At 42.5% G+C, this 144179-nt stretch overlaps 3 protein-coding genes and 1 long non-coding RNA gene across 9 annotated transcripts; 2 read left to right on the top strand and 2 right to left on the bottom strand.

Annotated features, from left to right (window-relative positions):
- Window positions 1–29153: 29153 nt before the first annotated feature.
- On the bottom strand, window positions 29154–32258 carry Fam43a (family with sequence similarity 43 member A). The gene has a single exon (XM_005338412.5). The coding sequence runs from the start codon at window positions 31312–31314 to the stop codon at window positions 30025–30027; it is 1290 nt and encodes a 429-aa protein (XP_005338469.2). The 5' UTR covers window positions 31315–32258; the 3' UTR covers window positions 29154–30024.
- A 9488-nt stretch (window positions 32259–41746) lies between these two features.
- On the top strand, window positions 41747–74547 carry Lsg1 (large 60S subunit nuclear export GTPase 1). Its single transcript, XM_078043893.1, has 14 exons — window positions 41747–41906; window positions 43476–43602; window positions 49603–49723; window positions 49891–49977; window positions 55279–55365; window positions 59255–59315; window positions 60352–60528; window positions 64174–64587; window positions 66452–66553; window positions 66640–66783; window positions 68607–68730; window positions 69951–70030; window positions 71869–72042; window positions 74023–74547. Exons 1-14 carry the CDS (start codon window positions 41808–41810, stop codon window positions 74200–74202), a joined length of 1977 nt encoding a protein of 658 aa, XP_077900019.1. The 5' UTR covers window positions 41747–41807; the 3' UTR covers window positions 74203–74547.
- Window positions 74548–82809: 8262 nt separating this feature from the next.
- Window positions 82810–127047, top strand: Tmem44 (transmembrane protein 44). 6 transcript variants are annotated; one of them, XM_078043899.1, is made up of 11 exons: window positions 82810–82971; window positions 95086–95212; window positions 96619–96712; window positions 97658–97824; window positions 98059–98145; window positions 100799–100969; window positions 102215–102361; window positions 104507–104611; window positions 110352–110510; window positions 122347–122379; window positions 125800–127047. In XM_078043899.1, the coding sequence occupies exons 3-11, from the start codon at window positions 96664–96666 to the stop codon at window positions 125908–125910; spliced, it is 1029 nt and encodes a 342-aa protein (XP_077900025.1). In that variant the 5' UTR covers window positions 82810–82971; window positions 95086–95212; window positions 96619–96663; the 3' UTR covers window positions 125911–127047. The 6 variants fall into 6 exon arrangements, with proteins under 6 accessions (XP_077900025.1, XP_077900023.1, XP_077900021.1 ...); XM_078043895.1 differs by lacking the exon at window positions 82810–82971 and adding an exon at window positions 92023–92394 and having other exon boundaries at window positions 122350–122379; XM_078043894.1 differs by lacking the exon at window positions 82810–82971 and adding an exon at window positions 92024–92394.
- On the bottom strand, window positions 118487–129868 carry LOC144376366 (uncharacterized). Its single transcript, XR_013436796.1, has 3 exons — window positions 129717–129868; window positions 122977–123053; window positions 118487–119099 (listed from the first exon to the last, which is right to left on the bottom strand). It is a non-coding gene; the product is annotated as an uncharacterized LOC144376366 (long non-coding RNA).
- Between the last annotated feature and the right edge of the window lie 14311 nt (window positions 129869–144179).

The raw sequence follows: 144179 nt of genomic DNA, 5'->3' as shown, positions 1-144179 counted from the left end.
TGTAGCTGCAGGAACAATGTTGGAGTCATCTCTTTCTTCCCTGGAACCCTTTTCAAAACATGAGGGGCACTCATCAAGTACATGGTTAAATGATGCATTGAGTGGTATTTCTTGCTATAGTGATGTAAGGCAGGAGGAGAAAGAATGAGAACTAAGAATAGGTTCAGAGCCTGAGACAAAATCTCCTGACATGGTTTCTGATAGTGCCCTTTTGTAGGTGAGGCTGTTAGCAGGACTGCACCGAGCCACACTGGTAGGTGAATCTTTACTTTGCAATTGGGGCTGATGTGCAGTGCTGCATGTTCCAGCTGTTCCAGTAACTCAGAGCACAGCCCTGAGCTGACCCTGGCTCCTCCTGACCTCAGCATCCTTATCGATAAAATGGATGATGACCTCAAAAATGGGTGTTGTGAGGTTCAAATTGCATAAGACATTTAAAAGAATGGTGTACAAAAGGTTGTTATATAGGAGTAAAGAAGAATAAATTTCCACCCATCCATCAAGAGATGAAACAACTATCAAAAACATATAGTTATATTCAATTTTTAAGTCTTTTTTCTCTAATTCGAGCCAACCCTTATTGGAACTTCTCTCTCTTCTATGACTCAAAAACCCACCTTGGAAAGAGTAGTCAAGTAAAAATGAGTCTCCACCTTACCTTTACAACCAGCTCTTAGCTAAAGGCCTGTGGAAACGTCTATCGTGCCACTACCTCATTTAGCCAGAAGACAGGCTTCAGCCATGCCGCACATTGGATACAACATGATGCTGAGATAGACTGAGACTCCAGAACCAACATCCCAACCCAAGCTGATGGACATACAAGAACCAAAGCCGAGAAGTTTAGGCACAGCCCACCAATTACCAAGCACTGCATGCTAGTTTCAATTGCTGTGAGCACAGCTGTGTGATGTAGAGTAAGTCAGTTCCACTCTCTGGGCCTTGGATCCTCCATCAGGCAGGAGACTGTGCCAGGAGTTGGGTTGAGCAGACCAAAAGACCTCCCACCTTGCTTTCTCATGCACAGCTGAGTTCACTGTGACAGGATGGATGTTAGAGGGAAGAGTATGGGCTAACATGGAAGATTCCAGAGGAGCCCACAAGTTAACAGTGCCTGCAAAGGCCAAGCACTAGGAGCTGCTCAAAAAGTTCAAACTTCAGCATTGAAGCCTTAGGAATAGATGAACCCAAAATAAGTAGGAAACATCTCTTACATGCAAATTCTTCACAGCTAAAAATATGGCTTTATGTGGTTAGGTTTGATTTGGGCTGTTTATTTCAAATCGGTGGCACAAATAAAAATGAGTCCTATAGTCAGACAGGAGGATAGCTGGGTGCCCCCTCCAGCTAACAGAACAGAAGTGTACATCAGCCACAGGAGGAAAATTTGCCCTTCAGGACAATGTGGATTATTTCTGCTCCACCTACCATACAAGTTATCCAAGGAAAAAGTTGGGGAAAGATTTTATGAAGAACCTGTGAATTATTACATGTTTTCCAAGAAAGAAATGGAGAAACAGAAAAAAATGAAAGTATGATCTTTCTTTTCATTGTTAGGATGATGGGAACTCCAGAGAAGAGAGAAGCTTAAGAGGAAGTGGTAGGATTAGGGGGAGGTAAAGTAAATACTACCCTAGCCCAAGACAGAAGATGGAATCACATTCTCTGGGGGTGGGAGGAGGATTTGCTGAGACTGCTGCTGCTGTTGGGAAGTCTCATCTAGACTTGGAGGCTGGGGCTCATGCTGTCCCACAGGAAACTGATTGTTCAGAGGTACCCCCGGAAAGCAAGATTGGAAAAAGAGGAGCAACGGAAGGAGGAAAGGTAGGTTGGTAGAAAGAAAGAAACAATCTGAATCTAAAAACTCTGCAACATTAATTGCTAAATTTGACCCTGAAACAAAGTAAATTAATATATTGTATCTGGTGCTGGGCAAACCAGTCAGCTAGCTAGCTGTCAGGCAGATGCTGCTTAGAACTTTGACAAATGATACCTCATGCAACCAAGATGTGGTACCAACCAGGGCAGGCAAGAACCTGTGCCCAGTTTATCATGCAAAGAATAGGGGGTGTTGAAAGACCATGGGACTTGCCTAAAGTCGTCGGCTACTTGCTGCTGCCCAAACTAGGGTTCCAGAGCAGGTCTCCCTACTCCAAGACCAGATAGCAGTACTGTGAGAAGGTTCAGTTTAGATTCCTTGAATGTTGGCACAGACCTGGACTGGACACATTTTTAGAATAATAGAAAAGATGAGATAGACAGATTAATAAATGCATAAGATCAGGACAAGGGAGACTTTCATGAACTTAGTACTTGGGAAGTCTGAGAAAGATCAAGGAAAATCAGGATCTCCAAGCCCCCCAAATTCCCTTTATTCCTTGGTGGGAGATGGGTGTGAACTTGTATTGTTCTCACACACCCTGAAGTATAAAGACTGCAGCCACCAAAGAGGTGACCCTCTGGGCAGGCAGTATAGCTGTACCCAGGGAGTTCTGGGCTAAAGTCCTGCTGGTGAGAACTTCAATTCCCCCAAAAGGAGCAGCCAGAAAACAGAGAAAGTGAGAGGCACAGCACGTGGTTTGGCAGGCTCTGCTCCATGCCGGGGGCTCCCCAGCCCTCCCACCCTGGCAACAGCTCTGCCTGTCCCGTGCTCTGAGTTCCCTGTGTTGCTGTCCTACTTTCTATTTTTTACTTTATTTATTTTTTATTATGAATATTTTAAGAAAGAAGAGTGTAGAGAATTATATAAAATGTACTCACCACCTGGCTTTGTCAAGTCTTAACATTCTTTTCCAGATTTGCTTCAGGTGTGTGTGTGTGTGTGTGTGTGTGTGTGTGTGTGTGTGTGTGTGTTTAAGACAAAAACTTCATGGACACCACTGATGCCTTCATGTACCACTCCTTCATTAGTTTCTTTCCCTCTTGTGTCCCAGAGGAAACCGCTTTCTAGAACTTGATGTTTATTATTTCCATGTATGACATCTTACTTTTATGACATCCATGGATATCCATAAATAATAGTGTTCTAGCAATATGCTAACTTAATCCTAATGGAATCATCCTGCCATATTATATTAAATTAAAATAATATACATCACATAATAAAATATGACATATGAGCTATGATAAGTACAGGTGGAGTTAATATTAGTGAAATCAAACTGCTACTTTCTTGGTTTGTTTGTCTAACACTTTTGATTTGGGATTTGCCCATGTCAATCTTAGTTCATTTTATGTATTTTGATGCTATGTGGTATCCCATTGTATGAAAATACTATGATTTATGGATCCTCCTTTTGATTGGCAATTTTTCCAACTTTTTAACCAATTTTTCACCATTACGAGAATACTATAAGTAATATGCACACCTGTGTGTGTGTTTATCCAGGTTGTGTATCTCAGCGGAATTTCTGGCTTGGGGGAGTGCATGGCCTCAGCCTTAGGTCCCATTCTCTTGTTAAGCCTCTTGTCTGTTCCTTGCTATCACAGGTGTTTCCCCAGAGATGAGCATTCCGAGAACCTGGGATATGATCAGAAAATGCTGCCCACGGCACAGCTACTGACAGGCACAGGCTCTCACATCTCACACATATGACAGAGGCTCTGTGTACTTGTCAGTGTGCCCAGGTTTCCCCAAGGAGTAAAGGAGGCCCGACTGCTGCACTCAAACCTGAAGATGACCTAAACCTGGTGGGAGGAGCCACCAGCTGTGTTTTGGGGCCCAACCTAAAATACACAGTGACCCTGTCTTTATCTTTCTCTTTTTAAAATATTTACCTTAATATCTCCCTGATTATCTAAGCAATATGTGTTATTTATGTAAAGCTTAGGAAAAAATAGTTTTTAAAATGGTATCAGTCATCCAAAATACCATTACTCAGAGAGGTTCACTATTAATATATTAGCCTATTTCTCTCCAGCCCTCTTTCTCAGTGTTTTCCCCTTAAGTGTGCTTTGTTGTACATTGATTTTTAACCTAATATGTTTTTTTACCATCAAAAACACTATAAACAATTACTTCAGATTTTTTTACTTTGTTTCTTTTTATCACTTGCTGTATTATTTCTATACATTCAGATTATTCCTGATTTTTATGTATACTTTTAAACTAAAGTGGGGACCTTTGGGCATGAATCTTTAGTGGTATTTTAGACCCTTAAGAAAAGATCCTAGAAGTATAATGCTCAGAAGGGCATTTTTAAAGCTTTTGATACCACTTGTGCTGCAGAAAGATGACCGTGTGGCAGGCCCCTTGGCTAAGTCTACAAAATGGCTAGCTGGCCCACCTTCCCCTGTCAGCCATTTGCAAGATCTCTTTACGCAGCGCTCAGATGTAGAAAGAGAACTTTAAATGTTGGCGTGCTCAGCAAGTGCCAGGTTTGGTGGAGAAGAATGCATGGCATCCTTCCAAGCACTGTGTATTACGTGGCTTCCTCCCAGGAGAACCAACAAGACAGCAAAATGGATGAATCATACTGTGGGGAGTCAGACTGCTCAGCCAGGTCTCTTCAGGTAAAGATGGTTTATACTGGCCATTGGGACAGTAGATGATATATTATGTCTATTTTGTGTTTGTTTGTTTTAGGTTGAAAGCAACAACTAAAAAGACTAAGTGAAGCAAAGAAAATTCTGGAAAGATACTAGAGTCAAAGGGTTGACTACTTTGAGCACTGCATAGTTCATGTGTGGGGGAATCATTCATTTTGTCATCTTTGTGAATGGCACCTGGTGGTATTGCTCAGTGCACTGCCTACACAACCATAAGTAGCAACCCTGCTGGAGTATTTCATGGAACAGTGTTTCTCAAACTACCTGAGCTGAAAGACTAGGTTTGTAGTATTAGTGATATGATCCAATCCATTGGAGGTCAATACTTTGGCAAAGTATGAGTTATCAGAAAAATAAAATGTCACTTGATGTCTCAGTGATGTCAATTATTATAAAAGTCACTAACAGGTAAGTTTCTGTGATATCAATTATTACAAAAATGATACAGTGATTTTCAATTATTATAAAAGTCACTAAACAGTGAGGTAAGGTCCACTGTTAGTTCAGAAACCTACCTCACTATGGACTGGTAACTCACAGTTTGGGAAATGACTCTGGTACACAGATGACACTTAGTAGCACAGTCAGAGATACCCAAATCACAAAAAAAGGTGTGAATGGAACTAAGTATCCAAATACAGCTGGACTCTCCACCTCCCATGCTTTTCCTCTCTGCCTGATGGCACTGAGAAGCCCCACTGCAGAATGCCCTTCTCTGGAGAGTAGGGAATTTAATGATCAACATGTTTTAGTCTTTACATACGTCTTATAGCCTAAACAATGAGAGAGAGAATTGGTGGTCTCAAATCCAAAAATTGTACAGGAGGGACTCAGTGGTCCAGCATAGATCTGCAGCTCACTGCTAGGAATAAGGGGTGGGTCACTTGTGCCCAAGGGATAGGACATATATAAAAACACTACCTCCTCTGGGGACCACATGAATGGGACTAGGAACAGTTTGATGTTCCCAGAAATAAATATATGTGCTAAAAAAAAATAGCAGTAGATTTCAAATTATTATGTCTATGTTTTTTCCATACCTATTTTCCATTGAATGCTTATTCTAAAATCTATCCCCAAATAAGGGATTGTGGTCAAATAAATTTAGGGAACACTATAAATAGAGACTCACCCTCATAGAGACTCATCAGGCATATTAGCATATTAAAGACTCTGAGAAGCCCTGTAGAAAAAATACATACAGATATATATATATATTTAACTGTGTTTAATCCAATGTTTTCCAAACTTGTTCAATCACTGGAACTTTTAAAAATACAATAACCAATAACATTTCATGTGATTAGTGTTCTAAGAACAGATTTTGGGAAAACCTTTCTGGGTAATATATGTTCTCCAGAAGGATATGAGACAAATTCTTAGGGAAAAAAAGTTAAACCAAAAAAAAATTAAACAATTTATAAAAAGTTTTCAGTAAATTATTTGTAAGGAGTTGTTTTAAAATATAATTTAAACACCATCAAAGCTACCAATTTCTCAAGGTTTTATATGCTAGAGTTATAGGTCTTGTTAACATTGGGTACATCTCTGCAGCCCCAGACCTTCCCTCTCTGGAACATTCCTTTCCCAGGGCATTCCCACGGATTGTTCAGAACCCTTTCATGTGATGTCTGATACCCTGCCTCCTTCAGGGTAAGGTGTATCTATGCCATCATGTGGTTGGCCACTGCGGTTTGCAAAGCCAACTTAATAGCATGGGGACATCTGCTCTACTCTGTGTGCTTATGTAATAAAAGGCCCCACCAGGGTGAGCAATGCGCTTGGGATCAACACTAACAGCACCTCACATCTGGGGCAGCTTGGAGGCTGGGCCAACATTAATAAGTATAATAAAGGTCTTCTCCTCCCTAATGAGAGATTAAGATCTTATCCCAGGTCAACCCACTGGATTACAGGCACAACTAAAGGGCACAGTGAGTGGCATGAGCATTCAGAAACAGGGAAGTAAAATGCAGGCTGGCTGCCCAGTCTGGAAACAGATGAATATATAGTAAATACTTTACTGACATTAAATTATAATGCATGACAATACAATATCTAGTTTTCCAGACTTTGTGGTCACTCTGTAGCAAAAACTATTATTTATATTGAGCAATCACTGAACGTCAGGAGGCACTGTTCTAAACGTTTCACCTGAATGAGCTAAATGTAATTCTCTCAATCCTATGAGATGGAGACCATTATCATTTCCACAGTAATAGAGAAAGAAAAAGGGAATTTAGTATCTGGCCCAAGGCCCACTGTTAATAAATGTTGGAGCTCAGCTTCTAACCCAGGGAGCTTTGCTCTGGAGCCTACCACACTGCATCAACCTCTTCAGGACCAAAAGTCCTCTGACCATGACTAGATATCAGTAAACAGGGATTTAGGGTTTTCTATATTGTCTCTCATAAGACATATTAGCATATTAAAGACTCTGAGAAGTCCTGTAAAAAAAATACATAAATATACATATTTAACTGTGTTTAATCCAGTACTTTCCAAACTTGTTTAAAAAAAAAAAAAACAGGTGTCATAGGAATAATCATTATAATCAGCATCTGGACAGGTGCCCCTTGGTATCAGGGGGGAGTTGGTTCCAGGACTCCCCCACCCACCAAGAATATTAAAATCTGTAGCTGCTCAGGTCCCTTATATAAAATGGTATGATACTGGCATATAGCCTTGCATACATCCTCTTTTATATTTTAAATCATCTCAAAATGACTTATAATACTTCATACTATGTAAATACTATGTAAATACTTGTTACACTGTGTTTAGGGAATAATGACCAGAAAAAAAGTCTGCATCTGTTTACTATAGATGGGATGTTTTTTAAGTCTTTTCCATTGTAATTGATTGCATCCATGGATACAGAAACTAACTATGGAGGCTGACTGTGCTGTTTTTTGCAACTTAGTCCTCACCACACCTTAGTATAGAAAACCAAGAGTTATAATTTGGATGTAGAATGCCCCCCAAAATCTCATATTGGAATCATGGTCCCCAATGCAGCAAGATTGTGGGACTTTGGGGCAATGATTGGATCATGAGAGCTCTGACCTCATCAGTGGATTAATCCATTAAAAAAAATATTTTTAATTGTAGATGGAAACATTTATTTACTTATTTTCATGTGGTGCTGAAACCCAGTGCCTCACACATGCTGGGCAAGCACTTTACCACTGAGCTACAGCCCCAGCCCCTAATCCAAAATCCATTTGATGGATTAATCCATTAGTTGCTGAATGGACTACTATAGGAGTGGTATAGTATACTTCCCTGTTTCTGAATGGACTTCTTATTTCCTCCTAGTTGAAGGAAATAAGTCACTGGGGCCATGCCCCTTCATCTCTCTCTGCTTCCTGGCTGCCACACGCTGAGCAGTTTCCCTCCACCACACCTTCTGCTATAAGTCTCTGCCTTACCTCAGGCCCAGAGCAATAGAGCAGTCCAACCATGGAATGAATCCCCGGAAACCAGGAGCAAAAATAAACCTTTTTTTTTTCTTCAAGCTCTTGTCAAGTATTTTGGTCACAGTGATGAAAAGCTACCTATCATACCCGCAGAGACTACAGGCCCATTTTATAGATGAGCAAGCTAAGATTTTCATAGGATCCCTACCTACCTAATGACTGAACCATGTCCTTTGAATTCATGTGAATCATGTGATTTTGCTGGGGCCAGTCACACATGCCTGTAATCCCAGTGGCTCAGGAGGCAGGTGTCTAGAATTTCAGGTAACTTCCTTAAAATAATTGCAAGAAAATGCCCTTGGCATGTTAACTCTTCTCTAATTACAAAAAGACCTGGGCGAGCCTCTTGGTTCCACTTCATTTTTCCATCTGAAAAAGAAAGTCTGTGACCAGATGTTCATTCATATCTCTTTGTTAGTTCAAAGCCAGCCTCAGCAACTTAGCAAGGCACTAAGCAACTTAGTAAAACCAGTCCCCAAATAAAAAATAAAAAAGCCTGGAATGAGACTCAGTGTTAAAAGGCCCCTGGTTCCAATCCCCTGAGAAAGAAAGAGAGAGAGAGAGAGAGAGAGAGAGAAGGAAGGAAGGAAGGAAGGAAGGAAGGAAGGAAAGAAAGAAAGAAATGAATCATGTGATTTAACTCATTATTTGTTGGGTTACAGCAGGAATTCAAGATGTTCCCAGTGATTCCTGTCTCTCATGTAATTTTCTCCCACACTAAATCAGACTCTCCTGTCTAACCACTGTGATACCATGGAAATGCTGATGGGTGACTTCTGAAGCCAGGAAATGTAAGACACGACAGTGTCTGCCTTGGTCCCTTTTAGATCACTCCCTCAGGACGAAGTCAGCTGCTATATGGTAAGGATACTCAGGCAGCCCTGTGAAGAGGCCCTCCTAGTGAGGGACAGAAAGAAACCTTTGGCCAACAGCCAGTGAGGAATGCAAGCCTCCTGCCTACAACGGGCACCAATTTGCCAGCCATGTGAGTTAGCCCCATTGGAAACATGTCCTCCAGCCCCAGTCAGATGACCACAGCCCAGCTGCTACAATTCCACGAGAGGCCTCAGGCCACTTCCACCTAGCTAAGCCACTCCTGGGTGCCTGGCTCACAGAGTTAATAAGTGTGTTTGCTATTGTCTCCTGCCACTTGGAAGTTTTCAACTTAAAAAAAAATAATAAGGAATGCTAAGTGCAGTGGTCCACACCTGTAATCCAGCAACTCAGGAGGCTGAGGCAGGAGGATCACAAGTTCAGTACTGCCAAAAAGAAGGAGGAGGAGAAGGAGGAGGAGGAAGAGGAGAAGAAGAAATTTGTTGTGCAGTTACAGATAACAATACAAGTTAACTTCAATAATTCTGACCCTAAGTAAGGTCACTACCTTTGAAGTACTCTCTTGGACTCAGTTTCTTCCCCAGCTTAATAACAATCTAGGCCATTTAGTGAGTCATTCTTGAGGTGACTAATTTACAACTGGGTTCAGGGAATTCTCTCCTGATACACATGGGCTACTTTGCACCAGGCACCTGATTAAGGGCATTTCATTTGTGTATTCACTCTATCAACTCATAAAGATCTGATTTAGAATAGCCCACAAATGCTCACTGAGCATACCTATGTTCCTAGTTCTGTGCCAAGATACCCCAAAGAAGGAGAGCCTTTGCTTATGCTGATTGCCTCACTAGAAATGCCTTCCCTTATGCCACACCTACCATACCTAAGCCTAATCCAAGACCCATGTCACTTGCCTCCAAAACTTTCCCAGGCAACTTCATGTGACACTGCCCTCCAGGTCACCCAGGCAGGAGAAGGCTCAGGTATCTGGCAGAGGTGTGGTAGTAAATGTGTCACAACCAACTCTCTGGGAGGGAAAAGCCTTTCTCGATTTCTGTGATGTTAATCCTTCTACCCTTGCTGATTAGATGCTACTGACATCACATCCCTAAATGCAGAATTGGGAAAAGATGTGCACAGTCAGTCTTCTAAGCCAGCGCCAGCTGTGCCCAGATACCCCTGCATTTCTGACACCTCCCTCTTCCTGCCTATTTCTTTGAAATATCTTTAGGACACATCTCCTCATTCTCAGCATCCTCTCCCTGAGTCCAGGCCTTCCTCACCTCTTGCCTGGGCTATCTTGAGAGCTTCTTCCTGGTTCTCTCCGCCTCTAGATCCTCCTCACTCCCATCCCTCCTCTAATCTTCCACAGGACAAGCACTCCTATGCCATCATCTCATACCATCATGCTATCTATCCTTTGTATCCTTCAAGCCCAAGGTTTCAATGAAAAGGTCAAAGTTGGATCTACAAACTCTTAGTGACCTGACCCTTGTCTACCTCTCATCTACACACACACACACACACACACACACACACACACACACACACATGCACATGCACATCTCACATACTTCACCCCAAACAGACTTCTCTGGTGAGCCTGGTACTATTTGGGCCCCCATGAGATTCCTGAAGCATGAAATGCCTTCTTCCCCAGTCACAAATCTCACTCCTCTTCCTGGGCTCAGCAGCATTGTCTCCTTCCCTCTAAGCAGCCCTCCCTCAACACCTCTTGTCTTCTCATCCTAGTGGCTAGGGTTTTATTGGAAGCTTAGGTTTATTGAAAGCTGGCTCACCATGAGGAATCTTGGCTAGTTCTTTGTACTCTGACTTTCTCTCTCTTCCCAAAATCACAGCCCCCCCATGGGCCAGACCTCATGGTGGGTCTCCTATTCTTCAGTGCCTGGCATGGTGGCCTGGCAATGGGAGGATCTGGAGAGGGAAGAGGTGTCAGAAGGAGGTCAGGGTGAGGTAGTAGAAAGCAGCAGAGCCAAAGACCTCTCCTATGTAGGAAGTCTCCTGCAGAGAGGGGCACAGCTTGCTGAAGTGGAAGGAGGAGAGTAAGAAGCAGGGGCCCTTCCAGAACTCTCTATAGTGACTACAGCATCAAGAACCACAAGCACCCTCCATCTGTCTTCCATGTTCCTTTTTTCCTGAGACTAAATGTCCTACTCTCAATAATTCAAACCCCGCCCCTTAGGTTCTGTGTCTTTTAAATCGCTTCAAATTGGATAATTATGGGCTCAAAACAGCTCATAACTTAATCACATGTTAAAGGCTCTGGTCCAAGCCCTGACCCTGAACATTCAAACTGAAGTCACTGATCACATGCACGGTGTCTAGAATTTCAGGTAACTTCCTTAAAATAATTGCAAGAAAATGCCCTTGGCATGTTAACTCTTCTCCAATTACAAAAAGACCTGGGCGAGCCTCTTGGTTCTACTTCATTTTTCCATCTGAAAAAGAAAGTCTGTGACCAGATGTTCATTCATACCTCTGATACTGTGAGCCTAAGCCAATTCGCCTTTCTGTGCCTAATTTCCTCATCTATGGGAATAATAATCTCCATCCATTTCAAAAAGCTGTTTAAGATTAAATCAAGTAATGGATATAAAAATGCCATTGTAAACCAACCATAAACTATTAGTTATAATTTTAAAATTCCATTAGTATGTTAAAATATTTTATAAATATTTCTGGATAATTTAAGTCATTGCAACACAATTGTGGGCATCATGGTGAATGTTAATTTAGGAGGAAAGCAAGAATTTATTAGAGGTAGGTGGAGGACTTAGGCACTCCCCATGGCGCAGAGAGAGAGAGAGAGAGAGAGAGAAAGAAAGAATCAGACCAAATCTAGCTGGGAGTGGTGTCGAAGTTCTGTAATCCTAGCAACTTGGGAGGCTGAGACAGAAGGATAGCAAGTTCAAGGACAGTCTCAGCAGTTTAGTGAGGCCCTAAGCAACTTAGTGAGACCCTGACTCAAAATAAAAAGGGCTGGGGATGTGGCTCAGTAGTTAATGTCAGATCAGTTGAGGCAGGCAATGGCCAAAGGAGGCAGATTTAAAAGGGCCGCTGAACAGGCTTTATTGAGATATCACTCCCAGGCGAAACTCAATCAGACCCACAGAGGGGACATGAGAAGGGTCTGAGGAGAAACCGCGTGGAAGCTCGACCGGACTGGACTTTTATGGGGCTTACAGCAGGAAGGGAAGGGCTTGGGACAGGAAAAAGTGTCTCTAGGGTCCCTTGCCCCCTTGGAGTTGGTCAGGGGAGTTGGCTGAACTCCAGGATTGGCCAGGGGGTCCTGCTGATTGACAGGCGTTAGTCAGGAGATCTGGCTGATTGACAGGATTTCCGACGGCATCTGATTGATGTTCTTTTCGGGCACAGGCCGCTTTGTTCTAAGTTGCCACTAAGTCGCCACCAAGTCGCTGCCACCAACCTAACAGTTAAGTGTCCCTGGGTTCAATCCTCAGTACCAAAAAATAAAAAGGAATCAGACCACATCTACTGGGTGAGTTGTGGGTGGACACTGTAGGTCAGGTCTGTATGGATTTTTTTTTTTTTATCGTTTTCTTATTCTTAAGTTCTACACAAGGGACTAGCCATTTAAATCCAGGGATGCCTGTTTATCCTAAAGCTTGTCCTGAATGTTCAGTCATCCTTTTAACAAATGTGCTGCAAAGAATTAAAGTAACTCATGCCTGTTTGCCTTTCCCAGATAGAGCATAACTAGGCCACTCTAGTATTGCAAAGTCTCGTCTTTCCATCTTGGTTATTATTATTCAGCTCTTCAAAAGCAAGGTCAGGATTCTGAAGTAAGCCAGGTCTCACTTTGATCTTTAAGAACACGGCCACATTTTTCCCAGCAGTCTTCATCCCATGTCTCCAAGCACAATAAAAGTATAATTAGGAAATCTTTTGAGTGTCCTTGAGAATAGGCACACCCGGAGTGATTGAAGCCAGGGACAGCCTGAGGAGTCTAAGCCACTTTACGGCTTTTGCTTGAAAATGACTGCCAACCACTACTCTGAGAATAAGACCTCCTTTATCTTTACTTCATAGTGGGGCAGGGACACAGAGACAGACCAACTAGCCTAGCAGCTTTTGTAGATGATGTTGGAAGTTTCAGTCTTTCTATGCAAGGTTTAGAATGAAAGCTCCAGTCTTAAGCAATTCACCTCTTCATCAATACACAGTTACTTGAACTACACAGGTGGACAGAAGCAGATGGGCAGATGGCTTATGTACAGGCAACTGTCTCTGGCTGCCCTGTAAAAACCCCTGCTGATGGAAGATATGGAACAACGTACTTCTCCCATCACTGCAAATGCAAGAGTTATGAAACACACTCAGTCCACCAACAAGCAAATCAAGGAAATCTTTATTTCTGAAACACATCCCATTAGAAAACAGGCATGAAAGAAAAGACCAATGGTGCTTTTGTGAAGGGACTAAATTACATTAATAGTATATTCTTATTATTATTATAAAATCAATTATATTTCTACATTAATTTACAAATAAAGAAGTATCTTTCTCATGACTGACATTTGCTGGTACAGTCACACTAATTGGTATAACATTGAATTACTCCTATTCTGTTAGTAAACAGCCATTGGCCCAAGCCCCCTATAGGCGCCTTCTTGTGTCACCCGGCTGCCCTGTTGCTCCTCTGGAAACCCTCCCCGCATGTGCATATATGTCCACTATCCTGGAGTCAGAGTTAGCACCTCGCTGAGTGGGGGCCCCAGGACCAATACCAGGCCCCTGTTGAGGCTGATTTCATTCAGACTGGTGGGTGTGAGTATTTCCCTATTTCCTCTGCCTCTGAGGTGGTTGAGGAGGAGCAGTCAGCAAGGTGCCTGGCTTTGCACCCCACAATCAGCTCTCTGGCTTTGTACTGGCCCCAGTGTGGGAACACAGGCCAGGTGGCTCCAGAACAGCCACAAGGCAAATGCTGAGTGCCTGTTCAGGCCTTCTTTAACTGAGGGAGGAGCGGGAGACATCCTCAGTGACTAGCATTTAAACGTGGCCTCTTTCCCCTCGGCTTGGCTCCAAAGCCCCAGGTTAGGTACCTCTTAAAAACCAGAAATAATGACACATAACAGACAAATGGGCGAGTTCTTAACCTGCTGTCTGCATCCCTTTCCCTCTGTTCAATCCAATGGAGAAAGATAATGACCTATCTTAGGTTTAATTAACATCTGGGCCCTGCTGCTGGGAGATTCCCAAACCCACGTCTCCCTGTAATTGCAAACCTTTATTTATTTGGACATTTTGATGACAGCCACATAATGGAATGATGGCCCCAACCCTACCCACTGCCTCATACTTGCCAGTTGCCAATGTCCCCTCCTTTCCCCACCTGCCCCTCCTGATTACTCTCCTGCTGTACGCTCCATCCTCAATGCCTTTACCCATAATCCCTTCTGCCTGACCATTCTGTACTTACAGAATATTCAGAATCAGGAGACCTGGACCCCGGACCCAGCTCTGTCCATTACTTACTCTACCACCCTTGAAGTCCCCAGTAGTTTGCTTGCATACTGTAAATACTAAACACTTGTGTATTGCTTAGTTTTCTATTCATTTCCACTCTTTAATCCTGGGGTCTCTTATTTGAAAATTGAATTATTACTCCTACTCTGTTTGCCTCACTGGGTGGTTATGAGATCAGGAGAGAAACTGAAAGCATCTTTTAACCCCAGTGGGTGGGGTTGGGGCCATCACTCCATTATGTGGCTGTCATCAAAGGTGCCACATACACTGGAGTGCCAGTATCACAGGCCAGACATGACCTCACAGCATGACAGCCCCAGTGCTTGGGTGGGGACACCCCAGTCCTTGGTCTGACCTTCAGTAATTCAGGTCCTGAGGAAACACTGTGTCTCTATCCTCAAGATGTTTTAGTGGAAGCAGAAATCCCAGGAAGCCATTAACAAAGGATACAGCAGGCTTGGCTGCAATGTACAGGCCAGGATCCTCTTCTGGAGCATCCCCACCCTGCCCAGGTGCAACTCAAACTTGGCTTCCAGATTCCTCCAAGACCACAGTGATAAAAAGTTCTCACAACTGGTACCATGATTTTCATAAAAGTGGCTTATATTTATATATTCTTTTGAATGGCAAAATGTTATAAGGTAGCATAATTGTCCCTATTTGCAAATGAGGGCACCAAATCTCAGAGAATTGCACCACTTTGCACAATGCCACATTGCAGCCTTGTTTAATGCGTCCAAGCCCCAGGGCTTCTGAGTGGGAGCCCTGAGATTCTCCTCTGGGTGGAGTCATCCTCTGAAAGAGATGCCACTGGGTCTCTTTGCTCTCATTTTTTTCTTTTTCTCCTTTTTTTTTTTTTGATGGTGTTATATTCATTTCAATCATTTACAGATTTATCACTAAAGTTATCAAAGAATAATAATTATAATAAAGTAGTGATGCATTCCATTAATACCCTCACTAGAAAAATTTCCAGGTATCTTTGTTTGGTACCCACAATCCTTTTTAAAAATGCCATTTTAAATGAAAATATTCCCAAAATGTGTTATACAGTTCTTGGTTTATTTTTAAATTATATTAGTTTATTGCAAATGTAACATGCTATTGAAAATCCAGCAATAACTATATATAGTCATGAGCATCATGTAACAATGCTCTACTCAACAAGCAACCACGCATCAGGGGTGGTCCCACAGGATGAGTCACCTAGTGATGTTGCAGCAGTCTTAGTTTATATAAGTGAACTCTATGATGTTCATACAATGACAAAATTGTACAATAAATCACTTGTCCAAACACGTCCCCATCATTAAGTAGCACATGGCGGTATAAAGTAAAAATCCACCTACCCTCACACCCCCCCCCATGCTAGTGTGAAGAAGATCCAACAAGTCAGTAGAGGTGCTTCTGACAGGGGACTCTGAGGCTTCTGTCAGACATCTTATGAGGCCACAGCAGGGGTGAAATTCATTTAGGGCCTTCCTAGAGCACAAAATGACCACTCACTCTTCTGTGCAGGGCCCTATCTTGTCTAGGGGGTGGACAAAAAAAATCCTTTCCTTTTCTCAGGTGCCTGGGCTCCCTGGAGAGCCAGTAGGCGCCTCCATAGAAGAGAACACCAGTCTCCCCTCAAGGGTCTGGGTCTGATCAAAGAAGTGGAGCAGGAGTGCTGTCCTGGTGAGGCTTCTGTCTGCCCTGCACACTAAGAAGAACCAACCAGCTCGTTCTCTGATCCTTGAAGGGCTGAGGGAAGACCAGTATGACAGATCCCAGGAAGAGAAATCTCATAAGAAATTTCCAGGATGAGGGTTGCCCTTTCAGGATCTGGGCTATTCCAGGAAGAAGTCTGCTTGCAAGGGCTGCAGGGCTTGAGGGATTCCTCTACTAGAGATAATCCACTTGGAACATTACTTCTAGTCTTGAGCTAATTTTTCAGCATCTTTTTTCTGAGAAGTAACTTGGACTGTTTTCCTGACCTATTCAAAATCGCCTTTAGGACCAAGTGCAAACTAGGTGAGGAATGCTTTCACAAACTCTTATAAACAACTAATTTCCATGATCTTCCCAAAGTCTTAGCTCATAGAATGCTGGACCAGTGGTCATAAAATGAAGAGAGGACTAAAGAGTGGTTATTTTTATGTTGGGCTGATTCAAGTTGTAGCTTTCGAGATCTGCATGTCCAGTGTATAAACTGGATTGGAATGACCAGGTAAGTCTCCTCCACCATGTTGCAGAGCCTGTGTACCTCTTCTTCAAGCCTATTTCCCTTTCCTTCTGAGAGCCTGGCTAGACTACATTTCCCAGCTTCCCTCGTAGTGACGCATATCTATGAACTGAGTGGCCAAGAGAATGTGGGCAGAAATTATGTGAAGCACTTCCAGACCTTGCCCAGTAAAGCCCTTGAAATGGTCGTGCATACCCTTTCTCTGTCCATAGGAGGTCATTTCTTTGGCATGATGCAGGGAGGAAATTCTGGGATCTTAGAATAGGGGTCAGGAAATGTTTTTTAAAAGGTCAGATAGTAAATATTTCAGGCTTTGGGCTGTACATTTGTGTTAGACAGCTTTCTGTCACTGTAATGAAAATTCTGAAATAACTAATTTATAAGGAGAAAAGGTAGGCTGGGGATGTGGCTCAGTGGTAGAGTGATTGCTTAGAATGTGTGAGGCTCAGGGTTCAATACTCAATACCACAAAGGGCAGAGACAGGGTTAGAGAAAAGGTTTATTTTGATTCATAGTTTTGCAGGTTCTAGAACATGATCAATTAGCCCTATCACTCTGGGCCTGTGGTGAGGCAGCACATTATGCAAGAGCCATGCTGGAACAAGGCAAAGAGAAGAGGAGGAGGCTGGATCCATGATCCTCATGGAGAGCATGTTCCCAGTGACCTGAGGGCTTGTCACTAGGTTCTGCATCCCAAAGGTCCACCAACTCCCAATAGCTCCCCACTCAGGGGACCAAGGCTTTATACATAGGCCTTTGGATGACATTTATCCAAAGCATAGCAATAGTCTTTGTTGCAACTACAGTTGGCCCTCCATATCCTCAGTCTTTGCACTCAGCTGGGGATCAAAAATGTTTGGGAAAAAAAGTCAAGCAATAATGATAATAATGCAACAATTAAAAATACAAATAAAACAACACAGCACAACAACTATTTATATAGCATTTACATTGTATTAGGTTTTATTAGTAACTAGAGATGATTTAAAGTGTTGCTGGAGGATGTGTGTAAGTTACATTGCAAAAACTACATTATTTATATAAGGGACTTGAGCATCCTCAAATTTTGGTATCTATGGGCAGGGAGGGTTCCCTGGAAACAATTTCCCTTGGATACCAAAGGACAAGGACAACTGTATTAAGCACTGCTGTTGTAGGGTATAAGCAGCTGTAGTCAATATGTAAATGAATGGGTGTGATTGTTCTAATAAAACTTCAATAAAACAGCTGGAAGGCCCAATTTGGTTGAGGACTCTTGCCCTATGAGTTGGTGGAACCACAATATAAAAGGAGACTGAGAGAACAAATTTTAAAATTTAGGAAAAAAAAAAAAGAGAGAGAGAGAGAGAGCCCGAGTCCCTGACAGAACTGAGAGTATTCACATTTAATGTTGCATGGGGAAAAACAAACCCTCATTATGTCAAGCTAGTTAGAATATGGGATTTGTTAAAGCAACTATTATTCTTAACCATATTTAATTAAATACCCCATACTCTATTCTTCTGGTTGCCAAGTTTTTGGATCAGGAAATGGACTGAAGAGAAAGAAAACTTGAATGTTCTCATGAAATGGACTTGAGGAGTACAGGACTAGAGAAAAGTTAGAGGTAGGAGATTTTCAAAATGCCCTCTCTCACCCCCTGCAAAATAAATACATACATACATACATACATACATACATACATACATACATACTTCTGGAGAACTATGCTTCCTCTGGAACATGGTTAGACAGTTTTATGACTCTCCTTGGAGCCTTGTGAGAAGACCCATATTAATGGTCAAAAAGGATGACCATCTTCTTTGTGAAGAACTCTGTGACTACCCAGCCCTCTCTTCCATGGGAGAGGTGGATGCCCTTCCTCTATGTTCCCTCAATACTTTATGCATTAACTGATTATACTTGTTTTTTTTTTTTCAATGCTGGGAATGAAACTCAGGGCCTAATACATGCTAAGCAAGCGCTCTACCACTGAGCTACACCAGCAGCCCTTGATTATACCTCTTTTTATGTTGGATGGGTATTATATGTTTTGGCCTTTTTCACTGTATCATCATGTGAACAGGCTCTGCTTGTCTCCCTAGGTTCATCCTTCCCCAACATACTCTCCCACTTCCTCTGACAATCAGAACAGTGCTTGTTCCACAGCAGATACATTATAAACGTGCCTTCATTCTAAAAGAATAAAGGCTTGTACAGGCAAAGGTCAAAACTACAGGTGGACAACCATATCAGTTATCATCCACACTGGAGAACCTCAAAGTGGCTCTAATGTAATTATTTGAGGACATCAGACTTACCTACGACTGTCTTGACCAATCTGGAACCCATGATCATCCTAGCCATAGACTCTTTGAGTCAGGGTCTTCAGCATTCCCAGAGGAAAATGGTGGTTTTAATTAGTTTAAGGACCCTTTAAAATTAAAAACAAAGAAAACTCAGAGCACAATGGGAAAGAAAGAGTGATGCAATTTGAAGTTTTTCTTGGAAGAAATCTGGGAAGATCAGCATAGCTCTCTTACCACAGAGTTTTCACTGATCACTTGATGCTAATGCCAATCACAACAGCCTGAGTTTACAATACAGCTCATATTCATCCCTAGCCCTGTCCCAGGCCTACCCAAGGGACACACACACACACATTTCATCAGCACAAGAGGATCCTCAGTGAACTACACATAACATCTCCAAGAAAAGTGCACAGAACCTCCACATTTCTAGAAAAAAAAATCAATCTAGAGATTTACATTAAGATCTGTTTCCTTTTCATGGACATCTATTTGATAGGTAAATGAAATCACAATTGCAAATATTTGTGGAAGGTTTTGAGGTGTGTGTGTGTGTGTGTGTGTGTGTGTGTGTGTGTGTGCGCGCGCAGAGCATTAATCACACAAGTAATGCTAATCTAAGCTGATAAACAAATGCTGACATAATGAATCCGTTACGTGGAACAAATAAAATTTCAGCCAGAGAGCACAAGACAGTGGCCATGCTCCTCTGCCACAGTGATGGACAAGATTGGTCTGAAGATCACCACAGAGCCCATGTGGATACCATTTTTTTTTTTTTTTTTTTTGGTACCAGGGGATTGAACTCAGGGATGGGGATGCTTAACCACTGAGCCACATCCCCAGCCCTTTTTAGTTTTTATTTTGAGACAGGTTCTCGTTAAGTTCCTACCAAGGGCCTCATTAAATTGCTGAGGCTGACTTTGAAATTGTGATCTTTCTGCCTCAGCCTCCCAAGCAGCTGGGATTATAGGCGTGCACCACCGCACCCAGCAATACCTAACATTTCAGTCAGAAAGCTAGACTATAATCTTTCCACATAAAGCATGCCATTTTAAACACCCACCTATAGCTTCCTACTCTTATTTGATTATTTCCTTGTCTTTGTATGTTTTTCCATGTTGGGCTCTAGAATATGTTTCATGGAAAATGTCCCTGCCCAGGGACACATTAGAGCTGCAGAGGAGCCCCACTGAACCCACTGAGCCCCCTATGTTACTTCGGTCTGGATGTCCCAGCAGCAGCCGCTCCTTTCCTATGCTGCATTTTGTACACCACTCATTCATCCAGCAGTGTTTAGATTTTGATCCTCAAAACAACAGAGAGATAGTTTAATCAGGCATTAGGGTCTCTATTTGACAGAATAAAAAAACTGACCCCAAAAAGAAACATATTCAAAAGCAAAGAGTTATTATGAGGGGAAACCAGTACAGGACTAGAAATGGGTCTCAAGTTCATTTCTCCTTCAGTTGGACCTTACACCCTCACCCACAGCTTCACCTTACAGCCTCACCCACTGACGCTCACCCCACATCTTTTGACTAACATTGGACATATGCCAGAACCTGGGTAAGAGGAATGGAGTAGCCAATTTAAGGCACACAACTGCCAAGCCTAGTGTCACATGCCTTTAATGGCAGAAATTAGGGAGGCTGAGGCAGGAGGATCTCAAACTCAAAGCCAGCCTCAGCAACTTATGAGACCCTATCTCAAAACAAAAAATGATAGGAAGATCTAGGGATGTAGCTCCCTGGTAAAGTGCACTTGGGTTCAATTCCTAGTACAAGAAAACAAGAGCACTATTAAGTATATGAACTGAAATCTGCTTTAATCTCATTGATACAAATGCCTCCAAAAGGATCTGAGCAACCATGAACTCTGAAAGCTTCTTTCATTACACTAGCTGCTGACGATGTGAAAGACACACTTTTCATGATGTACATTTCTTTCAGACAGGCAGTGTGGTTTGATACAAATAACAGCACCTTTTAAAGAGAAGATCTCCTCTACTGGACACCAGTGAACATTTATCCCTGGGATGCAGGACCATGGGGACAAGTTGGCACAAAGGCTGGGATAAATTTCTCAGCAGAGGAAGCCTTGGGGGAGGACAGGCAGCAACAGCAGATACGAAACTGATGGTGTTTTTGTAGATCTGTAGGTGTTTGTTTGTTTTTTTTTTTGTGTGTGTGTGTGTGGTTTGCTTTTTTTTATTTTTATTTTTTTTTAATTTTTATTGTTGGTTGTTCAAAACATTAAAATAGTTCTTGATATATCATATTTCACACTTTGATTCAAGTGGGTTATGAACTCCCATTTTTACCCCGTATACAGATTGCAGAATCACATCAGTTATACATCCATTGATTTACATATTGTCATACTAGTGTCTGTTGTATTCTGCTGCCTTTCCTATCCTCTACTATCCCCCCTCCCCTCCCCTCCCCTCTCCTCTTCTCTCTCTGTGCCTGGGAGTCATTCACAAACCCTGAACTGAAAATCTGCTGATGCAAGACCTAGTGGCCTTACCCATCCTCCCTCCTGGAACTCTTTTGACTTTGGGAACATCGCTTTCTCTCCAAGCAGGAGTTCAACTGCAAGATTAGAACCTTTAGGGATGTGATTTATGGTGCTAGGAAAATATCTGTAATGTTATGAGAAGTACTCTCCAAACTAAAATGTATTTTACTGCCTATGTTAGCTTCTTCTCACCATGGTGTCTGAAATACCCTTTTTATTTGGCTTTTTTATCTCAGAGGCTTCTAATCTTCAAGAGTCCCTTATTAAAATGTCAATTCCCTGGTCATTTAGATAAGAATCTTACATATCCACTATAAACTTGGGACAAAAAGGGGATTTCACCAGTTGTGGGAGGGAGGAGAACCCTGACCTTTGTACACAATTGACTCATGTCCCATGAGGCAGTGGGGCTGTCTGCATTACTGTGAAGGGAATTCTGGAAGATGTCAGCGGGCATCTTGGAAAGAGACTAGGGAGAATTAGACATAACTTTCCTATGTTCATATATGAACACACCACAGTGAATCTCACCATCAGTGCCTCCATAAGAATGGGATCATAATTAGAATAAGCTATACTCCATATATGTATAATATGTCAAAATACACTCTACTGTCATGCATGTCTAGAAGAACAAATAAAAAATAACAACAAATAAGCAAACGAAAAGATAGGAGAGATTATTCAAAGAGAGAGACAGACAGACAGAAATTTTACACCTGAGTTCAGCCAGATATGGTGGCACATAACTGTAATCCCAGCCACTCAGAAGACTGAAGCAGGGGGATTGCAAGTTTGAGAACAAGCTAGACATCTTAGTATGACCCTGTCTCAAAATAAAATAAAAAAGAACATTATGTTGAGTGAAATAAACCAAACCTAGAAGGTCCAGGGTTACATGGTTTCTCTCATATATGAAAGCTAGAGAGGAAAAAGGAGAATAAAGGCAGGGGTAGGGGTGGGGCAGGGGAGTGGTCTCATGAAAACTGAAGGGACATCAGTAGAGACAAGGAACCAGAGGGAGGGAGGAAGGGAAGGAAAGCCTAAATAGTGAAGAATGATATTGGCCAAATTATATTGTTATATTGAATGCATATTTGAATATGTAACAACAAATCCCAACATTGTGTACAAATACAATGCACCAATAAAAATATGGAAAAAAAGAACTAAGCATAAAAATATAATAAAATAAAATAAAAAGGGCTGGGGAGGTAGCCCAGTAGTAGAGTGCTTGCTTGCTACCTCCAAGCCCTGAGTTTCATCCCCAATTCTGAAAATAATAATTTTTTAAATGTGAGTGCTAACATGAGTTCTGCTATAAACTTCCTATGGCAATGTTCCTAAACCCTTTCCCTTCTCCTGGCAGTTTTCCTAAGTATAAAATAAAGGAACTGGACCTGAGGAGCCCCAAGGTTCTGTCTGGTTCCCAAATTCTGAGAACACATAGGTAGAAGACCTTGGAGTGAACTAGGACCTCTTAAGCCATGATTGACTAATGATGAAACAGAGAAAGGGAAAATCCCGACCCAGAATTAAAAACAAATTGTTCTATGGGAAGGATCCGGGATGGAGATGGGTCCTGGAGAGGGTCCTGTTGCAAGGGGCTGAGGAAATGTTCCCCAGAATAGCAGCTCCTTTTTCGCCCACACTTGCCTCAGGCAGGTCTTGGTCTCTGTTGTCAAGAGACCAAAATACACCACAGCCAGATGCTCCATGGCCTTCGATCATACACTTGGTCTCTGCCAAGTTTCCTTGGACAGAGATTGGGCTACATCCAAAATAACATATATCCAACCCAAAGTATACAGGGGAAAGAGTGTGGGACCTGGAGTCAGGAGACACAAGATCTCTCTGAGTCGTCCTAGGCAAATAATTTCACTTCTCTGGACCCTAGCATGGCCCATAGGTTCAGTGATAGTCCCCATTTCAGGACACATCATGGCCTCCAAGTGAAAAAGTTATGTAACAGAGGTCTTCTGCTCTGGCTTGACCAAGGGAATATTACTTCCAAACCAGGTCTTTGTGAGGGTTCCGGTGTAATTGGTCATAAAGATAAGCTTTGTTCTCTAGAAAATCTCTAGCCCACAGTCAGAGTTTCTTCTGTTCTGTCCTACTAGAGGCTAGGGGAAGATAAACACACTTGACTTTGACTTTTGCTTCACTGAAAGTATTCACTGGAAGTCAGCCCACCCATTATACCTATGGGAGCCTAAGGCTGAAAAGGGGAAGGAACTTGACTATCTCACATACTAAGAGAGTTCTGAACATTTTAGGGCCTAAAATCAAGTCCCTTCCCCTGGCAAACTTTCTGCCATACCACATTGCTTAGGTCATTGGCACAAATGGGCTGGATTTGAGCAATAACCTAGGAGCTGAAATGAGTAGAAATTAAAATTCTGAATCCACTCAAAGCCAATTCCAAATAAACAATATGTCTCCAAACCAGGACTACTACTCCTCCCCAGGTTAGATAAATTCCAAGGAAAATGTTGGGAATTAAATCTACTTCATGTAGAGGAGTCAAATGGATCCCTATCATTCCTCCTCACCAGCCACACGTTCTTAAGACCTGCTGGTAATGACCTTGACTTGTATCATGACCTTGGCATGTATCAGGCCTGTTCTCCTAGCCTGAATGGAAATCATTTCTTGACTCCTTCCATAGCATTTTCTGAGTACTTACTAAGTGCCAAACTGTGTGTTAAGTGGAGTGAATCTGCAATGCCTAAGACACATGCCTGTCCTTGAAGAAGGCAGCCAAGCAGGAAGGTTACAGATGACTAATAACCATGAGGCAATGGCAAGAGCTCCCCCACCCTCGACCTAGACCTGCTCTTCTAGGGCAGAGTCTGGCTAGACCAGATCTCAAAGGTGGAAGCAACAGGAGATCAAGTTTCTCTAGGGGCTACCACCCCACCCACCAGCAGCATATTCCCCTAGGAAGAAAGACACCTGACCTCTCTATCCCCAGCATCACACATCCAGTACCTACTCATTTATACATGGTGAGGGAAAGGTGCACTGACAGCATCATAAATACTTACCATCAAGCTTCTACTGTATATGAAGCATGGAAATATGAAAAAAATGGGGGGAAACAAAGAACAATTCAACAGCCAGTTTCTGCTATCCCAAAGTTTAAAAACTGAATTATAATTCCTAAAAATCAGAGGCATGTAAAAAAAGAAAGAAAGAAAGAAAGAAAAAGAAAAAGCATTAGGTTAAGAATTAGACCCCTGGATCTTGGTCCTTCCTATGTGACCTTGGGCAGGATATCACCTCTTGTCAGTTTTTTCATCTCTAGGTGGTGGGACAGGTTCAAAGCATGCATTACAGAATTGGTGCTGGCTAATGTCAATATACTTGATTTTTTTTTTCCTTGAAAGTTTGGGCTTTCAGCCAAGCGCAGTGGTACATGTCTATAATCCCAGCTATTGGGGAGGCTGGGGCAGGAGGATCATGAGTTCAAGGTCAACCTTAGTAACTTACAGAGACCCTAAGCAACTCAGAGAGACTCTGTCTCTAAATAAAATATTAAAAAGGATGGGGATGTGGTTCAGTGGATAAGATCCTCTGGGTTCAGTCCCAGGTATCAAAAATAAAAAATAAGTTTGGGCTTTCAGAGGTTAGAGGGTGTTGCTCAGTGGGAGAATACTTAACTAGCATGTGTAAGAAGGCCCTAGTTCAATCCTCAACTCCTAAAAAATTAATAATAATAATAATAATAATAATAATAATTAGTTGGGCTTTCAGGTGATTTAAGATCTGAACAAGTTTTTTGGAAAGGAGAAGAAATGATAGGAGAAGCAAGAGAGAAAAGATGAGTTAACAGAAGAAAATGGATGGAAGAGACATGAGGAGAGAGACAGAAAAGAAGGCTATCAGAAGGGCCACTGTTTATGGGACTTAGAAATAAGAACCTTTGCTGGTACGACTGAACATTCCAAGAGAGAAGAGGGAACAAGTGCCAAACTCCAGGGACACCTAGTAATTCAAATCACCAAAATGGTGGTTAGTCAAAGTTGCTCAAACTGGGTCACTTCTGAGCTAGCAGTAGGGATTCGGTCCCAGGAACCCAGGGTTCTAAACAGGGGAGCTAGCAGGAATCAAAAAGGCCCTGGCTAACAATAAAGCCAATCCAGATGTGGCTGTGTGCAAAAAACCTCCTGCACGCCTGGGGCCCTGCGTAGTTTCCATGTGTCTGATTCGGCCCCTGGCCTCAGCTTCTGGCCCCAGCAGTCCACGCACATTTCTTGCTCTGTCATGCATCACTTAGCAGCAGATGCTGAGGTTACTGATGCCTGCCACACAGAGGAAACAGGTCTGCTTATTAAATTACTAAATCCTGTTAGAAAAGAGGGCAACTTACTCCTAATAGAATTTTTATGTTTCTCCTGATCCTCAATGACTCTAATGAGATTTTTAAATCTCCATTGTGTAGCCACGGATAGATTCTCCAGCCAGTTCACATTCCTTTCACCAGCCGAACCCTCAAACATAGCTGTGTCCCCCTGGGAAAGAATTTTGCTTTCTTAGTATAACAGAGCCCTTCTAATTTGTTTAAAATCTTCTGGGCTGCTGAGTGTGGGGAAGCAAGAGGCACATTTTCTTTAAAGAAGAGGATGTGTGTGCGTGGAGAGGTTGTTCTCTGAAGCAATCATCGTCCATAGGGTCTGCCGAACTAGAGTTCATACCATCCTACTCCTCCCTCCTTCCTCTCCACACACATAACAAATTGTAGAGACTAATTTGTCTGTGCAAAGAGGCTGACAAACTCCTGCTCTGTGGCCTCATGCTGCCACCTCTGCAACAATCTCTCCTGCCGCTGGAAGTCCCTCCCTCGTTCACCACCAGGCAGTCAATGCTGCACTGTTGGACATGGAGGATTAGTTAGGCTGGGAAAGAATGTGCAAAGTGTCTCACTGCATTTAAAGTACCAGCAGGTCATGTAAAGGAGAAACTTGGGAAGTAAGAGCTAAATTGGATAAGTACACCAAACTGCAGGTGCTTTCTGGAATATATATTTCATCGACTACTTAGCTTTGCTTTTGTCACACTACTCTTATTCTTTGGAGTGCCGAAGCAAATTAGTTTATAGGTTTGTTTTTTTTTTTTTTTCTTTTAGTTTGAAGCATCTCTTCTTACTCAGGTACAGTCCCTGGCAGACTGAGATGTAACAAAAGGTGAATCGTGTATCACCTTCACATCTCTTCTAGAATTACATCTGTCAAGAGCTCCAGTGTGCAGTAGAGATAGGAACCAAAAAGCAGAGGGCAGAAGAGGAGAGAGGGAGAGTACTAGGGGTCAGGGAAGAAGAGAGCTGGTTAGTTTGCAGTCTGTTTTCCTTCTTCTTCCTCCTCCTTGAATCCCTCCTTTCTATTTATAAATCGTATCAGAGGAAAAATCAGACTTTAAAGACAGTTGACTTATATTTATTGATGGTGTTGATTTAAATGCAATTTGTCTGAGCTTTTTGACCAATTACCATACCCCCATTCACTACAAATGAAAGCCAACCTTGGCATTCTCACCAGACACATAAATTGGATAAGAATGAAGCAGACACACCCTGCTCGGCTCCCAAGTATCAGCCATATTATATCCACTGTTTGTGGTCTTCACAAGTTTTGAACAGCAGTGGAGTTGGCAATGTGAGGAAATAATTGGAAATGTGAGATATAGTCCTACAAGATGATGATGGCCCACACAGCTATCTGCTGATGTGGAAGGCCACATCAATGTGGGTATGCAGGTAGACTTGGCTTTGACTTTCCTGATCTCTACTAGGCATTTAGAAGTATGGTCCAAGTTGGGCATGGTGGCATAACCTGTAATCCCAGCCACTCAGGAGACTGAGTCAGGCAATACAAATTGGAGGCCAGCCTCAGCACTTAGCAAGACCTTGTTTCAAAATAAAATAAAATAAAAAGGGCCAGGGATGTAGCTCTGTGGTAGAGCACCTCTGGATTTAATCTCCAGTACCACAAATAAATAAATTAATTAAATTAAATAAATCGCCATTCAACGATATGTATCTCAGGTATTCAGGGAGAGGAAAAGGAACTCTTCCAAAACAAATAAAACAGATTCAAAGGCCTGGCCCATATCCCAAGGTCCTTAAGAAGACACTAAATATTTTTTAATAAAATCAGCATACTATAGTAATGCAGCCATGTCAATGTTTATAGCAGCTCAATTCACAACAGCTAAACTATGGAACCAACCTAAGTGTCCCTCAATAGATGAATTAATAAAGAAAATGTGGTAGATATACTCAATGGAATATTACTCAGCTTTAAAGAAGAGTGAAGTTATGGCATTTGCAGTAAATGGATGGAGTTGGAGAATATCATGCTAAGCAAAATAAGCCAATCCCACAAAACCTAAATGCTTTCTCTAATATGTGGATGCTAATTCACAGTAAGGTGGGGGGCACTAGGGAAGAATAGCATTACCTTAGATTAGGTAGAGGGAAGTGATGGGAGAGGAGAGAGGGGATGTGGGAATAGGAAAGTCAGTAGAATGAAATAGACATTATTACTGTATGTATATATGTAACTACATGACCAATATGATTCTGCAACATGTACACTCAGAAAAATGAGAAATTATATCCCATCTATGAATGATATATCAAAGTGCATAAATGCATTCTACTGTCATGTATAACTAATTAAAACAAATAAAAAATTTTAAAAAATTTTTCCCACCCATCCCCTTGGTGTTTTTCTTCTTCCAAAGACAGTCTTATTCTTGAACCACTCCCACTAATTAGGGGGAAAAAAATCTTTCACCCTCCCTTCCTCTCTGTTTTCTGTGAATTCCAGACTCCTTGGGATCTCTGGTTCTAACTGCTCAGAACACATTTATGACAAAAACAAAGCAAAACATCAGGGAAGGGGGGGAGATCCATTTCTATAACAAAGGCGGCCCAAAAGGGCAAAGGGGAAAAATAAATTGCAGAAGGCACAGTTGTGGCAGCATCTTATTACAACTTCCAGCTGATCGGGTGTAGCCCAATTAGAGACATCTGTTGGGAGTTTACAACAGAAACAAGCGCACAGGAAAAAATGAAAACCCTACAACACACACCCAGACCAAGCTCTCTAACAGGCCCTCTGCCTTGCCCTCCATACCATTCCCTATGGGCCAGGCTGGGTTGTAGAGGGGAAGGAAACGGGCTCTGCAAGCCGCTACCCACCCCCACCCCACCTGCACATGACTCATTCACACATGATTGGAACTTACAACTTTTCTCTCTACTTGGTTTTCCTCTCAGGAAAAGCAGAGACTGCCCCACTCCTCAGAGAGCCCGTGGCAACTTCCTTAAGGTCTGGAATTCATCTCTAAAACTCTTTGACTGTAAGGGAATAGATCAGGCAGTATCCTTATTCTTGATCATTAAGGCAACCCACAGAAGAGGTGGCAAAACCTTAGCAGACCTTGATGTCACTCCTCCACACATAACCTCTCAGGTCTGAAAGTGGGAAATGGAGCTCACCCTGACCTCTCCGAAAATTAGCTCAAAAAGGTGAGGGAAAGCCCATGCTCAAACAATTTAAATGAAGAATATGGAACACTGTTGGGTCCCAGACACAGCACCGAGAGTTGTGTCGTCCAGAAAGGCCCAAGACTATGCACAACTTGGATCTGAGCACCTCCTGTAGCAGTTCCAGATGCTCACCTGTTCTGTTAAATTTTCCTATTTATTCTCTTCCCCATGGCATGCCAACAGAACCAGAGCAGTGCTACTCAAAAAATAACAAAATGTTTTATACACATTTCCATATATACAACTGAACAACATTTTACATGTTTCTTTTGCACAGCAAAAGATATAAACATTCAGCTCTGAGAACACAGTTATGTACAAAAAATGTCAAAAATACTTCACAACAGTGCAAAAATATTTTACACAGCATCATGGAGTGAGATATTTGGGGCAGGAGGAAGGTGTATGTGACTCTAAAGGAGAACTCTTTTTTTAGATATTAGATGTCTTTAACTGTAAACAAAATGCCGCTTTCTTTCATAACACCCCCCCCCCAATAGTTATTTGAGGAATTTGGCAGAATTTCAAGAGTCTGAGTCTGAGGTAAACAGCCCAAGCTCTCTCACCAAAAAGAACTGGGTGCAAAAGGGTGGTATTTAAACCTTAAACATTGTGAGAGAGATTTTTTTTTTTTAAATAATATCTCAGTGACAGGGCAAGGCCTCGCCCAGTGAGGGGTTGAGGGAGGAAGTTAACCCCTCCTCCTCAGGGCCCAGCTGCTTAGCAAACAGGAAACTGGCGGACAGGCACCTCACACTGCCCTCCTGGACTTTTTGAACTTCAGCGGCCCTTCTCTTCACCATCACCAAGAAGACTACCCCTCTCTCCTCCGTAGGGTTTTCTTCTCTTTCACATCTCCCACATCCCCACTCGCAACCAGAGCCGCCTCCAAAAGAGCAAAAAGTGTTAGGGCGCGGGGTGGATGGGGAGGACCATAGGGAACCCAGGAACAGGGCCCCACGTGCCCGATTTCCCTTGGATGCAGGCGGGGAATAGGGAGACTGCTAGAACAACGGTTGGGGAGCCACTGTGGGGTGCCAGGGGAGCACCGAGGAGTCTGCTGGGAGCTCAACCCGAGTGGGGCTCATCGGGGCTGGAGCTGTCTGCGGAGCCAGACTTGTTCCCAGCAGTGGTGGAGGTTGCGTCCGGGCCTCCGCCCTCGATGGAGCTCTCACTGCCAGTGCTCTCGCCCGACAGCAGGCGGGTCACCCTCAAGTCTGCCTGCAGGGTGCGCACATCGTTGCCGAAACTGAGCTCTCCCAGGTCGTTAATAAGCTGCGACAGCTGAGCCTTCACGTCTGAGGTGCTGCACGACAGCGGAGGTGGAGTCCCCAGCCCAGGGCCCAGCGAGACGACGCCGCCCCCCAGCATCTCCTCGCTCCCATTCTCCATGGTGTCTAGCAAGTCCCCACATTCGAAGTGCATGGCCACCACCAGTGCCCTCTGTGCCTCGGTCTCCTCTTCTGCTGGGCCCTCCACCCCCACACGATTCTCCTCCTCCTCCTCCTCTTCCTCCTCCTCTTCCTCCAGGCAGCCCTCAGGGTGCTCCTCTTCCTCCTGTAGCTCCTGCTCCTGCTGTTCGCCCAGCAGGTCCTCAGTGATGGAGCCGAGCTTGGGCGCGCTGCGGCTCCGCTCCACCGGCGGCTTATAGCAGCAAGATCCGTGCAGGAGCAGTTTCCGCAGGGGCACTAGCGGGATAGTGTGCGCACCTACCAGCTCCTGCTGCTGGTGACGCGCGTCGTCCCGCCGCTTGAGGCGTTTAAATTCCGCCAAAGCGTTGGCCGAAGTCTGGTAGAGCAGCAGGGCCATGGCCTGCGCCTTCTCCGGCTTAGACACCAGAACGGCATGGCAGCGCAGCATTACCGCCTTGTGCTTCAGCTCATGCCGGTACACCCAGGCGAAGACCTTGGGTAGCCGCGCGTCTGCCACGCAGTAGGTGACGCGGTGCAGCAGGTAGAGGTGGCCCGGGCGGCGCAGCGCGCGCTCTTCAGCGTGCACCATACGGATACCTTGCGCACTCACCGTGAGCTTCATCTTGGTACCCTGACGGCCCGCCTCGCTTTTACTCCAGATCTTACCCACGGCTAGGTCGGTGCAGCCGTCGCCGCGCGCCTGAATGGTAGTGGCATTGCCCAGGTAGAGCACGGTGTATGTGGGGTCCTCGCTGGTAATGTGCAGCTTCTTGCGCTTGGAGCGGAACATGCTGCCCACCCGACTGAGCGCGCCTTCGGGGCACGCTCTCGCTAGCGAGCTGAGCGCTGAGTAGTGCAGGCTCACAGCGTAGCCTTTGGGTTTGGACGCCTGCCGCGGCGGCGCTTCGGCCAGCAGCTCGAACTTGTGCTTCTTCCAGGGCAGCATCTCTGGAGGGCACCCGGGCGCAGCTGGGCGGCGGCGGCCGAGCCCCGGGTCTGAACCCAGCTGAGCCACCAGCCCCCGCCGGGCTTGGCCCGGGCAAGACCGAAAGATAAAACTGCTGGGAGCCGGCCAGTGGTAGGAAGAGGGGGGCAGGGAAGAACGGATAGTGCTTGGGATCCCCGCAGGGGGTGGGGAAGAATTGTTTAAGGAAAATATTCAGCTTCGAGTTTGTAAGGGGTGGAGGCGCACACACACAGAATTACCCCAGCCTGGTCAAGGACGAGGGCAAAAAGTCTCAGGCAAGCAACACAACGAGAGAAAAGGGAAGGAGAGTGGAGCGGAAAATGTCAGAAGAAAAGCGAGATGCGCGCAAATAAATAGAGGGAGCCTCGGCAAAAGCAACGGGGTGGTGCGGGAATCTGCAGGAACTCCGGCCAACGTGAACAGGGCTCCCTGCCACACACACACACAAACCCCGGGCCTGGGGCCAGAAGCCGCGGAAACTCTTTCAGCAGTTTGCCTAGGGTCCAGGGCTCCCCACCTACTGGTGCTGGAGACCGAGAACCCCTCAGCTGAGCAAGTCCTGGAATCAGTAGCAATCCCAAGTGTGGTTAGATGATAGGTCCGGCTGGCCGCGGCGGGCCCCGCGCAGCAGTCCCGCGGTGGCTCACTGCATCTTCGCTCCAGCGGGATGCCGGGGACTCACGCTCCGCCAGCTCACTGTCCAGACCAGCTCCACCACCGCAGCATTGGGCTCCAAGGTCGGGGCGCACGCATGGTCGGCTTCGGGGATCGCCGCTACCTCATTTCTTCTCTCCGAGGACTGTCCAACTCCACTCCCGGGCTCTCCACGGTCGGCTGCCGGTCTTTGCAGCGCGCCCTCTTCAGTCCTGCAAGCGGTAGCAGGCTGCCCTCACATCATTGCCGTCAGGGAAGGAAGATTTCGGGTAAATATAGGCCGGCACGAACCATTCGCCGCGCAGGGACAGGGGAGGAGCAGAGAAGAGGATCAGTTTCGAGCTGCGACGCCCGACGGTTTTCTGGTCTCTTAAAGGGACAAGATTGCACGCATTGGTCGAGAGAAAGAGAAGACAGATCCATTCTGGCAACTATGCCTCAAATTTAGCAGTATCTCATTTATATACAGAAACTACGAATTACTGGGGTTACCCCGCAGCAAAAGGAACTTGATCTCTCACACTCCACCCCCAGGGTGAATTGCAACTCACTGAATAAATGTATGTCTAGATCGAAACTTCTGGGGGAGGTAGTGGAAGTGGAAATTGTGAACTATAATTTCCTGTGGAAATGGCTGGGAAAATAGTCCCTTTCCCCTTGTGAGACAGCTCTCTCAGAATCTCAGGGTGCCATTTAATATTATTTTCAGAATTAATAATTAATTAATAATACAACAGAGAGGCAAAGACTTGTTTTTTTACTTTCTTGGAGCCAGTTATTTACAGGTAAACAGCTGGTAGTGAAGTGAGTGGTAAGATGACTAGAGCGAACAATATTGTATACAATTAATAAATTAGGTGCTCCCTAACACCCTCCTCCAGCAATAACCCTTCCTGCCCTCAAAGTAGAGCAATTTTCTGAGATAGGTACAATTTTAAGTAATGCTGTATATGGTTAGACCTCAGTTTACTTTGGCAGGCCTGTCATTGTTTTATTATAGCATTGACACATTATGAATGTGTGATAAATGTCCAGATGGTCCTGCAACAAACTCCCTGGCTCTTTGTGGAAGCTGACAGTGGTCTCTCTTCTTAGGCCCAGGCCACTGGGGATCTTGGATCTTCATTTAAGAACCACTGTGGCTCCTGGAAATTCCCTGGCCCTACATTTGCTATCTTTTAACCTTTCTTTGAATTCTAACCCAGGTTTATCAGAGTCATGAATTACCTTTTGATGACAGGTCCTGAGCTAAGAGTAGACCCAAATCCCATTCTCAAGAAGCTCCTGGTCCAAAGAAGGATGTAAATGCCACTAAACTCTGTCTGAGCTTCCCCTGCAAGGTAGGTTTTATGAAAGTAACCTGTGTCCTCTGTGACTGGTACAAAGAGACAATAAATGTTTGTTGTTTTTATGAATGAGACATGCATGTGAATAAGAAGACAGAGTGGTCTAAATGCCTTCAGAAAGACTGACATGCTCAGAGAAGCTATGATAAGAAAAGGTTCATTATGACAAGGAAAATCAGAAAAGACTCCATGGAGGTGGTGATGTTTGAAAGATGAACAGGATTTCTCAAAACAACAAAGGATTGGAGGTCTTTCTGGGTATACAAGATGGCAAAATTATAGAAGTATGAAAAAGCATGTACATGTGCAGAGTAGGATGGAATTCAATGACTGTAACAATGAAAGAAAAACTTTCCTCATAATACTTTTTGGGCCCTCTTACTCTCCGTACTCTTGGAAGGAAGGAATGGCTCTCTCACACCGGCTGGCCCTATGACCTTCTACCAGAGCAATCATGCCTTACTCCTCAGCTGCCCTGATGGGTTAATGGAAGGATGCCAGACATGGCACCAGAATGAGGTGGGACTGTTATACACCATTAAACCAACATTAATTTCTCTTCTCTCAGATTTCTGAAATATCCTGCAGTGTCAGTGAAGTAGACAGTAACTTTTCCAAAGTGAAAAAAATTTCTGAAAGAAACACATCAAATTAACCTGTGCTAAGTGATCTTTAGCTGGTCTATAATCTTGAAATCAAAACTCCACAAAAGCAGACATTGTACTTAAGTGGTTAGCATTTCTAACTGTCTCAGAGGACCAAGGGCCAGAAGGTTCTGGAAGGGGAAAAGAGGAGCAGTAGTGAAATTTAAGGCTGATTTCATTCTCTGCAGGAGGCACCACTGTGGGATTTATATGATAAAAAAGACAGAGCAGGGAATTACAGTGGCAGGGAGGCATCCACGGGCCAACTGGGCCAGTTCCAGATGTACAGGTCCACAGAGATGTTCCTGGTGACTAGATCATGTCCTGCCTCAACTGCCTTTTTAATACAAGAGAGATTATTAACCTCAGAAGAACAGAAAGGTTCTAGGCAAATGTGTGAGTTATGCCTTCTACCTGTGCTTCAAGACCCAGGAGGGAAACAGGACAGCCTCCTCCTGGCCTGAGCCTGGACCAACCAACCTCTCGAGCCCACCTTATCTTGTGAAGAAGCTGGCCACCCCCATTCAACTGAAGACACAAGTCACAACTGAAGCTGCGTTTCCTCAGCCGGGAAAGCTGAGGGCACTGTTTGAGATCTGAGACACAGGGCTCTTCCAGAACTGAACCACAGCAAAGTCAGGTGAGAAATGGGTCAGACTGCAGACTGTACTTTTTGTGAAACTGCCCCATCTACTGGTGACAGGCAGAAGTACCAGTTGGTGGGAAAGTTTTTCATAAAACTGTACAAGCCAGTGGTTGAATCAATGCACCTACCGCCAAGTCACAGCTGGAAGGAAATGCTGCCACAAGGAGTCTCAGGCCATAGTTTGGCATTGAAGAGTCAGCTTTTTATCTCATAAAAGGCTTTTGGACCCGCTTTCTGCCACTTTAAGTGATGCTGAATGCTCCTCCCCCAACATCCTATAGAATGGACATTGACTTCAGAGCTGACAAATGACAAATCTGGAAATTTCAAAGTCGTTCAACAAATATTTGTTGAGAATCTACAGGGAATGTTGATGTCGTTTCTGAGAATAGAACTGTAAAGAAGACAGAGATGTTTGCCTTCATGGGATTTATAGCCCATAGGGAGGCAGAGAATCAACAAACAACTAATAAAATATCAGATGGTGATAAGGTGAAAGGAAACAGTGCTAAGGATGGAAGGCGGCTGGTTTAGAAGTGTAGTCTGGAAGGTGTCTCTCTGGACAGAGCTCTAGAAGAGCCTAAGCCAGGCGCACAGAGACAGGGGAAAGTGCTCTGGCCTGTGCTGGCCAGCAGGGTCCTCACAGAGATGATGACAGATAAACTTCACTCTAAGTACTCCAGAGTCTCAGAAGGAAAAAGAAGGTCTAGCAAACAGTGAGACCCCTTTGTGGCAGGATGTACTTCATGCTAAGCATTGAAAGCTGGGGGGGGGGGGCAGATTGCTGTTGCTGGGAGAAAGAAGCCCAGAGAGAGAAAACTGCTCCTGCAGAAAGTAGTTCATATGGAACACTAAATGAAAGGACAAAAGCAGGAAACTCAAGTGTACTAAGCACCTGCATATGTCACTGTGCCAAGTGAGGTGTGCGCCAATCTCTTCCTTTTACAGAGAGAAAGGAGTAGGCATGGGGGAGTCGAATAACTTACCCAAGGTCCCCAAAGCACCATTCTTTTTTGTGCTTCGGTCTGGCAGAGGCCTGCCTCCCTAGTACCTTGAGTGGCAGGTGAAGGCTTTTTCCACACTGGGGGGCACTAGAGCAGCTGGAGCAGGGAAGCACTGGGATCAGAGGCAAAGCTCTAAGCAGCCCTAACACACTGGGGGTCCCAGAACAGGCTGCTGCCCCCTCTCAGGGCATTTGCTTCCCTGTGAGCTGTGCAAATTCCTTTTAGTTCTAAAGATTGCAGGAAGCTTTGTTCATTTCCTGGGACTTCCATAACTAATTACCTTGAAGAGGGGGGCTTAAAACCACAGAACTGTGTCCTCTCACAGGACGAACCTCCCTGCTTCTTCCCAGAGCCCGGTGATTGCCTGTAGTTCTGGACATTCCTTGGCTTATAGACATTTCCCTGTGGGCTCTGCCTCCATGTTCATGTGGTGTTCTCCCTATGTTCTGTTTTTTTCAAATTTGCCTCTTCTAAGGACAGGGGTCTTGGCATAAGGCACCATTCTAATCACAGTAATCTCTTCTTTCCTTGATTACATCTACAACACTTATTCAAATAAGATCACACCAACAGCCCTGGGGGTTAGGACTTCTCTTTTTGAGGGATACCACTCACACAAAACAGGGGCTATGGCAGGAAACTGCAGGAGTCAAGGAGGAACAATAAAGGACCAAGGTTAGAAGTCCACAAACTCCTATCCTTATTCCTATCCTTGGTATGCACCCCCCGAAATGCGCTTGCTGTGCCCCCTGCGGTGAAGCCTCTCCTTTCCTGGGCTCCTTGCTCAGAATGTTTGCCACGAGGACAAAGGCAAAATGCAGAAAGGCAAAGGCACAGAAGGAAACCAAAAGAAGGGAAGCCACAAGCCTATGAGAGCCTTCTCATCACTGCCACCAAAGGGGCTAGGAAAGAACTAGAAGAGCTTGTCCCCTCTGAAGGTAGAGGGAGGAAAAATCATTACCCCTGCATGGTTAGCTTTAAAGCAGAAACTCTGTGGCTTTTACTTATAAAGTGTTTATTTTTGACACTTCCATTTGTGACAATGGTAACTGATGATGAATGCATCTTCTACATGGTGGTTCACAGAACCCTCAACCCTCTTATGACAGAAAGGGCAAGGTGTAGTCTTCTCCCTGAGTTGCATGATAAAGGCACTGGCCTGCTCTTGCCAACCTAGGCACCCTTTGTGAGGCTGTCAGTATTATCCCTGCTGTTTCAGATACCTGGGTGAAAGGCAGGGTAGCATGAAGAAGAAGGGGAGGTATCAGGGTCAAGGGTCTGGCAGAGCACCTCAATGGTCATCCATCCAACACCCACTCTCTTGCATTAACCTCCCTTAGAACATCCCGACACCTGGCTAGGTAGCCTTCTCTTCAACACCCCGGACTAGCAGATGGAATGTCCAAAGCTGCACGTTCCATCTTGAACCACCCTAATTTTAAGAAGTTTCAGACCAATTAAACCTAAAATTGCAACTCTGTGGCTTCTCCCATGTGTTCTGGTTCTGCTTGCCCTGTGTCTGCTCAATCTTCTCTCCCTTCCCTGTGACAGTCCTGCACATAAAATGGAAATAGTCCTCACACAGCCCTGGTGTCCTCCCCAAGCCAGTCATACTTCCATCACCTTTGTCTCATAGGACATGTTTCTGCATTCCATCCTCATTCAGATTGATATGCCAATTCCTATTAATGACTTAAGGGGAAGTGTCACACTTAGGGACAAAAAGCAAAACCTGGGTCCTGAGAAGGCCTGGTGGAGAAGGGTCAACTGTGGGTAAAAAGTTAATTGCTCTACTGCTGATTTGAGCCGCTAAACCCTGTCTGATCACCACTAGAAATGTAGATTCATCAGGGCAGGAATTTGTCCATATTGAATCTCCAGTGCCTAGTATAAGGAAGGAAGGAAGGAAGGAAGGAAGGAAGGAAGGAAGGAAGGAAGGAAGGAAGGAAGGAAGGAAACACTTTCTAGGTACAGATTGTAGAGTTGGTGATTATTAATCCTCCTTCTAGCCTCCTTTACTTTGTTTTACTTTCTTTCATTTTATTGGGTCTCAATTCCTACAACTCAAACGGCCGAAAATACCCTTTCTCACTTGACTGTTGTGAAGGACAAAACTAGTTACAAAGTCATTGTGAATAAAAGACCCTATATATTCCACATATAAGAGTTAAGAAAAACTCATGGGGGCTGGGGATGTGGCTCAAGCGGTAGCGCGCTCGCCTGGCATGCGTGCGACCCGGGTTCGATCCTCAGCACCACATACCAACAAAGATGTTGTGTCCACCGAGAACTAAAAAATAAATATTAAAAATTCTCTCTCTCTCTCTCCAAAAAAAAAAAAAAAAAGAAAAACTCATGGGCATAAATCTAGTGCACATAGGATCCTGCAACCTGAGTCACCAAAGCCACATGCTTTTCACATTGTTCCTGCATGTACATCTTGCACAAGCAGGCGATTGATGTTTGAGTCCAGTGACTCAATAACTTAAAATACCCACCAATAAAGAGTCTGCTGAATTACTGAATCTCACTTGTGTGTGAGAATCCACCCATTTCCAGCAGGGATAAACTGAAAATGGCAGAAAATTCAAGGAAGTTTCCCTGCTGAGCCAAGGACACTCAACAGAGACAGCCAGACTTCTATTTTCACAACTCCCACCTATGCAAATTGCAGAAGGAGGTGGTGTAGAAAATAAGAGTTAAGGGAAACAGGGCTACTACATACTTGTCTTAGAACAATTTTTCTGCCACTGACACACTTTTAGCTTAGGAGTGAAAGGCAAACCAAAACAGAAACCATCCACTCTTCTCTCTCCCTCCTCAGGCAAATGTGGAGCCCAGAGCTCAGTAGTGTAGAGTTGGATTGGCAAAGAGTGCTCCAAGGTTTATTTCTGGGCGTGAGTTTCAGGGTTTGAATATTGTTCAGATGAGGTAAATCGAGCATTATGCAACACCATGAATGAGGAACACCCGCTGTCACTGTTTGACGCCAGATACAAGACTTCTAATCCCCAAATCAATGCAACTTCCTCCAGGAGGCAGCTGTTCAGAGAATTCTGGCTCCAATGGAAGGACCTCATTATATGGGGGATTGGGAGGCTCTAACGGATCCTTCAGACATAAGTCCAACAGATGAGTATTTCCATTGGTGTGACAAAAAGACCAGGGGCATTTGGCTGGCACTGGCATTTGTGTTGTTCCTGAAGTTTATGAGTGGACTCACTTCTGTAGTTAGAAGTCAGAGACCTGGGCTCATTCATCTTTGCAACCCCTCACTACAGCTTCAGCCAGAGTCTTACTCAACCCTTCACCACAATCATCACTCTCCTCCTCAATCATGTACTTTATTCCTTGATCTGGGTCCTGTGATTTTTGTCTCATCAGCACCCTCCATTTCTTTCCTCTTTGCCCTTCTCACTTAACAATTAATTATCCAGCAGGGTTCTTACCTGCATTGCTCAGTTGGTGGGAAAAAATCGTACACTCATCCCACTAATGAATGGACGGCAATCTTGCAGCATTATCTCATTGGCTATCTCTGCTAGACAGGAGTTATGATTATCATTATTATCCCTATTAACCAGATAAGAAAACTGAGACTCAGTTCTTTGAGTAATGCCTCAGGGAAAATATTAAGCTATGCTTCACACTTATTTGTCAACTGGGAATCAGTTCTGCTAGTTAATCTTACATTTGACTCCTCACCAGTCCTACTTAAATTATCACTGATTTATTTGGTCAAGATATTTCAGAGCCCTTAAATGAATGACAATAGAAACCCAAAGTGTTTATTTTCTCAAAATCCTGGATGACAAGATCTAGAAAAGGAAATTAAGGTAAAGCCTCAAGTTACTGATTGACCTATAGGAAGAGATGGCATGTTTCTCTAAACCATATGTTGTTGTTGTTGTTGTGTTGTAACATGTAAAATCTACTTAATCTTATTTCTTGAGTTAGTGGTATCTTTAACCACTCAGCTTTGGCAAGAATTTCAGGAGCTGTCTCTAATTCTATTTTATGTTGTCTTCTCCTCATCTTCCTTCTCAGATATTTTAAAGACATATAGCTTCTAAGTTGGCAAATGGGAGAAATCATGTTCTGGTGCATTCCTTTACCTGTCTGTAAGCACTACATTCCCAAAGGCTTACCAAGCACCACAGGGCTTGTCAGCAATTCCTTGGGACTTCCCCAAAGTTCCCAAATGAGGTGTAGCACACAGAGAGCTTGGGAGATTCCAGAAATGGATAAGCAGTAGTGTTCCAACTCTGTTAACTTGCTGTGATTGAGCTCTAGCCAGATCCACTTCAATGACTTTGCCTGCACTAGAAAGGAGTGGACTACCCTTGCAACTCAAAGTATTACCCATAGCATCTGTATTACCTGGGAATTTGTTAGAAACAGAGACCCAGATCTTATTCATCAAAATCTTTGTTAAAGAAATTTCCAGGGGGGTTGGAGTTGTGGCTCTGTGGCAGAGTGCTCATCTAGCACATGTGAGGCACGGGATTCCAAACTCAGCACCACATAAAATATGTAAAATAAAGATATTGTGTCCCACTACAGCTAAAAAACTTAAAAGAAATTTCCAGGGCTGGAGATGTGGCTCAAGCGGTAGCGCGCTCGCCTGGCATGCGTGCGGCCCGGGTTCGATCCTCAGCACCACATACCAACAAAGATATTGTGTCCGCCGAGAACTAAAAAAATAAATATTAAAAATTCTCTCTCTCTCTCTCTCTCTCTCTCCTCTCTCACTCTCTCTTTTAAAAAAAAAAAAAAAGAAAGAAATTTCCAGGGGATTCATATATACATTAAATTTTGTGAGGTACTAGATGAGATGGTTTCTTTTTTTGGGGGGGGGGAGATGTGTACCAGGGACTGAACTCAGGGGCACTGGACCATTAAGCCACATCCTCAGCCCAATTTTGTATTTTATTCAGAGGCAGGGTCTTACTGGGTTGCTTAGCGTCTCCCTGTTGTAGAGGCTGACTTTGAACTCATGATCCTCCTGCCTCAGCCTCCCTAGCTGCTGAGATTATAAGCGTGCACCACTGCGCAAGTGGAGATGGCTCCTTGATCCAGTGATTTTTTTTTTAAGTCTTAACTGACAGATCAAAATGTGTATATGTATGATGTACATCATGTTTTAATGTGCTATAGGTAGTGGAAAGCTAAATACAGCTAGTTAACATATACATTAACTTGATCCTATAATTTTTTTGAATACATGCTAACAATCCTCATTCCCCAGTCCTCCCAGGAATTTATACAATAGTGATAAGACATGGGTTTGATTCCTGACGCTGCATATATTTCATCTATGGCCCCGGAAAACTGCTCTCTTCTCTGAGCATCACAATAGTGAAGCGGTTTTCTGGATCAATGAGAATGTCTTTTACACACGTCACTCTAAGTTGACTTCATATTTGCGTTATAGATAAAATTAATAATAAAGTGAGAAACAAAAGCACAGGCTTTGAAGAGTGGAACCAACTCGCAGTTTTCTCTTTAACTATTGAAAAAAAATGTTAATGAAATTTTAACTGGAATTTCTAAGCATTATTATTATTATTATTATTAGAAATAAAGCAGACATCAGACCCTAACTGAATTTCCTTGAAACCTTACCAAACTCTGGAAATATTCAACTTCTCGTTCCGAACTCCCATTCAGGCAGCTAGGGAATCGTAGGTAAACAAAAAATGTATTTAGTTTCTGGGTTGAACCTCCGGAACTCCACACTTGGTTGAAAACTAAAGCGTGGGAGTCGCTTCCACCACGCGCCGCAGAAACACCCTTCTTTGGAGTCTCCGCCTACTCCCGAAGAAACCAGCCAGGAGGCGGGTTCGTACCTTGAATGTGAACGGCCATATTTTCCAGTTGTCTTCGTTTCTAGCCGGACGCTAAAAAATAAAGAACAAATATGGGATGTACCATTCTCTTGACTGAATCATTCTATACAAATTGAGATATTTACAGGGACGTTCATAGGAAATACCCAGAAATAATCTTTAAATTTCTTTTATATAATACTGTAAAGCATCGTGGAGCAAGTCATTTTGCTTTTCCTTTTCATCTTTGGGCCTGAACTATTTGGACTCGCCCAAACGTAACTTCCTGAAGTAGAGTTGAATTCCGGAAGCGGCACGCGCTGGGAGATTCGTACCACGACTGGATTGCTATGGGTCGGAGAAGAGCGCTGGGCAATGGGTCTCTGGGCCGGGCCCTTATCCGCCATCAGACTCAGAAGAGCCGGAGCCATCGTCACTCCGACTCGTGGGTAAGTTAGACACTGTCATCTTACTTACTCTGAGTAGTTTCGAGAGCCTGAGTGCTACAAAATTGGGGGTCAGAAGTCACAGAAATTTTGCACAGTGATGCCTAAGCAGTTTGCAGTTTTCAAGTTGTCGTTTTTGCCAGACCGAGAAGCCGGCCCTAGCCAGCCATAGGGCCCAGAGGGAAAGGCCTGAAAGCTGACCTGGTATGACCGTGAGGCTTGAGTGAGAGTGCGAAGTCCCGGACGCCACACTGTCTTAAATGCGTTTGATTTTCGCTCTAGAGACAAGCCATAGAAGAAATGCTTGGAAGTTTCTGAGCAGGAAAGAAAACTTATTTAAAAACTGATTGGTTTAAAGAATTGAGCCTCCAAAACTATTGGGTTACCATGAGTACTACAAAATAACCTAGATCTGTGCTCTTCTCTCTCTCTCTCTCTCTCTCTCTCTCTCTCTCTCTCTCTCTCTCTTTCTCCCTGGGGGTTTAATGAGCCATTTCCAAGATGTGACAGGTCTAATTTTTCTCTAGGCCTCTGGAAGACCCTTAAAAAAGTGAATATGGTTTGGTTTCTGTTTCTCATTCTAGTCATTTATTCTCCAAAGTATTTGAGAACATCACTGAGTGATCAGTAAGATTCTCTACTAGTTATTTTTTTCCCACGTGCTGAATTTGACTATCCTGGTGCCACTATTATGCCATCCGACTTACAACCATATAGGCTGTAAAGTAATCTGCATTCAGTACATATCAGGTGTGACTTACTCTGGACATTAGATTACTAGTAATTTTAATTGATTTTGAAGGAACTCGTTATTAATGTATTAGTGCAGCCTTTAGAAAGTAGAAAATTGAATGTAGATTCTAATCTTTATTCAAATATTTACTGATGCTGTGACCCAGAGCATCAGTAAAGTTAAGGGCCCTTAAGTTTGGACCCTTAACTTTTTTGTTTTATTTATTTGTAGCTGTACTAAGGACATAGCTGGTGTTTTTATTAGACTATGGGTTCCCTCTGGAAATCAGTTGAATAGTAACATTGGTAAGAGAGAATAAGAAATATTAGTATTGTATGTGATAACTTTTGTTTCTAGATTTTTAAATTTACATTTTACAGTAATTAATAGTACTTATACACTTAACCTCCGTGTGTGTCACACACCTTTGGGTCACTGTGTAAAATGTATTTCTTATTGTGATCTATCAAAAAATGGTGACTGGCAGAGTTGGACAGTCTGGGTTCAAATTCTGTATATACCACTTAGTTTGAAACTAAATGCAAATTATTTTGTCTTTAAATCTCACTTTTCTAATCAGAAAATGAGATAAAATAAAATTCACTTCAGAAAACTCTGAAAATTAAATAAATGATGAAGAGGAAGTACTCACCATGAGATTAAAAAGTGCTTATTTAAGTGTTGATTGTTGTATAGTTTTGAAAGGGGCTAAAGTACCCTCAAGATGACAGAACATTGTGATCTTGAACACAGAACAAATGCAAAGACATTTAGAGCCTGTTTGGATGTCAAGAGCAGAAGAGAGCAGCTTTATTTCTTACCCTGTGTTTTATTCATAGTTGCACACAAGTGAACTCAATGATGGCTATGATTGGGGGCGTCTTAATCTTCAGTCTGTGACTGAACAGAGCTCTCTTGATGACTTTCTTGCGACTGCAGAACTTGCAGGAACAGAGTTCATAGCTGGTAAGTTGTTTATTCCTGAGTGTATGTAACACTAGTCACATATCACCTTGCTAACTAGATACAAATATGTTTTACTGGGAAGTGTTTGAGACTCTGCTAAACTCATAACTTTAAACTTCTTATACTTGGTATATCAAGTTCAAGACATTCAACCTCTCTTAGTAAAAATGACTTCTCAACAATATGGCATTCTCCAGAAATTGTTTTCTGACATCATTATTAAAAAATAAAAGTCCATCCTTGCTATTGTTAGGCAATTAGACTGTGGGTTTTGTTTTGTTTGTTTGGTTTTTGGGTTTTGTTTTCCTTATTTTAGTGCTGAGAATTAAATCCAGTGGTGCTTAACTACTGAACCACATCCCCAGCCCATTTTTTAAATTTTTTCTTTTGAGACAGGATTTTCTTAGGGCCTTGCTAAGTTACAGAGGCTGACCTTAAACTTGTCATCTCCTACCTCAGGTTCCTGAGTTGCTGGTATTACAAAGGTGTGTCACCATGCCAGTCTTGACTGTTTTTTAAAGCACCAGCCAATGCATTTTGGTCAATTTTTGTATGCACATAATTTTATTCACTACTTTCCTTTTTTTTATTTTAACTTAGGAGAGTACCTGGCACTCTTATAAAATAGTATTATAAACTATTATTTCTAGTCCTCTTCTTATTATTATAAATGTCTTTTAAATGTTATTATGTTGTTTAGCAAATCATTCTTCATTTGTTCAAATGGATTTTTTGTTTGTTTGTTTTTTGTTTTGTTTTTCGTGGAGGAGTACTAGGAATTGAACTCAGGGGCACTCAACCACTGAGCCATATTCCCAGCCCTATTTAGTATTTTATTTAGAGACAGGGTCTCACTGAGTTGCTTAGTGCTTCCCCATTGCTGAGGCTGGCTTTGAATTCAAAATCCTACTATCAGCCTCCCTAGCTGCTGGGATTACAGGTGTGCATCACTGCACCCGGCTCAAATGCTTTTTTGAACATTTACTCTCAGGTGTACTGACTATTAGGTATTGACTACTCAAGAGTATGGTGTTAAAAGATAAATTTTGTCTTAGCAAGATTTTGTTTTGGTACTGGGAATTGAGATTGACCAGATTATGTTATATGCATGTATGACTATGGCATAATGAATGCCACTGTTATGTAAAATTATAATATAGCAATTAAAAAAAAAGACTTTATGAACCAAAAAATAATTAAAAAGATTTTGTTTTGGGTGCTATGAAACAAATCTATAGAAGACAATAGGGTCATAAAAGATTGAGTTAATAATCATTTCTAACTGAAGGAAGACAGTCCAGTCAAGGAAACTCTAACCTTGGAGCTGAGTCTTGTATATTGAGTAGATACTAAAAGGACAGAGGAGATAACACAGGTATCTATACACAGGCAGGCAGAGGACTCAAGGCAAGATGGGAAGCACCAGCCTGTTTTACTCAGAAAAAGATTAGAAGTTTGACTTTACAGACACAAAGAGGTGGCCTGTAATGAACACAGACACTGAAGAGGTGGACAAGGGGCAGATTTTGAGGAGAATAAAGACTTAAGGGAGCCTTAAAGGTTTTAAGCAAGTGAACAATATAGTTTCAGATTTCATTGTCTAGTGGTTTTGATTAATTTGTTGTTTGGGGTTCCCCCCCCCCAATATATTTAGTTATGGTGTTACAGCAAGTTTGTTGTTGTTGTTGTTATGTGTATATATGATATATATGTATATCTGCTATCAAACTATTTAGCAGATCCATCACCTCACTAGTTTTGTGTATATGTAGTGAGATCATTTAAGATCTACTTTTTTAGCAAATTTCAACTATATGGTACAATATTGCTAATTATAGTCACCATGAGAAACATTAGATCTCCAGAATTTATTTACTAATTGAAATTATATACCCTTGGACCAGCATCTTCCTATTTCCTCCACCCACAACTCCTGATAACCAACATTCTCTCTGCTTGTGTGAGCTCACCTTTTTCATATTCCACATATTAGTGAGCTCATGCAGTATTTTTTTTTCTGTGCCTCGTTTATTTCACTTAACATAATGTTCTTCCAGTTTGCTGTTATTTCAAGTGTCAGGGTTTTCTTCTCCTTTTTTAAGGCTAAATAATGTTCGTTTGTGTATGTATACTGTTGTCCTTGATATCTGTAGGGATTGGTTTCAGGACTCCCCCCCCCCCATAGATACTCCAGTTCTTTTTTTAAAATATATTTGCCTATAATCTCTGCACTCCTCCTGCATACTTTAAGTCATTAGTAAATTATTTGTAATACCCAATACTATATAAGTAGTTATTACACTGTAAGAAAAAAAATCTGTGTGTATAGAACAGATGTGATAATAGCTTTTCTTGGAATGTTTTCAGGTTTGGGGGTTTGGTTTGTTTGCACTTTTGGGATTCAAACCCAGGGCTTCTTGCATGCACCCTGTGACTGAACTACACCCCCAGCCCTAATATATTTTCAACCTGTAATTGAGTTCATACAGAACTGACTGTATACCAGATTTTCCTTATTTGTCCATTCATTGATAATCACAGGTTGATTTCATATCTTGGATATTGTGAATTTTCATTTATTTTGCATATAGAATTTCTGTATCATACAGTAGTTCTAGTTTAAACCTTTTGAGGAACTCCCATACTAGTTTCCATAATGGCTGCACCAAATTTTATTTTTTAAAAGATCAGTGATGGATTTCTAAGGAAGAAAGATGCATTGGGAGACTTGCTTTAGTCAATAAGAGAAGCAAGTCAGAACTGAAGTAGAATATTAAAGAACAAAACAGGAACAAGAACATTAGAAGCCAAAATAAACCAGACTTGATGGAAGGGATGGAGTGAGTGAAGAAGAGTAGAGTCAAAAATAAAGCACTGAAGTCTCCTTAAATTAATATATGATTAAACGAAATGTGGTTCACCTATACAATGGGATATTATTTGGCCATAGAAGGAAGAAGGTTCTGATACATGATGAAGCATGCAGGAGCCTTGAAATGCTCAGTGAAAGAAGCCAGACACAAAAATCACATATTATATGATCCCATATATATGAAAAGTCTGGAGTAAGCATACCTACAGAGACATAATAGATTAGTAGTTATCTGAGAGGGAATGAGAAGTATCAATAGGTAAAATTTTCTCTTTGGGGTGATGAAAATGTTTAAAATTGATTGTGGTAACAGTTGCATGACTATATATTGTATATTAGAAATCATTGAATTGTGTGCTTTTAACAGATGATTTGTATGGTTCGTGAATTATATCTTGATAAAGTTGTTTTTTAAAAAGTCTTTAGTGATCTTTGCCAGAACCATTTTAGTTTGTTTATTAGAAGAGGGAGGGAAGGAAGGGGGGAGAGAGAGAATGTGTGTGTGTGTGTGTGTGTGTGTGTGGAGTCAAACTTAATATTAGTATGCCCATAGGTTATGGTGGAGGTGAAAAGACAACATTTAATTTGACAGGAGCTAATAGGAACTTGAAGTACAAATCCTGTAATTTAACATGTCCACTTTTCAGTATGTATTATAGAGCAGTAGTTCTCAAACATTAATGAGCAGCAGAGTTACTCAGAACTTGTTAATGAACAAATTCCTGGGTTCTTTCTCTAGAGATTTTGATTCAGCGAGTGTGGGCTAGAACATAATAATTTCCATTTTTGACAAAATCCCAAAAGATGCTGTATTTTGACTATGAAAACTTGAAAGCTAAATGTTCCAGTACAGCAAAAATGGCCAAATATACTGTGGTACACACAGACTATGAAATTGAGATTCTGTGTGGCTATTAAAAACAGTGAATTATCTTTCTGGATACTAATTTGAAGGATCTCTAAGACCTATTGTCACATGAAAAGATCAATTTGCAGAGTGATACATGTAGTTTAATACTATTTGTATTTCTTTTAAAACTGGCCAATCTATATATGTATGTGAATATTAGAAAATGATTGGAAAGTTATACATTTAGTTGATAACCTTAAAGAAGGGAAGTGGAATTGCAGAGATAAAGAGGTAATTTGAGTTGTCAGAGAGAATGTTTACCTTACAAATATTGATTTATTTTTTTAACAAAGAATTTTATATGATGTGATTTTGTAATTAAAATGTTAATTTGTAAAAACATAGAGATTAATGAGATGGAGCAAAGTTTGAGTTTGGAAGGAGATGGGAATAAAATAGGATCAAAAGTGAAGTTGGATAGATGAGCTTATGTAGGAAGGGAACACAGATTCTTCTGAGGCTGGAGGAAAGAAGGCAGAGGTGGGTGCATACATGAAGTGTATAGGTAAGAGAGTGCTACTGGACACGATCTGTAATCCCAGTGACTTGGGAGACTGAAGCAGGAGGATTGCAAGTTCAAGTCCACCCTGGGCAACATAGTAAGACCCTGTCTCAAAATGAAAAATGAAAAGGATTGGAGATGTAGCTCAATAATAAAGTACCCTTGGGTTCAATCCCCAGTATCAAAAAAGAGGGTGCATATCCAATAGCTTCAGTTTTTCTCTTCATTGATGTCAAGGCTATCTTTTGGGAAAGGAATCGAGCGGAGGAGGTGTAGGGGCTTTAAAGAGAATAGTTTCCATTTAGAGAATGGAAGAAATAAGCCAAAAATATAGGATTTCTTTCTTCTATGGGAAGTCCCAAAGACTTAGCTGCTTCTGGAGCCTGTACATTTGCAATAGCAGGTAACTGCATTATTGTATCATTTCTTACAGCAGTTCACATAGCATTGCTACTGAAATGAGAAAGGTAATGCATAGTTGGAGTTTTGGTGTGTGGGTGCAGTAGAGTGAAGAACTTTACAGTTTGGTTAGAGAATGGTTGAAGGGCTATACCATGCAGTTTCAGCCAAATAGGAAAAGAAGTGAATTTACAAAGTGGGTGATGGACTGGGATAAAGAACATGAATCAAAGGGCCAAAGTGTTTACAGAGGGTGGACAGAGCCAAGTCAGATGGGGCAGACCACCATGAAGAAGTTAATGTTAAAAAAAGGCATCGAGAGCATGGGGCAAAAGAGTTGAGTTTTGACTGTCATTGAGGATGACATAGATAAGAATTGTGGTTGGGTTGACTGTAAACCAGGTTAGTGGGCTGTGCAAGGGCCTACATGGCTTTGTGGTGGTCTGATAAGGGCAGTAGACTGCAGGAGGTTTTGGTTATCTTCCCTTGCCATTTCAGAAAAAAGCTTGCTAGCTTCCCAGGTACCAATCTCCAGTGCAGTCACTACTGCCTATGGAAGCTGAGTAGGTATTAGCTGTGTTGGGGAAAATAAGAGAGAGACATAGAGCAGCTCAGAGAGCAGAGAGAGGTAGAGCCCTAGAGTAGAGGTCTCTGTAGTTCATACATTGGTTTGGCTTTTTTCTTTTTTCTTTTTTCTTTTTCTTTTTTTTTTTTTTTAATAATATAGCCACTAATGGTGAGTGCTGATCATAAATATCTTGTTTAGGGGCTGGGGTTGTGGCTTAGTGATAGAGCACTTGCCTGGCACGTGTGAAGCACTGGGTTCAATCCTCAGCACCACATAAAAATAAATAAATAAAATAAATTGTGTTTGTCTCCAACTTAAAATATATCTTGTATAAATTATAGCAGTATAGTAGTTTAGCAATTCTAACTGGAGCGAGTCTTTTCCCTGAATCTTTGCCTACTCACCAACTCCCAGTGACTAAAATTATTCTCCATATATAAAGGGAGGAAAATGGTGGTGCTGAATCTTTACAGTCCTTCCCCATTCTTTTTTGTTTCAGTGAAATATTTACCATATGTAGTTTTATAAAATTAGTACTTTTAGAAATGGTCCTTTTATGAAGAATTCTTAATTTCTCTCTTGGTATAAAACTTCATTTGGAAATTATAACTTATTCTGATAATTAGAAGAATACGGTTTAAATTCTGATGTAGGCTCCATATCGTTAGTTTCCCAAGTTTATAAAATGACCTACCCTCAGTAATTTAGAGTGCATCTTAAATAATAGTACTTTTCTTTTGTGTGAACAGAAAAGCTTAATATTAAGTTTGTGCTCCCTGAGGCTAGAACTGGACTGCTGTCTTTTGAAGAAAGCCAGAGAATTAAGAAACTCCATGAAGAAAACAGACAGTTCTTGTGTATACCAAGGAGGTGAGTTGAGCAAAAACGTAGATCACTACATGCCATACAGGGCGGCTGAGTGTAAAATTTTTAGTTATTCACATTTTTCATGCTTTTTTTCCTCAGCTGTCATTATTTTCAAATTCCCTGTTTTATTTTGATAACTTCTATATGGAATTTTTTTCTCTCTGTTTCAGACCACACTGGGACAAAAAAACTAGCCCAGAAGAACTTAAACAAGCAGAGAAAGATAACTTCCTAAAATGGAGACGTCAGCTTGTCCGGTGAGTATTATTAGACTCTTTTTGTGTGTAAAATTGGCTTGCAATTTTTTATTGATTCTTTTTAGCTATAGCTGACAACAGAATTTTATTTAGACATAATTATTATATTTTTTTAAAAATTTTTATTGTTGTTCAAAACATTACATAGTTCTTGATATATCATATTTCACACTTTGATTCAAGTGGGTTATGAACTCCCATTTTTACCCCTATACAGACTGCAGAATCACATCGGTTACACATCCATTGATTTACATATTGCCATACTAGTGTCTGTTGTATTCTGCTGCCTATCCTATCCTCTACTATCCCCCCTCCCCTCCCCTCCCCTCCCCTCCCCTCTTCTCTCTCTACCCCCTCTACTGTAATTCATTTCTCCCCCTTGTATTTTTTTTCCCTTTCCCCTAACTTCCTCTTGTATGTAATTTTCCTGAGGATCTCCTTCCATTTTCATGCAGTTTCTCTTCTCTCACCTTTCCCTCCCACCTCTCATCCCTGTTTAATGTTAATCTTCTTCTCATGCTCTTCGTCCCTATTCTGTTCTTAGTTACTCTCCTTATATCAAAGAAGACATTTGGCATTTGTTTTTTGCTGAGAGCCATTAGCCAAGTAGGTATGACAATTTTCTTGCCAGCGTACCCCATGTTGCTTAGAGGAAAGACTCCTGGAAATGGACTTGCCTTGGACATTTGCAGTGACATTGCATGTATGCTTGAGTAAGGTGACCTTGCTCAAGGACCAGGGCGGATCTGGGTTTAGGACAGATCAGGTTTTAGGGAGTATCCCGCTCCTTGGGTTTAGGGCGGTTCCAGGTTTAAGGTGTACCCTGCTGGGAATAGGGAGTATCCTGCTGATAAGAGCCTGGTGGAAGCCTGGATTTTGTCCATAACGTGTGTAGTTCGGGAATAAAGAATTGCTGTTTGAATCTACAAGGCTGTGAGTGGCTCATGATTTTGTGCCCAGCCAGACTGCGGCAGTTTTTTAGGGATTGGCTAGCTTCACTTAGCATAATCTGCTCTAATGCCATCCATTTCCCTGCAAATTCTATGATTTTGTCATTTTTTAATGCAGAGTAATACTCTATTGTGTATAAATGCCACATTTTTTTTATCCATTTGTCTATTGAAGGGCATCTAGGTTGGTTCCACAGTCTTGCTATTGTGAATTGTGCTGCTATGAACATCGATGTAGCAGTGTCCCTGTAGTATGCTCTTTTTAGGTCTTTAGGGAATAGACCTCGAAGGGGAATAGCTGGGTCAAGTGGTGGTTCCATTCCCAGCTTTCCAAGAAATCTCCATACTGCTTTCCAAATTGGCCGCACCAATTTGCAGTCCCACCAGCAATGTACAAGTGTACCCTTTTCTCCACATCCTCGCCAGCACTTGTTGTTTGACTTCCTAATGGCTGCCAATCTTACTGGAGTGAGATGGTATCTTAGGATGGTTTTGATTTGCATTTCTCTGACTGCTAGAGATGGTGAGCATTTTTTCATGTATTTGTTGATTGATTGTATGTCCTCCTCTGAGAAGTGTCTGTTCGGGTCCTTGGCCCATTTGTTGATTGGGTTATTTGTTATCTTATTGTCTAATTTTTTGAGTTCTTTGTATACTCTGGATATTAGGGCTCTATCTGAAGTGTGAGGAGTAAAGATTTGTTCCCAGGATGTAGGCTCCCTATTTACCTCTCTTATTGTTTCTTTTGCTGAGAAAAAACTTTTTAGTTTGAGTAAGTCCCATTTGTTGATTCTAGTTATTAACTCTTGTGCTATGGGTGTCCTATTGAGGAATTTGGAGCCCGACCCACAATATATAGATCGTAGCCAACTTTTTCTTCTATCAGACGCCGTGTCTCTGATTTGATATCAAGCTCCTTGATCCATTTTGAGTTAACTTTTGTGCATGGCGAGAGAAAGGGATTCAGTTTCATTTTGATGCATATGGATTTCCAGTTTTCCCCGCACCATTTGTTGAAGATGCTATCCTTCCTCCATTGCATGCTTTTAGCCCCTTTATCAAATATAAGATAGTTGTAGTTTTGTGGATTGGTTTCTGTGTCCTCTATTCTGTACCATTGGTCCACCCGCCTGTTTTGGTACCAGTACCATGCTGTTTTTGTTACTATTGCTCTGTAGTATAGTTTGAAGTCTGGTATCGCTATATCCGCCTGATTCACACTTCCTGCTTAGCATTGTTTTTGCTATTCTGGGTCTTTTATTTTTCCATATGAATTTCATGATTGCTTTATCTATTTCTACAAGAAATGTCATTGGGATTTTAATTGGCATTGCATTAAACCTATAGAGAACTTTTGGTAATATCGTCATTTTGATGATGTTAGTTCTGCCTATCCATGAACAGGGTATATTTTTCCATCTTCGAAGATCTTCTTCTATTTCTCTCTTTAGGGTTCTGTAGTTTTCATTGTATAAGTCTTTCACCTCTTTTGTTAGGTTGATTCCCAAGTATTTTATTTTTTTTGAGGATATTGTGAATGAAGTGGTTGTCCTCATTTCTATTTCAGAGGATTTGTTGCTGATATACAGGAATGCCTTTGATTTATGCATGTTGATTTTATATCCTGCCACTTTGCTGAATTCATTTATTAGCTCTAATAGTTTCTTTGTAGACCCTTTTGGGTCTGCTAGGTATAGAATCGTGTCATCTGCAAATAATGATAATTTAAGTTCTTCTTTTCCTATTTTTATGTCTTTAATTTCTTTTGTCTGTCTAATTGCTCTGGCCAGTGTTTCGAGAACTATGTTGAACACAAGTGGTAAGAGAGGGCATCCCTGTCTTGTTCCAGATTTTAGAGGGAATGCCTTCAATTTTTCTCCATTCAGAATGATGCTAGCCTGAGGCTTAGCATAGATTGCTTTTACAATATTGAGGTATGTTCCTGTTATCCCTAGTTTTTCTAGAGTTTTGAACATAAAGGGATGCTGTACTTTGTCAAATGCTTTTTCTGCATCTATCCAGATGATCATATGGTTCTTATTTTTAAATCTATTGATGTGGTGAATAACATTTATTGATTTCCATATATTGAACCAGCCTTGCATCCCAGGGATGAATCCTACTTGATCATGGTGCACAATTTTTTTGATATGTTCTTGTATCCGATTCGCCAGAATTTTATTGAGGATTTTTGCATCTAGGTTCATTAGAGATATTGGTCTGTAGTTTTCTTTCTTTGAAGTGTCTTTGTCTAGTTTAGGAATCAGGGTGATGTTGGCCTCGAAAAGTATTGGTATTAGTTCCTCTTTAAAGGTTTTTTAAAACTCTGCTGTATACCCATCCAGTCCTGGGCTTTTCTTAGTTGGTAGTCTTTTGATGGTTTCTTCTATTTCCTCAACTGATATTGGTCTGTTTAGGTTGTCTATATCCTCCTGACTCAATCTGGGCAGATCATATGACTTAAGAAATTTATCGATGCCTTCACTATCTTCTATTTTATTGGAGTATAAGGATTCAAAATAATTTCTGATTATCTTCTGTATTTCTGAAGTGTCTCTTGTGATATTGCCTTTTTCATCCCGAATGCTAGTAATTTGAGGTCTCTCTCTTCTCTTCATTAGCATAGCTAAGGGTCTGTCGATTTTATTTATTTTTTCAAAGAACCAACTTTTAGTTTTGTCAATTTTTTCAATTGTTTCTTTTGTTTCGATTTCATTAATTTCAGCTCTGATTTTAATTATTTCTTGCCTTCTACTTCTTTTGCTATTGTTTTGCTCTTCTTTTTCTAGGATTTTGAGATGAAGTATGAGATCATTTATTTGTTGGTTATTTCTTTTTTTAAGGAATGAACTCCAAGCAATGAATTTTCCTCTTAGAACTGCTTTCAATGTGTCCCATAGATTCCGATATGTTGTGTCTGTATTGTCATTTATCTCTAAGAACTTTTTAATTTCCTCCTTAATGTCTTCTATAACCCATTGATCATTCAGTAACCTATTGTTCATTCTCCAAGTGATGCATGATTTTTCCTTCCTTCTTTTATTGTTGATTTTCAGTTTCATTCCATTATGATCAGATAAGATGCATGGTATTATCTCTACTCCTTTATATTGTCTAAGCGTTGCCCTGTGACATAATATATGATCTATTTTTGAGAAGGATCGATGTGCTGCTGAGAAAAAAAGTGTAACTGCTTGATGTTGGGTGGAATATTCTATATATGTCAATTAAGTCTAGGTTATTAATTGTGTTATTGAGTTCTGTAGTTTTCTTATTCAACTTTTGTTTGGAAGATCTGTCCAGTGGTGGGAAAGGTGTGTTGAAGTCTCCCATGATTATTGTATGGTGGTCTATTAGACTCTTGAACTTGAGAAGAGTTTGTTTGATGAACATAGCTGCACCATTGTTTGGGGCATATATATTTATGATTGTTATGTCTTGTTGGTGTATGGTTCCCTTGAGCAGTATGTAGTGTCCCTCTTTATCCCTTTTGATTAACTTTGGCTTGAAATCTATTTTATTTGATATGAGTATGGACACTCCTGCTTGTTTCCTTGATTATTTTTCCCCCCTTTACTGTACTAAAGTAATTAGACTCTTAAGGATTTATTTTGAAACCCTGAGTTCAGGCATTTGGTGTGCTTGTATTACTCTTTGCCTTTTGAAGTCTTGATTTCTTTAAAAGGGAAATGGTTGGGGCTGGGGATGTGGCTGTAGCTGTAGCGTGCTCGCCTGGCATGCGTGCAGCCCGGGTTCGATCCTCAGCACCACATACAAACAAAGATGTTGTGTCTGCCGAGAACTGAAAAATAAATATTAAAAAAAAGAATTTTCTCTCTCTCCCCCTCCCTCTCCCTCTCCCCCTCTCCTATTTCTTTTTAAAAAAAAAAAGGGGGGGGAAATGGTAGTGTTCTACTTGGAAGTCTATTCTGTAACATATGCAAGTAGAGCATTACTAGTTGCCTGTGCATCTTTGCACAAAGATGGGTTGGTGGCTTTGTTCACTTCCTAGCCTGGTTTTCTTTCATTCCCCTATGCAACTATCAGGTTCCCTGCAGTTGATCGCTGCTCTCCTGAGCATTCTTCTAATAAGAATTCTGTGAGAAATATGTGATTTTGTGTGAGAGAGAAACTTTCAGGATTTAAATAGCTTACAGATAACATTTGAATTTGGTGAAGTATGATATGAATAAATTTTTATCTATATTGATTCAGCAAGTGGCATATAATAATACTGGTATCATATTTGTGTATTTACATTTTAATGTAATGAATTTGAACCTTTATACTGCCTAAGACAGTTCTATGATAATCTGGCAAAGATATAAACTTCTCATTCTAAAGCCAGGCTAGAAGAGGAACAAAAGTTAATATTGACTCCATTTGAACGAAATTTGGACTTTTGGCGCCAACTCTGGAGGGTCATTGAGAGAAGGTGAGTAGCCATTTTCTTTTGTGTAATAAAATATGGTAGTTTTGTTAGATTTGAATATTGATATATACCCATGCTCTGGGTTGGGGGAGTGGGATTAAATTATACAAAGAGCTATAGAGAATTATAATAAACTGAAAACATGATACTATATATTTTTTAAAATACAGTGGGTTTTTGTTGCTTTTATAGGAGTACATTAACTGGTATATAATAACAGTGAATGTTTTCTGTTAAGATGAATTCTGAATTCTTCTGGTATTGGAAAATATGGGCATAAAAAAGGGTAGTTCCTTGCCTATAAAGAGTGTGCATGTTATGGGAAGAGCCAAGTGAGAGCTCATTTCAGCAGTATTATGGAATTCAATGTAACGCCAAGCAAAGTGTCAGGCACCAGGGGCATGCAGATGAACACAGTGTGGTCCTTGAACTCAGAACTCAGTACCTGGTAAAATACAAATGGAGCAAGAATCCTGCTATGTTACAGATAGAAAGGCCATGGGCTGTGCCAAAGCAGAGAAAGGAGCAGATGTGAATGCAGGGAAATCAAGAGGTGTGGGTTTTTTGTTTTTAATTGGGGTTTTTAAAAAAGGGGGTTTGATAAGTTGAGTATGGGAAATTTTCATTCTTTTCCATGTACTCTTGAGAATTCCTAATTGTTAAAAGTTAATAAAATCACTTTCCTCTAATATCACCTCTTAGTATAGTTAGAAGGTTTCTGTTTTACTAAAAAGAATTTTTTAGTTATTTTCAAGGACTCCATAAATGAATTTAATACTTGATATAGTGAACCTTCTGTCTGTATTTTTTTTAGCCCATGAAATAGGATGCTTTAATTGGTTCATTCTCAGGAAAAAATATTCCCACATTTAGCATTGTTACCAAGAAAATGAGACTTGAATAAAACTTGTAAAAAAAATCACTTGTTTTTTTTAAGGATGATGAAAATATGCTGAAATTAGTGGTGATGGTTACAGATATGTATGGATAAAATCACTGAATTGTACATTTAAAAGGGTGAATTTTTATGATACATGTATTATGTCTCAATTTTTTAGGTCCTCACCTCCTGCTTTCCAGGGGCAGATAGAGGGCTGATGGGCTGGGATATGAAGAAGTCGGAATAGTAATGTGTAAAAAGGAGAAGCTTGCTGTGGGTGGCAGCTCCACACAGGCCCCTTTTACTCAGTTAAGCTTGAGTGGAGCTTGGGAAGTCTAGTATTATTCTAGGGAACTTGTGCAGAGCAGAATGGATTCATATCTCCTTCAGTGCTTCACTATTCTGTTTATTCTGGTTTCTAATGTTCACATACAAGGCCTTTCCCATATGTCTAGTGATGTTTTTTGTCCATTCTTATTTATTTGCAGCACTGGGGATTGAACTCAGAGCCTTTTGCATACTACACAAGCACTCAATCACTGAGCTATATCCTCAGCTCCATTCCTTCATATTTAAGGGTGAAGCATTACAAAGCTGATTGACCTACCTGTTTGGGTAGAGTTTGCCAAGTGGTGAACCTCTCTGAGGTGACTTGGCAGGGATCAATTATATTTGGTTGGAATATCCCAAGATGTTACTGTTGGCCTTTTTTTCTCTAAGACCATTTTCTTAATGTGAAGAATGATCTTTTTTTGAGAATGGGGCCAAACAGAGTGGTATGATGCCAGGAGGCTGGGCATCCTCACAGTTCAGTATGTAGGCTTATGTTTCATTTTCTTTTTTATGTATGACACCTCTTTCTCACCATCTCCTGTGCCTAAAGTCCTAGTCCGAGAGCCTCTTAGATTCTTTTCTCCATGGTAAATGCTAACCCTCTACTGTTGGGGTGGAGGAATGGGAGCTATGGGCTGGATTGCAGTTGCCTGGCTGAATGTACAGTGGCGCCGACCAAGGAGCTAAGTGGGAAGGTGATTCTGGTCCCATACCTCATTCTCTATCCTAAAGAGAGCTGATGCTTCTAATCTGAGCTTTCTCACTGTTTAGTATTTTTTAGTTGCTGCTATTCTTTCTTTCTCCTTATTCATCATTTGCTTTTAGATTTTACATTTTGAGAGGAAGCGGAGGCAGTATTCAGTTATCCATGTTCAACAGGAAGGCTCTTGACATACTTTGTATGCCCTAAAATAGCAGTTGGTTTCTCCAGAGTATGTCAACACTTGTTCAAACCCCTAGCTTTAGTTAAACTACAGAATTACTTGCTCTGATATTTTTATTGATTTATCTCTTTCTTTTTAATAACAGTGTATTTCTAACTCAGGGAATATAGTTTATATCACATGAAAATAGAGCTGAGCTACACAGAAATGTTATTAATAAAGTGACTACTACCACATCTTGAGCAGGAAATATTTATTGATGACTTCTCTACAGCAGATGTCTCCTGTTTGCTAACAGGCTGGCTAAGCCATCTGCCTCTTTAATTTCAACAGTAGTTATCAGAAAAGATTTGATGTATAACATGCCATTGAAATGCAGGAAACTGCTGAGGCACTGGGGGCAGCACACTGTATTCCAGTAAGATAAGGCGTTTCCACTGTGTTCACAAATGTTTCCTGCTACACAGTTGGCACTTGGTATCCTAATCAGCGCATGAAATAAGCTAGCTTAAAATGTCTTCTTTTCCTTCTGGTGTTTTGAAACCATTTATCCTGTCTGCATGTTTAGTAGGTAGATGTAATGTTTATAGACCTTGTGGTTTTACCTTATTAGGCTTTGTCCCTTTTTTTTTTTTTTCCCAGACATTCATCTTAATTCAGTTTGCAAGTGAGATGTTACCTAAGAAAGGAAATTCTGGGGCCAGCTAAGACAACTTAAAAACAATTTGTCAAAAATTAGGAACTCTTTAAATTTGAATCACAAGGTTATGCTAAAATTTTAACTATTCTGTGGGGGGAGCGATGCACTTTCACTTGTCAAAGCCCTCCCCTAAATGATAACTTTGATTCCTTGGTATTTAGTATGGTTGTGGAGAGTTACCTTAGAAAAGGTTGATCTTCCAAATTAGGATTTGGGGAGAGTGCTATAAGATGGTGATAGCTCTGCAGCTTCTCTTTCCATTGGCAGTAACAGCCGGCCCTTAGAACATCTTGCTAGCCACAGAAACTGGAGTGAGGGAGAGTAGGAGGGAAGCACTTCCCAGAGAAGCAGAGGATCTTTTCTGAGGAGAAAAATGTTGCAGTGCCATGGAAGGCTGCTGCAATCCCCTCCAATTTGTGAAGGATTCAAGGACTACAGAGAGTTTTTTTATTGCTCCATATTCTTTTCTGTATGATGGAAGAAGTTGAACTCATGATTCCTGCTCAGTATGGCAACTTAAATTGATATTTTACTGTTTTGTTATTGAAGCATGTTCTTAGAACTGTTGAGTGATTGTTGGCTTTGTGGTAGTCCTGGGTTTAAATAAGATTTTGGCTTTTATAGAGATAGCTGTCAGCAAGTGATTTATTAGCTTTCTTTAGAAGCTTTAATATGAATGAAAATTAGGAACTGAATATTTAGACTTCAACTTGGAGTGGACTATGTGGAATACTCTTTTATCTTACCAGGAGAGTTTAATAGAAATTATAGTGGAAGTTTTAGCAATGAAATACCGCTTTAGTCTCTCTAAGCCATTGTTAGAATGGTAGAATGTTATGGTTAAGAGCATAACCCCTGGTCCAAACTGCCTGGATTCCTGTTTTGGCTCAGTTGCTTATAGCTGGTCCTAGGCTATAGGTCTTAGCTATAAGCCTCAGTTTCCTCACACAAACTGGGAATAATAGTGCTTTTAAAAATATGTGTCAAGTGCTTAATATACGGAAAATGTTTGCTACTCTTCCCTCGATATATGGGCAGCAACCCCTTTCACATCACAATGATTAGATTCTCTCACTTATTTTTTTTTTTTCCTAGTGATATTGTGGTCCAGATAGTAGATGCTCGAAACCCGCTGCTGTTTAGATGCGAAGATTTGGTAAGTAAAGAATAAGTTATCTGTAATATGTCAAAATCCACTGTACTGTCATGTATATCTAAAAAGAACAAAAAATAAATAAATAAAAGTTCAATTCAACACCTTTGGGGTAGCAAAGAAAGACAGCATCACTCACAACAATCCCTGTAGGCAAGCATTCTGTACTCATTAGCTTTGTTTGTTTAGGCCTCTCTCTCCTCCCAAGGTCAGGAGCTTGCATAATGCCACTGTTTAGACAGATGTTTTCTCTTCTGAAACAATTGTTCCATTTATAGGAAGGCACAAACACTTGCATGAGTTTTCTAGCTTTTAGTTCAGAAGCTACTTTATTAATAGACATTTGCCAGTTTCCCATTTTTCAAGAGACACCAATGAAAATAACATTTTACTTATTTTTTTCATATTCCATTCACTTCACTTTTAAATCCATGTTGTTAAGTTTTCCCTTCTTACACTTCACTTCTTATTTCCTGTAGAATTTCACAAGGAAATTATGTTTATAAAATTTCACAGGGTATAATAACTAAGGTATAAAGATTACATGAAATGATATATTACATATTTAAAGTAATAAAACACTATATTCTGTGAGGTGTTCATATTTCAATTGAGAACCATAGTTATACAGACTTTTTTTGTTTTTTTTAAAGAGAGAGAGAGAGAGAGAGAGAGAATTTTTTTTTTATATTTTTTAGTTCTCGGCGGACACAACATCTTTGTTTGTATGTGGTGCTGAGGATCGAACCCGGGCCGCATGCATGCCAGGCGAGCGCGCTACCGCTTGAGCCACATCCCCAGCCCTATATAGATTTTTTTTTAACTAGTCAGTAACAAAAATCTTAATCGTGAAACTTATTTTCAAAGCTTAATGAAAGATTAATTAATAGAATGTACCAAGATTTAAAATCTTTAAACTAGCAAGCGATTTACTGTGGAGGGGGTGCAATTTTTAAAAACACTTTTATTGGGTATCTTTAAAATAACTAATATTTTACTTGTTTGAAGAGATATTTCTGAGTGTTCTTGTCTCACCTAGGAATGTTATGTGAAAGAGACAGATGCTGAGAAGGAGAATGTTATTCTGATAAACAAGGCTGACTTGTTGACTGCTGAGCAACGGAGTGCCTGGGCCTCGTATTTTGAAAAAGAAGATGTGAAGGTTATTTTCTGGTCAGCTTTGGCTGAACCTGCTCAGTTGAATGAGGACTCTAAGGTAACCTGGAGCAATTTTTCAGGGTGTTTGCAGGGAGAATTTTGGTGTTTTGTTTTTCCCATTGGAGATTTGTGGGAACTGGTTTTGTTTTTTCAGGGGTTTTCCCCCTAAATACTAATAGTAGGATGACCAATAGAAGAGTGAATCACAAAATTACTGTTTTTGTAGTTTTAAAATATTCTAACATCCCTATTGTTGCACACTGATATTTTAAATTTTTTTCTTTTTAAATAAGACATTTTATAGGAAGTCTCATAATGACCTTGTAATTACTTCTAAGAGAAATTAGAACAGAAAGATGTAGTAACATCTCAGGGTTTGATCAGAATCCCTTGACTTTGTTTTAAAACAAAGAAATTAACCCTAAACTTAGATATACCCTCTTATTTCCTTAATCTTTTAACCCAAATTTTACAAAAATAGGGCTTTTTTCCTAATAAGATAATAACTATGAGAAGAAATTAATAGACTCATGTTTTATATTAATAGACATTTACAAGTAAATGTTTTTTTCCCTATCATCATTTCCTTTTCTCCTGTCAGTCACACATCCATTTAGTGGGTATGCAGCTAGGTTCTGTGAATACAGCATCCTCCTCTGGGTGTAGTCACAATTTAGTAAGCTCTAACCTCCAGTTCACCATCTTGTTAGTCATGTTACCTCTATGTGACTGCTTTCAATGACAAGGTCCCAAAACCAGATAGCTCATTCCTTTTCAGTCCCTAAATTCAGAAAGTTCTTCCCTTAGTGAAGCTGTGTTAGCCCCCTTAATCTTTGATCTGAGCACTTGTCCTATGTCCTCTTGGTTCCCTTGACTACACACTGTAATATCTGCTGTTAAATTCTTTATAGACACCCTCTTTGGAGCCCCCATTCTGAATGCCTATCTGCTTGTGTCAGGATTATGATTAAAATTGGCAGTATTACTCCAGAAGTATATACAGAAGTATATTGCCCAGAGCATATACAGAAAGGTGCACATTTTTTGACATCAGGCTACTTTTATTAATTCGAACTTTCTGTTAATTTCATCTGCTTCCAGGAGTTAAATTATGCTGTTTACTTATATTAACCTGTGGTCAACTGAATTTCTCAAATAGTTTTTTAAAAAGAGAATTTAGCAAACTATTTTTACATGTGGAAAAAGTTTACTTTTACCTCAACTTGGGATAGTAACATTAATGGTTTGGGATCAAGGTAGAGTTTATTTTTTAAAGGGCAGTTTTTCTTTTCTCTCATTCTGGCTTTGAATCATCTGCAGACTTTGTGTGTTTACACTTCTATATAGTCTATATATTCTTCTAAGTCATTGATAACATTTTTAAACATAATCAAACCAGAGATAGGAGTTCTGTGACCTTTTCTTGACCTACTAATCACTCTCTACCAAGCTTTTTTTTTTTTTTTTTTTTTTGTACCAGGGATTGAACCCAGGAGTACTCTACCACTGATCTATATCTCCATTACTTTTTATTTTTTGAGACAGGGTCTTACCAAGTTGCTAAGGCTAGCCTCCATTTGCAGACCTCCTGCCTAGCTTCCAGAGTTATTGTACCTTCAGCATTTTTATGTGGTGAAGATAAGCATACTCACAAGAATAAATAAAAACTAACCCATAAAAGTGATATTAATAGAATCTTACTCCCTACCAGGCTTGTTTTTCTGAACACATTACATATTTTGTTCATTAAGTCTTCTCAGCAGCATGCAGGTACTTCCTACTCTCTAGCAATTGGGCTCCGTCTTTTGCCTACATGCCCACTATTTCTATTGTTTCAAATCTGTCCTGGAAAGAAGTGTCTTGAAGAAGTGTTTAATTAAATATTTATCACTTTATGGTTCTGTCCTGATAAAACAAGTCAATAACCCTATCAGAAATGGAAAAAAAAAATATTAGTTTCTATGTCTTTAACATTCTTCTAAGTAATAGATTCTAGAGAGAAATGAAATTGTTTATATGATGTGTTCTCAGGAAACCATGGGTGCTTCCTATTGATGTCTGTCTTATTTTTAAGGCTCATAAGCTAATCTGTGGTTTTTTCAGTTATTAGCCTATGCATTAACATTGCTTGACTTACGGATATTTTTTTCTGATTTTTAAAGTGATGTGCCATTTGCTCCTCCCAAGTCTTTTAAAATCTCTTCTCCATAATTTCTCAGGTTGTGTTTTCATATCAGTAGCCATATCTAATTGGGTATTGAATATAAAACTTATTAAAAATGGCTTGACGTTCACTGCTTATTTGCCTTTCTGAAGAGTTTGGTTCTTCCTCTAATTGTTCAACCCTTTATTTAAATATATATAACTCTTTTTAGTTGAATACAATTCTCTGGGTCATCTATTAATAATTACATTTTCCAAAGGCTTGACTTTCTCATTCTTTTAATTTTTAACATAATTATTACAAAGTCCTTTTGTTGTCTTTAGTATTTTTTCTAAAGCTGAACTGCTTCTAGCCAGATTTTCTACCACACATTTCTTGATTTGTAGTTCACGTTCTTGTTTTTATATTTCTTTCATATTTTAAAATGATTCAGAAAAGATAAGTGAGGACACACTGACTTCTTTAGATTCATTGCTTATTTATCATAAAAATTATTTCTAATTTTAGGATTCTCTTACAGGCCAGATTTCTTTTTGAGTGGCCATTGTGAAATCATATCTATTTTTCCTCACATGTTGTTCTTTCTTCTTTCCTAACTTTTAGGATACCTGTTTGACTGTGTCCTCCTTGGTGGCTGTTACTCATTCTAGTATTAAATCAACTTAGAAATGATACAAAACATGTGTCACTTTCAAGTCTAACCACTTCACACTTGTAGGTAAGAATTAGTGCTACGGTAGAACTTCCTATCTGCTATGTTGTTCAAGAGGAATTCAGAAGAATTAACTCACCCATGAGTAGTGATTTTTATCTTTCTCTTTTCCAAAGGAAATCTTTCATTGATAATGAATCATCAACTTCTGGATTGAAGTTTTGCTTCTCTGCATTTCACACTCAGGGGTCTGTGCTCCATGGTACTTTTTGACTAATTAAAGGCACTTAAAGAGTAGCAGGGCTGGGAGTGTCCCAGTGAGAGCAGTTGCCTAGCATGGACACAACCTTGGGCTCCATCCCTAGTACCACAGACATAAAAGAATAGCCATTTCCTTAAACATTAAGAAATGTAAATGAAGCTCAAAAGTTTCTTGCTTTGTTCAAAAAGGAGAATGTTAAAATGTTTTATTGTTAATGAAAAATGCTTTTATTCTACAGCCCACTGCAAAATTATGTACTGCCAAAGAATTCATCTTAACATAGGGTTTTCCAGTTGCTTTAAGATTTATTTTAAATTAGAAAAGTAATTCATAACATTTGTACAAAGTTCAAATTATGCAGAAATGCATATGGTAAAAAGTAAAGATCTGCTATTCCTGCCCTCCTAGAGGGCACCACTATTGGTGACTGGCTGCATGCACATCCTTGCATAGAAAGGCTTATTTTCCCTCCTCCTTGTGTTTGCCTTTTCCAGTCTCCAGCATAATTTTCTTGTCCTCTGTTCATCTTACTTACAAAACCGGCTCATTGAGTATCTTCACTAAAGTGTAAAGTGCAGCTATACACTTCTGAACTTTTGTGATTTTTTTTTTTTTTTTTTTCCAGCTGGAACAAGTGAACCAAGATGCTGGAGAAGCCAACACATCTGAATCCGAAAACTCCAGTTTTGAGGAGAATGAAATTCCACACAGAGAGACCGACCATCTCTCAGACAGGGATTCTTTCTCACTTAATGATTCCTCTAGTGATGAAGATGATAGTGAATATGAGGACTGTCAGGAGGAAGAGGAGGAAGATTGGCAGACATGCTCAGAAGATAGCTGCCCTGATGAGGAAGCCCATGCTCAGGGCTGGAAAAAAAGCTGCACTGTGGATTCTGAGGTTCAGGGAAGGAAAACCCCACAGAGGAGGCAGATATACAATTTTAGCCACCTGGTGTCAAAGCAGGAATTACTGGAGCTCTTTAAGCAGCTGCACACTGGGAAGAAGGTGAAAGATGGACAACTTACTGTTGGACTGGTAAGATGAAATACATTATTAAATTATTACTACCTAAGTGTCTATTCCCCATCCTTTGTTAGCTACACAAGGACCCCAAAGAGCAGTTAGCCTTCTGGCATCATAAGGAGCACATCACCATCTTATTGCCCACTGGCATCATGTAATGAAGCAGTGTGTTGGCTTGAGGGGTGAACTCCCTCAAGGCTTATGTTACACACTTGTTATGTTAAATATATTATCCAATCTCCTTCCAGTTCAACTCTTAATGACTTGCAAATTACCAAGAGAAACTAAAATGAAAGCATTTAATATCTAGTTCAGTATTTTTTTGGCATCTTGAGGTCCTTGCCAACTTATACTGTAAATGTTCCTGATGCATATTTGGGAGAATTCCAACATCTTAGCCAGGCAAAACATGACAGATGCTTTAGTTGTGTAACCACTGCATAGCACAAAGGAGAAAATAGATCACATCCCAGCATATATATATCCTAATTCCAGAGGCTGTGAAAGTCCCTATACCCCAAAGGGAAAAAGCATGGCTCTAAATGGCTCCAGCCTTAGCTAAAGAAATGTAAGATGTTAGAGAAGGTGTTTATTATAAAGATCTTCTATCCAGGAGAACAAAGAGTAGAAGAAGGGAGGTCATGGCGGGTTTGGAGTCTTGGGGCTCTTAAGTTGCATGCCTGCATATCAAGTAAAGCTAATCCTAATTATGTTTGAACCTTCTATAGCTCCACTCAACTTACTTCCCTGGCCCTGCAACAACAACAACAATAGAAACTTGCTTAAAATGACTAAAGCAGTTGACATTTTCCCCAGTCATGCAGTAGAACTTTGGAAAAGTTACTTAATTTCTTAGAGTTTTAAGGCTTCATTCTGTGTTTTATTACCAAAAATTAATTTCTGCATGCATCAGAAAGCTCAGCTTCTCAACAAGTGTTTTTCATTTAATGAAACAAAACCCAGCCTCTCTCACTTTCTGAATGTGTTACTCTAGAAATACTGAAAATGGGCCTTGGAATATAGCTCAGTGTAACACTTTAGCATACACAAGATCCTGGGTTCAATTCCTAGTACTGCAAAATAACTAAACAACTTTAACATAATAAAATCCATATGTGAAAAAGCCATAGTAGAAATCCCAGAAAAGCAAGTTGGGGTTGTGGCTCAATGGTAGAGTGCTTGCCTAGCACATGTGAGGCACTGGGTTCAATCTTCAGCACCTCATAAAAGTAAATAAATAGGGCTGGCGATGTGGCTCAATTGGTAACATGCTCACCTGGCATGCGCGGGCACTGGGTTCGATCCTCAACACCACATAAAAAAAAATAAAGATATTGTGTTCACTGAAAACTAAAAAATAAATATTAAAAAATTCTCTCTCAAAAAAAAGTAAATAAATAAAAATAAAGATATTAAAAGAAATACTGAAAAAGGTTAATTTACCCATTCTAAAAACATTTTTTGATCACCTGCTACAGGCCAGGCATTCTGCTGGGCCCAAATTAAAAAGTTATTGAAAATTTGAAATAATCATATTGTGATTTAATGTCTGTCTGGTACTCATCTTCACTTCTTTATGGAAGATACAATGGGAACAGTGAAATGCCTGTAAATGGGGCGGTGAGATTTACTTAGGTTAACAGCAAAAGCTATAGAAATACAGTTTGTATAAATTAGCTATTCATCATGGAGATGAGACTGAATAAACCCACCCAAACTGCAGGAGAAAGGGGGGTCAAGGAACACACAAAGCATCTATTTCAAACAATCTTCTAAAGTAACCAGATGCTTATGCTAGTCTTGCCGCCATTTATGTGCTATCTTTGGGTCTTTGGTAACTACTGTGCCTTTTCAGTAATCGCTGAGTCTCTTCCAGGTGGGCTACCCTAATGTTGGTAAAAGTTCAACCATCAACACCATCATGGGCAACAAGAAAGTATCTGTGTCTGCCACACCTGGTCACACCAAGCATTTCCAGGTATTTCTACAGCCCCTTGCCATTCACATACCACTCCTCTTTCCCCTCATCTGCTATATATTCAACATAAACCTCTTGTCTTTCAGACTCTGTATGTGGAGCCTGGCCTATGCTTGTGTGACTGCCCGGGCCTGGTGATGCCATCCTTTGTGTCCACTAAGGCAGAGATGATTTGTAATGGAATTCTCCCAATTGACCAGATGAGAGATCATGTCCCACCTGTATCACTAATATCCTTTCTGCTCCAGAAAAAACTGGTTGTTTGGCACATACTAAAGCTTCAGGGATTGGGGGGCAGGGGGGCATTGCCTTTCAATGTCATTTGAAGAATTCAGGTCTGATATTTTAAAGACAATAAATAAAATACCAAGAATCTACACAAGTTTACATCAGGACTTAAGTATTAGAACCTTATCTCCTGATTTCATCAACCTATAAAAGTGGAAGAACCCCAGCTTTAGATTCTCAGCCCCAAGTTGCAAACCTTTATCATATTGTCATTTGACTATTTGAGTGACCTTAGAAAAACTTAATTAACTATCTGAATTCTTACCCTTTTCTATGAAATGAGAACAATATCTACCTCACAGCTGATGTTAATAATGTTTTCTGATGTTTACTAAGTATTAGTTAATACTCATAAGTCAGTCCTTGAGGCAGGTATTGCTATTATTCCCATTGGACAGAAACAAGTTAACCATTTACCCAAGATCTCACAGATGGTAGTAGGTTAGGAACTCCACTGCCTCTCAGCACCATGAGTTAAATATGAAGCAGCATCAAGGACAGTACCTGGCCATCCTAAGTGAATATAGTACAAATAGCAACCTGCATAAACCTTAGAATGCTGCATATATATATATATATATATATATATATATATATATATATATATATATATATATAGTAAGACACCATTTTTGTAAAAACTTTTATCTCACAAAACAGTTTTCTTGTGTTCATAGGTATATGTGTATAAGAAAGTGAAAAGTGGACTGAAGGATGTACCATAAACTGGTCTTACTTGGGGCAGAGTAGGGAACTGGTGTAATGAATTAAAAGCTTAAATTTTTTAATACTTCTTATTGTTTGTTTGTTTTTAGTACTAGGGATTGAATGCTGGGATATTTTTCTACTCGACTATAGCCCCAGATTTTTTTATTTTTTATTTTGAGACAGTCTCACTAAGTTGAGACTGGCCTCAAACTTGCAGTCCTCTTGCTTGAATCTCGTAAATTGTTGGGATTACAGGCAAGCACTACCATACCATAATTTTAATAGTTGAAATTTTGTTGTTAGTTGGGAACACAGGACTTAATATTTATGTTTTTCTGTATTTTTTGAGTCTGCTAATTAACAATAGACATGTATGAAGCATTTAAGGAAGATTAGGCTAGGTACTGTGGAGGTTAACAAGTATAACTCGGGTGGGTCCTGCCTTTTAAGGATGATCAGTCTATGGGGATATGAGATGTGTTCATGAATAACTGTATAAGATAGAATTATAAGTGACCTAAGGAAACTACAGATAAACTGTGGGAGATTAGAAAAGGGAAGAAAAGTCATCTGCATAGTTGTAGGCACTAGGAATAAAGACATCCCATGTTTTTATATCTTAATTAGGATTAGCTCACAAATTTATAGTTTATTTATAATCTTGTTTTTTTAGTGTCATCTTTAAGGTCTCTTTTGGAGATATTTTAAAATAGTTCTTTAGGAAGTGATAATTGGTGAATAAAACTTTGTTTAAAACGAAAAACTGATGGCTAGGGTTGTGGCTCAGCAGTAGAGCACTCGCCTAGCACATGCAAGGCCCTGGGTTCAATCCTCAGCACCACATAAAAATAAATAAATAAAGATAATGTGCCCAAGTACAACTATAAAGTAAATATTCAAAAAAAAGAAAAACTGATACTTTAATGAAAAACTGTACTATTTGGAGAGAAGAAAGGGCACTTGTCATAAAAGAAGTACTCTGTTTTTAGCAATATGTTTTAGATGTCATGAGGCAAAGATGGTCAGTTCAAGAAAATGGATTCTTTGACCAGTTTACGTATGCCAGAATATTCCACGACATGTTTTAGAAGCCACCTATGGCATTAATATCATAAAGCCTAGAGAAGATGAAGATCCCTATCGACCTCCAACCTCAGAAGAACTGTTGACAGCTTATGGATGTGAGTTGTTTTCTATATTAAAATATGAACAAAAATAGCAATATGGTTAATTAATAGAAATAGTTAACAGAAGTTTTGTGGAGTTGTGGGGATGTAGGCATTTAAACCCAAGGTAAGCATGTACTCTACCATTGAGCCACATCCCCAGCTATTTTATTTTTTTATATTGTAAATATTATTTTTTATCTAGTACTACTTAACAAAGCCAGTAAAAGAATAGCCAGGATGTAAAAACAAATGACCACAGACAGTTTCCGAGACCGCTGTCTGCGGGTCCATATAGAATTAAGGATTCTTGCAGTGAATTTTAAAAGGCATTGCCAAATTACTCTAGTTTTGCTTTGTATTTCTTTAGATAATTGTGAAGGTTGAACTTCTTATATGTTTGTTGCCCTTCTGTGTTTCTTCTGGAATCACCTTTTTCTACATATTGGTTGTATCTTAAAATGATTTGTAGAAGATCTTTGTTCTGTGTGGGCATGTGTGTGTGTGTTTTGTTTTGCACCCCCGAGTGTTTACTTATTTATGGTTTTCTTTAGCCTTACAGAAGAGGACAGTTTTAATAGACTGTCTTTTCCTCTTTGGATTTGACTCAGCTTGATGTTTTACTTGGGGAAGCTTTCTCTGTCCCCCCAAAATAATTGTCTTCCTGTAAAATTTATTTTAACATTCAGATTTTTAATCTACCTAAATTTATTTTTTGTATGATGTGAATTAAGATTCTAAATACTTTCCTGTAAACAGAACAAGCCAGCATCCATCTAGTATGTGAAAGCGCTGAGTTTTGAATACAACCTGTCTGCCACCATCTATTAATTGAATAATATTAAAAGGATCTTTATCATATGTTTGGAAAACTACCAAAAAAAAATAGGAGTATCATGAAATAAAAAAGCTTGCCCTGTTGCTTTTTATTTTGCTAATAATAATCTCAGATAGCCTCCTTAAATAAATATTTAAGATCCAGGGATTGAAGAAATAACTGGAATATGGAGAAATTTAATGTAACTTTAAGTGAGGTGCTAGAGATTGTTAAGATATCAAATTCAGCTACATAGTTATTCTGCATTAGCAAATATTTGTAATGCTAAACAAAATATATAATGATAATTAATTTTTTAAAACATAGTAATCATGCTTACTTAAACTTAATATACAGTACCTCAATTATCTTTGTGATATTCTGTCTTCTGAGTTCATTCTGTTCATTTCTCCCACAGATATGCGAGGATTCATGACAGCACATGGACAGCCAGACCAACCTCGGTCTGCACGCTATATCCTAAAGGATTATGTCAAAGTAAGTGCATGCTGGATTTTTGTTTTTGTTTGTTCTTACTTTTTTTTTAATATTTATTTTTTAGCTTTTAGGTGGACACAATATTTTTATTTTATTTTTGAGTGGTGCTGAGGATCGAACCCAGTGCCTCACACATGCCAGGCGAGCGTGCTGCGCGCTACTACTTGAGCCATATCCCCAGCCCTGTTCTTACTTTTGAATAAGAGAGTCTTTTCTCACATACTATATTCTTAACTAATGGCAACCTGTTACAAGTTTATGAGATTATTTTTTTCATTGAGATGGAGTAATAACTAGCGTTATATTCATAATCCAGAAATGACTAATAACATACTATGAAAGGAAAGTTGAAGACCTTTGAACACCTGGAATCACTGAAATTCATTGATTTATGCTTCTGGTGTTTCCATTTCTACAGCCTTTTGGTTGTTCCCATTGTGACTGTTATTACAATCTTCCTTATGGTTTACCTGTTTGCATGCCTTTCTTCCCATGCTTATCTAGTAACAGTAGTAGTAATAGCTAACATTCATATCAAAGATAACTTGCATAGGAGTTGTAGATGTTTTATATGTATCTCATTAAAAATATGTAACAAATCAGGCATGGTGGTGCATGCCGGTAATCCCATTTACTCAGGAATCAGGCACGAGGACTGCAAGATCAAGGACAGGCTGAGCAACTTGTAAGATCCTGTCTTAAAATAAAAAAATAAAGGATCTGGGGATATAGCTCAATAGTAGAATATGCCAGGGTTCAGTTAATTCCTAGTACTACCAAATAAAAAGAGAGACAGGGGGGTTAGGGGAATGGCTTAGTGGTATAGCACATGCTTAGCATTCTTGGACCCTGGGTCCAACCCTCAGCACCATGAATGAATGAATGATGTCCATTCCTTAGCACCATAAATATAAATGAGTAAACAAGTTTAAGAGGATTAATGCTGTCATGTTACAAATGAGAACAAGCTATTTTGGATTATCTTCATAATTAAAATGGAGATTAATCGTATGTAGTTCATGTAATTCTGGGAGATTATGAAAACAATGCATGTTTTTAACATATGTATGTTACAAATATCATTAAGCTCAGTGCCTGGCACAAGAATTATTTTGGCCTTAAGTGTAATTCTTTACAAAATTAGCATTATGAGGCCCTGGTAGTAACAAGTTGCAAGGCTTTGGCTTTATTCCTTTCTTTCCTCAAGCCCACATCAATGGAGTTCTTGGAGCATAGAAATAAAACTGGGAAGCCATGTTTTATTGACTCCAGTTCAGGAAGAAAGTAGTTAATAGTATTTATATGGATTATTTATTCTCTTACCTTCTTAACTGTGAAGGATGCAAAGATGAGTAAAGTGTAACTTTTAAGTCCTCTAGGGTGGAAAGATGCACATGTGTACCCAGTGAGCAACTATAATCTCACATATAGGAATTGGAACTGTCTTGATTTCAGATTTCTAGCCTAATGTTCCTTTAGTACAGTGACAATTGTCTAGTTGTATCCTGGTTTTTCTTTTGGAAAATATTGACCATAAGTATAATCATAAACGTATACTAAAGAATGCTTAGTAGAAATGCAAACAAACAAAGAAAAAAGATTTTGTTTTAGTCTTGGGGCCATGGGAGAGCACCATCTCTAGTACACTTTCACCATCAACATTGGTGTAATAAAGTGAGGACTCTTCAGTTGCAGTAGACCTAAACTCAACTCAGCTGAATCAAATGTAGAAAGCTCTCTAAGGAGGTGGCTGGTGGAAATGTCTCTTCTGGGGATTTTTTTTTGGGAAAACACATATGACACTTAGGAGACACTGTTATCTTCCATGTTCTTTGTAGGGGAAACTACTATACTGCCATCCTCCTCCTGGAAGAGATCCTGTGACATTTCAGCATCAACACCAGCAACTCCTAAGGAATGAAACGAGAAGTGATGAAATAAAAATGCAGCCGGGTGGAAATAAAAAAACAAAACAGATAGAAAATGTAGTCGACAAAACTTTTTTTCATCAAGTAAGTTTTAACTTTCTTTAACTTCTGATCCAACACATTTTTATAACAGTAAAGACTAGGATATTCACATACCATAATTAAAATTTAAGTTCCCACTCATCCTTTTAAAGGGTACAGTAATTTACAGTATATTTACAGAGTTGTACAACCACCACATCAGTCAGTTTTAGAATTTTATTACCCCAATAAGAAACTCCATGCTCTTGGCAGTCACTCTCATTCTCATCTCCCAGCAGCCCTTGCCAGCCACCAGTCCTTCTGGTTATATAGATTTGCCTATTCTATACATTTCACATGAATGGAATCATATGCCATGTGATCTTTTACAACCCACTTTTTTCACTTAGCTATCTATTGGTCAGATGATGGACATTTTCAACTTTATGACTATTATAAATAATGCTGCTGTGAGTGCTTCTATAAAAGTTTTTATATGGATATATATTTCACCTTCTCTTGGGGATATACATAGGAGCAGGATTGCAGAGGTTGACATTTGAGATACTGCCAACTTTGCTAAAGTGGCTACTGTTTTACATCCCACCAGCATTGTAGGAGATTTCTAATTTTTTCACATCTTACCAGTACTTAAATTTTCTGACTTTATTTTTGCCGGCCTGACAATGGGGCATGTATCTTAGAGTTTTGATCTGCATTCCCCTAATGACTAGTGATGCTGAGTATGTTTTCATGTGCTCATAGGCACATGTATGTTTTCTTTAGAGAAATGTCTATTATTGTTAAATTATAAGAATTCTTCTGGGCTGGGGATGTGGCTTAAGCGGTAGCGTGCTCCCCTGGCATGCTTGCGGCCCGGGTTCAATCCTCAGCACCACATACAAACAAAGATGTTGTGTCCACCAAATAAATAAATAGATATTTAAAAAAAAAAGAATTCTTCATATATTCTAGATATAAGACCCTTATCCAGTTTCTGATTTGCAAATATTTTCTCTCCCTAGTAGGTCCTTTTTCCTCCGAGTCAACATATCTTATGATTAGGGGGGGACTTGTTAAATATATTCAAAATATTCAAAAACTACTGTATCTTTACAATATGAACAACTTTGTCAGGCATGGTGGCATATGCCTGTAATCCCAGCAATTTGGGAGATTGAGGCAGTAGGATTGCAAGTTCTAGCCCAGCCTCAGCAACTTATTGAGACCCTATCTCAAAAAAATAAAAGGGATTGAGGATGTAGCTCAGTGGTAGAATATGCCTGGGTTCAATCCTCAATTTAAAAAAATATATAGCGTTAATTGCTTATATCATATCTACTGGATCTGTAAGTAGTATTTTAAAAGACAGATTTATGTGCAAGAGAGTTAAATCATAGAATTGTACCTAATATATATTTTAAATGCTTTTAAGTGAGTGCTACAGCAAAAAAGAAATTTTAAAAATCAGCTGTTTCCAGATTCTAGTTGGGTATTTAGCTGGTGCTTTACCTGTGTGTTTCACAAAATGAGCCTGTGAGGCAGGCAGGGTTATGTATAAGAAAGCTGAAAACTTACCACTAATTTTATTCTATAACTAACCTTTAGCCCAATATTTTACTATTGCACAAAGATTGTGAGATCTTGCTTTCCATATCAGATCATATTGGATTAGTTTTCCATACTACACAAACTTAAAATTTCTTTAAAAAGAGTCAGTGTCTAATTTGGGTAGAGGCAGGTTGGATTTTGATGGATTTTGATTAAGACAGAGATTCCAGAACAGACTAATGCTATGAATTTAGTTATAGATGGCATTTAAACCTATGGGACTAAGTAAAGTAGACGAGGGGGAAAATGAAATGAACCAATGAGAATTCTGGGAAGCTTAACATTTAAGGGGTGGAGAGAGAGAAAGAGAAAAAAACTTCACTCAGTGATATGTTCATGTTTATCTTGAAGTGATCCATAAACAATACTGTGTATGTTCATCAAGGGAGACAGCCATCTGGCACCTTGTATATAATGTCTTTTATTTCCCAGGAGAATGTGAGAGCTTTGACCAAAGGGGTTCAGGCTGTGATGGGTTACAGACCTGGGAGTGGCCTGGTGACTGCAGCTACTCTGACCTCTGAAAATGGAACCGGGAAGCCCTGGAAAAAACATGGCAACAGAAATAAAAAAGAGAAAAGTCGTAGACTCTACAAGCACCTGGATATGTGAACCTGGGCTACAACAGAAGTGGCATCTGCACTGTGCAGATGGAAAAGAACAGAAGCTGCTTGTTGCCTGTGCCTTGCAGCCACATCCAACAATCTTGCTATCAAGACTAAAGGGCTCCTGGAAATGCCATCTCTGACTCAAGTAGTCGTTGGAGCCCCAGAAATGTACTCCTATAGGAGGCTGGACTTCAGATGAGGGAATGGATGATGTATATTTGTTTGTGTAAACATACGCAAAAATGCATATTAATTTGAGTTGGGACGTTTTTGAAAATATACTAAAATTAATTTGTCACTAATTGATCTTTTCATTTGTTTAAGTAGATTAAATACCAGCTGAACATTCCATGATCTTTTAGCAGTTGTAATCAATTAAAATATGACTGGAATTTTAGATGAATTCTTTTGAGGACATTATTTGGATTAATAGTTTAAATTTCACATAAATGCCCAACATATCTTTGATATGGCAGAGGGCTGGAGAGCTGGCATATATCATTTTTAAAAGCCCTGAGGCTGGGGTTGTGGCTCAGCGGTAGAGCGTTTGTCTAGCACTTGCAAGGCCCTGGGTTCCATCCTCAGCACCACCTAAAAATAAAATAAAGGTATTGTGTCCAAGTACAACTAAAACATAAATTAAAAAAAAAAAAATGCCCCTGAAGAACTTGACCTTCCAAAATTACCCTCCCCTGAGCCAATCTGACAGAGGGAAGTATGTGTTGTAGCTAACTCATCTAGAGAGCCACGGAGAGTGAAAGAATAGTTTACCAGTTTTTATTTTAGGTATAGGGATCCCAGATAACCTTAGGTACTTACCATTAAGGGTGAGCCAGCACACTGTATTTTTTATAGTCACATTCTGTGTAATGCGCTATGGCTCTTTTAGCTCTTCACTTCTTTTGGGGGGGCGGCAGTTACTGGGGATTGAACTCAGGGACACTTGACCACTGAGCCACATCCCCAGCCTTATTTTGTATTTTATTTAGAGACAGGTCTCATCGAGTTGCTTAACACCTCTCATTTGCTGAGGCTGGCTTTGAACTTGCAATCCTCCTATCTCAGCCTCCTGACTCGAGTAGTCCCAAGCCTATGGGTTACAGGCATGTGCCACTGCACCCAGCGCTCCTCACTTCTTGTGTATCCCTTTTTCTCTGCATCTTGTTATTCCTTTAACTCAGTTGCTTGCTTATTTATTTATTTTTAGTACTGCGGATTAAACTCAGGGGTACTCTACCACTGAGTTACATCCCTAGCACTTTTAATTTTTTATTTTGATATAGGGTCTTGTTGAGTACCAAAGCTGGCCTAAACTTCTGGTACACCTGCTTAACCTCCTAAGTGACTGGGATTATGGATGTGCACCACCACACTGAGCCTTAACCTTGTTTTATTTTGTAAATTTTGGAGGAAACTTTCTGTATAAAAATATAAAGTCCTACATACAGTTTTGCAAAATATCAGAGGATTTACTGATACCTTTGTTTAATCCTTGAGTTTGTACTTAAGAAGTGACTGCAGCTGACTATATAATATTGTTAAATATAGTAATTATTATATATTAATTTTATAGTCAGTGACACATAATGTTTCAGTCAACAATGGACTGTATATACTGTGGGACCTTGAAATTATATCATGTACTGACATCATAGCTACTTAATTTTTTGTACCTGTGTCCTGATGTTCACAAATATTTACTGACCAGCCACCTCATGGCAGGAAGAGCAGTCTAGAAAATGACCACAGCTGAGGAGGTCCTGAAAGTAAGAGCAAGCACCAGGGGATGGAAGTTAGCAAAAACCAGATCACATGGGGCCATAGGGCCTGTGAGGGGATTCTGGATATTTTCTGAAAAATGGGATAAGCTAACAAGTTTTATACAAGTGAATAATGGGATGTGTTCAAATTCTTAATTAGGGGCAAAAGTTTATTATAGATCAAGGCTGTTCTAGAGGAGGCAAAACTGAAGATGCTGGAAGTATTCTGTGTGTCCTGTAACATCTATTTCCAGTCATTTTTTATGTCAGAAAAGAGCATAAAAAGCATTTGATAGAAGAGGAGCAAGCTATTGGAGTATGGGCTAGAATGGAGCTTAGTGGTGGAGCATGTGCATGTGGAAAGCTCTGGACTTGGGGAAAAAAAATGAGTAGGCTATGATATCACCTCTATCCAGGAACAGGCATATGACAGAACCGCATAATGAATGGGCAAAGCACGTACACTTATTTAGAGTAAGCTTTGACTTTTATAACAGTTTTATTGAGATATAGTTTATATACCATACACACTATTTGCTGTAAAGCTTACAGTTCAGTGGTGTTTAGCTTATTCACAGTTATGCAACCATTACCACAATCAATTTTAGGAAATTTTGTTCACCTCAAAGAAAAACTAGGCCCTGCAGTCAATCTTCTTGTTCCCTCAGCCCTAAGCAACCACTAATCTACTTCCATTCTATATAGGTTGCCTATTCTGGACATTTTATATAAATAGAATAATAAAAGGATGGGAGCTGGCCAATAAATCTCTCAGCTTCCATGTCACCAGTGGGTACATTCCACTTGCTCACAACTAGAACCATCTCTTGAACACGCCCTTCATTGCTTTTTTCCCTTTTATCATTTTCTCTGCCTCATCACTCCAGTTCCTCCCCAGTAAACTAATAGCCTAAGTCCTTGCTTAGTGTGAGGAACCCAAGCTAGGACATCCCTACATGGGGAACTTCTGTTTTCACCTTTGCTTCTGCCCCAAATGCATCTCTGTAAGCATTCCTTGAATTTTTTGTAAGTTTTGCCATCCTCATTGTGGAGGTTTGTACTCTAGACTTACAAATTAGTCATCATTATCATAGTATTTTGAATTTCTCCACCATTTTATTCCAAGGAATGTGGCACCCTTTTAAGCAGAACTTACTGTACATCTGTCATCAATTTACATCAGTTTGTCAAGAAGCCAGTAGCCACGTATGTTTTCTTGGTGAGTAAACTGGAAAATCAGGCAGCACGCTAGAAATCTACTCAGTGCCATCATGTTTAATAGCCCTTTCCCTTCTCTAGTCTCTAATGTGAGGGAAATCATTCAGAATTTTCACCCTTAATGTACAGTTACTGTGTGTTGCATTCTGCACATGGTATCCAGTTGATGGTGAAGAGGACATACGGGAAAGAAAGATCATACTTTCTGTATATCGATTTTGCTTTTCAACAATCAGATGGCATTCTGAGTGAAAAGGGCATAGCATCCAGTAGACTGAACTTCTTAATGTTTGATTGTAGTGCAATATGTACACAGAAAACACAACTCCATGTGCTTTCCTTCAGTCACACCCTCCCAGAGTAACCACTGCTGAGACTTGCCCTGACTTTTTACTGCAGATTGAGTCTACAGTGTGAGCTCTTTTATCTTGCTCCTTTAATCCAACATTGTGAGATTTATCCACCATTTACATGTAATTGTAGAGCATGAGTTACCACTGCTGTATAGTATTGAATAGTGTGAATATTAACATAGTTTGCCTGTCCTGTTGGATGTGTGGATGGCACAGGTTTTAAAGAGTAGAGCTGCCAAAGGTGTCTATACTACAGAGTATGTCTAATAGAATATTCATTTTTAATGGAAATGGTCTATGATCTGTGCTGTCCAATAAGTAACTTTAGACATAATGGTTTTAACACTCCAAATGTGCTCAGTGTGATTGAGGAACTGGATTTACTAAATATTTTAAATATAAGTAACTACTTGTGGCTACTACAGTCAGCACAGTTCTAATGCATGCCTTTAACTGAATTCTGTATGCGTCTCCGAGGGCCATGTTCCCCAGAAGTAGTATTGTGAAGTCTTTGGGTATGAACATGGTCAGCATTAGAAAACACACAATGAATTTTACTTCCATTCCTTCCTCATCTATATATATTTCTATAGGAAATAAGATGAGATATATACCTCTCTAGTTATCACCAATCAGTTTCCTCCCAGGTATTTGTTTTTCTTGCAGTTCTGGGGATTTAACTCAGGGGAGCTTTACCACTGATCTACATCCCCAGCCCTTTGATTTTTGATTTTTTTTTTTAATAAACTTTTACTCTTCTGAAATTGTTCTTGTCAGATCTTTTGGCCACAGCAGGGAAACAGCTATCTAAAGCACTTGCCTTGTTTTTTTTTTTTAGAGAGAGAGAGAATTTTATTATTTATTTTTTAGTTCTCGGCGGACACAACATTTTTGTTTGTATGTGGTACTGAGGATTGAACCCCGGCCGCACGCATGCCAGGCGAGCACGCTACCGCTTGAGCCACATCCCCAGCCCTGATTTTTTATTTTGAGACAGGGTCTTGCTAAGTTGCTGAGACTGACCTGGAATTTGCAGTTCTCCTGCCTCAGCTTCCCAAGTTGCTGGGGTTATGAGTGGCATTACCACGTCTAGCTCAGGTATCTCTGATTAAGGGAACTTTGCCCCTGATGCTAATGAATCTGAACTAGCACTTGATTCACAGATCATCAAAAATCATTGAGCATCATAGGATCAGGTTTTTTACCATGTGTTTAGTTAGGGGACAAAGAGTGTGAGGTGCTGACATTAAATCTGAAATATCTGCAAATTGACATTGTACTTTTCTTCTCCCCATTAAGGTGTAGTTAATATCAAAACTATTGCTGGTAGGGTCTAGGGTCCTTCTAGAGTGTCAAAGAGAGCCTGGATCTGATCATATTTTCTCCTCAAACTGAATCCATTGCCTGGGCAAAGGGATTCTAAGAGATGCTTTGTGTTAATCAACCCCACTCCTGAGCTTTGGAGAAGTGCTGGTTAGGTCTCAGTACCTGAGTCTCTTTGGCAGAGACAACTCAAGAATGCAGTTAGACAGACTTAAAGGTAAATATGGCCTTTGTTCTTTTTCTTTTGTTAATCTCAGCCTCTTATCTTCATTGTACTGTTTTCTGTTCTTTTGTCTAAATTACTGAATGTAATAAGTGACTACCGTCTTGTTTTCCAGTGCATAACTAACAGTTGAGGCCATTCCAGGAAAGAAACAAAACCAACAAATTTGGCTTCTATATTTAAAATACTGTCGTTGAAATTGCCATGACTATTGTTGGATTGATTTGGAAGCAGCAGCAACTGAAGGGATAACTATTTTAGGCAGTCATTTTGGAAAACACTTTTAAAATGCAAGAGTTTTTAACCCTTGTTTTGGACACTTGCTGTCATTTCTCTGATTGAGTGGGATTTTGTGTTTTACTTTCTTGGTTGCTTAGCTTTTGGGTAATAGAGAAGTAGAACAGCCATTTCAGGAAAAAATAGAATCTGATTAGTTTACAGTAGGCAAGATGAAAGACATGTGCTCTGTCTGTTGCTACATAAGTCTACATGTAGCACTTGGCAGCTATTTGTATTTGGGCTATTTTTTGCTTAAGATTCAGTCTTATGTTGCCAGGCATGATGGCACATGTCTATAGTCCCAGTGGGTCAGGAGGCTAAGGCAGTAGGATTACAAATTGAAAGCCAGCTGCAGCAATTTAGCAGAGCCCTCATCAACTCAGTGAGATCCTGTCTCTAAATAAAATACAAAAAAAAAAAAAAAAGATGGGGATGTGGCTCAGTGGTTAAGTGCCCCTGGGTTCATTTCCCGGTACCTAAAAATAAAAAAAGGTTCAGTCTTATACACTTGAACCAGCATTCTTAAAGTGTCTAAGATCAATAATTCTTAAACTCAGTGTGCATTCAATCATCTGGAATTCTTGTTAAAATGTAGATTCTGAATGCTTAGGTCTGGATGGGGCCCGAGTTTGTATATTTCTAACAAGTTCTCAGAGCATGCAGATTCTGCTGATCTAGGAATCACATTTTGGTAGCAAGCTTTTAGACATCTTCAGAAGCCCACAGCTAAAGACAATGAGAGCCTGGAACTCCTGCCTGACCCAGCAATCAAAGGCAGATAATGAGATTTGGGGGGATGCTAGAGTAGGTTTCACATTTATAATTTATCTTGACAATTCTAAAATTAGGCAATTGCCAGGTACAGTGGTGCATGCCTGTAATCCCAGTGGCTTGGGAAGCTGAGGCAGGAAGATTCCAAGTTCAAAGCCAGCCTTAGCAACTTAGCGAGGCCCTAAGCAACTTAGCAAGACCCTGTCTCAAAAGGGATAGGGATGTAGCTCAGTGTTTAAGCACCCCTGAGTTCAATCCCCATATAAATAAATGAATAAATAGGCAACTAACAATATTAAAACACTTACAATGTTGTATATGAATTAATAAAATGTTGAATTTTTTAAAAATAATTCTTGCACCCACCGTAGTATTTAGAAAGATGGAGAGCAGGGGAAAGGAAGCTCTTTTTTGTTTTTTTCTTTTAAATACAAGAACCTGTCAGTAAATGTAGAAGGAATGATACAATCACCACTTTGAAATCACTAAAGAAGTCAGTGATTCAGACAAATATCATCAAGGAAAGTGCTTTGTACTGTGCAGAGATCAGACATAAAACAAGTGAGGAACCTGGCACCACAGATAGTGCCCCCCCACCTGGCATGCTGTGCTTCTGACCGATGCCATAGAAATACACATCACCTCCTTCTACTGTCTTTGTAAAAACACAGAAACTCAATAAATCACAAAGAAACAAATAGGTAATTAGAGATCTGGGACATTCTATAAGAGGCCTGGATTAAGGAGACATACAAATTAATTATGAAATCCCAAACTGGGAAATAAACACCATTCTCAGAACAACTGAGCAATATTATCTGATATGAGTTACATATCAGATAATATTGCTATATCAATGTAATAGAAGTATGGTGTGTTAGAAAATGTCCTTGGAAATATAAGTTGATGCATTTGAAGGAAAGTGTCATGATACCTAATTTCAAATAGTTTGGAGCAAGAATCGGAGAACAAATGTGGCAAAAAGTTAACAAATGATGATGCTAGATGGGTATTCTTTCACCTTTGCTATAGGCTTGAAATTAAAAAAAAAATTATAGTTGTAAATGGACAGAATGCCTTTATTTTATTTGTTCATTTATATGTGCTAGGGATCAAACCCAGTGCCTCACACATGCTACACAAGCACTCTGCCACTGAACTACAGCCCCAGCCATTAGCTTGAAATTTTTGAAAACATTTTTTCAATAAATTGAAGGGACAGGCGAGGCGCAGTGACTCATGCCTGTAATCCCAGTGGCTCAGGAGGCTGAGGCAGGAGAATGGAAAGTTCAAAGCCAGCCTCAGTAATTTAGAGAGGCCCTAAGCGAGACCTTGTCTCTAAATAAAATGCAAAAAAAAGTTGGGGATGTGGCTCAGTAGTTAAGTCCCCCTGGGTTCAATCCCTGTTACCAAAAAAAAAAAAAAAAAAAAAATGAAGGGACGTAAAAGGAGACAGGGAAATGCTCTAAGGGCTCTGGAGCCCTTAGGAGAAGAATGGATAAAGTTGAACCAAGTAGTTATCACAACAAACAAATGGAGTTCTTATCTTCCCTCTCTGCCTTCACCTGTGTCCAGGTTTGGGGAAGTATGTTCATCTGACTCATGTTGGCATAATGAACTTGGTATGAAGCTGGTTTCTTTCTGAATTGTAAGCTACAGTGAAAATTATTAGTTCTTTAAAATAATTACTTGGATATTTAATTGACTCTCTAAAAACTAAATTGCCTTGCTATTAAACAGTATTCGTTGATATTTGCCTCTTTAAAACTATAGGGCTTTCTTTGACATAGTATTTCAACATCTGTCAGTTCCATTAGCCCTTTCTGAGCTTCTTGAGCATCATAAGGTCAATGAATTTCAGCAATTGCCTGTTACAAATGAGGCTCATTGGGGGGGGGGGGATGTAAAACAACCTTCTGGAGATCATACAATGATTGATCACAGAATTCCAGAAAAGTGTAGGACCTCAACAATCCTACCACCTGTTTTAATAATGACACCCAACATGTCCACAATGGGATTGATAAGAGATGTAGAAATGCCATTATTTCAAAATGCAATCTTTAAAAAATTATTTTTAATTTATTTTCTTTAGAATTGGGTTTCTGGGGCTGGGGTTGTGGCTCAAGTGGTAGCGCGCTCCCCTGGCATGCGTGCGGCCCGGGTTCGATCCTCAGCACCAGATACAAACAAAGATGTGTCCGCCGAAAACTAAAAAATAAATATTAAAATAGAATTGGGTTTCTTACTAGGCACCATTGCGCACTAAGAAGGCTGAGGCAGGAGGATTACAAGTTCAAGGCCAGCCTCAGCAGCTAAAGCAAGACCTTTAAAATAAAAAGGACTGGGGATTTAATTCAGTGGTAAAGCACCCCCGATCTCAATCCTCAGTACCAAATAATAATAATAATAATAAAATTGTTTTCTTTATTATAACGAAACCAGACTGATGTTTTATTTTTGTTTTTTGTCACTACTGTTTGTCCAGTAGCCACAGGCCCTTCCTCTAAATAACATGTTTGGTAAGAACACTGGCAGGAAACAGCCCTCACAGAAGGGAAAGCTCCTGCAGGCTGCCCAGGTTCCTGCACCCTTCCTTCTTCACAAGGACAATGCCCGAGACCGAGCTGCTGCTGCCAACAGGAAATGCCAATGACCAGTGACGTGGCCCGCTGCCCAAGAGGACAAGTGCTACAGTCCTCTTGTTAGTTTTTCTTCTCAGCAAACTTTGAACAGTGGCCAAAAAACATGTCTTTATCTCCTGGGCAGCTGTGGAACCTCTGAGGAGCCTGGAAAAGGAACAGATTCACCTCTGAGGGCTGACTGTGTGCAGAGCCCTATGGCAGGTACCGGGTGACTCTGGGAGGGGTCTTAAAGGGTGGGAGGGAAGGGTTCTAATATATATAATCCCAAGTGCCCTCCACAGGATGGAGCACTGATTCCCCGTGGCTGGGAGCCAGTGACTCCCTGCTTGGGTCCTGTTCTTGCTGTGGTACCCTAGCTGTTTGCCTTTCTCTATGGCCATCCTCTTTTGGTCACCAGGAGGCCTTGGCAGGGTGGTGCCAGAAAGCATCAGCTGGGCTGCCCAAACTCCTCCACTCGAAATCTGTGAAACCTAGGCTAATTCAGTGTCCTGAAGGTTTGGGAGGGAAAAATCAAAAGCTTGGTTTTCAACAAATTCAATTAGACATGCCTGTGGAACTCTCCAGCGGGAAGCTACATATGGCTGTAAAACTTGGGAGGCTGGTAACCTAAAGGAAAGAGAGATTCTGAAAAAAGTACGACTTCTATATCAAGGTTGAATCAGAAAGAAACAGAAAACCTGAACAGACCAATAAACAACAAAGAGATTGAGGTCATAATTTAAAACCTCCCAACAGCTGGGTGCAGTGACACAGGCCTATAATCCCAGCAATGTGGGAGGCTGAGGCAGAAGGATTGCAAGCTTGAGGCCAGCCTCAGCAACTTAGAGAGACCCTGTTCTCAAAAACTAAAAGTAATAAAGGACCAGGGATGTAACTCAATGGTAAAGCACCCTGGGTTCAATCCCTAGTAAAAAAAAAAAAAAAAAAAAAAAAAACCAGACTCTCTCAACAACGAAAAGCAGCCCAGAACCAGACAGCTTTTACAGCTGAACTTGACAAAATGTCAAGGAGGAATTAATACCAATATTTCCTAAATTCTTCCAAAAGCCTTAATACTTCCTAACACATTTTACAAGGCCAGCATCAGCTTGATACCTATGCCAGACAAAGACAACACAAGAAAATGAAACTACAGGCCAATAATTCTGATGAACATGGAGGCAAAACTCCTTGATAAAATATTAGCAAATCAAATACAACAACACATCAAAAAGATGGCACATCATGATCAAGTGGGATATATCCCTGGCATGCAAAGCTGGTTTGGCATATGCAAATCAATCAATGTGATACATCACATTAACAGGCTGCAAGACAAAAACCACATGATCACATCAATTGATGCAGGAAAATCATTCAACAAAGTTCAATATCCTTTCTTGATTAAAAGAAAAAATTCTGAAAAGTTTAGGTATCAAATATAATAGAGGCCTAGATATAATAGAGGCCATTTATGAAAAACCCATTGCAAACATAAAATAAGTGGAGAGAAACCAAGCTCTTCCTCTTAAGATCTGGTACAAGGATGGCCACACTCACCACTTCTATTCCCTGAGGAACCAAAAGTACTAGTTAGATTGGCCCCTTGTGGTATCGCTCACTTGTAATCTCAACTACTCAGGAGGCTGAAGCAGGGAATCGAAGGTTCAAGACCAGCCTAAGCAATTCAGCAATATCTTACCAAAAAAAAAAAAAAAAAAAAGAAAAGAAAAAGAAAGAAAGAAAGAAATTAAAATAGGCTGGAGATATAGTTCAGTGGTAGAGGACCCCTGGGTTTAATCCATGTACCAGAAAAAAAAAATTTTTGAAAAGTTATAAAAAACGAGTAAAATGCATACAAATCAAAAAGGAAGATGATTATCATTTGCAGATGGCATGACTCTACACACAGAAAACTCCAAAGACTTTTCTCCAAAAAACGGTGATATCTAATAAGTAGTAAGGTCACAGGACATAAAATCAACATATAAAACTCTGTGATCTCTCTTTTTTTTTTCTCATGGGTGAGTTCTAGGTGTTGTGGGAAACAGACTGGTTGAGAAGCAGCAAGCAGCACTCAGAGAGGAGGAGAACTCCAAATTATTTTACTTTATACCGATGGGCCCAGAGGAAAACAAAAACTCCAAATTTGGAGCCCTGATCCACAGTTTCTCACAATATTTATAGTTATCTGATGTCATCTTAGACCCATCCTATCACTGGGGCTTTTTCCTCTTTAAAATTTCCTAATCTATGTGGCTGAAGGCTTTGTGCAGGACCTCTAACATAAAGCATGCTCACAGTAACAGATAAGAAGAAAGGCTCCTTTCACAGGCATCTATTACATTTCAGAGTCCTAGGGCAGTAATTTACAATCCAAAAGGTAGGGACCCGGGTTAATTAGGCTTCTTGGAGAAAGGCTGAGAGAGGGGAGCAGAACTGACCCTTCCCCAGGCACTGGTTTCTTACCATAATGTTTTTGTAATTTCATTTCACAACCGGGACTGGTTTTGCCATCATATAGGGATTGAACCCAGGAGTGCTCAACCACTGAGTTAATCACCAGCTCTTTTCTAAAATTTTCTTTTATTTTAAGACAGGATCTAAGTTGCTGAGGCCAGCCTCAAATTTGCAATCCTCCTGCCACAGCCCCCCAAGAAGGTGGGATTAGAGGCATGGGCCACTGTACCCCACAAAATCCATGGCAGTTCTATGCACAAATAGTGGCCTAGGGAGGAAAAATCAAAATCTCACAATAACATCCAAAAAATTATAATACTTAGAAATAAATTTATCAAGAAGGTCAGAGATATGTATATGACAACTGTGAAACATTAATGAAAGAAACTGAAGAAAACACAAATGAAAAACAGTTCATTCTTATTAGGAAGAATTAATATAATTAAAATAGCCATATTAACTAAAGCAAAATACAGATTAAACTTAATCTCTACCAAAATCCCTTCACAGAAATGAAAAAAAAAATTCTTAAAATCTGTATGGAACCACAAGAGCCTTTTATCTGAATAGACAAAGGAAAACAATTCCTTTGCTGATTTTTTTAGAATAGTTTTTTAGTTGTCAATGGATCTTTATTATATTTATTTATATGCAGTGCTAAGAATTGAACTCAGGGCCTCACACATGCTAGACATGCTAGTGCTCTACCACTGAGCCCCAGCCTCAGCCCCAGCCCACATTTGCTGATTTTATGTAGTTATTTTTTATTCTTCAGCTAAAATAGCAGAAGAGATCATGTGCCTGTTACACTCAGCTGCAACTGAGAAACAAACTAGTCCAGGATGCCAAAGGTCCCAGGCAAAGGACCAACAGGGGCTGTTATGAGCAAGGTGGGTCTTCTCTCGGAGGTGGTGTTGATGATGGGATGGCCATAGAAGCTCTAGATCCTCCAACACAAATTCTGGACAGTAGTAGGCAGTCCAACAAGTTGTACCCATGTCCCCAGTCTCCAGCTTTCCTTATTTCTGCTCCCTTGGCCTCCATGGTGCACAGGTTGGTTTACTTGGACCTTCTGCCTCATCTTTCTTTTTTTTGCACTTCAGCCTGTGCATTTGCTGCTTGGCTCTCATGGCACAGAAGTTTCCGAGAAGATGGTGGTAAGGCTGAGAGAGCGCATTTGCTGATTTTAAATTATACCACAAAACGACAGTATCTAAAATAGTATGGTGCTGGCATAAAAAGAGACACATAAATGGGGCGTAGTGGTGCATGCCTATAATCCCAGCTACTTGGGAGAATGAAGCAGGAGGATAGCCAGTTTGAGCCTGGGAAGATTAGCAAGACCCTGGCTCAAAATAAAATTTGTAAGGGTGGGGGATGTAGTGCAGCAGTAGAGCACTTGGCTAGTTTGCATGTGGCCCTGGGTTCAATCCCAAGTATCACAATCACAGCATGTGCATGCACACACAGACACAGAGACCAATGAAATAGAAAGCTCAGAATAAATCCAAACATATGGTCAACTAATTTTCAGCAAAGGCACCAAAAGGCGTAGTGGAGAAAGGATCAAATAATAGTGCTAAAAAGAAACAGGATTTCCGTAGTCAAAAGAAAGAAACTGAACCTTCCTCTTATCCCATACACAAAAATCAATATGGAGAAAAGACATAAAATCTGAAAACATAAAGGTCCTAGAAGAAAACACAGGGGAAAAGTACTTGACATTAGCCTTGACAGTGATTTCTTGGATATCACACCAAAAGCAGAATTAAATAAATAGGACTACATCAAATTAAAAATCTTCTGCATAGCAAAGGAAACAATCAACAAAATGAAAAGATAACTAGAGTTTAGGGAAATTTTTTTGCAATACTCACACCATATAGACGAAGTGTAGTAGGCTGTACTATCTAATTCATGTAAATTCATTGTGATGTTCACACAATGCTGAAATCACCTAATGATGCAGCTCTCAGAACATGACCCCATCATTAAATAACACATGACTATCAGATTGTGGTTAATATTCAAGATATACAAAAACTCATATGACTCAACAGTAAAAAAAAAATATATACACATATAGCCTTACTAAAAAAAAAATGGGCAAAGGGTTTGAATAGATATTTCTCTCCAAAGAGGACATAAAAATGGCCAAATGTGGGGCTGATATAGCTCAGTCCGTAGAGTGCTTGTCTCGCATGCACAAGGCCCTGGGTTCAATTCCCAGCACCAAAAAAAAAAGGGGGGGGGAGGACAAATGTACATGAAAAGGTGCTCAAAATTACTAAGAATTAGAGAAATGCAAATCAAAACCCCTATGAAATACCACCTCCCACCTGTTAGGACAGCTATTATCAAAAAGACAAGAGATTAAAGCTGTGTATGGTAGCACACACCTGTAATTCCAGCTACTTGGGATGCTGAAGCAAGAAGTCCATTGAGTTGGATTGGAGGCTAGTGTGGGTCATTTAGCCAGACTCTGGGAGTAGGGGTGTTTTATTTTAAAAAAAAAAAAAAAAAAAAAAAAAGCTGTTTTGGTTTGGTTTGATTTTTGGTACTGGGAATTTAACCCAGGGGTACTTAACTACTGAGCCACATTCCCAGCCCTAGGATAATAAGTTTTAGCATAAATGTGAAAAAACAAGAACTAACTATATGCTGTGGAATGAACTGGCACAGCCATTATAGAAAACAGTATAGAAATTCCTAAATTAAAACTAGAACTACCATTTTGTCCAGCAATCCCTCTTTTGGACATACACCCAAAGGAAATGGAACCACCGCCTCATGAAGTTCTCTCCCCTCCTATGTTCACTGCAACAGTATTCTCAGTCGCCAAGATGTGGAGACAGCTAAGTGGACCAATGGATAAAGAAACTGTGGGGCATATGTACTGCATACACAATGGAATAGTATTCAGCCTTTTAAAAGGAGGAGGTTCTGCCATTTGCCACAACATGGATGGACTTAGAGGACGTTGTACCAAGTGGAAATAAGCCAGCCACAGAAAGAAAAACATTGCATGCTCTAATACATGAAATGTGTTTAAAAATGAGTTCAAAATATTAAGAATAAAACAGTGGTCACCAGGGTTGGGGTGTAGAGAAGGAAATGGAAAGATGTAAATCAGACACTACAAAGTAGCAAATATGTAGGATGAACAAGGGGGAGACCTAATGTATTTAGGACTTTGACGAAAAGAATGGATTGTAGCTGCTCTTATTAGGGGTAAGATAGGGGGAGTAGGTGACTATGTGAGACGACTGTGTTGCTCTATAGTAATCATTTTTCTATATAAGTACCTTAATTTAAAAAAAAAACTGGGGAAGGAGGTCTGACTGGAGATATGCATTTTGGAGGCACAGGCAGAGTATGTACAGCCAGAAGACCCAGGAGACCCCCCAGGGGGCAGGTAGGAAAGAGAAACAAGAGCTGAGCCATGTGTCTCCCCATCATTGGCTGAGCTTCCTCCTCACACCTTCACGCTCTTTGGACTTTTTCTTTCTTATTTACTTTTCTTTTTTGGTGGACCTGAGGCACCTCCTAGGCAAGAGAATGACAATCGTAACTTTTGCTATTGACATGTGCCTTTCTTGACCTACAGGATTTCTAAGAATCACTGCAACACTAAGGTGGGTCCCATCACCTTCCTTTTCTAGGTAGGAACACACACAAGTGTAGAGAGGATCAATGCTCTGCCCTAAGTCACAGCTGCAAGGAGGCGGGGCGGGGGGTGCGGTATTGCAGTCTACCTTGTGCAGGCCCCAACAGCCCACACTCTTCCCATAAGTCTTTCTGAGAGCCACAAGGGCCAATGACTATAAGCAGCTTCCCTCTGATGGCCATCTCCATAAACCAGTGTTTCCCACAAGACTCCCAGGAAACACAGTGGAGAAACACAGAGTAGGAGGCTCAGATCCTAATCCCTACAACCTGTAAAGGGAGCATTTACTAAATGTATGTAAAGAGAGCATATACTAAAAACAAATGAATAGTACACTTTTAAAAAGTAAAGTTTATGGTATATGAACTGTGGCGCATATAAAGCTGGCAAAAGGATCTTTGCAATTGTGAGCAAGTTAGGGAACTCAAGATGGAGAGATTACTGTGGATTACTTGAGTAGACATAAATGCAATTACAAGTATCACAACAGAGGGAGATTTGACAGACACAAAGGAGAAGGCAATGTGACCACAAAGGCAGAGAAGGATCAGAGGGATGCAGTCAAGGCCAGGCAGTCACCAGAAGCTGCAGAAAAGAAGAAAGGAAGAGATTCTCCCCCTGTCCCCCTAGAGGGAGTGCAGTTCTGCCCACATCTTGACTTTAGGACAATGAAACTGATTTGCCATTTCTGGCCTCCATTCTGGGAAAGAATCCATTTCCGTTTCTTGAAACCACATTATTTCTGGTAATTTATTACAGAAGCCTCAGGAAGCCATGCTTATTCCAAGGATACACACCCAGAAAGTTGGATAATAGGTCTGCTTTATTGACAGGCAGGCAGAGTGATTCTGATAGACAACCTATGCACCACACCGCCCAACTGCCCAGGCAGAGACTTATAGGGAAGAACTTAAACCCTTCAACTAGAGGAACTTAGGCTGGACTTCGTTCCTCCATAGAACCCAGAGTTGAATTTCAGAGGGGTCCCCACATTGCTAAAGATTGAGAAAATTTTCAAGGATGAGGTTTTCTTCAGATTCTCAAAGGAGTCACCACACTGCCTAAGTGTATAAACCTGGTCCAGGCTGGCAGGGACAAAAATAAAGCAATTTTAAAGTTTTGCCCAGACTGTGAGAAACTTGAGTTATGCATTTTCTTCCTATTAATTTAACTTCATCATGCCTCCACTGGTATTCATTTTATATAACTTCATTTTAATAATTTTATTATTATCATTTTGGTCCCATTTGGTTAATAACATATTTCACATGTTGAACATCTCTCTGCTGCTGTACTGTAAGCTTCATGAAGGTAGGGAACCACTGTTTTTCTCAACAATATGTCCCAAGCTCCTAGCACAATACCTGTTTTAGTCCATTCTGGCTGCTATAGCAAAATACCCTAGGCTGTGTGGTTTATAAACAGCATAAATTTAATTCTCACAGTTGTTGAGACTACAAAGTTCAAGATCAAGGCACTAGCAGGGTTGCTATCCAATAAGAGCATGCTTTCTGGATCATAAATGGTGACTTCTAGCTGTGTCTGCTCTCATGATCCAATCACCTCCTAAGGGTGCCACCTCCTATCCAATTGATGATTAGGTTTCAATATATGGAATTTAAGGAGATGCAAATATTCAGACCCCAGCAATGCCTAAGACACCACATAGTGTTTCATTTCTCCTATGAGTTATCATAACTTTTAAAAAATGAATGGACCAACAAAGTAGTGTAGCCACTTTGGAAAACATTCTGTTTCTCAAAACATTTAACATAAACTTACCATATGATCCAGTAATTGCACTCCTAGATATATACCCAAGTAGAAATGAAAACATATGTCCCACAAAAAATCCTACACAAAAGTTCATAGCAGCATTGTTCATAATCTCCATAATTTCCAGGAAAAAAAGCCCATCATCTGATGCATGGATAAATAAAATGTGATATATCTATACAATGTATTACTATTCAGTCCACAACAAGGGAATGTGGCTAATACATATTACAACACTGATAAAACTCAGAAACTTGCTAAGTGAAAGAAGCTGGTCCCAAATAGGTCAACACTGAATGACTGCAGTCATATGGAATGTCCAGAATTGTTAAGAAACAGGTTTATGATCTCTAAAGTAGGAGTGTTGAGGATAAATGGAGAGTACTTCTAGGTAGGTGTTAGGAAGCAGTAATGAAAATGTTCTAAAACTAGTTAGTGGTGTTGGTTGCCTGACTCTGGATATACTAAAATCCAATGAATAGTACACTTTTATTTTTTATTTTTTTTTATTTTTTTTTAAAGAGAGAGAGAATATTTTTTTTAATATTTATTTTTTAGTTCTCAGCGGACACAACATCTTTGTTTGTACGTGGTGCTGAGGATCAAACCCGGGCCACACGCATGCCAGGCGAGCACGCTACCGCTTGAGCCACATCCCCAGCCTGAATAGTACACTTTTAAAAAGTAAAGTTTATGGTATATGAACTATGGCGCATATAAAGCTGTCATTTTTAAAAATGAGATGATAGTCATGTCCTGCTTTAAGCAAACTTACTATAATCAATAAGGAAATTTAAAAATTATAGCAATGTGTTTTCAAGAAAAACAGCCTTTGTTTTTCGTGCAGCAGTGTGACTATGGGAAGGGGCAGATTCCAAAGAGACTCCGCTCCTAGGCTGTGGTCTGGATGATGTCCCTTGGGGCGGGCGACTGGAAGCGGGCAAAGGTGAAGTTGACAGCTGCGGAAAGAGCTGAGAGGAGGATGTAGGGGCGGTAAAATCCCGGTGCGTTTGCTCTTTCTTCCCGTTTCCCACCCACTCTTTGTATTGCACCCTTTTAACAACGGGGACCAAGGCCCGCTCACCTCGGGTTGCCAGCTCCCAAGCGCTTCTCCAGGACAAGGGTGTGTATTGTTTGGTTCAGAAAATGTGAATTAGTGAATGGACGAGGCGCGTTAAGACACCCTGCCGAAGCTCAGCCCGCCCTCAGCCCGCCTGCCGGTCCCGTCCAGCTGCGGGACTCCGGCTGGATGGTGGCGAAGAGTGCGGGGCTCGGGCACCACCGCTGAGTGGCGGGGGCGGGGACCACAGCCTTTGTGCGGAGGCTGCTCCGGCTCCCGCCGCTGGGGGGCGGCCTGCACCCTGCCGACCCCCGACAATAGCGCTAGGGTGGGGAGCCGTGCGGTCCCGGAAACTTTCCCCGGGTGTCGCCGTGGCCGCGCGCGCGCCCGGGAGCGCGGAGCGGGGCGCGCCCACCTCCGCCGCGGCGGCCGAGGGGAACCTGGAGAAGGGTGCGCGGGCGGCGCCCGGGCTGCCCGCAGCGGAGGAGGCTGGAGCTCCCGCCGGGCGGTGCGCGCCGAGCGGTGCCATGGGGGAGGCGCCCAGCCCCTCGCCCAGCCCCGCGCCCTCGCCTGTGCTCTGGGACTGGGACTACCTGGACCACTGCTTCGCCCGCCACCGCGTCTGCATCTCCTTTGGCCTGTGGATCTGCTCCTCCTCCTGCTGGATCGCCGCCCACGCGCTGTAATGGGGCTGGGACCCGCGCGAGGGGGTGGCGGTCTGTAGTGGGGGGATTGGCAGTTACCTTCCTGCTAGTCCCTCTTGGAAACCCACAGGAAGGAGTGATAAAGGGGGGCGGGCGGAGGAAGCAGCACAAATCCGGGATCAAATCTAACATTTCTCTACGAACTGAAGTCGGATACTTCTTTCCGGATTCCACGCACACGGAACCTGGGCTGTGAGCCAGCAGGAGGCTGGGTGGTGTAGTGAATGGGGCCCCGACTGGGTTCTATTGTCAACTCTTAAAACTGACTCACAGCGTGAGCTGATGGAGTTATAGACTTTGGGCCTCTTGTGAATGGCAATAATTCATCATAAGATGGATGGGAGGATGAAAGGAGGCAGTATAGGGAAAACACTTAGTAAGTGCTCATTAAACACCATTATCACTCCAGCTCTGCCACCAACCTTTGGGGGCCTTGGCAGGTCCTTTGATGTTTCTGGCCACAGTTTACCCAGAGCTCTCCTAGCTGCTGTGCAGTGGAGATGGCGATGATCAGACTCTGGCTACAGCTTTTGCCTTTGTCTGTGTAGCATCTTTAGTGTTTTGGCCAGTGGTCAGAGTAGCCTGGATTCTAAGGGTGAAGCCTCCAAATCTTTAGCCACTCTGCCCTGGGCAAAGAAATCCAGAGGCATGGTGCTGCCAAGTATTCCCTGGTAGGGGAGAATGGACCAGCAATCTCCAGGAGTGAATGGAACCAGCTCACCCTAGAACTGTTCTCAGGCACTTGATAATGCTCCCAGTGACTGGAACAAAATAAAAGACTGTGGGCTTAATGCTGTACCATTCACTCACCCTGTCCCTGCCACACCCCATGAGGTAGGCACTGTGACTGCACTTACAGAGGAGGAACATGAGTTTCTGAGAGAACAAAGCACCAGCTCCTATTACAAAGGGCAGACTTGTGAGGACTGAACTGTGGATCAGAGAATGGGAACTCAGGAGACCCTGCTTCATGATTACCTTTGCTCCTCGCAGTCACCCTCCAAGGTCAGCGCTGTTAGGCATTTTACCCACATGGAGGCCAAGGCTTGGAGAGGTTAAGGAACTGCCTTGAGAATGTCCAGCTGGCCAGTCTGAGAATAGGGCCTCTGCATTCTCACCCTGTCTGGAGCTGAACCTGTCTGTTCTCGGGACCCCGCCAACCCGAACCTCCAGCTGTCTTAGGGTAATGTGTGTGGCCATGTGGTGTGTGGCCTGGTCACGGATCTCTGGCGCCTGAAGCTGGAGAATGGCTGAGAGCAACAGGGTACAGAGCAAGGCCTTTCCACAGGAAGCCTGAAGGCCTGCCGTCAGCCTGCCTTGTCAGCATAGGCCTCACTTTGCTCCTCTCTCAAATGGGAGGGTTGAAGTAAATTGTTTCTCATTTGGCTCCAACTCTGAGAGTCCCTAATTTGAAAGTCCTAATTCCTTGGCCTTGAATTGGTTGCAGGATCCCAGAGCCCAGGTTAAGGGTGGATGTTACCACTATGAGCTTTGGGCTTGGGCTGGTGGGTCAGGAAATGTTTAGGAACCCAAGAGCCTTCCATCCCCATCTATCATTCCCAAGGACTGAGGCTCAGAACCTCACAGTAGGGAGTGAGTATCACCTTCTGGTTAAAGGAAGTAAACCCAGAGCTGTTGTCAAGCCTCGGTTTTCCCTAAAAATGTAACAAGGAGACATCTAGAACAAATCATGTCAGACACCCAGTCAGTAATGCTGCCAGAGAGACCACTGGGCCCTTCCATCCTGTCCTGCCCTTCTGGTTGTGTTCCTGGGCATGTGGGGGACTGGAAGAGAGCCTTAGGCAGAGAAGCTGGTAGCAGCTGAAGATCTAGGTGGAGGGAGGGCAGCCCAAAGTGCTGGGTAAAGAACATGCTCAGGTTGGACATAGGCCAGCCAAGACTAGCCACCCAATGGCAGGGATGGATTGGAATTTCATTTTGATTCCAAAGAATCTTTTTCTTTCTTTTTTTTTTTCTTGGCAATATTGAACCCAGGTATCTGCAAATGTTGGGTACATACTGAGTATTGAATCAGGTATTTGCATAGGTTTGGCACCTAGCTACCTCTACCTCCCCAGCCTGTTTTAAGTATTATTTTGAGACAGAACCTTGCTAAATTGCTGAGGCTGACCTCGAACTTGTGATCCTCCTGCCTCTGCCTCTTGAATTGCTGAGATTACAATTGTGCACCCCTGCACCTGGCCAAGTTATCTTTTTTAATTTATGCAGTTAGCTCTGCAGTTAGAGCAGTGCTTGGGTGACTTTTATAACCTTCTTGCTTCCCATTTAGAAAGTAAAACCCAAGAGCCAGCTTGTCAGGGTGGAGAAGTGGCTCATTACATGGATTTGACCTGGTTTGGAGGAGGAAAGTCACCCTCTTCATTAGAAGGAGGTGGTGTCTCCATGTGGGTGAGCTCTGGTACCAGGCCCTCGAGCATGTGAGGCAAGTACTCTGCCACGGAGCTGCTCCCCAGTCCTGGCCTGGGCTTCTTGACCAGAGGCTCAGTGTTCTTCTGATCTTTTCTTTCCCATCTGTAAACTCAGTCCATAAACGCCTGCTACATACCTAGGGGAGAAAGTGCTTCATAGAGACACAGAGTCACATTGCCCTTTTTAGACATCTACTGAGACTCACTGCTCCTGTGTTCTGTGTATACCCGTCACTCCAGGCTTCTTTACCTGAGATGTACAAAGAAACATGGGCAGGGTCAGTCCCCACTGTGCGCCGCCTGCTGCCTCCTGACCAGCCTGTGCGACACCATTGGGGCGATTCTGGCCAGACAGCTCACAATCCAGGTATGTTGGGCCCCACATGGAAGCAGCCACAGTGGCTTCTGTTTTCTTCCTTCCACTGCAAGGCAGTTCCCCCTCAGGGCCTGTATCCTTCTGTTCCTTCTAGCGCGGGTCAAATGCTCTTCTTCCTGATGTCCACATGGCTCATCACTGACTTCCTTCAAGTGTTTGCTCAAAGTCAACTTCAAAATAAGCCCCCAACCCCTGTGTAGAATCATAACCCACCTCTTCCTCCAGCAGTTCAGGGCCCCTCATCCTGTGCTATTTTTTTCCACAGCTTAAGCCCTCATTTACTACGTACTTACCCTTATTGCTCATTGTCCATTAGCCCCACCAGAAAATCAGCTTCACAAGGCAAGGAGTTCTTTACTGTCATACCCACCACTTCAGAAAGCTTATAGTAGGTGCTCAATAAATAGTTATTATGGTTGTTACGGTTTTTAAAGCTCTGAGCCCAGCCCCAGCTGACTCAAGGGCAGCTGAATCCTTTCCCAGGTGCTGATGTGGGCTGTGGAGCAAGTGAGAAGCCATCTCTAGTTTCCCAAAAGTCAGGCCCTCACACAAACCTCTGTAGAAACATCCTGTCTGCAAATATCTTCTAAGGAAGACTTGCAGGGTCCCCCTGCAGGGACCTCATGAGCCTTGTGCCCACCAAGGTGGAAGTAAAGGAGATGACCTAGTGGTCAGGACACAGGTTGCGAGACTTCTAGGCCCTGCTTTGAGCAGTATACTCTCAGAAGCAAAACCCCTTTTTTTATGGATGCTCATTCCCATAGTTTGAGGCCCCACTCAAGTCCGATGATAATAACTAATGTTTACTAGATACTTAACTATATCCTTCCATGTATTACCTATTTAATCCTCAGATTCTCCTCTGGCATGTGCTCATCTCCCTCTTCTATATAGGTGGAAACGGAGGCATCGAGACGTTAAATAATTTGTGAAAAGTCACCAGCCAATAAGTAATGTCAGGATTCCAACTCCACCACGTGGGCTCCTAATCTAAGTGTACTGTCATAGTCACTGGTGCCTCCGTAGGTCCTTTCCTCTCTCCAGGCACTGTTCTAAGCACTTTCCACCAATTATCTCAAGAAATCTTCTCAACAGGTTTTGGGGAGGCTCTGTTATGCCTGTTTCACAGGTGGGAAAACTGAGGTTCAGGGAGATTCAGTGGTTGGGCCATAGTTAGACAGCCATGGAAGCAAAGGGCTGGGTTCTTGTCCCATCTCCACCAGTGGGCATCTGTGTAACTTGGGGTCAGTTGTTGGAGCACGCCCCATGAGCTCAAACGTGAGTGGGAGGGATCACTGGACTGATTATATAGGGTCAGGGGATCTTGGGCTGATAGTCACCATAATTGCTGGGAAAAGATGCTCAAATACCAAGACTGAGTTTCCTTCTGCCCCCAGGTTTTCAGTGGTGCCTACCTAGCGACTATTGACTTAGCCAACTTCATGTTCATCCTCTTCCCAGTCTGTGGATCCAAATTCAAGTCTCATTCGGGTGAGCGTGTGGCCGTGTGCTCCTGTCTTCATTCAAACATTCATTCATCAGTTGGCTTGGTGCCTGCTGCTTATCACAACTTGAACTGGGCCCCAGGCAGGCACAAATGAATGAGGTCCTTGACATCTGCCAGATGAGACAGCCAGGGCCCTAAGCTAGTCACTAATCACTAGTGTCAGCTTGGAGGTGTGGCACACTGTGGACAACCAGAGGGAATGGATTGCGGGTATCAGGGAAGGAACTCAATACGGAACTGGGAGCCCAGGAAGGGGCAGTCAGGTGAACAGAACAGCCTGGGCCAGGGCTGGGAGCAGGGATGAACAGCACATAAGTCTGGGTGGCCAAGCAAAGCCCCCAGACTTCTGTAAATGGATACCAGAAAAAGTTTGGACCAGCCCTGGCAGAACAGGGCCTGGAAGTGACTGAGATGGACAAGGAGCCCTGAGTATGTGAGACTGAGTGTTCCTGAGAAGGGACAGCTGTGTGCTGGGGTCCTTGTTCAAAAGAGGGTTTGCTTGTCCCAGTGAGGGATATGCAGTGCCCCCAGCTGCTCCATGCTGCCCAGAGGAGAAGTGTTCTTAGATGCTCAGAGGAGTGTGTGTCTTAGATCTTGAGAAAACTGTCAAAGACTTTTCTTGTTGCTGTTTGCCCTGCTTATCAAGCACGAGCCTGGTATAGACTGTTCACTCATGGGTGCATTCATGAAACTTGGCCCAGTTCTGCTCTGTGCAGATTATGGAAATGGCCAGGGCATGGCGTCCATCCTTGAAGTGAAGGGCACCAATTGTTAGGGGAAGAGGGAAGGCATTTCAAAGAGGTGGCCTAACCCCAGGGACTTGAGATGGGAAGGATCCAGCTGCAGCACAACATGCCAGCTCTTCCCATGCAGCAAGCTGGCAAGTTCTAGGTTCCAGAAGACACTTGGGATGTTGGTGTCTCTTGCAGGCCGACACACCAGAAAGAGGAAGAGGAGGAAGCGGCTCAGAGCTGGCATATTTGCCCTGGCTCTGCCACTGAGCCTGGGCCCAGGCTGGGCTCTCTGGGCTGCTGTTCCAAAGGCTTCCGCTCTAGTCCGGGGGCCCCAGCGGAGGCTGCTGGGAAGCCTGCTGCAGGTGAGGCTGAGCCCCCTCAGTGAGCACACAGGGTAGAGTGGGGTTGCCTCCCTCCTTGGGGTCCCTGCTTGCTGAATGCCCTGGGTGCGTTGGGAGTGGGGCTGGGGGCCAGTAAGCCCTTGCCATTTTGGGAAGGAAACTTCTAAAAGCAGAAAAGTGCCCATCAGGTTCTTCTGCTTCTTGGGACACATGGATGATCCCATAGAGTGCTGAGAATGTCATCTATTCTTGCAGGAAAATACTGAAATCCTCGGCTACCTGCTGGGTGTCATTGCTGCCTTGGGCGCCTGGGCCTCTCGGATACCCCCACTCTCCAGAATCGTGAGACTGGGGTGGGGCTGGGGCTATAGGTCATGTGGCAGGTCCCAGGACACAGGGAGCATCCTGGAGGCTCCAGGTCATCCTGGAGCTGTGGTGTCACTGTGCATGTGACACACATGCACTTACATTTATCTGAAGAGCTACAACGAATGACAGAAGTGAGGGTGTGTATACAGGAAGTGGGCAGCTGAGCCAGGGCGTCCTGAGACTGTCTGGGGCTCTAATGGAAGGCCCACTGTGTTCTTTCCCATTTCTTTCTCTTTCTTCTTTTTTTAATGGTCCTGAAGATGAATCTAGGGCTTCATGCATGCTACGCAAGCTAGGCAGGCACTTTACCACTGAACCACATCCACAGCCCTTCTTATTTTATTTTGAGTACGAGTCTCACTAAGTTGCCCAGGCTGGCCTTGAACTTCAGTCCTCCTACTGCAGGCTCTCAAGTCACTGGGATTATAGATGTATGCTCTCACACCAGCCTGTTTCCTATTTCTTACAGGCAAGGAAAAGCAGACCAGGAAAAGCCACTGGGCTGGAACAAACAAGGGTCCCTCTCAAGTGCAAAGGGCCTAGAGGTCAGGTGCATTCAGCTCCTAGGGCTCTGTAGTCCCAGAGCATCTTATCAGCAGATGTTTTGCAAGTATCTGGGGTGAAGGAAGCCCTGCTGGCCAGTCCTGTTGGGGGTACAGATGTGAGGTGTCCTTGGAGAGCCCGTGGTCTCATCAGGGACAGAATGTGCAACAAGATATTTTAGTGCTCTAAGAAAGGTTGAAAAGAAAGTTTGGTATTTTGGAAGATGAGGGAGAAGACTCCTAAGCAGTTCTAGCATGCAAAGAGGAGACCATCCCCGCTGCCAGGCTGTGAGCAGTAGAGAGCTCTCATGGGGGCTCAGAGGGGAAAGTGGATATGAGGCAGCAGAGGTGAGGGAAGGACAGTTGGGCAGAGGAAGAGGTACAGGAACGTCACCATTCTCAGAGCCTGAGAAGGGCAAGTTCCAGAGCTGGCGTGACAACTGCTCTGCCAGGTGTTCTTGGCAGACTCTGTCACAGGTGTTCCTGTCTCAGGAACAGCGCCAATGCTAACTCCATGAAATGTAGGAGGCCCATCATGGGGCCTAAAAAGGATCACAAGTCCAGAAGCACCATGTTTTATTAATATATTCTTAGTTGTCAGAGGACTTTATTTATTTATATGTGGTGCCGAGAATCAAACTCAGAGCCTCAAACATGCTAGACAAGTGCTCTACCACTGAGCCACAACCCCAGCCCAAGCACCATGTTTTAATAAGAGAAGGGAGGATGGGGGTAGGGACTGGGGACTGGTGCTCATTTGCCTGAAGGTCTAATCCCTTGCTAAAGGCCAGAAACACCCCAGGGTATGACCTCACCAGCAAGTGTCCCAGCTTCAGACTTAAGAGGGGAAACAGGGAGCCTGGGGCTTAGTCCACTTAGTGGGTCTTTAGGGTGGCCTGGGGACTGGGGAGCGCCACTGCAGAAGACCTTTGACAGAGCCAGAACAGCACCCTGACTGCCTGTGGTGTTCCCTAGGGCCACAGTGGGGCCTTCAGGCTGGGGAACCCCAAGGCCTCCAGCTCCAGCTGCCCTGTTGCCTGTCTGAGGTGGGAAGGCCCATGGGAAAGGGGCTCAGCCTCTGGGGCAGGGGCCAGGCCCACCCCTGCTGGCCAGGTACTCTGTATCTGACTGTGCTGTCTTGATTCACCAGTCTCCAGTGGATTGTGGCTGGAAACAGGCCCTAGAGCAAAAGTAGATGAAATGCAGACACATTCATGAGGATTCTTTTTGAGAACCAAAATGGGAGGAAATTGGCCCAAACATGCTCTTCCCTACATTTTTTCCCATTCCTTAGCCAAGTCCCAATGCCTCTAAATATGGTCATCTAATAAAAATACTATATATTCATAAATAGAAGTAATTTAAAATATGTAATTTTATCCAATTAATAGTTTTGTGGACATGCATATATATTATCTAGATAGATAGATATAGATAGATATATGGTGGCTCGATACTTGTGAAGTCTACTAACATATAAATATTGCATGTTTCTTGTTTTTGAACCAATATGTTTCCATTACTTGTTCTGCAGAAATGTCCCCTTGGCTACTACCTCTCATTTTCCTGACCTTTTCTATTTGTCCTGGTTCAAAGTTGTGGGTCCCAGCAGGAGAAGGGTGGGTGTGGTGTTTTTTAACTCAGTCTCACCCCTACCCTAGCTGGCAGTCATGAAGGCCTGCAGTCCAGCCTCAGGAGCTGGGGCACTGAGATGGCAAGGACCTAGCACGGAGTTCTGTGAATGTGTAAAGAGTGAAGTCATACTCAGCAAAGGCACTCTGCCAGGGGATGGGTCTAGTGTGACAGGGCCCAGAAGAGAGGGTTACTTGCTCCCCCTCTGGTGGAAGGGCCCAGGGAAAGTTTCCTAGAGTTTAATTTAAGCCAGGTTTTGAGGGATGCGTAGGAGTTTGTGAGGCAAAGGAAGCAGCTTGAGCAAAAGCTGAAAGCCAAACAGAGGCAGCACGGCCCCTGGAGAGTGGCTGGGGTGGAGGGCTTGCCCCGGGCCACCTGCTGTGCCACCAAGGGTCCTGGGCCTCAGGATCTGGGGTTCCCCTGCCACTCCCCTCCTCTCTCTCTCTGCCCAGTGCCGGGGGAAGTCATTCTCCTACATCCACTTGTGGACACGGCTACTGTCCGCCCTGGCGGGCCTCCTCTACGCCTCAGCCATCGTGGCCCATGACCGGCAACCTGAGTACCTGCTTCTGGCTACACCCTGGTTCCTGACCTCCCTTGGCCGTGCTGCTCTGGACCTTGCTGTATCCACCCTAGGCCTCATGGGTGGGGGAGGGAGGAGCTGATTGCAGCCAGAGGAAGCCAGCCTGTGTCTCACCCCCATACTCCCTCCTTCCCTCTTGTCGGTAGAACTCTTGAGAGATGGGGTGGTTTGAAGCCTAGGACAGGCAGACACAAATACAATTATTTGTGGTTTGGTGCTTCCCCTTTTTAAAACAAGAATTTATCTTCTGGTTGGGGCTCTCTGAAACAGCAAAGAGGAGTGGCAGGCTCCTGGCCCTGAGGTCAGAAGCCTCAGGTGCCAGGCTCAGTTCAGCTCCCCAGGGGGCATTTCCTCCTGGATTGGTGCCACTCTCTCCACTCCCATGAGCCCTGATCCCAGCCTTTCTCCCAGCCCTGCAGGCCCTGCTCAGGGAGTTGCTCCCTTTCTGCTCTGCTCTCTGGAGCTAGAGCCTGTGGTGCAGGAGCAAGGATCAAAGCTGACAAATGCTGCATCTGTTGGTGACTGCAGAGCACCTTTCTGGTTCTCCCAGGTGTGCCTGATGTGCTGGTACCCAGGTGACCTTGTCATGAGCGCTTCAAGGGCAAGCTAAACTCGGGCAGTGGACTGCAGGTTTGCTGGGGACGTGGGCAGTGGGACTGGCCTGCATTGGTGACGGAGTGCGAATAACCCAGCAGGGTGGGCCCTGAGGTTGAAGGCTCTGGGGAGACTCTTCCCTTGCCTCTCCCAGCTTCTGTAGCCCCTTGGCTTGTGGCCTCATTATCTTGGGTTCTGCCTGTATCTTCATATAGCCTTCATTTCTTCATGCATCTCTGGTGTCCTCTCTTCTTATAAGGACTGTGGTCATTAGATGTTAAGACCCACCCCAATCCACTGTGGCCTCCTCTTAAATGATTTAATAAGCAAAGACCCTACTTGCAAATTAAGGTCATATTCTAAGCTCCAGATGGATATGAATTTTCAAGAGACACTTGCAACCCACTTTATGTTCTGTCACTGAGAGCCAGTCAGGAAAGATGTTTTTCAAAATGTTTTTGTTTAATGAGTATTTGCCAGGGTCAGGAGTGCAGAGAGAGACCTGACCCTGTTCTCAAATGAGCACTCGTCTGGGGACAGACAGGCAGGATAATTCTGGGAAAGGAAGGGACAGGAGCCCAGGGTGAGCAGGATGGAGCAGGGGCTGCTGGGGGGGTGCATGTGGTGTGAGGGGCAGTGCCGAGCGGCTGGAAGCTTTCCACTTCCTTGTCCCTTAACTTCCAAATCTCAGATCATCTTCCTTTCGTGTGTGATGAAGAGCAAGGTGAGGCAAGCCTTAGGATTCTCCACAGAAGCCAGAGAGAGCCCCGACACCCAGGCCCTTCTGACCTGTGCAGAGGAGGAGGGAGAGAACCAGGAGGCTGGGACCAAGGACAAGGTCTCTCCTGGGAAAACCACTGGCCCCACAGAAGTGTTTGCTAGCTGGAGAGGCAGAGAGCCTCGCAGAGGGCTTGGCTTGGGAACTCTGGAAGTCCTTCCACTGTTGGCCACCTGGTCACTTAAAAAGCTGCTCTTTCTGTCCAAAGCTAATGACCTTGAATGCAATGGGATCCTCCATCTTCCCAGTTTTAAATGTCTATCAAGTTTATTCAGTGATATACTTTTAACAATGTAGGTGTAATAGTCAAATATCCACTTCCACTACTTGATAACAGATGAACTCACATACTACGCCATATATAATATCCATGTATTAGTTTCAAAATTTGATTTCCATTTATATCTTATAAAAATATGTCTGCCCACTTTCACATGACTCTTTGACACCCATATCATCACCTCCACGTGACACAATGTTCCAGAGCCTTACCAAGTCATTTGGTCTGGACTTTGTGAGAATCTGTGTGCAGTGCTGATTCTAGAAATTTATCTTAAGCCACAATGACCCATGTGCTATTTGTGATCAGCACTGCTCTGTTACCACACTACACTTTAGTTGATATTACTAAAAAGCTGATCTTCAGAAGTTTCATTTACAATAATGTCCACCATTTATGACTTTGTTATACTATTAGTAACTTAATATGTCTGAGATGAATATGTTTGTTTCCTTCACGTGTGTTTGTTACTAGGGATTGAACTCAGGGACACTCTACCACTGAGCCACATCCTCAGCCTTGAACTGTGATCCTTCTGCCATTTTTTTTTTTTTTTTTTTTTTTTTGGTGGTGCTAAGGATTGAATCCAGGACCTCACACATGCTAGGCAGGAGCTCCACACATGCCCCAGACTTTTGCCCCCTTTTTTAACAATTCAATCATTTAACCTCTACAAGTAGCCAGAACTTATTCTAATTAAGGCAATTTGTCTTCATCAAAAGAACTTGATTCCAAAGAGTTGAGACAATAACCCATAATACAAGAAAACTTGTAAGGACTTAAATATAAGTCAGCTCCCTCTTTCACTAATTTTTTTTTTGGGGGGGGAATATTTTGCCTGTTACCTGAGCTACCTTAAGTTCCTTTTAGAGAGAATGGGAATGAGACTGTGAGCCAACATCCTTTGTGGCCAGGAAGAAGGAAGAGGGAGGTGGACAGTGGGTGTATTTGAACAGGTAAAAAGTAAAGCTGCTCCTTGGAGTATTTCAGGCTTACCATTGTGATCTGAGTTAATAGCTAGAAGATGATGGTGTATATGACAAAGGTAAAAGCCTTTTCTTTAGGCTTTATAAAACTCCTAAGGGGAAGTTACTTTCATTCTATTCCAGCATGGGGTATGAAATCATACCCTAAAAGGAAAGCCAAGGATGTAAAGTTCTGCATGTCTGAGTATTCTGAATAGAGAAGGAGAAACCTTTGGAATCTTGCAGCAATCCTTGGCAGCAGTGATTCTCGAAGTATGGTCCCTGGACCAGTCTCACCTGCTAACCTGTTAGGAATGAAAATTCTAGGGCTCTGGTGGAGTCCAGCAATCTGTATTTTAACAAGCTCATGCTAAAGATTGAGAACCCCTGCTTTACAAAAGCATTTTTTTAAATTTCCAATACTGGGGATTGAACCTGGGGATACTCTATCATTGAGCTGTGTTCCAGCCCTTTTAACATTTTATGTTGATATCATATTTTTCTAGGTCATTGATGCTGACCTGGAACTTGTGATCCTCCTGCCTCAGCTTCCCAAGTAGCTGGGATCATAGGCACGCACCACTGTGCCCAGTTACAAATGCTTTATTTAACACCACTGCAGTGAGTCCCAAATTCTGCAGCCCATTAGAACCACCTGGGAAGCTTCCCAGCCCCGGGTTCCATCCCATGCCAATTAAATCAGTATGTCCTTGGGTGGCAACTAAGCACCAGTGTGTTGCTTTTTAAGATCCCTAACTGATTTCATTGCACTGCAAAATTTAGGAACCACTGGTCCATGGGTGACCTCAGTAGAGAGCACATCTTACAGGAAGCCAAAAGTGAAATTGTACCTTAAAAACAAACAAAATGCCCTAGGCGTCTTTTAAATAAAATGGGACCCCGTTTCTAGAAAATGCCTTCTGACTTTAAAATTTCTTTCTCCCTGTCTCCACTTCAAAGACTTCAGATTGGGTGCCACTCACCACCCTGTCACACTGCAAGTCACTGAAATCGATGGCAGCGATCAGTCACTACATGGAGCTGACCATCGAGCCTATACAGCAGGTGAGTGGCCAGCCTGGGCCATGGCTAAGTGTCCATAAGGGTGGGAATTAGTCCTAGAAGGCTTCCTGGAGGAGGTGATACTTTAGCCGATAGGAACCATGTGATAAAGGATCTCTCCAAGGCTGCAGGTGGGACAGCTGGAGGGGAGCAGAGTGGAGGAAAAAGGCTTTTTCCTCTACCCTCTTAGGTATAATGGCTGAGGATTATGAATCAAATCAACAAAAGACAGAAATGAGTAAGAGAGAGCACACTTTAATTACTTGTATGCGGAAGTTCACAAAAAAAAAACTATGGCAGGAAAAGGGGTTTGGGGCTTCTGGCGTTGGGGAGCAAGTTAGGAAAGACAAGGGAGGAAGTGTATGGTGATTAAGGGTTGTCTTGTTAATGCAACAAGTCTCTAGTGGTGAGAGTTGTCTCTGGAAGTGGCTCTTGTCCCAGGGAACAAATGTAAGTTTCCTTTGTAAAAATAAATTTCCTTTACAAGGAACATTTATATCCATGGGTTCTACATCCTTGATCAATTCACTGTGGATCAAAGATATTTGAAAAAAAATGTATTTCCATACTGAAAATGTAGTCTTTTTTAGTTGTCATTGTCTCCTAGAGAACATACTATAGTAACCATTTCCATGGCATTTACATTAAATTAGATATTAGGCGTATCTAAGAGGTGATGTAGAGCATATGGAGGAGGTGCACCGGTTATATGCAAATACCACGCCATTTAGCCAAAGGAGTTGAGCATCTGAGGGGTCCTGAACCACTTCCCCATCGACACCAAGGGACAACTCTTTACTTGTAGGCAGTTAGGTGCATATCTTCTCCACTTGTGCTGGTTTTCATTTGTGTTTAACTCAAAGTAATCCATATGCCAACAAGGCATATTTGAGGTGCCCTACTCTATTATCCTCCCAGAATAAGGGAGATAAAAAGGTACAGATCCCCACCCAGGGAGGCTAACGATCACCCTGAGGGTGGTGGGAGCCTCACCTGGGAGGCTTCAGTGCTGGACTCAGGTCAGTTGTGCATTTCAGAGCCTCACTGGGCCTTGTTGGGTGAGCAGGAGAGAGTACCTCAGCCTCCTAGAAGCAGGGCCATCAGCCAGGGCAGTGTTAAGTCCTGGGAAGAGGTGGTTTGACTTGCACCAAGGCTGCAGCAGGAGAAGCAGAGGTGGAATCAAGAGCTAGGAAGCAGAGTGTGTAAGGGGCCAAGGATATGGGGTCAAGGAGAAGGAGGGCTCTGGGTGACTCTCAGGGTCCTGGCCACACTCCAGGTCCTCAGGTGGAAGAGGGTTGAGGAAGAGGGGAGAAGTTCACCCCATCGTCCTACTATTCCAATCAGACTGTTCTTTTCAAGGTCACTAGTGACCTTCCTGTTGCTAAATCCAGTCATTTCTCTTGTGATTTCTGTGGTCCCCGTGTTCCTGGCTTTCCCACCATGCTCATAAGCTAATCCTTCCCCATGGCTTCTGCTGGCTCCTCCCATCACGCTTGGCTTTAGAGTGGGGGGCCCCCTTCTGTGGGTGTGCTCTTGAGGACCACAGTCCTAGCTCTTGCTGGCTTCCCGGGTTTGCATCTATGTCCTTTTCTTCTCCACTCAGTTCCAGTCCCAGCTGCCCAGATGCCTGTTTGGTGGCACCACACAGCATCTCACACGTTTGCCTCCAACACAGAATTCTGGATTTCCTGCCTCTCCTGGCTTTAATCCCATTTTCCTCATCATGGTAAATGACACCCTTGTCCATGCAGTGGCTCAAGCCAGAAGTTCCTTCCTTGGCCTTGCTACACCCCCATGTCCACAGTCTATTTATGGCTCCTGTAAATGCTTCCTTTAAAATAAATCTTGAGGGCTCAGGGTATAGCTCTGAGGCAGAGTGCTTGCCTAGCAGGTGCAAGGCCCTGAGTCCCATCCCCAGCACAAACAAAATAAAATGAGATGAAATGAAATAATAAAATAGGCCGGCAGCTTCCTAGCTAGTCTGCATCACTACTCCACCTGCACCAGCAGCTAGAGGATCTTATACAAACCTATTACTGTCTTGTCCTTGATTAAAACACTCCTCTGGCTTTCCTTTTCATGCAGAATAGAATCTAAACTCCTTTTTTTTTTTTTTTTGGTACCAGGGATTGAACCCCCAGGGGCACTTAACCACTGAGCCACATCCCCAGTCCTTTTTTATATTTTATTTAAAGACAAGGTGTCACTGAGTTGCTTAGAGCCTTGCTAAGAGGCTGGCTTTGAACTTGCAATCCTCCTGCCTCAGCCTCCTGAGCCTCTGGGATTATAGGCGTGCGCCACTGTGCCAGACAAAAATCTAAACTCCTTTCAGAAACTCCCAGGCTCCCCAGGCCCAGGCCACGCCCTCTTTGCTCCCCCTGTTCTCTCCCTGCTTCACTCCTCTCCAGAAGTGCTGCATGGGATGCCCCACCACGGAGCACACACCAGCCCTCCATGGCTGCTGCTTGCTGATCTTTGTCACCTTCCCCACAGGCCTTCCCCAACCCCCAGACAGAAGTAGCCTCCACTGCTCTGTCCTGTCACTTTGCTGTCTCTGGAAGTTCTCTGCAATGCTCTTCCCCCTGCCTCTTACCTTTGTGAGCTGGCCATCTCCTGCTGGGATGCGAACTTTGTCTCCTGTCTTGATGGCTCCCAGTGCCTGTAACCTGGGAGTCATGGCCCCTGGGTAAAGGGATGTTTTGAGCGCATGCTCAGCAATGTGGTCCCTGCCCAGCTGCCCAGAGGACACTGGTGCTGAGAGTGAGTTTGGCCTGACCGAAAAGCTTTACTCCTGGCTATTGTTGTTCCTCGGATGTTGGATGCAGCCACCCCTGTGTGATAAGCGAAGGTCAGAGTTAGAGCATGCTATCACAATTAAAGAATCCACTTCAGCCACAAAACCATCCTTCTGACCATAAGGAGGAGGATGGGTGGGTTGTGGGAAGTCCTCAGGAGGACACAGGGAACTCTGGTGGCATTTGGCCAAAGCTTTGCACTAGACGATTTTAAATTATGGAACTAACTTCTGAAAAAGAAGCCGTGTGCGAGGCTGGCACGTACCGTGTGGTAGAGAACATGCCTGGCACATACAAGGCCCTGGGTTCCATCCCCAGCACTGCAGGAAAGAAGGGGCAAAAGGTATGTTCACTGTAACTGATTCTGTAAGTCAGGGTTGCCTGGGTCCCTGCTGGGGACGCACGTTTCTCTTTCATGGGGAGCAACTGAAGCCTCCAGCTGGTTTGAGCTTCTGCCGGCTCTTCCGTCTGTGTCCACCAGAGGGCGAGACCAGGAGGGGAGCCCAGAGCCCCACAGTCCATCCAGCCTCGGCAGAAAGCCCTTCCTAAGGCTCCTGGGCAGGCACGGCAGCTGCTTACTGAGTGAGGGCTACTTGCCAGGCTCTGAGCAAACAGTAACCATGAACACTACCTGGTGTGCTTATGGGATAGAGTGCTGATCTAAGTCCTTTACAAAGATTGACATTTTTACCCTCATTGTCAACCCTTGAGATATTATTCTCATTTTACACACAAGGAAACTGGGGTACAGAAAGAGTATACAATTTGCTTAGGTCACACAGCTTAATGGTAGTAGATCCAGTATTGAGACCTGCTTCTACCTGAGCTTGTGCCCTGCTCCACTATGCTGCCCATCCTCTAAGTGAGCACCATGGCTGACTCCAAGTAAGTGCGTTATAAACAGTTGTTAATATTAATACAAATTATCACAACAGCCCCTGAAGTAGATACTATTATTAATCTATTTTTTTAATCTTAAATAATAATAATTATGTTGAGTCACAGAGCCAAGCATGGTGGTGCACACCTGTACTCCCATCTATACAGAGGCTGAGGCAGAAGGATCATTTGAGCTGGGAGTTCAATGCCAACCTGGGTAACATAGCTAGACCGGGTCTCCAAAAAACAAATTCAGGTGCAGTGGCGAAAGTCTATAATCCCAGCAACTCAGGAGACTGAGGCAAGACAATCATGGCAAGTTCAAGGCCAGCCTCAGCAACTTATTAGGATCCTGTCTCAAAATAAAGCATCTAAAGGGCTGGGGATATAGCTCAGAGAGAAAGCACCCCTGGGTTCTATCCCAACACAAAACCAAAACAACAATAATAACAAAAAACTTGAGGCACAAAGAACTTAAGTAACTTACCTAAGATTCCACAGTTAGGAAATCACAGAAACAGGTTTCAGACTAAGCCTATCTGAGTTGGGGGCCTGAGCTTTTATAAAGAGAACACACTTCCTCTGCTGCCATATTGTACCTGCTCAGTGATTTTTTGGTTTTACCTTTTTTCAATGAAATGACCCCAGTGGGCTAGGGTGTGGTGAGACAGTTGGTCATATGCACTGACACGGATCCTGTTTGGACAGTCATCTAGAAATGGGTAATAAGGGCCACAGGGATGCTCCTCGCTTTCCCAGCATCCCTTGCTAACAAAGAGCCAATCCTAAGGGGAGACTTTGAGGAGGTGCCAGGGGTGCCACTCATCCTTCAGGCCAGGCTTAGAGAGGGGCATAGAGCTTCATAGATCAACTGCCTCATTCTTGCTTGGAGCATTTGAAAACCCCGCCTCTTTGTTGACTCGGATGTGGCACGCCCTAGCAGATTATAAGATTTATCCGTGTTGCCAGGGAGCCACCTGCTTCCCCACCTCCGCCCACAGGTTCCTGTTTCAGCACCTTTGCGGGAGAGGAGAGCCGCAGGGCTGGCACCTCACCCAGGTTCTTGGGCTGAACACTGAGTGTATTTCTTTGTTTATTTTCTCTGCCTGTTCCAATGACTCACATGACACTGTGCATTTAGCCCATTGATAGGGCCAAGCCCTGCTTGATTTGGGGACAAACACTCCCAGGCATTCTTTTCCTATGTCCAGAGCATTTACACAGGGCCCCGTGACACTCCTTCAACAGAGGCCAGGCAGGAATTACCTCCCGCTTTGAGAGATCAGGAACCCAAGACTCAGGGCTGATTTCCTTCTGAGGCCCAGAAAGCAGGTGAGCTGCTTCTGTGTCATGGCCTGGAATGTCTGGACTCCCATGTGACTCTGAACTCTGAGGAAGCCCCCTGTGAGCCCTGCCAGAGAATAAATAGATATCTTTCAGGTTACCTCTTCCCTTACCTCCCAACTCTCCCAAATGCTCTCTCGTATGCTGCCACAGCATGAGTAGGTAAGGTAAAGCCCAGATGGAGAGCATTTTTGGCAAGAGCTGACTAAGTCACACATGCACACCCTTCAATCCACTAGTTTTCCCTCTAGGAATTTATCTTCTGAATACTCTGAAATCTTGGATGTCTGGTGGAATTTGCTGCAGTCAGCACTGATTGTAAATGCAAGGGATAAGTGGTACCCTAAACCTTCACCACTAGGGGACTGATGAACAGATATGAACACCCACAATGGTACCCCCACGCTCCAAGGCTTCTAAGATAGAACTATCTCAAGGCATATTGTTAAGTAAAAAAAAAAAATTAAGTGTGTAAGAGAATATGAATTGTGCTAGAATTTGTGCAGATGGGAAATGTGTGTGTTTGTGTGTGTGAGAGTGTGTAAGATCTGGAAGGACGCAGGAGCTTGGGCACTGGCTGCCTCGGGGTGGTCAAGGGATGATGGTGCCAGGTGACCACTGCACACCCTTTGGACCTTTTAAAACTGAAGTGTGCAGATGCTTGAACAATTCAAAAATGAACTAAAATAAGTGTCCCCACTTGCCTTTTCCCACTCACCTTGCAGGCAAGCTGTGGTGCCATGAGACTACCTGGTGATGGACAGACCAGCACAGGAGACGCGTCACTGCAAGAGCCCCCCTCGTACCCTCCTGTTCAGGTCATCCGGGCCCGAGTGTCTTCCAGCAGCTCCTCTGAGGTGTCCTCCATCAACTCAGACCTGGAGGTACAGGGTCTGCCTGCGGGCAGGTGCAGGGATGTGTCGCTCACCCACACTCACCCTGCCTCCTCGGGCTTGCTGTGCTCTTCTCTGATCTTGCCAGTGAACCTCACCCTGCTGTTAAGGAATGCGCCTCTGCACAGCTGCCAGTCTGCCTGCTGCCAGTCTGCCTGAGGAGCTTCCCAAACCAGCTCGGGACTGAGAAGAAGGCCCCATGGTCAATCTGGTTGGGGGAACACTGGGTTTTGGAGTCCAGTCATCAGGGATCGCTTGCACATTTGAGTCCTACAGAAGAAAATGCACAAATAATAAACTAGTTTTTAAAGTCTCAAAAAGTCTTAAAAGCTAGGGGCGTGGCTTGGTGGTAGCGCACTTGCCTAGCGTACACCAGATGCACCAGGCCCTGTTCCATCCATTGCAAAAAAAAAAAAAAAAAAAGAAAGAAAAGAAGAAAGCCTTTGTGCTTCCCCAGCCCATTTGACCATGGAAGCTTTTCTTTGTCCCAGGGAATGTCATCTCCTCCTGCCGTGCCAGCACACAGGCTACACACTTTATTTATTACCTTTGCTTTATTTTGTATCTGTGAGCAAAACTCATATCCCATCTTGGATGCACAAGTCTCATGCCGGAGTTGTCCCATAGCTGTGGTTTCTGTCCCATTCAACGAGGAAGTTTCCATTTGTCTGAGGAAAAAAAGAGAATGAGGACGATGTGGTGGCCATGGGCATGTTGGCAGAAGGGGGCCAGCTGTCTCTTTTTGGTGAGGGAAGGACCGTCTTTCTTTCTGATTTTGTGTTCTTCCATATTTTGTGGTGTTAAGTGCCCTTTTTGAAATGATGGTTATAATAGGTGGTAGTTAGGGTTGAGTTTTTGGTTCAGGTTTGGTTCCTACCCTACCTCACCCACCCCCAATACTGGGGACCAAATCCAGGGGTGCTCTGCCACTGAGTTGCATCCCCAGCCCTTTCTATTTTGGGACAGGGTCTTCCTAAATTGCTGAGAGTGGCATTGAACTTGCTTTCCTCCTGCCTCCAGAGTTCTGGAGATTACAGATGAGTGGTGCTACACCTGCTTGGTTTGGTTTTTAATGGCCTCATTTGGCAAAACAATCATTATCTGTCCTGAGTTCCCAGATGTATCAAACTTATACTGGACCCTGAAATCCAAAACTCAGAGCCACTGACTTGGGATGAAGTTCAGGTTCCTTAGTGTGATGTTCTAGCCCTTCTCTGTTTGCCCAGACTCCTGTTCTTCCCTGCCCTCACCCAGCTCTCTGACCTGACCATGGACGTCTCTTTCTTTGTCCCCAGACCTTTGGGCCTCATCTTTCTAGCCCCATTTCCTCAGTTCATAATCCTATCCAGATGCCACCTGCTGGGAGAAACCACCCCAACTGTGTCCTCTTCCCCTGAGTGCCCAGAACACACAGTCCCTTACACACCTGCACTTTGGCAGTGTGCATGGTCTGGTGAACTGTGGAGTGACTGTCATCTTTCTCTATCCCTCAATTCTGGAATATAGTGGGCATGAAGAGCTGGGTTGGAGTTAGGACTTCTACACCCTTTGGGTCATTTCATGTCATATATTTCTTTGTTTATTTATTTTAATTTGTTATATATGACAGTAGGATGCATTACAATTCATATTACACATATAGAGCACAATTTTTCATGTCTCTGGTCGTACACAAAGTAGAGTCACAGCATTCATGTCTTCATACATGTACTTAGGGTAACGATGTCCTTCTCATTCCACCATCTTTCCTACCCCCCTCCCCCTGCCTTCCCCCCTCCCTCCCCTTTGCCCTATCTAAAGTTTTCCTTCCAGGTTCCACCCCCCACCCCATCCCCATATGGATCAGCATCCTCATATCAGAGAAAACATTCAGCATTTGGTTTGGGGGGATTGGCTTACTTCACCTAGCATAATATTCTCCAACTCCATCCATTTACTTGCAAATGCCATGATTTTATTCTCTTTTAATATTGAGTAATGTTCCATTGTGTATATATGCCACAGTTTCTTTATACATTCATCTACTGAAGGCATCTAGGTTGGTTCCACAGTTTAGCTATTGTGAAATGTGCTGCTATAAACAATGATGTGGCTATATCACTGTAGTATGCTGTTTTTAAGTCCTTTGGGTATAAATAAACCAAGGAGTGGGATAGCTGGGTCCAGTGGTGGTTCTATTTGAAGTTTACCAAGGAATCTCCATACTGCTCTCCCTATTGGTTGCACCCTTTTGCAGTCCTTTTCCTCCTCATTCTCTCTAACAACGTATTGTTGTTTGTCTTCATAATAACTGTCATTCTGACTGGAGTGAGATGAAATCTTAGAGTAGTTTTGATTTTCATTTCTCTAATTGCTAGAGATGTTGAACATTTTTTCATATATTTTTTGATTGATTGTATATCATCTCTGAGCAGTGTCTGTTCAGGTCCTTGGCCCATTTATTGACTGGATTATGTGTTGTTGTTGTTGTTTTTTTGGTGTTAAGATTTTTGAGTTCATTATATATCCTAGAGAGTAGTGCTCTATCTGATGTGCATGTAGTAAAAATTTGTTCCCAAATTGTAGGTTCTCTATTCACCTCACAGATTGTTTCTTTTGCTAAGAAGCTTTTTAGTTCGAATCCATCCCATTTATTGATTCTTGATTTCTTGTGCTAGAGGAGCCTTATTAAAGGAAGTCAGGGCCTAATCTGACATGATGAGGATTTGGGCCTACTTTTTCTTCTATTAGGTGCAGGGTCTCTGGTTTAATTCCTAGGTCCTTGATCCACTTTGAGTCCATGTCATGTATTTCTTGGATCCAGTCTCAGAACATGTGGAATACCCAGGGTCCACAGGGGTGTCTGCCAAGGCCTAAGGCTAAGGGAGAAGGAATAAACTGGACACTGAATTCAGTGAGGAGAAGGGACAGGAAGGCTGGTGAGGGCAGGCTCGGGGGAGAGGTGGGCAGCATTCGCTCTGTGGAAACAAGCGTGTCTTGCTGCCCACCCTCGGCTGAGGCGAGAACTGAATAGGGAAACTGAAAATTCAGACATCTGTCCTTGTGGCTGGTTTGGGCCATTTCTCTGTTTTGCAATCCTTGTTGTTCTATTCTATTTTCTCTCCATTTTTATAAGTCTGTTGTTTAAAACATGTCAGTTCCAAGGATACAGGGTCACACTCTTAAATTAAGCAAGTGGAAATGATGCTTTTGTCCATGGTAAAAGGAACAATCAGAAGCCCAGTCCCCCCAGCCTCTCCCCTGCAGTCTTTCTGCTTCACGCCCTAAAACATAAATACACAGTAGATAAGGCCACCAGGGTCCTATAAAGAGATAACCTCCCCTTAACCACACATACTAGCGGATCAAATGGAATTGTGTCGCTCCCAGTATTGATTGTTTAGTGTGAGAGCAGGAGGCTGTGGAGCCTTCTTCAGGTGTGTGATCCATCAGGGCTTCTGTTTTTAAAGTAACACCGCCCACCTGTTCAGGAGGCTGAGTCAAGAGGGTCGCCTGAGCTCTTCAGTTTGAGCCTGAGCAATGGAGTGAGACCTGGTCTCTAAATAAAGAAATAACCGTAGTACATGTTTTTGGTATAAAATTTGGAAAACAAAAAAAAAAAGTAAAGAAGAAAATTAAGCCCACTCAACCAATGTGGGATTGGGCATGCTTGATATGCCACCTGGGTTTTGGAAGTAGTATTTTTGGAGATCCTGGTTGGCTTGTGGGGAGGCAGGGCTCCGCAGATGGTTAACAAGTCCCTCTCAGCTGGCCATCTGGTGGCTCATTCAGCAGATGTGTTCTGAAGACCCAAATTGAAAGGGAGAATACCTGAGGACACATAGGCCCCAGCCTGCCCAGCCTGGTGGGTCTAGTACTTGGTAAACTGGCCACAATCCACAGTCTGATCCTCTGCCAGTGTCAGGGCTTAGGTATTACTTCCTGTGGTTTGTGACTTCTCTTGCAGAATTTACGTATTTCATGGCACTGGACTCAGGTAGCCTAGGGCATCTCTCCCCACTCTTGCCTGCCCATGCCCCTGCCCTCTGCTCTGGACTCCACTGAGGTTGGCTCCCGTGGTCTGCCTCTTACTGACCTCCTGGGTTACTCCCTGACCCTTTGGGTTGACAAGTGAATGCTTCCCGACTCCCACTGTCCAGGCCCAGGGGCCTGGGAGCTATTCTGGACTCAGAGGTGATGTGTCCATCTCCTAAGGTCCTTGATCATCTCATAACTGACCTCTGAGGCCAGGTTTTGATGTTGTGTTCTTGGCCATGTGCCCACTGTCCTGAGCACCACATCCTGCGGTGCGCAGGGAGAATGGGGGACAGGCGGGTCTGAGCAGCATAGTGTCTCCACACAGTTCACAAAGCGTCTCCAAATCCATTCATAAGGAAGTAAGGTGCTTGCCAAAGTGCTGGGCATGGGGTGGTATAGTGAAGACTCACCAGGACTTTGTTTAAGCAGCCCTGAAGCAGGAGACTAGGAGTAGAGGAGTTTAATTAGCCACACGAAAATGAAGAGAATAAGGAAAGAAAGGAGAAGAGAAGGCAGATCTGGGGTTTGAACCCAGTGTCATCCACTCTGAAACTTCCCACGTTGCCCACTGCACTCCAGTGCCTTGAAGGGACTAGTACCCGGGGGGCTTTTCAGGCCATGTCTGTTATCCATTATTCCCATTGAATGTCCTAAGTAACAGAGGGTAAAACATTGGGATTTAAATAAATCCAGGGAGGAATGAGACAGGACCATGGAGGGACAGCTTGAATTGTTTTTGTCTTTCTTCAAAGATCCCACGGGCTGGATCGGCCAGGGTACCAGATGAATGATTTAAGAGCCCCAGTGAGACCAACAGCCACGTAGAGAGGCCATTTGCTTGGGCCCTGTAGTTTCCAGATACCTTCCCCAGGAGGTGCACCCTCCGCAGACCGTAGATCCACTCACTCAGCCATTACCCACTGTCCAGCACCAGGGCAGCCTCGGTCCTGGCATAGCCGTCCAAAGGGTGCACTGAACAGCTGCTGACAAAGGGTCATTGTAACCCCAGTGGTCGGGAGTTCAAAGCCAGCCTCAAATAAAAGCAAGGCACTGAGTAACTCAGTGAAAACCTGTCTCTAAACAAAATACCAAATAGGGCTGGAGATGTGGCTCAATGGGTGAGTACCCCTCAGTTCAATCCCTGGTACCCCCCGCCAAAAAAAGAAAGGGTCACTGAGTCATGGAGTCCGAGTCCACAAGTGGGAGGTCAAAGAAAATAGTAGCAAGGCTTACAGGAGTAGCCTGTCACTTTCCAGGAAGCCATCTGAGTACAGGGCTGACCTTCCCCAGCACCGGAACTGCTAAAGATGTGTGTGTTGTGTCCCCCTGTGCTGACCTAAAGCGGGGTGAGTGTGTGAGTGTAGAGACTTGGGAAACTGCAGAGGACCCAGCACTGCTGCTCCTGTGGTGTGGCTTTCGACGGCTTCTTATTCTTTTCTTCTGTCTTTTAGACTGTGGGATTCTAGAACACACAGAGTCCGGCCTTGTGACCAAAGAGTGTTTATGGCAGTGAGTTAATCTGTTCCTTCTGGGTTCCCAGCAATGGCACAGGCCTGCTGTAAGCTGTGTAGGAATTCTGTAAAGAGCTGTTTCTGTCACTGGCACAAAGTGTGCACAGCAGAGATGTCCAAGACAGGAGCTTCTGCAGACGTCTGTGTGTGTGTGTGTGTGTGTGTGTGTGTGTGTGTGTGCGCGTGCGCACACGCGCGCGCACAAGGGTGCACATGTAATGCATGCAGCATTGTGTGTGTGTGGCGTGAGAACAGGGCTGAACGCCAGACTGCTGTGTCGGAAGAGGGTCAAGTGTCCTCACTAATTCTGTGCCTCAGGCTCTTGGTAACCAAGACTGCTTATTCTGTCTCCAAACCACATTCAGAACCAGCTGACCAGGACAGATTCCCTTGGACATGTGCCATTCTTAAAGCCAAATCATTCTTTTAGGAGAAAAAGACAGAGAAATGACTATGAAAGTGCTAAGTTTAAGCCGAGCGTGGCGGCACACAGGTGATCTGATTCAGGAGGCTGACGGGAAGATCCCAAGTTCAAGGCCAGCTTCAGCAACTTAGCGAGACTCTGTCTCAAAATAAAAAACAAAAAGAACTGGGGGTGTAGCTCAGTGGTAGAAATGGGGGTGTAGCTCAGTGGTAGAACTGGGGGTGTAGCTCAGTGGTTCAATCCCCAGTACCGGGGCAGGTTGCCAATTTTGGAAGAAAATTTATGTAAGCATGAAGAAGGAAGTTAGAACATGCCAAGAGGCAGCAAAGGTCAGGAATCAAGTTCAAGATGTAGCTTCTGCCCTCCACAGGTCTTTTTCCTCCCTGGGGAGGTGAAGGCACCTGCCATCAGAACCAGCACAACATAGTCCATCCTGAAATGTGTGGGCAGCCTGTTCCCCTTGGGGTGAGTAGAAGACTTCACTGGCCCCAAGGGGAACCTGGGCTGTACAGGAGTGGGGTGCATGCAGGGGCTTGTTTGGGGCTTAGGCCTGCACAGGACTTCTCAGGTTGTAGTTTCTCCCTCTGTAAATGGGCATCATGAGACCTGGCTCCCATATGACAGAGAGGGACTGGAAGGGTCCAATGGGAGTGCTGCCAGCTCTTTGCAAGATTACCAAGGCACCACACTTGTTGCCGTGGAAAATGCAGAAAGCGGAGGGCCTGAGCTCAGATACTGGCTCTGGCCTGTATGGCTGCAGAACTGGACACCACCCATTCACTTTTCTCAACCTGGTCTGGAGTGGAGATGATGAGCCCCAGAGGGTAAAGGAGGCTTGGCCAAAGTCAGAAGTGAAGGAGCTTTGAAATGCAACTGAGCGCTGTCCACCCAGGGGCCATTGTGAAACTCCAGCTTTGGACTGGGCCATTTTAAGGGCCCACCTTGCAACAGAACCCTAAGTGGAAGGTGTATGTTGGAAGAGGCAGGCAGAGGGTGATGATGTGGGTCAGTTCTTGGACAGGCTTGTCTCAGGAAAATAAATGGGCAACTCAAAAGCATACTCTTCCAGTGTCCTTGCTAACCTGGTTGCTGAGTCTGCCTAGCTCCACTCAGAACCCTCCCTGCCTCTGTGGTCTCTAGAGTATTTCCAATTCCACTGCCCTGGTAGGCCTTTCCTTCCAACCCTGGGGTATTTCTAAGGACGCTGTGTCCTCTCAATAAAGGAGATCTGTCCACAGGGATCAGAACTTCACTGTCACTGATCCTGCTCAGGAAAGACCTGTGCAGACCTGAATGGAGAGGGATTTGCATGGTCAAACCAACCAGCCATGGGGTCATGTTTTGCCCTTGCACAGAGCACTTCAGGGCCTCTGGAACATTTTCCTTCTTACATCCCAGTTCTTTCCCTCTATAACATTCCAAGAAGGAAGAGCGAGCAAGAAACAGAGCAGGTAGGGAGGAGGAGGGGTAAAGCCCTGGGTGATGCAGAATACATCCATGGTGTTGGCTAATTAGACAATATTTATAATTGGGTTTTATATATTTAATAATTTGTGTTTATGTATATTGTATAATTTGTATATATTTAATAATTTGGGTTGTATATATATATTTAATTTCTTTTAGTGATTGATAGACCTTTGTCTTATTCGTTTATTTATATACATTGCTGAGCTTCGAACCCAGTGCTTCACACATGTGAGACAAGTGCTCTACCACTGAGCCCCTGCCCCAGCGCTGTATATTTACATATACTTTAAAAGTAGGGGGGCTGGGGATGTGGCTTAAGCAGTAGCGTGCTCGCCTGGCATGCATGCGGCCCGGGTTCAATCCTCAGCACCACATACAAACAAAGATGTTGTGTCCACCGAGAACTAAAATAAATAAATAAATATTAAAAAAAAAAAAAAAAGTAGGGCTAGCGTGTAGTTCAGTGGCAGAACTCACCCAGTTGGTCATGGCCCTGAGTTCAACCTCCATCCCACCCTCCAATATAAATAAATAAATAATAAAAATAGAAAGATGAGATTTTTTTTTCTGTAATGTTTTAAAAGGACTTGGTCAAAAGGCAGTTTGTTTAATGGAATCTGGGAGAGCTGAAGCTGGTGTGTAGTTAGCCATGAAAACATTATGACCTCTGCCAAGTCTAGCACCATCTCCCCTCCCAGCCTTAGGGAAGGTCACTTCTCCCCAGATGCAGGAGGAAGGAGCTGGACAGATGGTCTCTGAGGATCCACCAGCTTGAATTTAAGACAGTGACTCTTATTTCCTCAGTGACTCAGCCACACCTCCGATTCCTCAGGAATGAAAGAAATGTTGCCACATGCTGTATAGACTAGAGCTGCAGGGTGCTGCTCCCACAAGCATGAGAAAGTGCGCTTGAAGAGATGAAGTGAATTGCCCTGGGTGCTGGCCCACGGCTGGAATCCTAGTGGCTCAGGAGTCTAAGGCAGGACGATCACAACTTCAAAGCCAGCCTCAGCAACTTAGCAAGGCCCTAAGCAACTTAGAAAGACCCCGTTTTGGGGCTGGGGATGTGGCTCAAGCGGTAGCGCGCTCGCCTAGCATGCGTGCGGCCCAGGTTCAATCCTCAGCAGCACCACATACCAACAAAGATGTTGTGTCCACCTAGAATAAGAAAAAATAAATAAACGTTAAAATTCTCTCTCTCTGTCCCCCTCTCTCTCTCACTGTCTCTTTGGAAAAAAAAAAAAAAGAAAGACCCCGTTTTTAAATAAAATATTTTAAAAACTTAGCTGGGGATGTGGCTCCATGGTTAAGTTCCCCTGGGTTCAATCCCCAGAACACACACAAAAAGAATGAAGTGAATTGAAATGCCACATGCTGTGGCTCACAGAGATGATGGTCCTGGACACAAGTTAAGAATATGTGGAGCCAGCTGGAGCAGTCCCAGCTACTCTGGAGGCAGGAAGACAACTTAAAGCCCAGAAGCTGGAGGCCAGCCTGGGCAACACAGCAAGGACCCAGCTCAGGAAAAAAGAAGAGAGAGAGAGAGAGAGAGAGAGGGGGGGGGGGAGGAGAGAGAGAGAGAGAGAGAGAGAGAGAGAGAGAGAGAGAGAGAGAGAGAGAATATATGTGGAAATGCTTGTTATATATAGCAGGAGAAAAACTATTTGAATAATTTAATTATGTTTCATTAGAAATATATATTATTATATATGTTTCAGAGGTCTGTTTAGTAACAGTTCATAGAAGTGCTGTTTTAAGGATAGAATTATGGGACTTGTGTTTTTTGAAAATTTATCTATGATAAACACATTTTTGCTTTTTTTGTTGTTGTTGTTGTTCTAGGAGTGAACTTGAGATGTGGTGGGGGGAGCACTGAAGCACTGAATAACATCCCCAGCCTTTTTAGTTTTTATTTTGAGATGTGGCCTTGCAGAGTTACTGAGGCTGGCCTCAAACTTGTGATCCTTTTGCCCCAATCTTCCAAGTAGCAGGGATTACAGGAGCACATCGCTGTGCCTGGCTTACATTTTGTTATTCAAGCATGTAAAAGACTATAAAATGTTATTTATACAGATTTGGGGAGATGAAGAGACCTCACTTAAAAAGACTTGGGTAACTGGCCCTTAGGACATCATCATAATTCATTTGAAACAGTTTAACACAACAACAAAAAAATCCTGACTACTATCTCCACTAGAGGGCACTCTTCTCCAATTTCGATGCTGGGGGTTTATTTATTTATTTATTTTTAGGTGTGAATGGACACAATACTTTCATTTTGTTTGGTTTGGTTTCTTTTTTTAATGAGGTGCTGAGGATCAAACCCAGTGCCTCACATACAAAGCAAGTACTCTACCACTGAGTTACAACCCCAGCCCCCATGATGGAGATTTTTAAAGGCAGTTCTAAAGTTTTATTTCAATCCACTTGGGGAACTCAAAACCTTTTATGTTTGCTTTTCTTATTTGTTTGGCTTTAAATAAACTTTTTATTTTGGAATAATTTTAGGTGTACAGAAAAGTTTCAAAAATTAGTACAGATTCCTTTATGCCCTTTGCCCAATTTCCCTAATGTTCACATCTTACATAACCTTCCTACATTTATCAAAATTAAGAAATTAGCATTGGTACATTACTTTTAACTAAACCACAGGTTTTATTTGGATTTCACCAGTTTTTCCACTAATGTTCTTTTTTTCTATTCTAGGCTACAATCCAGGACACCATATTGTATTTAGTAATTTTTTTAAAGAAACAAATACACACTAACTATAATAATCATAAATTACCATTTACATTTTTGCATGAATACCTGTATTTTCCCAGAAAGGTGAAGGCTAGTATTTTTATTTAATTTCTCTTATTAGCCACCAGGTGCAGTGGCATACACCTGTGATCTCCACAACTCAGAAGGCTGAGGAGGCTAGCCTCAGCAACTTAGTGAGACCCTCACTAATGTAATAAGACTCTGTCTCAAAATTAAAAAATAAAAATGATTGGAGATGTAGTTCAGTGGTAAAGCACCCCTGAGTTCAGAAAATAATTTCTCAATTTCCATGACCTTTTTAAGTTATTGAACTTTTCAACCCCTACTTTACATCATCTGCATTTCTATTTTTTTATGGTGCTGTGGAACCACCATTTATGTTCAGTTTATGTTCCTGCAGCAGATGTCAGCAAAAGAGTAATCCTAGCTGAGGGTGTAGCTCAGTGGTACAGCATGTGCTTATTAACATCTATGAGACCCTGGTTTCATCCCCAACATCCCACCCCTCAAAAAAGGTGAATGCTAGGGCTGGGGTTGTGGTTCAGCGGTAGAGCACTCATCTAGCACCTGCAAGGCCCTGGGTTGGATCCTCAGCACCACATAAAGTAATAAATAAAATAAAGATACTGTGTCCAACTACAACTAAAAAATAAATTTTTTAAAAAAGTGAATGCTAAGGAATTGCCACTGGTTTTGCTAGATATAATCACAGCATTATGCTTACGACTTTTAAAAATAAGACTTCATCTATGAGATACATTCTAGAGTAGTTACAAATGAAATTATTTACTTTAAAATACTTTAGAAAATGAAAAGATTTGGGCACTAGATCAAATAAAATGGATTTATCCATTAGTGTTCATTAGATTACTCTTTTACTTTTCTGTGTGATTGAAAGAAGCTGTTTGAAATGAAAATTTGAAGGAGTTGAACAGCAGAGTCTTTGTTTTCATGTGACAATGACCCCAGATCCTGTGCACAGTTCATATTGGCACCTAGTAAGGTTAATAGATATTTCACAGATCAGCCTAACACGTCTGCAGCCCCTAGCTCTGTGTCAGAAATACAGGGCTCCCAGGCTGCGCAGGCACGCTGGAAGAGGGAGTGCTGACCTTGGTTCCCCGTGCTCCAGGAACTTGAGTCAGACATACTTGAGGCTTGGAGTAGAACCAACCCTGCAGTAAATGCTGATTAAAACTGAATCTTGGCTGGTAGCAAACACCCCATATTTCAAGGTGGGGATTTTATTTGCATCTCTCTTTCTTAGTTTTATGGGTTTGTGTTGAATCATCTCAGCCATGTGGTTAGCTTTATTATTATTCTTATTATTACTACTGTCCCTAATAACACTAATTTATAGTAATATTAATTTAAAAATCTCTACAGTCATTTTTCCCAGGGCCTGCAGCCCTTTTTAGTAATCGTGATTATTCTTTTGATCATTTAACTAACCTGTCACTGCTAATAACTGCTGCTTTTCTGCTTGCTGAAATTGGCTGTCCCTTTGCCCCTAAACCATCTGAGGGTCTGTCTCCTGGGTCCCTGAGCAGATGGGCTGGCACTGAGCTCTGCTCTGCTGTGCTGTGTGATGATAGCAAAATCAGTCCAACATTTTTCTGTCTCTCTTTTTATCCTGCAGCAGAAGTATTGGGAGGCCCTAAACTCGGAGCAGGTATGGACAATCATGCTGTCTCTCTCTTCCAGGAGGGACTTCTATGGCTTGATTTTAGCTTCTGTTTTTGTTAGAGGCTCTCGGATGATGGCACATGACAAAATCCATTAAAAAAAAAAAAAAGGATGTAAAAAGCAAGAGACAAGTTTGAGGACTAGCCAGGCTCTCTTAGTTCAGAGTCTTTTGCTTTGGGGGAATTCATATAAGCCCATACTATCCACTAGGGACTCAGAAAACAGGCATAACCCAGTGAAGATCCATGGATTGGAACAGGGCCTATGAGCAAGCGAGAGTCGCCATAGGTCACCAATGGTAGTGCTGGTGTGATATGGCTGCAGCAGCTGATATGATAAACAGTTCTACACATTTTTCTTTCTGAGACCTGGGGCACCTGGTTGCTGTCACCATGTTATCTTTGCCTTGCAGTAGCAGATGAGCACATGTTTTATGACAACTACCTGTGCCTGTCATCTCCCAGGATGGTTTCTGAGAGGAGAATAAATGCATTATCTTTTGTTCAAATTATTTTTATGAATGGTTTCCCACATATTTTTTATTACTTAAAGTGAAGTTTTAACTAGGCACAGTGGCACATACCTTTAATCCCAGTCACTTGGAAGTCTGAAGCAGGAGGCTCACAAGTTCAAGTCCAATCTCAGCAATTTAGCAAGACCCTGTCTCAAAATAAAAAATAAATAAATAGGGCTGGGGGTATAGCCCAGTGGTAGAACATTTGCCTAGCATGTATGAGGCCCTGGATTCAATCCCGAATACCATGCGGGAGAAAATGAAGTTGGTTTTTTGTTTGTTTGTGTTTCCTTCCTTCCTTTTTCTTTTTCTTTTTTTTTTTTTTGTACCAGAGATTGAACCCAGGGGCATTCAACCACTGAGCCACATTCCCAGCCCATTTTATTTTTTATTTTGAGAGAGGGTCTTGTCAAGTTGCTGAGTCTGGCTTTGAACTTGTGATTTTCCTACTTGAGCCTCCTAAACCCCTGAGATTACAGATGTGTCAATAAATGAAGTTTTACAACACATTACTCAAAGGAAAGGGATTTAAAATGTTGTCTAATACCTAGTTCATTTCAAAGAGTTCACTTGGTCAAAGTGGCAGGTTGTTTCTGTTTTCGGGCAGCTGATTTGGTCAGGATTAGCAAGAATAACTTTTAAGAAGTCATTTCAGCAGTTGGAGCCATAGTTCTCAAATATCCGAGCATCTAAGAAAAATCGTAGGAACTTGTTAAAATGCCAAACAGCAGGTAGGAGCTGAGGTGAATCCTCAGCATCAGTCTTTTTGAACAGTAGCCCAGGTCCTTCTGGTGGAGTTGGTCCAGAGTACCTTCTGAGAACTCTGATGTAAGATCCAGGCTTCAGCTCAAAAACAGCCTTCATCAGAGAGCACACTTCCATCCTCTGAGAATGGAATGGGCCCATACTTGTGCCACTGGGCAAGTAGGTCACAGAGGCTGGCCAGTGAGCTCTGTTACTTGGAATCTTTGATAACATCAGGGAATAATTTACTTAAAGGTGTCCAGCCAAGTCTACAACCACAAGTAAATAAGGAGTTCACACCAGGAGTGGCTGGTACAGCGGGCAGAACTGCAGCAACTAATCCAGCTCATCCCCAGGCCTATAGGGTCACTGGGGGTCTTCTTTAACATGATGGGTTTTTAAATCATCAAGTAGTAGAAGTTGGTTAAATTATTATCAGTGAATTTCTAATTGAACCAGCTTTTCTTTTCAAAATAGAGACATAATGTGTGTTTTGTAACTGGCATGACATGAATGTTATCTGGGAGACCTTATTTGGGACCTCTAAGAACTAGACTGTTTGATTCAGCTCAAGTTTGAACATCTGGCAGAGTGTCTTTGTCAGACATAAATCTGGGGTCTATGACCTCTATCCAAATACATAATCCAGCCTAGTCTGCCACATTTTCCATCACTGTTGCTTGTTTCTGGGTTTCCCAGTACTGTCAAATGTGACCTCATGGCTCAAAATCATCAGATATAAAGGCTCAGAAATGGAAGAGGTCTTATTATCTAATTGTTGATCCAACCCTCAGCTTATGTACAGAGAAACTGAGACACAAAGAAGAGCAAGCAAGTTTGTGACAGAAGGAGGACTTGGCCCAGACCCCACTTGCCTCTGGAGCTAGAACATCAAGGGTAGCACTAAGAATCCCTTGGGTCTTGACCATGTGCAAAGTTCTCTCTCTAATCTATCATCTGCAAACACCTTCATAAAGGCTATGTTCCAGCTTTTTTTTTTTTTTAACTTTTTACCCTTACCCTTTCCCATACTTAACTGAGTCAGATGATGAAATATTCACTGGCAGTGCCCACGATTCTGAATTGGGTTTTAAGTGTTTATTTTTTCAGTGCCAGGGATTGAACCTGGGGGCACTTAAACCACTGAGCCACATCCCCAACCCTTTTTATTTTTTGAGACAGGGTCTTGCTAAGTCTCTTAGGGCCTTGCTAAGTTGCTGAGGCTGGCTTTGAACTCATAATCCTCTTGCCTCAGCCTCCCAAGCTGCTGGGATTGCAGATATGCACTTAGACCAAGCACAGTGGCTGAAGTGTTTATTTTTAACAAATTGTCTGGGCCTCAAATTGAGAGGAAACACCAAGTGAGAGCCCTGTTCTTCAGGAGTTCATCATCTCCCTAAGAGAACAAGGCAGATGTCCAAAGAAAGACTGGGGCCATCCATGTGCAGGTACGGATGAGTAGCAGATGTAATACAAAGAAAGAAGAAGCAGGTGCAAGCTCACTGGGCTAACACAGCCAAGGCAGGCTTCCTGCCAGAGGAGGTATTTCCTCTCAAGAGTGGGTTGAGGCCAGGTATGGTGGCACTTGCCTCAATCCCAGCTACTCGGGAGGCTGAGGTGGGAGGACTGAAAAGTTCTAGGCCATCCCAGGCAACTTAGCAAGACCTTGTCTCAAAATAAAATACATAAAATAAAAAGAGGGGCTATAGGTCACCGGAAGAATGCTTGCCTAGTACACAGGAGGCTCTAGGTTCAATTCTTAGCATCACCAAAAAAAACCAAAGAATGGGTTTTTATTGGTCTTTTCCAAGAATGAATTAGGCATGGAGGTAGACATTTTCAAGATAAAGGGATTGTGTCTCAGACTCACTAGATAGGAATTTGCTGAATATGGGGGACAGTAGAAAGGAGGTGGCAAGGGAAATAGAGCTGGTCTGTTTAGGGTAATGGTTCATTAATTCCTTGATTTAAAGGTGTACTTGCTCTCTTTAGGTGCAGGAAACAGAGGCCTGGTTAACTTGACCTCGCCCAGTTGTCCTTGTCTTTGCCTGTGTCAGAACTAAGATTGAATTGTTTTTTAGGGTACGGGATAGTAATAGATGGAAAGGACCTGTCCCACCAAAATATCTTTGTGTCTTTTCTTTACAGTGGGATCCTGAAGATGTCAACTTTGAAAGGAACAATGACAACATGGAGATCTTCAGATTCCAGGTGCCGAGGGGCTCTTTGACGACACTAGACTTGACCTCTGCTGATTAGTATCTTCTAAAAACCAGTCCATCAGCTCAAAGACCAGGATGAGGCATTCATTAGTAAAACTGAGCAGAGATCGACCTACAGTGACACCCATAGCAGGAATTTAAGCCACTGAAGAAGCTGCCCAGGGAAGTGAGGAACCTGGAGCTGAGCGTGGCTGGTCTACCTGGCTCAGAATAAAACTAAGATTGTGGGTTCTATGGACAGACCTGGATATGCCATTTGTTCTGAAGATTAGAAGCTCACAGATGGCTCCTGCTTTGTAAAGATAAACCTTCATCCAAAGGACAACGGGCCCTCTTTTCCCGTCTTTCCTTTCCCTCTATTCCCATGAAATGCAACTGTAAATTCAGTATCTGCTGGATGCCAGGAATGAGTTCACCTAACAAATAGCTCATGTGTTTGGACCTCAGCAGAGCCTGTCTTGCAAGCCCTGGCTTCTGCCCTCCAGTATCTGCTGAAAGTTATCCATAGGACTGCTTGGTCAACCAAGTATCTGTGAGATCAGTGGTATGGCAAGCACAAGCAAAGCCAGTTGCTCTAAGCAAGAGGACTTCCTCCAGCCTGGCAACACGTGTGCGGAGGCAGGGTTTACAGGTGAGGGGCACTGTGTGCTTTAGGAGGTCACTGAGAGCATACAGAGGGTAATAGGTATGCTGGGACATGTTAATTCAAGCATAGTAACCCCATTTGAAGATGATTAGTAGTGTGATCACATGTGAGGGGAAGGGTGAAGGGAATGGGGCTAAGGACGGAACAATCACTAGATTGAATAAAATTTAACTGAGTGAATCAAAGCATCTCACACTGGAATATAGTGGTAAGTCAGAATCCCAGCAGAGCCACAGAAGTCTGCCAGGAGGGGGACTGGGATAAATGCCAAGAAACACAGCTCTGCTGCTGGCTGGCTCACAGTGACCTGTGACTCAGCTGCAGCTGCCCAGTTTCTCCTAAGGGCATGTGCAAGTCCCGGCAGCATGAGGAAGTGGGTGCTGGGAAAGTGGGTTGGTTCCACAGGTCTCTGCATAGATCCTAATCCCCTGGGTGACCTCTGAACTAGCAGAAAACTCCAAGCTACTTATTCCATTTATCTGCTTTGGGTTCCTGGTTGTCTTATAAAAGAACGATTGCTAAAGGCAACTTTGTTTTGTGGTCTTAGCCAATGCAGCTTTACTTTGAAGGAGGAAGAAGAGGTGAATAGAGGCCCAAGGCAAAGGGAGTTGAAGGGAACATGCCAGTAAGTGAAATGGTAGAAGCCTGGGGGCAGGGAAGGTGGAATCTAGTTGATGGTGCAGTGTAGATTGTAGAGGATAGAAAACACTGGAAAGGAAACGGAGCAGGGAGGCTAGGGAGTGGGTACTTCAGTCTGTGGCTGATGCTAGCCATGGAAGATAACCAAAGGGTGACTGACTTGCTCAGGGGCTCTGCTACTCAGTGAGCTTTTTACTTCTATTGCCACAGCTTTTCAGGAAACAGAAATGTATAGTCATGTATGGAATGAACATGGGGAACGTGTTTCATTTAAAGACTATTGAGTGATAACTGCAAGCAGGAGGAGGGATCAGCTTGAGAAAAGCAGAAGGCATAGGGATAGGATGACATTTCTGAAGTTCACCTTTAGCATGTGCACACACACTCACAAACATTTTCTCAAAGGGAGGTTGGATCGTGCTCTCTGAGGTATCAGAATCCCTTGAGTTCTCATAGGAGTGGCCATTCTCAAGAACACTAAATGATCTTGCTGCCTTGGAGTAGCACAAACTATTTCAGCTCCAGATGCTATTTATCTCCCTATATCCTATCATCCCAGTCTTTTACCTTCACAAACCAGTTACTATCATTATGGTCCCAGATTGTCTCAGGTCTCTTCATCCACAGTGAACCACCCTGGGAGTTTAGGAAGTAAAGTTTGGCTTTTATCATTTAGTGAGAACCTGCCTGTATGCAAAGCTCTAGAACCCCAGGACCTTTGTAAAGAGGTACCAACCAAAACGACTTTCTCCTAGTAGGAGAGCAGCTTCATTTTTAGCTATTACTCTGGCCACAAAGACTATGGAAGGTCCTTGCCCTGAGGACCCACTAAGCAGTGCAAAGAATTATCTCCACTGGAAGGGCTGGGAACAAACCATGCAATCATCCTATCCAGAGAAGAGATGGTGTAATATGTCTTAGTTGTCTTACCTATTATCTACATGGCCCAAAGCATGTTACCTAACCTTTGTGAACTCTTAAGGTAGACTAAGAAACCTCCCTAGAAAGCTTATGGTAATGACTAAGTGAATTAACATAAATGAAGTGCATTATACCTGACTAACAGCAGATTTTGAAGAGTGATTAGTTTCCCTCCTCCCTATATTTTTGGACACATATGCTGAAAGACAGTGAAACCAAAGAATCAGATCCATAGATGGAAGGGATTTCAGAGATTTGGATCTCCTTAAGAATAACCACAATAAGTGATTATCCAGCCCCTGCTTAAACTCATCTAAAGAAAACAACAACAGAGATTTCATCTGCCAAAGAAGTTTGTATAATTTAGGGAGAATTCTGATGACTCTAATTTTCTAAAGAGCCGGTATAGAGCCTGAAGAACTAGTTTTCTTATGTCCCTCTGATAATTCAGTAAATGCATCATCTGATGATATATTCACATCATGTTTGTTACAGTAGACATGAGCTACTAGTTTAAGGACAGGCATTGGGCCAAGGAGTATGATGAGGCTCCATTTCCCAGGTCTGATTCAGTGTAATATTTGTCATTTCCCTTTCTGGGTCAGTTTCCTCATTTATAAAATGAAAGCTAGGTTAGATTTATTTCTTCTTTTTTTGTGAATATGCCAGTTAGTATGTTTCCCACAGACAAACGGACATTTTTATAAACGCTCAGAAAAGAAACACAATGTTAAAGACAAATTTCAGATATGCCTTGAAGATATCCATTTAAGATGAATACTGGTGCTGGGATGTGGTTGAGTGGTGGGGTATGTGATTGGCATGTGCAAGGCCCTGGGTTCAACCCTCAAAACACACATACACACACACACACACACACACACACACACACACTCCATAACCATACTTCCCAAATTCTCTGCACTCCTTTTTCTGCCCTTTACCATTCTCCTTCAGATTTTCCAACTATGCAGGCACTGACCTATTCTCTTCGACTTTGTTTTTTCTGAAGTTAAGGTCAATGCCCTGGCAGAGATCGCTGTTTTGAATGAACCCAAGCTATACTGCAGTGCCCAGGAAGAACTCTTCAAGAAGTTTACATATGCCTCTCCTAGTATTCAAGAGTCACCACGTGAGAGGGACGATCTTAAGAAGTTCAAGAACGATACTAGATAAAATAACTTAGAAGTCTAATCTGCTTTTTCTTGATAACCCTGAAAGCCAAACAAACCATGGGACATTCGGGACAGTTCCTTTCGGGCAGAGCAAGTCATTAACCAGAGTTAACTTCCAAGAACCTCCGTTGATTGATTGCCTGGAGAATTCGCCACGCCCTCCCAATTCCCTAGGGCATTTTCCATCAGCGCTGGGTACTGGCAGGAGGCTCAGGTCTCCTCTTGCTAGTCCTCACTCAGGGTCTGCAGCTATGACGGCTGAGGGGTCTGTCTCCTGAAGAGCGCCTTCTCTAGGCAGTCCCCAGGGGGATCGTTCACAATCGCCTGAGGGCCAGTCGATGGCCTCCCCAAAAGAAGGGTGGTGGCCCATTGTCCATAAGAGTGGGAACTGAACCACGTCTCCCCACGCCTACCTCCTGGGAGAACCGGCCACACAGCAGGTAGCCCATTCAAACCACTCACCTCGTACTTCCGGGAAGAGGGGAAGAGGCGTAGCCCTGCGCGTGCGCACTCCGCAGCCACCGTCTCCCGCTGGGAGTGCGAGTCCCGCCCCCGCGGAGTCTGCAGCTTACGGGCTCCTGCCAGCCAGCGCAGCCGAGGCCCAGGAGACCACCACCAGCAGCTGCTAGCTGCTGTCAGTCTGTCTCCTGAGTTTTTAGGGAGTTAATCACATAGTTATTTTTTGGTTCCTAGTGTAGTTGGGACCAATCAACAGCCTTAGCCTGCACTGTAAACCATTCTTTAAGTACACTAAAAATTTTTTTGAAATAAATATAATACAGGTGCGTGGTTTAAAAAAGAAAATCAGATCCGACCAAGTTTATGAAGAACAACAATTCCCTGGCCCTCCGTTCCCAACCTGCTTACTTCTTTCCTTCCTCACAATCACACTTGCTCATGTTCCCAAAGTGTTTTGTCCAACTGTCTTCTCCATTGATTTTTTGTTTTGTTTGTTTTGCTGGTGTGAAACCCTGGGCCTCACTCAAGCACATAGGGTTCTATTAGTTTTGAATTGGAACCCAGCTGCTGTCAACAAAGTTCTAAGATGATAGTTTTTAGCTAAATTATCTCTAACTTCCATTAACTACAGGCTAATGAGGTGCAGTAGGTGGGACAGGGATACTGGCATGTTGAGAATGGTGTTAAGAACTGTCTACACATCTGCAGGTTACTGCGGAGTCCTTTGTACCACTAGAACCCAGTTTCTGAGTCCCAGGTTACTGGATCTGAGCCCACTCCAACTGACATCTGCCTTCAGGACAGCCTGGCAAGTTCTACCTACCTACTCTGGATTTGACCTTTCCCTCTATCCCTCTACCTCTTCTCCTGCAGATATCTTAGCCCTTGGAATCTCCTGTGGAAAACAGGGTTTTCTAACCCCACTACCAGAACAAAGGACTGTATACACTTTCACCACTACAGCCTTTCCCAAGGACAGCCTGGCCACGTGTGAAGAGAGCCATTTCATAGGCCTAATGTTTTAACCATCACACTTTGTGAAATGTGTACCTAAAGCTCTGATATTCAAATATAGGTTCTTAAGCTCCAGCCTAGGTCTGGACAGGGCTTGGGAATCTTAAGCTCCTCAAGTGATTCTGTCACAGAGTATAGAGGACCACTCTTTGAGAAACACTGTCCTTAGGAAATCAATTTAAAACTGATCTATTTGTGTAAGAAGATGTTCCCATGAAACTACTTAAAATAGGGGGGGGAGGAGTGATAAGTACCCCATGATTGGGAAACATTAAACATTACACCTTTATTTTTGTGTGTGTGCAGTATTGAACCCAGGATTGAACCCAGGGGCTCTCTGAGCTAAGTTACATCCCTAGCCCTTTGAATTTTTTGAGATAAGTTCTCTATAAGGCCTGGCTGACCTCAAACTTGTAATCCTCTTGCTTCCCAAGTAGTTGAGATTACATATGTGAGATATCATGTTCGACTAAATAGTATAATTTAATGAAATTACATTTTGCTTTGAAGTCTAAAAGATTGTGGGACAATAAACTGAGGTACATACCTGAATTGCCTTGAAATTATTTGGTGCGATGCCAGAGTGCAAGTTATTCTGATAATGAATTTCTAGTTCTCACATGGTGAAAAAAAATCCTTTTTTTTTAAAAAAAATTATTTTGGTGGTGTTTATAAAGTTGTATGTATGTTTGAACTTCTGAGGAGGCAGGATTGAGACACTGAAAGGCTGAGCCAACTCCACGTGAGCAGAGTGGCAGAGGATGTTTTTGATAGCACCCTAACCAGGAAACAGATTCCTGTGGGCAAGCAGTGACTCAACTCCCAGTCTCAGTGAGTCAACAGTGTCCTAAGGGACTGGCAGCCCTCTGCTGCAAGGGATGTAAGCAGGGCCTAGACTCAATCCAGGATATCAGTGTGACAGATCAGGGGTGGCAGAACAGATCCCAAGGAGTGGAAAGGGAGCTGAATCCTTTGAATGGGTCAGGTTAAAAAAAAAAAAAAAACAGCTACAAAATAAAGCAAGTTAAAAAAGAAAGAGAGAGAACACAAGCCAGGGCAGTGGCGCATTCCTATAATCCCAGCAGTTTGGGAGGCTGAGGTAGGAGAATCTGAAGTTCAAAGCCAGAGTCAGCAATTTTTGGACGCCCTAAAGCAACTTAGCAAGACCCTGTCTCAAAATAAAAAATAAATCAAAAGGATTGGGAATGTTGCTCAATGGTTAAGCACCCCTGGGTTCAATCCCCAGTACCCACTCCCCCTATAAAAGATAGAACACAAGAGAGCATGTGCCATTATTAGTAATTACAAGAGAAAATTTATTAGTATCAGAAATCATTAGATTCCATGATAGATTATGTGGAAGTTGGTATAGTGGCACACACCTGTGATCTCAGTAACTTGGGAGGCTAAAGCAGAAGGACTACAAGTTCAAAGATAGCTTCAGCAATTTAAGGAGGCCCTAAGCAACTTTGTGAGACCCTGTCTCTAAATAAAATATTTTTAAAAGGGGTAAGAATGTGGCTCAGTGGTTAAACAGCCCTGTGTTCAATCCCCAGTACCCCCGGCCCCCCCAAAAAAATAAGGCAGGGGGCAGAATTTTTCCAGAGTTCTTATTCTGAATAAGAAAAAGGGCATTTGAAAAACAGCTGGGATAGGGATGGGAGACAGTGTTGGAGATAGATTTAAGTGGCAGAGGGCTTGCCAATCATGTACAAGGCCCTGGGTCCAATCCTTGGCACCAAAATGAAAAAGAAAAATAGCCAGGCACGATGGTGCAGATTCATGGTCCCAGCTACTGGAAGGACTGACACAGAAGGATCACTTGAGCCCAGGAGTTTGAAACAAGCTCTGTCAAACCCTGTCCTTAAGTGTGTGTGTGTGTGTGTGTGTGTGTGTGTGTGTGTGTGTGTGTGTATGTATAAAAAATATATAAATATATAATTTTTTCAGGTTTATGTGGAGCAAGAGCTATTAAAAGCACATGTGTCCAAAGGGGACAATTAGTGAATCTAGGTGAAAAGTCTAAACATGTTCATGGTGTTATTCTTTCATCATTCCTGTGGGTTTGAAGTGCTTCAAAACAAGGCATTGGAGAAAGTATAGCAGTGAACAGACTCACAATTGGCCTCCTTGTTGAGGTGACTTCCCAGGGACTACAGTCACATTTGCCAGCAAAGGACCCCGACATCCAAGGACTGTTGTTTGATTTTGTGTTACTAGCAATAGACTTCCTGGGACTTTGTGAAGGAAGGAGCTGGACTAGTAGGGGCTGCTTTTCAAGCAGATTCCAAGTGTACTAGATTCTGAGCTGGCTGATGACGATGGCAGGCATTAAAGGGTGGACAGGTTCCATTTTGTCTGGTGTTGAGAAAAAAATATGCCCTATATCTTAGACAGCCGTGATAAGGTGCCTCCATGGACATGAGTAATGGTCAGACCCAGGGATGGACTGGCTAAGAAGTCTGGACAACGGAAAGCCTGGAGCACCGCGACAAGGAAATTCTTCCCCTGAATTGCCTTTTCCTATTGAGATAAGATAATGCACAATAAAGCATGGGGCTACAGAGAAGTGCTGCCACCACCCACAGCGAGCAGCCTTTGCACAGGCCTCGTGGAGGAGGCACGTAGCCTCCAGGGGGCTGACGCTGGCCTGCTACCCACGGGACAGAACCATTGACGTTAGATCCCAAAAGTCTGGGGCGGGTCGTGACTCCCAACACTCACCAGCTGTGGAACACTGATTCCCATTATTCTTTTTTTTCTTCTTCTTCTTCTTCTTCTTAGTTATGGTGCTGGGGATGGAGCCCAGTGCCTTGTGCACTCTAAGCACATTCTATACTCCAGCTACTAGCCACACCACCCAGTGCCTGAGTCCCTTTATTCTTTAAAAAAAAAAAAAAAAGACTATATATGTGTGTCTCTATATATGTATATATATCCCTCTTCTACCAGCCTCACTGAATGGTTGCAAAAAGTGATAACAAATCAAGAAAGGACTTTGTCAACTCCTGTGGGTCACAAAAATATCAGTTATTATCATTACTTACTCAGCATGAGGCAATTATTTCGTAGATATCCCCATTTAAAAGTCCAGTTCCAAATTTCCTTGAAAGTCACCTGGATGTCTGTTAAGGCAGAGTGCATTGTTGGTATAAAGTTGTGTGTACAGATGGATGAACTTCTCAGATTCCATCTCAGAACAGTTATTCCATGTTATTAAATGAATGCATGACACACATGGATCAATGCTGGCCAAGTGACACCAAAGAAATCTGAGCAGTTATGATAACCTTTGCTGTGATCCCTCATTATCTCATGGTTTCACTATCACATACTGGTCCTATTCTGTCTTCAGCTGGCACCCTCTGGCTGCTACAAGCAGCCTATCAGGACAACTGTGACCCTTGGAGAGATCACCCCTCCTCCTTTGCTAACCTTAACTAAGGGAACCCCTGCTTAGACTCCTAATATGCATTTCACCTGCACAGCCTCCTCCCAGCTGGCCCTGGAATGCCAGGTTAGAACTGATTCCAGAACTGATTCCCCACCAGCTCATGGAACCAAAACCTCTCTAGCCTTCTCCTTCCCAGAGATCCATCCTAGGGGCTGCAGCTTTTCTTGGCCATCCTGGAATCTGTAGGGTCCAAGGACATCCCTTTCCCTAGATAGTGCATCCATTGTTTTAAAGGAGATGACCATGGTAGGTGGTGGGATCCCCACACCCCATTCTGTTCAGAAGGTTGTTCCCCATGGCTTCTGGTGATGATCCTCCTAAAGGAGATTCCTCAAGCAATTACCAGGTGCTAACACCTACACTTCTGATGGAGCCACTGTCTGAGATTCCAAGGCAAGTTTTTGCTTCCATAGAGAAAGGAGAAAATCCCACTTGTCTATCCCCTGCTTAGAAACCATAGTATGTATAATTTTCAAAAACCCCAAGCATGATTCTCATATTCTGTCAAGATAGAGAATCACTAGGTAGGAAGATTGAGACTTCACGGTTATTAAAACAAGTGGCTGTGCGCGTATCATTTGAGGCTTCATCCCTTAGAATATTGCAATCCTCAAATATTAGAGCGACATTGATTCTTTGGGATTAGCTGCTCAATGATTCTCAAACTCGGGCAGTAGAATCCCCAGAGTGTTGTGTTTATAATACGGATTCCCAGGTTTTAGCTCAGCTTCCCATCAGTGACACTGGTTCAGTAGATTTTGAGGGTGAAGGAGTGGGGAGAAAGCCCATATCCTATTGAGGTGCCATGGTGAGGGTGCTGAATGAGGAAGGCATGGGCTAGGTGGGTGGAGGGCTGCCCCTGCAGTCCTGCCTAGGCAGGGAGTCAGGAGAGGCAGCAGTAGCATCTCAGACAGAATCAGATGTGAGAGTTGTCATCAGAATCTGGAAACAAATGCAGTTCTCAAAGTTAAATCACAAATCTCTTGCCAAATAATAAGCGTTCCTGTCTAGCTATCAGGGTATATTTTCAGATAGACGAAAAAGTATGTCCAAAGCAGGATCCCAATATCAGAACCCTCTGTGGGAGCGGAGGTAAGCCCCTGGGAATGCGCTGGGAAGACAATTGCTGCCAGTGGTCATGAGGAAAGCCTTGTGCTCCGATGACCTCATGGCTCTTTTCTGTCGCCGGTGACTGGACACTCCCTTCCCCTCTGCCCACCTCCACCCACAGGCATATCAGACAGATGACCACATGAGTGCAGGGGAAAAGTGTTCCCCATCGATAACACACTTTCTCATGTGCTGCTGCCCCCACCCCCAGCCTCGTCTCCCGAATAGCTCAAATAGTTCGTGGTGGCAGACAGAACAAGCGAGCAAGGTCACCCAGAGCTCATGCTTTCTTTCCCTGGAGATCCAGGATTTTTTTCCACCCCTTGTATTAGGCATCAAAAACCCAGGGGCACTCTACCACTGACATCTACTCACAGCCCTTTTAAAATTTTTATTTTGAGACAGGCTTTTGTAAATGCCCAGACTGGCCTAGAACTTGCAGTTCTGCCTCAGACAGAGCAGCTGGATTACATGTAGGCACCAGATTCAGGCATTTTTGACAAGTTGCAAAATACCTGATCATGCCTTGAATTCCTCCTGTGAAACCTTTACCTGGACAGCTTAGGTCACATCTATCCCCTGAATTACTGGGTGTGGTTTTGTTTTTCTAAGGCATTTGCACCATGAGAATAGTCCCACAGCTCCCCAGAGGGGTCAGAAAGGCTGCCTGGCCAGCTGTGAAGTAGGGAAGAGCTGAGGCCAAGGAGGCTCAAGTGCTTCCACCTGCAGAACCCACGGCTCTGGTGAAACCTCCATCGTATCTTAGCATTAAGGTGGTGAGTGACCCTGAGGTGTCTCCCTACCCTACTCCTTCAGAGTTAGTGACAGCTCAAATGGCAAAGCCAGGCCTGCTCACCAGTCCCAGCCAAATGCAGAGATCACCCAAAAAAGTCCTTCCCCCCATGTCATCACGCTCTGGAACCTCTGCCACTTGCCTGCCCTCTCGGGCCTCCTACTTGGCTAAATATTTGGGAACTGAAACAATAGCTTCACTAAAGCAGTGGTGGGCAGTTACTGGAAGGTCATGTGATTGTCCGAATTGAACCAATTTGTCAAAGACCATTTTCCTTTCACTCATCGCCTCTCCCACACGCCATGATAAGATAGGGTCCCCAGAGCACAATAATCCTTTCCTGAGATACAATTTAGAGGCTCCTGGGAAAAGAAACAACAGTGAGGCTAATTTTGGCTTTTCTGAGACTAAAGAAAAGCTCACAGGCAGGCCTTGTCCTGTTGGAGGAAGCCGGGGTGGGCCTCCTTTCTCCCTCAAGGGTATCTGCTGGGATCCCAGGGGACTGAGAACAATGCCAGGGGATAGGAGGGGAGGATGGGAACTGAGCCTTGTCCCTGGCTGCTCTGGAGAGATCTCTGAAATGACAGCCCAAGGCTTCAGACTTAAATTTTTTCTTTAATTGCCAACTCCTTATCATCCCTCCACCAACTAAATTATCAATGAATTAAGACTTGGGGATTCCTTACAGACACACCCAGGGTCCTGATGCTCTTCAGAGCTTTGTGAATCCCCTAGAGTTTTGGGGTAAAGTTGGCATACATCAGAAATTTTTTTTTCTGGGGTATTTCTTGGCTTTTTTCTGATACTCAAAGGGATCTGTGATCAAAAAAAAAAGTATGTGTCTCTGGGAAGAGAGACCTCCATCCCCGGCAGAGCTCTTGACCTTTCGGTTGATGCCAGTCAAATATCAGTGTACTTTAGAGTCATCTGAATATAAGGTTAAAGTGTAGATTCGGATTCAGTAGGTCTGGATGAGGCTCACTGTTAGCACAAAAAAGATCAGGCCAGACGCAAACGTCACGGGTCAGCTCAGCTCCTTATTCAGGAACAAAGTTTCATGCAGGAACAGGGTATGCAGGAATGAGGTGATACACCTCTGATGGACCCACTCTCCTGGTAGAAAAATGAGCCACTGGCCAAAAGGGAAGTTTGGGCTTATATAGGGTATACTTTGAGGTAACCTAATTATTGCCAGAACGTGTCTAATGGAGGGTCCAGGGTCAGCAGTTAGTGGACCAGATGGATGATCTTGAGTCCTTCGGGATCTCATTGTACTGTCACTGAGAACTTATTTTGGGAAGGATCAGTACTTCAGCTTCTTCCCAGAGAAAACTAGTCTAGGCTTGGATGGATATTTCCTCCCCAGGGCTTGTCTTGTCACTAGGAAAGAATGCATTGTGAAAGGATCAATGCTATCAATGTATGGCTTTCTTTTTTTACTCTGTTTTCCCAGGCTGCAGTATTTTGGAGTTTTTCATTCATATCCAACACTCACAAGTCTGCATTTCTGACTAACTGATGGTGACTCAGAGATGCTTATATGCAGATGACACTTTGAGTAGCAAGGCTTGAAGGTAAGCAGATCTGCTCACCCTCATCCTATACTATCCTGTTCAGTAAGTCCACCCTCCTTATTGCCACCAGAGGGACCTCAAGGCACCTCCTTATTGCCACCAAAGGGATATCAAGGTCTTCCTTGAGCTTGTTCTCCATTGTATCACTCCTGAGCAATGAATTCCATCATGCCAGACTTGGGGGTCAAATCCGTGTCTGAATCCTGCTTCTGCTGTTTACTAACTTTGTGACCATCTGAACTCCATTTTCTTTATATGTAAAATGGGAATAAGAATACCTACTAGGAAGACCAAATGAAATAATGGATGTAAAGCATTTAGCTTTCACATAGTAAAGTTCAATGAACAGGAATGTAACTTAACCATACATGCCCTAGAATTTCCATTTGCTTACAATTCCCTGATTGGACTCTTCTCCCAGGACCCTTTCTCTGATGCCTCAAACCCTCCCTGGACCCCTCATCACCATTTATTCTTTCACCTTAATTATAATACTGTGGGTGATTCATTTATATTCTCCAACAACAATGCCCAACATACTTTGGAGCACATATTAATAATATTTGCTAGTAAAATTAAAGAAATTGAATTAATTCTATTTCTTTTTGTTATGTGTGTATATAACATACCTATAATAACTATGCCTTAGCTACATGAATATATATGTTGGTATATTTGTGTCCTCTCTAAAATTTATGTTGAAATTTAGCAGTAACAGTGTTAATCTGGGCTACGAGGATAACTCAATGATAGAGTGTCCACCTAGCACACCTGAGGCCCTGGATTTGATCCCAAGCACTGTAAAAATAAATAAGAACTTTAAAAGCCTAATGATCAATAATTATGGGGTAGGAATGTAGTTCAGTGGTGAGCACTTGACTAGTATGCACCAAGTCCTGGGTTAGATACCTAGTACAAGGAAGGAAGGAAGGAAGGAAGGAAGGAAGGAAGGAAGGAAGGAAGGAAGGAAGGAAGGAAGGAAGGAAGAAGGAAGAAAGTAAAAGGTGGGTATTCAGGGCGTGATTAGGCCTTGAGGGCGTAGCCCACAAGAATGGATTAGTGTCCTTAAAAAAGGATTGGAGGGAACTAGCTGAGTCTTCATTCTGCCCTTCCATCTCCTCTGCCACAGGAGAATGTGGTATCCCATTCCTTTTGCCCTTCCATCCCTTCTACCATATGTGGACACCTAGCACCATCTATAAGAAAGAACCTTACGGGAAACCAAACCTGCCAGCATCTCCATGTTGAACATCCCAGCATCCAGAACTGTAAGAAATAAAGTTCTACTGTTCATAAATTATCCAGTCTCAGGTATTTTGTTATAGTAGCATAGACTATGAATGTGTATCAACCTATAATTGAAGAGATTAGTTTGTTAATTTCTTTTTTTCTAAATTAATTTAATCTTCAGTATTGTCTGTTACTTCTGTAATTGAATATTACTTCCATTACTTCTATTGTCTATTAGACCGTTTGCAGATCTCAAGAGAATAAGCAGTTCAGCATGGGCACTACTTTATACAGGAATCAATTCACTCAATAAATGTTTGTGGGCATCATGCAGGTACTGGATACAATAGATGAGAGCTGTGAAGATCATCCATTTGTTTTGCAACAACACAGGTGCAAGTGGCCTTACTTGACTCCAAGATAACTTCTGCCATCCAGAAGGGGACAAATTCATGCCATAACTTCCCTCTGTATGCCATTCTGTGCCTTCAGAGAGCCCACAAATACCAAGAGGCGTCACTCTGAAAGGATAAGGGAGATTCTGGCTTTCTCCAAAGATCTACAGCAGTTGTTGACTTAGGCAAAGAATCCCTGGCTCTGTTTCTCATCTTCTGAGTGCTTTGGGCAGAATATTTCAGTTCCTTGAAAAATTAATCCATGTGGCTACTTGTGTTCCCATCCAAATAATAATAAAGACCCTCACTCACCAGGCATAGTGGCTGGAGCATGCCTTTAATCCTAAGTACTTGGGAGATTCATGTAAAAGAATCGCAAGCTCAAGGTCAGTCTGGGCCACGTAGTGAGACCCTGTCTCAAAAATAAATAAATAAAATTAAATGAAAATAACTAAAAATAAAAGGGCTGGGGACTTAGCTCAGTGGTAGAACACTTACCTAGCACAAGCAAGGCCCTGGGTTCAATCCTGCAATAGATAGATAGATAGATAGATAGATATCCTCATTCAGGTAGTCTGTACAGCTTATGAAGATCTTTCACACACATTAGTAAGAATCAGCATCCTCATAACCCTGACAGGTAGACAGGGCTCCAGATCCCCCCCTCCACACTCACCTTTTTTTTTTTTTTTAAATGTTGTTCTGGTACTGGGAATTCAATCAGGTGCTTTACCATTGAGCCACATCCCCAGTCCTTTTTATTTTTTATTTTGAGATAGGAACTCCCTAAGTTGCCCAGGTTAGCCTTGAATTTGCAATCCTCTTGTCTCAGCCTCTCGGGTTAATGGGATCACAGGAATTAAGGGATTTATCTAAGGTCAGACATTTGAAACCAGAATACAGACCTACTTACTACTGGTCTATGAAACCTTCTGCTGTTACAGGATCTTGAATCACAGATAGAAAAAGAGCAGAAAAAAAAAAAAAGAAGAAAGGCCCCCAAATTCTATGTTTGCTCTTGGTGGGTTTTCTGAAGAAAGAGTAGGAATGAAGTGAGGTTCTGCAGCGGTGGAAGGCACAGGTAGAAGGGAGGGTGGCTTTTGTGTCTTTCTGCTCTTTTTCTGCCAAGATCTGTATATCCTGAAAGGTTAAAGGATTCTCAGTTCTGAATGCACATTTGAATCACATGGGGAGCTTTATAAAAACATACTCAGAGAAGAGTCCCATCCTCAGTTTCTTCTTCAGTTGTTCTTGGGGAGGCAGGGAAATGATAAGTTTTTACAAACTCGCCCAGGTGATCTATAGTATAATCAGGGTGGACAACTGGCAGGGTAGGACAATCTCTGAACTCTTCTAAGGAGGTGGGCTAGAACCTAGATTTTTCAACTGGCCTGCTTTTCACAACCCACTACATGGTCATTCCAGGTTTTAATTTATTATTTATTTTCTCAGACACCATCTTGCTCTTTTTTTCCCAGCCTCTAGACTCAAGGCTGGGGAAAGATTAGAGCAAAGAGAACTGTAGAATTCACTGGTCAAGTCCCTTATTTTATAGTGTCAGGCCCTCAGGGAAGCAATATGTTCTTAGGCAGAGCAAGGGGTGTCCAGCCTCCCTGCACTTAAGCCAGCGTCCCTGCCATGATGCCCAGGCTGTCAGGGGAGTTACAGGTGAGTGAAATAGTTCACTTTGGTCCCGAGTTCCCATAAGCCTCTCATCTAATAGTGCTTTGGAGTTTGGTGATAGTAACTCATTCCTTCTTCAATTTAATCACTACATGTCCATTCCCTAGAGAGGTAGCATTATTACCTACAGATGTAAAACTACAGGTGGAAAGTTGAGACTTGTCCAGGTCACAGTGCGATCACAGCAGAGGCTGTGTAATGGCCCTTGTTTTCCTAGAGGAAAATCCCTTCCTTTTCACCCCGACTTAGCTGTTCTGCAGCAGCTGGTCTCAGCTGCAGTGAGCTCCATTCGTCCCAGGGTCATACCTGTCTGAGGTGACTTCTGCCTTCCTACCATGCCAGGAAGAAGAGAGAATACATTCTAGAACACTTCCTGTCTAACAGGCAGCTGTGCATCTGTTTTCGGCAACTCGTACCTCTCTTGTGTTTACTAAGCTCTTTCACATGTTGTTCCCTGCCTTTGTGTCCTGGCTCAAGCTATCTTGGGCGTCCCTAGCTGCACCATTCTATCCGGAAAGCCAAAATGGCAGGAAAGCTCCCACCCAGGGGGTGGAAGAGGTGATGAGAGGGAAAAATATTTGGCTTCCAGTTGTCCTGTGGGTCAGTGGAACAGCTGCAGAAGTGCTCCAGTGTTTAGCCATGATGTGCCAAGAAGAAAACCCCAGCGGGCTCACGCAGAGCAGGTGTATCACCACCCACTCACACTCAGGACCTTCTGATTACAAAGGAGAAGAAGACTATCATCATCTAAATTTTCTGTCGTGTACATTTGCTTTGAGCTTTGCCCAGTGTAGAATCATTTCTGAAGCTTGCATGGTTTCACTTCCCCTTCCCGGTCTGCTCTAAAAACATAAGTGGCCACAGACAATGTAGGTCCAGAAACTGGGCATCTAATGGCTATGCAGCCAGCACAAAGTACACTCTGCCCAGTGATGGGTCTTTGTGTGATTATTTTTTGAAGGTGCAGCTGGTGCTTTCCTCTTGGAAAACTATAAACTCTCCACCATGTGGAAGGTTATTTGGGCTGATGGGAAATCCGATAGTGCAGGGACATCATTTATAGGTCTGTTGTCTGGAACAGCCAGTACAATGAACCACCTCAGTAAGGCCTGGGCCTTTGCCAGCTGTCAGTCCTTTAACATTTTGTCAGTACTGCTCTGACCTGGCTTTAACTAACTGCTGTCATGCCAAGAGTGGCAACCAGTCTCCAAGATGAGTCCTAATAATCCATACATCTTGGTTTCCTTGCCTCATGGGGAGCACTAATCCATGTGACCAATAGGATATTGCAGACCTGATAGTGTGACTTCCTAGATGAGATTTTTTTTTTTTTTTAATTGCAGCTTACATCTTGAGCCTTTGAATTGTTCCCTTTCGGGGAAACAAGCTGCCAGGTTGTAAGGAAACTCAAGCAACAATATGGAGAGACCATGATATAGAGAGGAACCAATTTACCAGCTTGAACTTGCCAGGCAGATGAGGGAGCCGTGTCCAGAAGTGAGTCCTCCAGCCACAGTTAAGCCTTCAGATGATTCTAGTCCTTCAGCTTTTGGGACTTAGCTGAGGTCTCAGATATCATGGAAGAGAGACAAGTTTTCCTACTAAGCTCCATCTGAGTTCCCAACCCATATAAATAATGGGATAATAAACCTTTGTTTTATGTCCCCAAGTTGTGGGGCAGTAGTAGATGACTCTAGCCTAGTTACATATGGATATGAGCCACCCCCATTTCTAAAATAATCATTCAAAGATGGATTCTTCTAGACCTAGATTTTAAACTCATTCATTTTTTCCTTGAGAATTCCTAAGAGAGGTCTTCTGACTGCAAATTCCAAGGAAGACTCAAATGCACTTTGCTGTTGGAAGAAGCCACAGAGTCAATTAAAGAGGCCCTTCTTGAACAAATAAAGCAGTCGGTACTTTTCAGTTTTTCCCACCAAACATTTCTTAGCCCCTGGAATCTGAATTTGGTCTTTACCACACTTTTGAAAATATCTTCTCTTTAATCCTCATCTCTAACTACAGGAACCTGACTTTAAACTCTCCTGGACCCACTTGGTTTGCCTTTTCTTTGACTTCCCTAATACCAACCTCCTTTGTTCCTCTGCTACTTCCTCTATTTTACTGGCAAAGCCCCTTCCAATTCTTTCCATCCTAGACTTCCCGCAAAAGTCAGCCATTTTCTCTTTGTGACTAAAGAGAACCGAACTACCTTGGAAGGCAGTAAGCTTCCTGTCCCTGCTGGTTAGGCAAAACAAAGTGGTCACCTAGAAGGGCAGCATGAGAAGGACTCAGTGGCCTCTGAAGTGCTACTCAAAAATATAATTCTGTAATTATTGAAAGATTTACATCCCAAGATAACTTTAAGAGTATTTAAGACCAGTTATATTGACTATGGGATAGGTCAATCATAATCCCAGAATTGAAATGCATCATACGAGTGTCAAAGATGGAAAGCATCTTTGAAATCAGCTATGTGGTCTTGCCTACTCTTAAAATTTTAACTCCACCTGTAGAGATGATTCCCATCATTTTCTCCTGACTGGACCTAGAAGGAACCAGTCTCGAGTCACTGCCATGTCTGTTCCATTCAGCCTGCTATAACAAAACACCAAAAATTGGTGGCTTATTAACAACAGATTTATTGCTAACATTTATGGAGGCTGGCAAGTTCAAGATCAAACTGCCCAAGATACCAGCAGACTCAGGGTCTGGTGAGGGCCCATTTCCTGGTTCATTGCCTTCTTGCTATGTTATCACATGGCAGAAGAGGGCCAGCTAGCTCTCAGGGCCTCTCTATAAGGGCACTAAGCCCTCAGACATAATCACTCCCAAAGTTCCTACTCTCCTAATGTCATTACCCTACAGGTCATATGTCAGCATATGAATTTTGTGCATCTGTCCCCAGATGGGTCTCATCCCTCTCAAACTCCCTTTCTTCTCCCTCAAACCTATTTCTCCTCCTGACTTCCTCACCTCATTTAAGTCTACAGTCCTCTTAGCAAATCCCCTTAGAACCATTCTTGTCTCTTCCCCCTGACCTCCTAATCTACATTTGATCAGAGTCTAACACTTGTCAATTTTTTCTCTTTAATGCCCCCTCCTTCCCATCTATATTAGTCAGGTGTTGTCAAAAAAAAAACAAACCTATAAACATACACACACACACACACACACACACAGGATTTATTAAAAATAATTGACCCATGTGTT

Source organism: Ictidomys tridecemlineatus, chromosome 3 (assembly GCF_052094955.1).
Source record: "Ictidomys tridecemlineatus isolate mIctTri1 chromosome 3, mIctTri1.hap1, whole genome shotgun sequence".
Lineage (NCBI taxonomy): Eukaryota > Metazoa > Chordata > Mammalia > Rodentia > Sciuridae > Ictidomys > Ictidomys tridecemlineatus.
The sequence above is the reverse complement of the archived record's forward strand: the minus strand, read 5'-3'. Positions and strand labels throughout refer to the sequence as shown.

Excerpts from the sequence above, each read along its gene's own strand:
- Fam43a (XM_005338412.5), bottom strand. The coding sequence starts at position 31,314 with ATGCTGCCCTGGAAGAAGCACAAGTTCGAGCTGCTGGCCGAAGCGCCG.
- Lsg1 (XM_078043893.1), top strand. The coding sequence starts at position 41,808 with ATGGGTCGGAGAAGAGCGCTGGGCAATGGGTCTCTGGGCCGGGCCCTT. Across the intron at positions 60,529-64,173 it reads AGTTGAATGAGGACTCTAAG|CTGGAACAAGTGAACCAAGA; the intron begins GTAACCTGGAGC and ends TTTTTTTTCCAG. Across the intron at positions 66,554-66,639 it reads GTCACACCAAGCATTTCCAG|ACTCTGTATGTGGAGCCTGG; the intron begins GTATTTCTACAG and ends CTTGTCTTTCAG.
- Tmem44 (XM_078043894.1), top strand. The coding sequence starts at position 92,240 with ATGGGGGAGGCGCCCAGCCCCTCGCCCAGCCCCGCGCCCTCGCCTGTG. Across the intron at positions 95,213-96,618 it reads CCAGACAGCTCACAATCCAG|GTTTTCAGTGGTGCCTACCT; the intron begins GTATGTTGGGCC and ends TTCTGCCCCCAG. Across the intron at positions 110,511-122,346 it reads CCATCAACTCAGACCTGGAG|CAGAAGTATTGGGAGGCCCT; the intron begins GTACAGGGTCTG and ends TTTATCCTGCAG.